Below are 121896 nucleotides of genomic sequence, written 5' to 3'. Positions count from 1 at the left end.
AGGGCCTGTGAAAACAGGGCATGTGGGCACAAACTACACCTTGTCACGCTACAGGTCATATCTCAGTACTGGAACAGAATATTTCCATTCTGTAACCTATATCATAAAGCCAACTAAATGCTGGCTAAGAGCTGAAAATTGCATTTTCATAGCATAATGGTAGGAAAAGTTATGAGTGGTGAATATTTGAAAAACTAGGCAAAAATCAAGTGCCCACATGCAGGCCCAGTCACATATAAGCCTGAATTCAAGTTTTTGGAAAATCTAATCATTTAATGAAATTTCTACCCAGGGGATGCTTCAATAACTCTACAATTTGATTTCAATGAAGAATAGGTAACACAATTCTGTAAGACAATCTTAATACTGTATCAATGGATTCAGGTTATTATTGACAACTGCATGCATGTGCATGTACACTGGATATGATCATGTGTCTAATTATCTTTACTTTTTTCTTTTCATGGACTGAGATCAAGAGCAGCTACCTATAGCTATCAACTAAGGATTTGTCAGAAATAGACCTGGTGACATCATTGAACACAGTATATATTGTGTTAACCATGGTCAGCAAATTCGATCAAGCACGTTTCTTTATTTGTACATGTTATTCCATACTTTTGCTACTGTACTTTATCACAAAATCTGTGTATTTTGGGCATGTTTGGATCACTCTCCATAAATCTCACTTCAAAATTCTTCCAACATCAATGCATGGAAGCACTAAAAAGAGTAATATATTGCATTGTGCATGGCAATTCAAATGCAGAAATAATGAGCTGCAAGTCTAGCAGCTTGATAAAAATATTTAGAATTGTCTATTGCTATAGTACGTGATGTAAATCATTATTGTGACCTTATGATATTATTATTGTATGCCATCATGATATGCATTAGAAGGCTCACAATTCAATTCAGACCAGATTTAACATTGGCCCAACTTCCATGCACACAAAATAAAACTCCGGCATGTTTATACCAGAGATCGATTGCTGGCCTAATACACTATCATATTCCACCCCATTTTTTATCAGAACTTGCAAGTCTGGTTTCTGCAGCAGCTTTTCTCAGACTCTGTGAAAACCACAAATGAAGGTTTAGTGCCACTGAATGGTCATCACTTTCAATTGTTGGAATGGTGTAGTGAGCTGTGAGGTCTACAGAGTTGGCCAGTTGTGTTCTCCTTCATTAGGGAGTGATTTGAGTGGAAGGTCTATGGAGAACCCAAATTGGACCTCTGGATTCCAATTGTCTTCAGTCTTGCTCAATTTTATACACTGTAACAACCCCAATGACAACCCACCACCAATATCATTACCACCTGTAATTACTTCCCACACAATAAACCTGGGCATCTTTGTGCATTAGAAACTTAATTATACACCCACACATTAAAATGTTGGTGATTTGCACAGCTATAGCTTTATGAAGTTACTATACACAATGACTACTACTTAATATTGCCATATCTTCAGCTGAAGCATTGTGCATTAAAACTCACATTTTATTTTTTCAATACAAGATTAATAATTATTAGACAAAAGTCTATGCGTGGTTTATGACTTCCTGCATTACTATATAGACCTTTCCTCATAGCTATGGATTCAATGTTTTGCTTTGTAATAATGTTTCCTTTAAATGTTTCCTGCTAAGGAACCCACACATGTGCACATCCTCTTATCCTTTGCATTGATTTAGTGATCGAACTATATACCAAAACTCAACTGTGTAGTACAATAAGTTTGACTATTGTAACAGTGCTATAATACTGTATGTAGCAAATGGTGGCACAGATTACTGTATCCTCTGAATTAGGATGCTTGGACGCATGATTCATATGTAGCACACACTAAACTGATAACGCGTTTGTTGCTATGTAATATGCTGGGCTGCTTATATAAAAGTATGTGCATGCTATTATAACTAATGTTGTATAGCATTATGCTGTCATGGCCATGCAGGCACCATATTGCATAGTATAACTTTTTAAAACCAGCCAACAATTGATAGGGGATTTCGATCTACCTATATTGGTACAGTATGTGGGTTGTCTGTCTGTTATGATGTCAGTGATATTTTCCTTCAACATTTCTTGTGAAAGAATCTGTGCCTGTGCATGCACTGAGACAGTTTATCTTCATTCATGCATAGTCCAGGTAAATCTTTGAACTAATTAAGGTATGGGCATGTATAAAGCAAATAAATCATTATAATTAGCTCACTACATGTGATTTATTTTGATGCATTATCTTGATCAAAAATGAATAATATTATTATTATTGACTGTGTATTAATACACTATATAGTTGTGGTTTTGCTTTGGTGTCATTTTAATATTCACACAATCAACAATTGAACATAAATTAATGTGACCGAATTTTGGAAAATCACCCATATGGGTGTGCATGAAATTATCAGAATTTTCATGTTTAGTGGGCTGCTACTATTAGTAGGACATAGTTTTAAAAATTTTCTAGTACTTTAAGGTATTGAAAATGGCTTACAATCATTTACAAGTAGATTTACACTATAAAGCTTGTTATTTTATCATTAAATATTTTAAGTGTCAAATGCACCCATATGGTTGATTTTCCAAAATTCGGTCACAAATAATTAATTTTATCTACAAAGAAAGCAATTTGAGAATATATTTTCCTTCTGGATTAATAAAAGTGCTTATCATAATAATACAGTGTGTAGGCTCAAATTCAGTAAATTAAGTGTCGATGAAACTTAATTCTCCCACCAATGACACTATGAACTGTAGCTTTATTTACATAGTAATAATCCACTGGCAATTACCAAAACTTTAGAACAATTTGCCAATGTAGCTACAATAGATTTTCTAAAATATCTTTGATAGTAAATTCTGCTATGGAATCGTTTTAACAAAATAAATAATTTTGATAGTGACTATACCTTAGTGCTCTGATCTAGCTAGCTACTTTGCCTAATTTTGTATTACATATGCACAGCTATAGCTATATGTGCATGGCTATATGCCAGTGCAAATACTGGTAGATTGACCCACAGAATCATGTTACATTGTCTATGACTATAGCTCACACACTATTTGACTGTACATGATTCTGTAAAGTGATCAATCAAAAGCTATCAAAATTAAAATCCAGATTATACAATTGTATGTTGAATGAATATAGCAGTCAGGCAGTGTGGAGAATTGTTGTTTTATAGCTATGCAATGTCAGACATGAAAATTCATTGCCAGTGTTTAGAGAGCTGTATGCACATGGATGCAGAAGAAGCTGGCCACTAGGAGCTGGAGATGCGTGTACCACATGAGTACACACATAGCTATAAGCGAGGTAGCTAGCTACAGCTACCTCGCTTAAAAAATAAAATAAATAATTATATATAAATTAACTGAAATAAAAAAAAGCTAGCTACAGCGGAACTAAAAAACTTTGCGTGAGCTATAGTATAGCTACATCTTGCGTATATAGTATATATCATAGTAATTTGTATCGCTATCTATATAACACAAGACATAATTATATTCGATCTTTCCTAGCCCACTCATTACCGTGCGCAGCTCATAGCATTTCCTGACTCGGCTGGTAGCTATAAAACAGTGTAAGTATATCAAGCTGCTTAGTTTATCTAGAAGTAGCTATAGCGTGTTGCTATCGTGTGTCCAGCTATCTAGCTAGCTATACACGAAATGGGACAGAATGAAACTACGCTCAACTTTCCGATCGTGGTGAGCAATTATTATGTAGCTAGCTATAGCTATATATTTTATTTATTTAGCTATTTATTAAGGCTTTACAGCACAAGTGCTGAAGGTCTGTAGGACACCTGGTCCTATAGCCTGTCCAAAGTCGTTACAGAAAGTGTGTTATTATAATATAAGTATCTACTAAATGGGGTTTAACCCCCAAAAAGCCATGGTGAAATACGTAAGACAACTGTAAGATGTGAAATCAAAATTAGCGGCCAAGAAATGGCTGTGATTGTAAGTAAGCTTAAATGCCAAAATTCAGTTTAACTTTTTGTATAGTCTCTTGCAGGCTCTGCATGCATAGTAGCTCAGTTTGTACCTTTGTTCTCAGTGTATATAGCTAGAACAATGTTTTTGGGAACAGTGAGTGTCTATGTTCAACCCGTTATACAGCAGTACCAATCAAGAACTGCTCAGTTGAAAAGCACCTCTGCTATCAAAATAGCCACTATTTTTCAGTAGAGCCATAGATTCATCATTGTCAAATTGGGAAGAGAATTACGGACAGCACGGATAGCCGCCTCAAGACCACCTGGGATACCAGCACCCACTTGACCATAAGGTAGGAAAAACTGAGTCAGACTGGCAAGGCGACGGAGATACGCGTTATGAAGGGAAGCCATCACGTGCTATCGCCAAATCGACACTTTTCGCTGTCAACAAAGATGAATGGGACACAAAGGAAGACACTGGTAAGTCCATGAAGAATGCATTATACGTACTGCGGCATGCCAAAGGCACCTCTCAGGCCGAAGCGACGTCGAACAGCGAAAAAAATCAAGCCTGAAGCCAAAAGCCTTAGCCGTTCGTCGATTTACGCTTGTCTGAAGGCATCATTCAGTTAGCTACTCGGTCAGTCACTAGAAAAAACCATACAATTTTCACAAAATAGCTTCTGTGGGTTTCAATTTTACCCAAAATTATTTGATAATTAACCTGACCATTTAACAAATCTGAGATATTACAATTAGCTAATGTCAGGAAAAAAATGAATAATTAAATAGTTATTGCTGAAAATTGAAGTGATTGGAGTACTCAAGAAAGTTGCTTCAAGGAAGATGAGCAGGAAGAGCAATAAAACACTTTAAATCACCACTTATTCTTGTGTGTATGAAAAATACAGCATTCAGTGGGTGTCTCAAGGTAAATACAGCACTTGCCATGGCTTCACCTCATGCTGTATTGTCCTCTCGAAATGCCTCTCATGCTGTACCGTATAGACTAAATATTTCAAGGGGCAAAGTTTTCAAGGTTAAGCAATGTGCTGAAAATAAAAGTTTTGTGGAGTATGCTAACACTCCAGATTATATGAAGGTCTAAATATTTCAATGACAAAATTTCACTGGTAACCCCCAAAACCATGATATCAACAAATATTTCCCCCTTGAAATATTTAAGTAGTACGGTATTTTCTGTACACATGTGCAGCGGTACTTTAACTATAACATGCTTTGGCTGTTTCTCCTCATGTAGTAAAGAAAAATGGCACTGCCAACTGTATTGATGCTAAATCATTTAATAAAAGCAAAGTTTAGAGATAGCATGGGATCTCATAGTTCATAGCCATAGATTTTAGAGGCACTAAATGCCTCTAAAATCTAAGATATAGCTGTAAGCTGTGGTTATTTGGGGATTGAGTATATACAGTAACTCAGTACAGAACTTTACTTCCAATCACACGCAAAAAGTTTTATATCAATTTTATTTTTCTTTTCATTATTAGTTATATGCATAGATTTAGAGACACATAGTGCAACACAGGCCTCTAAAATCTATACTATGGTTTCTTGGGCTGCATACACTGTTAAAAATAAAGAGTAACCACCACTCTGAAGAGTTCCTAGTGTAGGGAGGATTTAACACCACATGGAGAGTAACTAACACACTGAAAAGAATAACCATTGCTCTGAAGAGTAAGTGACACCACCTTCAGAGCATGTGTTACTCCCAGGGGCGGATCTAGGGGGGGGGGGCTTTGGGGGCTGAAGCCCCCCCCTTCATATTTAGGCTTTACTTGATCAATATGCTGAGTATTATAATGAAATTTTGTCTTAGGCATAATTATATGATCACTAATAATACAAATACTCATAAAACCACCTTATAAACATCTTTCCAAGGTATTTTATGCAACAAGGACCCGGATCAGCATTGTAGGTTTACAAGATCGAGATACTCTAATAGAGCAGTCAGCTAACTACTCTAATAAAACATTCACTGGAAACATGTAGTTGGTTCTGTTATGGAATTTTCCAAATCTGCCTGCACCTATACATGCAATGAAGTGAATTGGTCTGTTTAAAAGGCTTCATTCATCTACTTGTGTAGTTAATATGTATGGCAATACTTAATTCAGGTTCACAATTTCCATTGAAAATGCTCTCAGATTCAATCTTGTATTGTTCAAATTTCAAAAATTTCCACTTTCAAAATTATTATTCTAACATGCACCTATTCAGTGTTGTGCAATTGTGAGAGGGGTGCATCATGTACTTGGTTGTCTGTACCTACCCAAACTTTTCCATTAGCAAAATGCTTCAGAGAGCCATACCTATAATCTAAAGGCAGTATATAAAATATCTACAGGCAGAAAATATTATGAAATGTCTCCAAATTGCAGTGTTTTAGCATCTATTTTTCAAATTTTCCTGGGCATGCCCCCAGACCCCCCCTAATTCCAGCATGCTTCTCTATCTCTACCCAAGAGATTAGTACCTTGAGTTAGCCCCCCCCCCCCCCCCCCCCCCCCTTTATAAATCCTAGATCCGCCCCTGACTCCACAGTTACTCCTTTAGAGTAATGGTTACTCTCCAGGGGTGTTAAATCCTCCCTACAGTGGGAACTCCTTGATAGTTGTGGTTACTCTTCATTTTAACAGTGTATTAGTGACGTTATAGTGTGTAAATTAATTGGGATATTACACTTCATGGAGTAGTGCATTTATGAAAGATTCATATAACCCTGTGCGTATCATATTTTACTACAGAATGGTGCCAAATTAGCGTTGGATGTAATACGTGGAGCTGTTGATCTACCTGAAGCTAGAACTTCTGCTGGCGCTACTGAAGTAAGATACTGTTAAAGTTATTATGGTGACAATACCATTTGTAATTTTCAATGTAGCTATTACGGTACATTTGAACATAATTATATATCGCAACTTTCGAATCATCTTGTCTATCTGTTATATGCTCTCTGTGCACAAGCATAATGCATGATGCTCTACACATTATGTATCTTTGTCTTTTCAGTGGAACAATGGCTCAAAGAGGGAGCCTGTATTCCGCGGAATATGGAATAGCGGAATAACGGAATAGCAGAATTACGGAATAATCGAAAATCACATTTTAAATATTTTGTTATTGTTTATAGCCTCTATAACGTTTTAATATACATTCCTCACCTCGTAGAGAACGCAATCACGATGGCACCGATCCTCGGGGCGATCTTAGGATATGTACAAAGATATTCACTCTAGAACAATCTAACTAAGCTAAACTACTGTTAAATACACTTCACTACACAATCGCTAGGAAACTAGACGTTCTTTGTGCTATACTTGCTCATACCAGCTGTCAGCAGTTACCTAGTTAGCAGCTAGCTAGCTAGCTAACTGGCCGAATAGTTTAGGACAAAACAATCCACCCCCTAGGTAGCTACCCTGCATGCATGGAATAATCTGACCTTGCTTATAACTCTGTTACCATTTCCTAAAGTGTTTCAAATAAATTCGGAGAATAATACTGCTTTCAGCTCCCAACATCAGAGCTCCAACCTCGGCTCTAACACTTCGTATATAACTCTAATAAATTCGGGCAATTACTCGTGTGTGACAGCTGGTATGAGTAAGTATAGCACAAAAAACTTCTAGTTTTCTAGCGATCATGTAGTGAAGTGTATTTGATGGTAGTTTAGCTTGGTTAGATTGTTCTAGAGTGAATATCTTTGTACATATCCTATTTAAAGATCGCCCCGAGGATCGGTGCCATCGTGTTTGTGTTCTCTACGAGGTGAGGAATGTATATTAAAACGTTATAGAGGCTATAAACAATAACAAAATATTTAGAATGTGATTTTCGGTTATTCCGTAATTCTGCTATTCCTTTTTTCTGTAAAGGGGGTGGCGGCGCGTCTTCGCCGCGACACCTCTATATGAATCCACTGTAAACTAGACTCAATAGACTCTTAATATGATGACACACATCAAAACAACAATTCTGAGCCTAATATTACAATAACAATCCGAGTTGTGAATAAATGTCCTGCCTAGTACAATCATTACACTACTAACACCTGGGACGGCATGGTCAGTCACGTTCCCCCGTCTCTGGATCGCGTGACTTCCCTACATTCCGCTATTCCATATTCCGCGGAATACAGCCTCCCGGCTCAAAGAGTGTATGATATGCCATTCTAAAGGGAATTTGTATATTTTTGGTGACAAAATAATGTAAAAGCAAATCTCTCAAACGATTGACACAAAAGGCAGCATAGCAATTTATCTGCCATTAATAACTACACCTCTTTGCTCCCTATACATCCATTAATCAATATTACAACAGAACCATCTTTATTTGAATCTATTTTGGTCCCAGTCAAGGATTAGCTTCTTGTGAGATTTCCTCCATTTCCACACACTACTGGACGTTAATTTTGTTATGAAGATCCAATAAAAGAATGTTCAACCTGTGAAAAGAAAAGTGCAGTTTTCATGGGTGGCCTGAATGAAATTTTATATCATGAGAGTTTGTAATACTCTAATGGCTGCAATAGGATTACCATATCATTTAAATGATGAACTGATCAATAGTAAAGTAAACTTGCAGCATAGTCAATTAAGTGTGTGTGTGGTGAAATTAAGGCAGCTTATGAAAAATAACCACAACTGATCAGAATGAGATTGTGACTTCAAACAAAATTAATGTTAAACAATTAGCTAAATCTTTTCTTAGATAAGACTTACAATGTGTTAATAATGTAAATAACACTTCTAGCTAAATGTATCAAAAATGGTCAAAATTTAATGTAAAACTGGCTTTAAGCTAAATTCCAAACTGTGTAAAATATTAATGTTACTGGAGGTGCATTTTTGTACTAAGTTTGATGCTTTTCTACTTATCGCAATACATTATTACTTTATGCACTATGCCACTTTTCTGTATTTCCTGTAATTAAGGCAATTATCTCTTTTACTCAACGCAATCCATTGTCCACTAGTACACTGTAAAATACCCCCATAGCTATGTGCTAATGATTTAATTATACAAATGGACCATGTTAAGGGCCAACTAACACTCACAACCCTTTCATTGAAAGCTATATGAATGCAATTGGTATCATAGGCGGCGGAAAGGGGGAGGGGGGGGGCTAGGGGGCTTAGTCCCCCCTCAGAATGATATCACACCGAAATTATCTTTCTTGGAGTGGGGCTGAAAACCGTGATAAAGATCGAGATACTCTAATAGAGCAGTCACTCTAATAAAGTGGTCAGTGTGTAGCGAGCTATGTAAGGATTTTTATGTAGTTTATCAGCTAGAAATGGTAGCTGGTGAGGTGGAAAGCTCTTGTCAGTTGGTTGTGACCTTTTTTTTTTTTTTGGTCTCACCTTACCAAACTATAGAAATAAGTCTGGGTCAGCCCAGCCCCCCCTCATATCAACTACTTGCTCCGCCGCTGATTGGTATTAAATAGGTGCACCTACGTAAATAACCACTGCTCAGTGATTTATGATTGTAAGATTTCTTTCAAGTTGTACTGGAATTGCAATTCAAATTAAACATTAAAGGATCAGCAATCTGCATGCAGCATAAGCTGTAAACATTGTTTGAATCCCTCATGTGATTCATGCTTACATGCTATACTATGTGATCCCATAACTCAAATAAACTTCATGCTTTTATGCTGATTATGTTGCTTTTTTGTTTTGTGTTACAGGTACTGGGACAGGGAGTTAGAGTACAACCAAGAGCAGAGGAAGAACTTTTAAATAAAGGTACAGCAGTTGTAATATTACTGGTCAATGTTATGTGACCTGATTTTGAAAAACTTACCTTTTGGGCTCATAAACAAGTTTGTAAAATAACACCAGCATGAGATGGCTACTCTATCTGGCTGCCAATTTTACATTATTAAATCTTTCCAGGCCTGCTTTCTGGAGACAGACTTCTGTATAGGCATATCAAAGCCCACACATTACACTAGAGGACCTGGGAAGGCACAGGGGTGACTTGAGACTATTTTATTGGTATGGAGTGTCTGGAAAACTTATGAAAATGTAAAAAGTGTGTATTTTGTATCATTGTAGTCCATCTAGAACTCACAGGGACTGTTACAGTAATTTGGTATGAAGCTCTTTCCATTACAACTCTCATCCATTTGGTACCCCGGGTATTGCCCACCCCACCACTCACCACCATCCTCCATTCCATCTCTCACCCCACTCCACTCCAGGGCCGCCCAGAGAAATTAAGGGGCCCAGGGCATAGTGTTAAAGTGGGGCCCCAGGGGCAAGGAGGTTTCCATTCTGAATCATAACTTCACCCAAGCTGTAAGTTGAAGACCAAAAAAAGAAAAAAAAAAGGTCATTACATGCTAACAATGACAATAGCTACCCCTCACCAACCATATCTCCTTGTTTACAAACTTGCTACACTGCTCCTCTGAAGAATACTGTGACTGTTCTATTAGAGTATTTAGATCTGACTGCTCTATTAGAGTATATCGATCTTTTAAACAGGTATTCAAGGGGCCCGGGGAAAAATACCCCAGTTGCCCCCCCCCCCCGTGGGTGGCCCTGTCCACTCCCACCACCCACTTCTTTGTGAGGAATTGTTGTCTAGCAATACTTGCACTGGGAATTGTAGAGCCTGCTTCTATGTATTGTAGTACTCTAGATAGTCTGAAAGGCCATCGATGTCATAATAGCTTAAGCCACTCAGTATACATTAATGGAGATCTCTGCATGTTATACACTTTGTTGCCTTTTCTGAGATTTTGCTGTCTCCTTGTCTTGATCTACAAGAAAGCATGGACCCAGATATTGTTTCCATATTCTAGTCTTGGTTGAAAATTGCCTTGTAAAGGGGAAAACTTATGATATCAAGACTTGAGAAAGACTTCTTGATTAGCCTAATCATTCTGTTTGCTTTCCTTACTACATCAACACAATTTTTGGTGAAACCGGCTTTAGCTGCTTGTCTATGGTAATCTTTCTACTGAGTAACAGACTCAAGTAGGGCTCCATTAATAATAGTAAATACAGATTTCCAGGTCCTAAATGCAACACCTTACTCTTGGATAGTAACCATTTAACAAACCATTCGTATAAGCAATTTATGTCATTCTGAAGAATCTCTTGGTTGTGTAAACTATTAACAAACCTGTAAACCTTAATACTGTAGATTTTTATATTTTTGTATCAAGACACAATGGTGTGGGCACACAAGAGATAAGTGTGTATTTTATAAAAGCCAAGCAAGAAAATGCTCATACCCTCAATAGTACATGAATGAAAATTAACCATTTTTATGTACACTCAAGTATCATTAGTTGTTACACTTTAAAAGGCTTTACGCAATTCCATAAGTTTTTCAAAATACCTATACTTGATGCACTTAAGGAGCTTCTATTGTCAGTCTAATTGGTTGACACTATTCAAAAATATATTAATTTCCTGACATATCATGAATAATGAATGAGTTATGTAATTTCCATGAGATCAGTTTCCAGAAATTCTAATCTCACAAAATATTAATGTGCAAAATTCTTAAAGGAGTTGTATAGGAATTGTCATAATTTTACAAGTACACAGAAAAATTTGGAATTTTCAACTAGAGTAAGGACCATAGTACATTGATAAAAAGTACTGAAACAAGTTGGAGTAGTGCACGATATTAAATCACAGTAAAACAATAAGAAGTGTTATATCCCTACTGTGCTCAAGATACCATAATGGAAATACACAGTAGGGATATAACACCTCTTATTGTTTTACTGTGATTTAATATCGTGCACTACTCCAACTTGTTTCAGTACTTTTTATCAATGTACTATGGTCCCTACTGTACTTTTTGTAGTTACTGGATTGATTGCAGATGCACTTCTCATAATATGGCTAGCTGGTCAGCAGCATGTTCTCCAAGGATTCACCAAAATTACACCATCAGGCTATTGAACGTCCCTCTGAAATACTTGGCTACTATTTCTTCTTAATTGTTATCTGCTTCTCATATGAAAGCAACAATTCTGATGGTGGTAGACAGCAATGGTCTGTCAGTGCCTTCGCTAAATCTCTGTATTTTTTCTAACCAGGTGTTGCTGGGGCTACAAGGCTATTTATTACTTGAGTAAGCAGTTTGTAGGCTTTAATTTGTACCAATGGTAGAGAGATAGACAAGCACACTTTTCCATTTGTCCTCCTTGCCATTGGCTATCATGTATTATAAATGTTCAACAACTGTTTTCCTTCTTCCTGGCCTTCCTGATATATATACTCCCACTTGTCCCAAAAGCCACTATCCTTATCACCAGATGTTATAGATTTGGACTGATCATTAATAATAATTCACAATCAACCTACAACGGCAAGTAAAACAAGTCCCAACCAAATAGCTTCTCTACACACTATTACATCACTTAAAGTAGACTAGCATGAAACTGTCATCCATAATTGCATTACAATTAATTACTGTACAAAATCAATTGCAATAGAATAAAAAACAGTTTTTTACCATGTAGTAACCCTAAAAAGTAGGTAAACAAGACAGGTTGCCTATTAATATATAATTTAGTGGACACTCAATCTCTACTGTAATTCAGTCATAAGTGTAGATTGAAGTAAGGATAAAGTGTCCACTAGGCATTGGTAATCTCCATTGTCCATCTGGTACTTACATGTTCACTAGTATATAGCATATCTGCAGTCCTGTCTTGTTTCACTGCTTTTCATGGCTACAATTCATTAAAGTGTCTAATATTTCTTAGAAATGCCATGGAAGCATAATGTTTATTTATTTATTTACAATATCACTTACATACATGTAGTACTTAAATGGCTTCTGTGATTCTGTTATTTTATTAGTTGTTTTACAGTACAATTACCCATGTGATTTGGAAATAATTGCAGTCCTACATATGTATGGCAACCTAAATCCTATACGAATAACCTCTGCTATCTCTAAAAGCCATGTACCTAGTAAATACTATTCCTTGAATTAAGCAACTTTTTATAGAATTACACACAGCATGCTATTCAGTAGCTTTGTTTTGTTTTGTAGCAATGCATGTAGTAGCTACGTACATTAAAATTGAATGTAAAGAAAAGGTAACTATCAAGCAATGCATGACTACTTCAATGGAATTGATAAAGTAGAACTTACAGTATGTGTGGTGATAGCGCAAGCTAATTGGGATTTACGCTATTCAAGCAGCTGGTGAACAATGCTATGGCCCAATTTGTTCCTACCTCTACTCTGAAGACCAATAAATGCTCTTCTTGATGGAAAAGAGCATATATAGCTGAAGCGATCAAAGCTAAACATGCTGCCTTCTCGTAGAAATCAAAGTTAAACACTGACTATACAAACCATAAAACTAAACGTAATAAGGTTAAATCCACAAAGTTAGAGCTGCCTAAATGTTACATGAACAACCTGTTTGAAATAAATAATTTTCAGTCCAATCCAAAGCTTACTATTCCTATGCTCAGTCTAAACAAAAACTTAAGTCTAATATTGGCCCTTTAGAGAAGAGTGATGACTCTTTTTCTACCAGTGATGCAGAGGTTGCCAATGGTCTGAACCAATATTTTGGGTCAATATACCTCCTTTTAGATATGAGGAATCTACCTGTGATGTTAACATATCTGAGCCATGTATATATTACAGAAATTATATGCACTGAAAGATGATAAAGCCACTGGTGCAGACAGCATTCTTTCTTACATCCTCAAGACCACATATTTTCCTTTAACTCTGCCATACCATCAGTCCTTGACCAGTGGGGATCTCCTTAGTGATTGGAGAAAGACTAATGTAATCCCAGCTTTTAAGAAACCTTCTGGATTCAAGGCTACTAACTATAGACCAATTAGCCTGACTTCTACAGTAGTTAAAATTTTAGAATCCATCATTCACACAGAGTTGTTTAACTTGTGTATTGAAATCAACATTCTTAACCATCAATGACATGGTTATGCAATAAGTCTTGTTTACCAATAGCTTTCATCCTGCACAATTAAAATAAACATTGCAAAGTCAAGTGTGATGTGGTTCTGCTTTTAAACAACCCCAGCAGTATACATCAATGACATGCATTATTCCAAAGGAAGTTTCTACCTGTGCATGCAGATGCACTTTATTGATAACCTGGACTACACTCATACCACTGCTGTTTTTATAAGCTATCATATTACCTTTTTGGATTAATACCTATTGTAAGAGTCTATCATCTTCTATCATTACCTTGTTCTATCTCATATGGATTATGCACTACCTGTTTGGGGTACTGCATTATCTCAATATTCTGTCCAGCATTTAACAGCACTGGCGCAGGCTATTTGTATCACAATGTCACATTGCAAGTACAAGCATGTATAATGACATCACTGTTCTCTTGGTTGGTTGCCCATTATGTCCCAAATGAATTATCATTCACTTTGTGCTATGCACCATCAATTTTTCCATCCTCATAGCATCTCATTGGACCCTCCTATATTTTTTGGATCTCAGCATTATACAGAACTCTTTATCCTACACACTTTGCCATACTACAGAATTGTGCACTGTCCTTCACACCGATTCTGCAGTATTGTGTGTCAGTGTGGTGAAATAGTTTACCGCTCAATTTACTGTCAGGTCCAGTCCCAGCATTGATTCATGACCATCCTGTGTAGATAATTTGTTTGTTTTATGTTGTCCTTTTATTTTGAGTTATGTATGTTGATGTTTTTGTTACTTTGTATAATATATATATATATATCTAATCCAAAACAGCCATACTGTAAAAAAAGAGTGCGGCCCTCAAAAAAGGCTATGGTGAAAAAAGATGTGAAATCCAAGGTGGTGGCCAAGAAATGGCTGTGATGGTAGGTTAATGGTAAAAGTTTTAATAACGACAATTCAGGTGAATTTTGGTGCCGCTTGGTCAATTGGCACACAATTTACCTGAATTGTTGTTATTAAAATTTTTACCATTAACCTACCATCACAGCCATTTCTTGGCCGCCACCTTGGATTTCACATCTTTTTTCACCATAGTCTTTTGAGGGCCGCACTCTTTTTTACAGCTTGGCTGTTTTGCATTAGATTTCACTTCTTTTTGTATTTGTATACCCAAAGCCAGCCTATGGCTGGCTTTGGGACTTTCTTAACCTATCTTTTTTTCTTTACCACACGAAGAAGAAAAGATGAAGCAGATTTTAAATACTTTAAATATTTCTGATTTTATCAGTAAATGTACAAATAGTTACGTATAATATAATGCATATATTTATTACAGAACTCTCCATGGTGGTTTCTTTGTAACTGAACACTCTACAAGGTGATTTCTTCTAGCTGCTCTCTCTACAGGGTGAATTGTTTGTAGCTGAATGATCTACAAGGTAACTTCTTCTAGCTGAACTCTCTACATGGTGGTTTCTTTGTAGCTGAACTCTCTACAAGGTGACTTCTTCTAGCTGATCTTTCTACAGAGTGATTTGCTCGTAGCTGAACTCTCTACAAAGAAACTTCTTCTAACTGAGCTCTGTACAGGGTGAATTGTTTGTAGTTGAACTATCTACAAGGTAATTTCTTCTAGATGACAGGGTGATTTGTTTGTAGTTGAATTCTGTACAGATGATTTGTTTGCAGCTGAGCTCTTTACAGAATGGTTTCTTTGTAGCTGAACACCAACATTGGCTGGAATATGATAAACAGGCAAAGAGTTATGAGCGATTATTCACGAAAAATAACACCAATATGTTGTCACGCCTACAGGGTAAACCGCGTATGGGAAGAAGCTGAAAATCGGTGGGTGACTAGGTTAACTATTGAACCTCATACCTTTTGTAGTTTGAAAGAAATCGAGCTAAAAACCAGGAAGATACAGCGAAAAAACCAACAGTGTGTAACAATTACGCAATCGAGATTAGCTAATAAAAAAAACGACTACTTGTCACGCCTACCAGATAAACCGCTTGGGGTAATGCTTTGAAAATCACTGTACAGACGGAGTAATCATCTTAGAAAGGCTCTTCAATGGTGTAGAAAAATCAGACTTAAAGCCACGGAGTTATAACACGAAATCCAACTTGGTGTAGCAAGTGCGAGATTAGTCTCGCGAGGCCAGACCCTTTCCGCGCAGCCGCTTATCGATTGGAAATTATAAGCGTCGCGCTACAAGGGTCTGGAATAGTTCGTGAACATGAAATTTTTCGACACGTTATTGGTGACAATTAATTGACTGGGTAACACCTAAGATACAAAGGTACAGAATGCAACGTGTGTTCCCTTGAATCTTTAGTCTGTTCTGATCGGCAAATCCGCTTAAAGCCTTTCGCCTACTTTCCTGGCCTCGAGATGAACTGAGCTTGCTTGCCTTTATTCAGCCGTACTTGTTGAAGATTCAGTAGCAGGTAGAAGGCAAAACCCACACGGATCGATACTAGTCATCCCCAGAGGCCTTCTTCAGCTCTTCAGTAATCAGACTACTTTGGCGATTAAGGGATCGCGTGAGCCAATTTACACTCCCCAACCACTGGGGATTGTAGATATTTTTAAGTATGTGAACTATTCCAGACCCTTGTAGCGCGGCGCTTATAATTTCCAATCGATAAGCGGCTGCGCGGAAAGGGTCTGGCCACGCGAGACTAGTGCGAGATCGAGGTACTCTTAGAGCAGTCATCCTAATAGAGCAGTCACCCTGAAGAGAATTCAACAAATCAGCTACAAACAAGTCGCCCTGTAGAGAGATCAGCTACAAACAATCCACCCTGTAGAAAGATCAGCTAGAAGAAGTTACCTTGTAGGGAGTTCAACTACAGAAAGAGATAGTTCAGCTAGAAGAAATCACCTTGTAGAGTTCAGCTACAAAGAAACCACCATGTAGAGAGTTAGGCTACAAACAAATCGCCCTGTAGAGAGATCAGCTAGAAGAAGTTACCTTGTAGAGCCGAGGTACGCCTTTATACCCCCCTTCTGTGTGCCAAATTGCAAGGCAATCGGATATGGCGTTCGCGTTTTATAGCAATTTTTGTAAGAGTGCGAAAAGAGGAAGAAAAATAAGAAAAAAACGAAGAAACTAAGCCAATTTTTGAAGTCGCATATCTCGGGAACGCTTGAAGCGATTTTGCTCAAATTTGGAATGTGGAGTGCTGAAGTTGGAGGGCGTGTCCACAGCAAAAAATCGTCTTGTTTCATCAAGGCAGTACACAGCTACGGAGGTGCGAAAATTGCGTTTTCTTTCTTCCTGTCAATATACTCACGGGAGTTGCGAGCCGGTTTCTTGGGCCGCACGACGCACTACCGTGTGTCTTGATATATATGTATTAGTTTTTGTAAGCTTGTCCATGGAAGAAACTTGTGTATGTCAATTTACCAAATGTGACTTTAACGGGCTGCACAGAAAGGAAAGCATGTCTGCTAAAGTCAGACTGTTATATGTTTGGCAAAGTTATAAGACTGGCTTTTGCAGAGCCTCTATGGTGCTATGGCAGTACAATCAAACCTATTTTGCTCTCAAAGCAAACCAAAAGAGCTTTTAAAACACATTTATTGAAATTATCTGCTGACTGACTGACTGTCTGGCTGACTGACAGACTGACTTACTGAATGACGGACTTACTGCCTAGCTGGCTGACTGATAGATAAATTTTACTTTCAGATGCATATATAGCTCAATAATGGCTCACATACAGGTTTGATCTTTTAACAATATAGACATTGCTACTATTTGCTAGAATTGGTCATGGAAATAATTTCTCATTCTTTGTATTTCATTGTAACTTTCACACACCACTTGATACAGCTGAAGTACATAAGCAAATTATTATAATGAATGCAAACATGTACACATCACATGCTATAATACATGGGTTTTGATTTGATTGATTTGATTTTTTTGTTTAAACTCATGACATTCAGCATAGCCATTCTTCCATGCCAGAGTACATAAAGCACACAAGGACAAAGTACAAAACAAAGATCACACACACAAAAAAAATTTTATAACAAAAACAAAGCAACAAAAAAGGTAAATAATGAATTATACACATTAACTATTATTGGTCAAATGGTAAGACTTAATTTATGAGACAAACTCCCCATGCTTGCGGGGCACTTCAAATGGCAATTTATGGGTACATGTATAAGACTGTACAGAAAGAGCACAGAAGCACTTCAAGCACAGAAAATTATAAGGTAATTTACCAGTAATAAGTATCTATACCAAAAACAGTTGAGTTATGAAAAAGGGTGTGGCCTCCAAAATTGCTATGGTGAAAAGTGAGGGGTGCAGGATTCTGCTAAGGGGGGGGGGGGGAGCACACAGGTAGAAGTCACTCCACAGTGTGCGAAGCACACTCCACAAAATGTGAAGCATGAGCTTTCTAGGGGGGTCTGGGGACATGCCCCCAAGAAAATTTTGAAAATTTAACATTCTGAGATTAAATTTGGTGACAATTTTGACTGAAATTTCAAACACTGGAAAATCCTGAGTTAAAAACTAGAATTAGTATAAAGGCCTAGGCTGCACCCTAAGGAAATTTTGAAAAATGAACATTCTGAGATTGAATTTGGCAGCACTTTTGACTGAAATTTGTTGATAGTTCAAACACTGGAAGATACTGAGTTAAAAACCGGAATTAGTATAAAGGCCTAGGCTGCTCCCTAAAGAAATTTTGAAAAATGAACATTCTGAGATATTTGGTGACAATTTTGACTGAAATTTGTTGAAACTTTCAAACACTGGAAGATGCAGAATTAGTTTAAACTGCTCCCTAATGAAATTTTGAAAACTTAACATTGTGAGATTGTTTTGATTAAAATTTGTAAATGCTTATGAAACTTTAATGCTGGAGGCATGAATGCTACTGAGTACTAGCTAAAGTCTATAAAGAAATTTTTTTTAAATGACTTTTTGAGAAAGATTTTGTTGCTAATATTGGCTGAAATTAAGTTGAATTTTTAATTAGCATAAGGTCCATCACAAAAAATTTAAGCATTAAGATAGTCATTTGACGAGCAGCTGCATCTCCAGAAAATTTCTATAGTCACTAGGGTGTGGATAGAATCATTGACTCAATTTAGAACAGGTTTTTTAGTTGTTTAAAATGACAAACGGTGTTTATAATTATGTTACTCGTGACTGTTTTATTAGAGTAAATGACTGTTCTATTAGAGTATTTCGGTCTCTAATCGTAGAGAGTGCTCTATCCCACCTAGTTCTCCTTGTGCTATGTCAATGTAGGTACCGATTTGCTACAGACACATTTATTATATTACACATAGTCATAAACTGCATAAAAAATGTTTGAATTATGTCAAAGGTGCCTAGCTATGTTCAATGAGCAACACTATAAAAATTCTGAAGGGGAGTCCCCCCCCCCCCCCCCCCCGTATCTGCCCCTGAAAGTACTGTCAATTATTTTAAATATGACATTAATACACATCATTGCAGCCATTTCTTGGCCACTACCTTCAATTTCATAACTGTTCCCTCTGGCTATTTGGAGGTTGCATCCATTTTCCACAGTTGGCTAATTTGGAGGTTGCTCAATTTTTTTCACAGCTTGGTCATTTTTTGGTATAGCAGTATCACTTCTTTTTAAACTGTAAATCTCAAAACCAACCATAAGCTGGCTTGGGACTGACTTTTTACATGTTTTGTAGTAAGAAGAGATTTAATTTGAACTATTTTAGTTGTTAATTACAGATGTGATGAAATAGTATGTACCAAAAGAGTAACTTGCAATGTACAATAGCTTCTGCAGAACTCTTCACACAAAGTGACTTGTTTGTAACTTATCATTATATACTGGGCATAGCTGAACTCTCTACTAAGAGATTTGTAATAAATGTAGCTGAACTCTCTACAGGGTGACTTGCAATGTAGCATAACTCTCTTCTGGGTGACTTGTAGCTGAATTTCCACAGAATGATCTTGTTACATAGCTGACAAAGTAACTTCTAATGCAGCCACTTGAATGTAGCTACTGAATGTTGCTGATCTCTAGTAGGTGACTCGATGTAGTTGAACTCACTACTGGGTAGCTTATATACAATGTAGCCAAACTCTATACAGGGAAACTTGTAATCCAGCTCTATTAATATTGTTTAATTTGATTTTGATTTTATCCTACACTATTCAGCAATAACCATTCATCTGTAAAAGCTTCAAGCTGAGAAATAATTTCAACACAAAGTTATAAGGCTTTCATAGGCAGCTTTAGGATTATTGTGACTGGTTTCTGATCAGGAGCATACATAGCTATAGCATACTTTTGGTAAAGGCAAAAAAAGCTAACTGCTTGCTGAGAATATAACTATAGCTACATAGCTTGTTACACTGTTTCTCTGAATACTTTCACTGCTTTTTTTGAGTGATTGACTGTTCTATTAAAGTATCTCAATCTGATACAAAATATATTTTTAACTCCTTGAATACACTTGACTAGGTTTTGGAAACCTCAGCTGCCCCTCTGGAGCCATCTCTGGCTTTAAAACCTGTTTTTGGAGAGCCAGTGACATATAAGGCTGGTTTCTGGTCAATATTATTGAAAATGCAACTACTATAAGTATGACTGTACTCAGCCATAGTAGCTCTTGCCGTAATTATTTCATCTTATCTTCTGCAGAAAATATGGAATTGGCATACCAACTGGCTCTAAAACATGGAACAACATTCATTAAAGATTTAACAGTGTTGTTAATAGGAGCAGAAAACACTGGCAAGACTTCCCTTATTTCCTCATTCCTTGGCGAAAGGTTTGTAGAAAACCAGTTAGCAACCAATGGGGCTGAAACACAAATCTTGAAGGTCTATGCAAAAGGTTGGAAAAGAACTACTGATTCAGAAAAAACTTCCCACGTTTATGGTCAATTCATTCATGCAGTTAAAAATAGTGCAAAGGAAATTGCCAAAACACCAGTAAACGAATATGGTGATATACATGTATCTTCCCACATTCCTTTCATTATTGCTAACCCAAGTAATGAAGATCTGCCATTGTTAAGTGCACAAGATGTTAATGCAATGTCCAGCAACGACCTTCAGTATGATCGTGAAAGCTTGAATATCATTGCATGGGACTATGCTGGCCAAGTTATATTCCACAATACCCACTCTGTATTCATGTCAGAGAATGGAGTACCAATCATCACCTTCAATGCCTCTATGGAGCTAACGGATGAGATTAAACCACGTGAAGGTTCTCCTCTTCCTTCAGAATGCCGCACCAATATCTCAAGTATCCACTATTGGCTCAATACAGTTAATTCAATGCGTCCAGGAAACAAGTCTTCTCAAGAACCAATGGCACTGTTGGCTGGCACTCACATTGACCTACTTCACCATGACATTAAAGAAGCTCGCAAAATGGCAAAAAAGAAACTTCTACCACAACTTGAAATAGAGTTACGCAATAAACCTTTCCTTAAGCAATTAATTGGAAATGAAACAGGGATTATGGCCTACTTGGATAAGTATTGCTTTTTTGTCAGCAACAAATATCGAGATGAAGAATTAGAACGATTAAAATCCACAGTTGTAGATGTTGCTCCCTCTCTTAAGGAAAAGGAGCCAATCATTTACCTTAAAATTGAGCAAAGCCTTTTGCTTCACAAAGAACAGATAATAACAAGATCTGAGTTACATAATATAGCAATAAAATGTGGGTTTTCTGTATCTGAGAAAAGCTTAGAATTTGCAGGACTTTTAAGTTACCTCCATAGCAAGCGTTCTATCCTATACTTCAGTGAAATTGAGTTACTGAAAGACCTTGTCATACTTTCTCCTTACTGGCTTGCAAAGCTCTTCAGCTATGTGGTAACTGCTCATACTTATGCTACTGGTGGTGAACATGACAAGGCTTGGGAAAGGCTTAACAAGTATGGTATTCTTGGTGGAAATCTATTTGCCCATATGGTTCAAAAATTTATCTTAGATCACCCTAGTGCTGTAAAAATCAGTGCAGACCAAGTGTTGGAAATTTTACTTCGTTTCCACTTGATAGCCCGTACCACTACCAATGCTTGGTTTACTGAAGAAGGTTTTCCACCACCAGATGACTTTGGAGACACTTTCATTGTTCCTTCATTTATGCATCACGATGATGGGAAGAGTCCTCCCAACACAAAGAAAGAAAGAGTCATCTACTTCATATTTGATAGTGGCTTTGTCCCCACCAATCTTCTGAATCAGCTAATAGTCGAATGCATCAGCCGTAATGTAAGAATGGATAATCGTTTACTGTGGTGAGTACCATACTATAATTGTGTTACAATATAGTATAAGGATGCAATATTTAATATCTTATAGGATGAGACATTGCAAGGTGGGGCTACAGTTGGGTAACAGCCAGAAATACTACATCAGCCAATATGAGCTTGACCAAAGACAAGGTGTCCAGCTAACAATCACAGCTGATAACAATGAGACAAACAGTGTACAAGAGAGATGGGAACTGATCCAGTACATTGATCAACAGCTTCATGACATCATAACAGTGTTCATGCCAGCAGAGAAGAAACCAAAAAAATGCATCCCTTGTCCACATTGTACCAAAATCCACATTCTATTTGATGCCATTGGTACAACTATTTACTGTCCATTCAATGATGATAAGAAGGTGCCCATAAATTACTACACTGATCTGTTACTGGATAGTGAAACAGGTAAAGTGAATATGTACTTAGATTATAATTAAATTTAAGCAATAAATTTACTTTAAAAGAAAGAGAAATTTTGCTGAACAATGCACCCAATAAATATAATTACTGTACAAACCATGTCTGTGATATTGTACTTATATACAGTACTTATTATATACAGTACATCCTGAATCCAAACTGAGGGGGTTATGACATAATATCAACAGCAAATTTCTGATGACTGAGGATGAGGGGTGTATATAAGTGCAATACACCAAAGTATATCCATGGTACATTTTGATAATATATAGCATGCTTTGCATTTAACACGCGCTAAATGAAACACTAACACACAATAGGCACAGTCCAAAACTAACTTAGCAAATGAACTCACACATGATTTGCCCATTATTTGGCATAGTAGAAGGCTTCCTCTAGCAATTAATTTTGCTCACAACAGATGATATTTCTAGGCAATATAGAACTTGTCCATTCATACAGTATTTTTCATGTCATACCACAATTCTGAATAGGACTTGCATGAAAACTAACCAATAGGGGCCAGGCTTTTCAAATTCTTTCGAGTACACTGTTACAGTATCTGATTAGCTGTTATTCACATGATGTCACCAGTGGCAGGGCCACCCAGAGAAATTAATGGGGCCCAGGGCAATGAGTTAAAGTGGGGCCCCAGCCTAGCTGTAATTTGAAAACTTAAAAAATAATAGAATAAAAAAAGGTCATTAGATGCAGACAATGACTAGCTGCCCCTCAAACTACAGGGGGTGTATATCTCCTTATTTATATCTACATAGACTACATACATAGCTTGCTACACTGCTCCTCTAAAGAATACTGTGAACTGCTCTATTAGACTATATCTATGTTTTAAACAGGTATCCAAAGGGCCCCTTTCAGCCTTGTGGGTGTCCCTGACCAGTGGAAAAAGTTGTAAATATTGTCTTGCAATTTACTGCATCAACACAATTAATGTTAAGCTGCTGCTGCCCATCATTGAAGTCATGGGTATGTCTATAAAAATCCAGTGGGTGACTGACACCAGACATGGCACAGATTGTTAGCTTGCACTGGCTTAATGCATACTAGTGCCTGAAGCTGACTATCAGCCTACAAATATAGGCTTGATATACATTAGTGTTATGTGCCTCAAACCACAAGTGAGTACATATATACTAACCGCAGGTAAGTATATACAGTGGAACCTGTCTATAATGGTCACTATGAGACCAGATATATCTGGCTTTTATATACAGGTGGCTGTTAACCTGCATAAGGTGGTCAGCAGCATTTTAGTGGCTATGACCATTATAAATGAGTAATTATTATTAAGAGGCTCATGGCAACCTTAATGTTTAGTACAGAGGGGGCAAGGTCAGTTTGAATGTTGGTTATAGCTATTGAATACATTTAAGCAATGAAGCCTGATAGATTGTATAGCATTCATTGAAAGGCAGGAAGTGTGATAATTGTGCATTAATTAAAATGGTACCTGGTGCCAGACAGTTGGTTTAACAAGCCACCATAAAAGGTAGCGACTGCTATACAAAGGATGGAGTTATGTATACAGTGATTCATAGGCGAATTCTTGGTTGGCCGTTATATGCGTTAGACTGGTGACTGTGTAATGCAGACCACAATGCATACATTTTAATGGGAAAATACTTGGGACCTTGTGACCATGGCCGTTATGGTGACCGTTCAATCGAGGTGACCATAACACAGGTTCCACTGTATTTAATAGTTATACCATGGCCATGAGGGATTGTCTGATATATATGCTCAAGCCCAAGGCCCACAGGACTGAGGGCATGGGTACATATATCAGGCAAATCCCGAGAGGCCATGGTATAAGTATACACCACTCTGGTATGCTCACCTAATTGGTGAAGGAAGACAAACCTGCATTCACCACATTACTTTTATACACAGGTTTGCAAACATCAACTGTGGGTTTAAACTGTGGCCACAATAAGAAATAATTGTGCATTTCACTGGTTGTAGTGATACCATTTTAAACCAAATATCCACTTTGTGGATGAATAAAGTAACCTAAGGTGCTAAAATAAACACATATAGGTTTGGAATGTTTGAAGCATGCAATTGAAATGTACTGTGTAGAAAAACAATCCCCAAATTGCAAAAACGATAATTTAGTGATACCTAGTAACTGAATTATGCAATGCTGACTCACTCAATTCTTTTTGCTTCACAACAATGCCCCTAACTAAACCAACATGTTAAACTCAAACCCACAGTGCAAAACTTTAAGCAGCTTTATATAAATAATCAAAAGGAACTGCATCAGCATCAAAGGCAGTTGTGGTCAGGGCTATGTATATCATGATATCACCCTAACCACAGGGTGATATCTAGATATCACCCTGTGGTCAGGGAAATATGTGAAATATAAATATGTGGTTACCTTTGATTTGAGGTATCAAAGTGGTATATATATATACTCACTTGTTCCCAGGTACTGTAGGTATGTATGCTTGCCTGTGGTGTGAGGTCTAAATAATAGTTATACGGGCACAATGTGGAGTCTATGAAATTTATAAACCCGAAGGCCCGGGCTGTAGCGCACGAGCGAAGCGAGGGCGCTACTAAGGGCCTGAGGGTTTATAAATTTCATAGACTCCACATTGTGCCCGTATAACTGCTTTAGACTCTATTTCACATTACACTCAGATTACTTACCTCATCCATGGCTGTTTCTGCGGTAGGCTCGGCAAAAGCGGCTGGTTTTCTAATACGATAATACTAGCGCCATGGCAACTATGCGTCCTCACGTGACTAAATAATCGCGCTCGTTAAATCACTGCACGTGAACAACGCATAGCGATTGGACAAATCCGATTTTGAGCATATGTCATATTGTGCTTAAAGGCGTGGAGTATATTAGAAAACAAGGTGGAGTATATGAGATTTATTACCCACCCAAAACAGCCTAAATAGAGTCTAAATGCCAAATATATACTTAGTGGCTCATTTGAAGTTTCACATCATCACGGTACGTATATATATATACAGCAGATGTGTAATGTAACAAAGAGATTCCTGTGCCATCAAGATGTACAAATGCATCATTTTATTAGCAAGATATACTAACACAAAATGTAACCATGTGCGTCCAAACTACATCCATCACATAAAAGGCCATTTCACAATACTAATACTATTATGTATCTACACCCTGTAGCCCATAGTACAGTATATGCAAAGTCAATTAAAAGCTTAATTATGATGGAGCACAAATATAGCCATATTACATAGCACTAACAAAGACAAGGTACAAGCCATGAAATTTGAAAAAGCAGGCTTGCCCGAATGCAGTGTTCATGCATACAGTTACGTAAAGAATTGCTACACAACAGACTGAGGTGAAATACACTAAAATAGAAAAAAATTCATCTATTTTATTAGTAGAAATATGCAGTTCATGACTGTTGAATTCATCTTAGTGAAGCATTTAGTTTGGTTGCTACAAGTAGAAAACTTAGTAATTTTTACTTGTAGAATTCTTCAATTGCTTAATATATAATACTTGCACATTCAAATATGTAGTCAATTTTATTTTACAGGAGTTTGTTGCTCTTGCACTACTGTTCGAACAAAAATTATACAACAGTATGATCAGTTGACAAACTTACCAATTGATAACCTGTTACCACAGTTGGTTGCTAAGGGAGTGATTGACATCAATGATAAACAAGCAATTGACAATGAGACAAAAAATAGCAAGAAAATGATGTATTTGTTGGATAATGTCATAATATCTAGTTTAGCACTTGGCTTTCCACAAAAGTACAATTGGTTTGTTGCAGCTTTGAATGAAAATGATGATCTTATAGCAAGAGAGTTATCTGGAAGACTTCGTAAGTTTTTCCTAAATAGAAAATACCAGGGTGTAGGTAATGACCTGGAATTTTATAGGCCACCTCTGAATAATTTCTGAAAATGAAATATTGCCATACATTTTGAAAGATTGAAATTGGTGATAGAAAAATGTAACAAAAGTTTACAAAATTTTATGGAATTAACCAATTTTAGAATTGTTGAACTTTATGGGGAAGATGAACTGAACTGTGTCTTGAAAGATGAAATAATTATCAATAGTCATCTCTCTTTATCTTTGAAAGTTCATAGATGACTTCTTCTCCCTATTACCTACACCTTGGGAAATACTGTACAACACCACATTATTAAATGATTTACCACATCACACTGTACTGTAATAAGGCAATAAATACAAACATGTATAAATGTATATATTAATACAGTGTAGATAATTTAGACACATCAAAATAAATGGACCAACAGATGTAGTTAGTCTCATGCGTATGAATCAAATATCTCTATTACTGTGTATATAAAGGAGCTATATAGATCTGCATGATAAGGTTTGATTGGAAAATATCTCAAAGCACAATGTAGCTATAATAGATGTAATTTAATTGCACATGCTATAAATTAAGCATTTATTTCTTTACCATATAATTACCCATCAATTTCTATGTATGCACGTATGTTATTATACTGGGCAGCACATTGGTATACATGCAGTTAGCCCCATAGTGTGGTGTTTTTGTGCAGACTATTATATCAAATAACAAAATCAGCTTACATGTGAATCAGATGATAATTTCTTTTGTAGCATGTGCAGTGTCTTCAGTCACCACAGAGTAAGAAGAAGAGCACCATGATACCTGTATAATAAATTTACATAATAGTTTTAGTACACTGCAATAAAGTTTGCTATATTTGTACACATGCATATACTGTATTTTACATATTATTTTTCTGCACATTGTGTATAATATGCAAATATGATTCTAGGAGGTTCACTTGTTTCTTGAAACCAGCTGCAGTCAGCTTTAGTTAAAATCAAAAAAAATACAAGATTGAGGTACACAGTATAATAATTTAAAAGCCAAAACACAAAGAGATTATACTGATAGTTCAATCACCCCTCTAGTGGCTAAACGTGTTCAATCACCCCTCTAGTGGCTAAACGTCAATTTCCTTTGATCATAAAAATCACCCAAAATTGTTTCTACAGTTAATTCAAGCATGTTAAGAGCCTTTAAAATAATTATCAGTTTAACAATACTTTAAGTGTAGTAACTACATATACATTGTTAAAGCTTAAAAACTTTTGCAAAGACCTGCAATGGTATGATTAAACAGTAAAACAATATTGTGGGGTGATGTTTACTGATTGATAGCTAGTTAGGCCATATGTGACCCGGTCTGCGAAAAGGGGTCTTATAGCCTTTCCAATTATCCACGTTTGGCTAATCATAACTCCTGATCTGCAAAAGCTATCGCCTTGTAATTACACCCACAGCCAGTGCTATGTTAGGGGTGTGTAGAGACCAAATTATAGGCCTGTACCATATTCACAAGTCAAGGTATGGGTCATCAAGTATATGCACTCGAAAAGGCTATAAGACCCCTTTTCGCAGACCGGGTCACAATTATATTGTATATAAATATGTGACTGGGTCTGTGAAACAGGGCATGTGGGAACATAAAATGTGTCTACTTTTTCACATTTTCATCTCCCATAACTTTTTATGCCACTGTGCTATAGTCATGCTATCTTTAGCCTGTATTAAACATTTAATTGACTTTGTAATAAAAGTTCATCAAATATTCTAGTCCACCACTGAGATATGACGTGTTATGTGAGAGGGTGAAGTTTGTGCGTATATGCTCTCACTGCCCTGTTTTCACAATCCCGGTCACATATTTTAAATGGTTAGGCTATAGATCTATATAGGCTGCATCTACCCTATACTCATGATTGAATGTGCATGCTGCATCAGAGTAGCACTAATATTAATGTCTGGATCTTCTCCTGTGTCAGTAAGGGTTGACCATGACTATGACCTTGCAATTACATAGGTAAAGCAAATGCTCTTCTAATTTGTAGTAGGTTAATAAATTATGGTGTTATTACCAGTGTTGAAAGAGAAGCAATAACAACAAGTCAGCATTCACAGCAATTGGAAGATGATGTAACTGTTGGATAATGCCATAATGCATTTGACATCGTTTCTACTGAGTGCATGTAGTATTTGAGGTGCCAAACTCAAGTGCACTGTAAATGGCTTTAATAGACTGGCTAAGACTGCAATTCAGTAGTGATATAGATTGATTTAGTCTATCATGTACGTATGTATGGTATCATGACCTGTTGACAATGTTTATAATACAAATTTTAGTAAACACAGGGTAAACCAAGTGAATATGTTATGACCTAGTGCGGCGCTTTAACACTCCCACGCACTGGGATTTAATTATAGTTATTCTCAAATATACACATGATACATACATATATATATATATATAATAATTATATATTATTATATACACAAAAAATGGAATTTCAACTTGAGTATAGGGACCATAGCACATCAATAAAGATAAAAAGTACTGAAACAAGCTGGAGTAGTGTATTAAATCACAGTAAAACTAGGCATTCCAGTATCTGAGATATTTTAATAAAAAATCTCTCCGTATATTCCCCAATAGAACCCTGGCACAAAACAACAACTCGCGTTTAACTTGGGATTGCTCCGTAATCCGAGCTCCAATGAGGATGAAAATTGCTATGGGGTTTGTCCACACACTGATCATCATGAAAATCTTAGTTTTGTCGCGCACGTTACATATAAGTAAGTTTTGTGTTGTTTTGTAATCTTTTTAAGCCTTGTAATGTAGAATACTTTAAATTTTTTAAAACATAGTGTCGGGTGGAAGGTAGTTACTGGTGTTTACTTTAAAGTGCATAGTTACTTTGCTCAGGTTAGCGATTTTCAGCTCCAGAGCAATTTTCTGATGACTGTGTCATCAGCTCAAAATACAAACCACTTCAAAGTCAGCATAACAATGCCGTAATTGAAACCACAACTCCACCCATAGGCGATTCTAAGGGGGGGGCAGGGGGGGCCATGGCCCCCCTGTTAAAAAAATAACTTTTAAAAAATCTTGGGGAAAAGTTAATGTATAGATTGGCATTGTTATTTTTAGCATTTTTCATGTTTTTAGAACAAATTTTAGGCTGTTTTCAAGCCGTTAAATTGCAAAAATCCTGCAGCTTCTGGGGGTTGCACCCCCAGACCCCCCTGAAAATTCTCTTTTATACAATAGCCAAACAACAATAGTTATGCTGTTCCCTACTGGGCCCCCCCTGTAGGTCAGGTCTAGAATGGCCACTGACTCCACCTTAGGTATTGTTGCATCATTGTGGCACCTCCACTTTACTTTTTTACCTTTATAAGTTGTTAACTTGATGTTTTTACTTACTTGAGATAGCCTCTTGCCTGTGGGTATGCACCATTGTATTGAGAAGTGTGCAGTAGGTGAAACATATTTCCTCACTACAAAACATACAAAGATTGCTGAGATCCGATAACATCTGCTCATTATATGTACAAACTTGCAGCTAGAAGCAAATGCAGTTTCAAGACAGTCCAGATTGCTAGATGGTTTCCTGATTCAATTGTGCCATTTTTCCCTTTAAAATGTATGGGGAGCCCTGGAGAAAAAATGTACCTTTTTTCAGTTTTAAAGCACTGTGCATGCCAAAGTAGTTAATTCCAACCCAACAAACTATATATTTCTGAGATGGGCAATCAATACTCTATCTATTGAGCATATAAAAAGTCCATTTTTCCAAAATTTAAAATCGGGCTGAAATGCCTAGTAAAACAATAAGAAGTGTTATATCCTACTGTGCATTTCCATGTTATCTGAACAAGAGCACAGTATTATAACACCTTTTATTGTTTTTGTAATTTAATACCATGCAAGGCTTATTTGGGATTATTTTCACATAACCAATACTGCCTCATCATTGTCAGGGAAAAATGAGGCTATATTGGGTGATGTTTTTCATGGACCATGCCCAAACCTTTGTGGTCCCTACTATACAGTACTATCATACTGTATGATATCAATCCCTCAAACAATAGCCAATCTGTATAGCAAACTGGATGCAGCTTTAAAAGTCAAAAGTAAAAACAAACATGGAGGTCAATAAATGGCTGCAATGTTGTCAAAAAAAAAACAAATTGACATTGCATGCTATCAAATTATCAATGATATTATTGCAGTCATTAAATATTTCTACCAAACAATTTGAGCTATAATAAGTAGACTACTACTTACAGTAATAGTATGTAGTAGTAATTGTTTATCTTGTAGACATGGTAATAAAGCTGTTTTGTTTTTGTGAGTAATCATTTGTAACTGCATGTGCATAATATACAGAATTTTATTGGTGCTAAAATTAGTCTGCTGTTAAGCATGCTAAAATTGTAGGTTTAGCTGCAAAACTATACTTTTGTGATATGAAAGAAAAGTTCTGAAACTTTATACAATACAACCACAGGATAGCTGGTGTTGTTTACCATGCCTGTATGGACTACGTATACCCATGCATAGGTGACGAATACAACTATACAAAAATTATTTTATTTGAAGAAGACAGTATGGGACTAATTTTACAGGGATATCATGATATTCTTGTTCCTGTTACTGGTATGACTCATGACAACCTCTTGAAGTGCACTCCATTCTAAGGAGTTGAGTGATAAAAAGTACTATTTAATTAATTACAGTGATCATTGACAGGTGACTAATATCAATCACTGCACAAAATACTGTAAGGATAACTTTCCCTTTTAGTCTTGGCAAAAATAAAAATGTTTTATTTCTCTGGGTTTCATGACCTAGCAACTAGTCACCCATGTAGCAGTACTGAAAACGTGTGAGGGATCATAGTGCCACAAGATACAAAAGAGCATTTAAATAATTCATTTCCTGTATCCATGCAATAAAGACCATTATATTTTTGACAAAAAATGATTTCATTGCTTTATCAATCTGATTAGATATCTATATGTGGTAATCAATTATTGTGTATTAGTCTACAATGTATATTTACGTATTGACTATTGTGTGGATAACACTTTTATGCATCCTTTGCCCGTGAATGTTCCGATACGCATGATGTCATTAATTTTGTGCACATTAATTTACACTTGAAAATCAGAGTTTTGTAAAACCAATGATGGCAAAATTATTGTGAAATTCTATGGGAAATTTCAACTGATATTTCCATCCTCAATTTTACTACACTGACACATTGTCAGTGTACACACGTTCCACAATAATTATTATTATTAAAGCATGTCATGGTTATCACCTCCTGAAGTTGACTGGTAAATAGCAAACAGTTTCAAACTAGCAAATAATGAACCCAGGCCAGTTATAAGGGAGACATTTACTCAGAAGCCTGTGAGTGTTGCCAGAATTGTTGTACTCATCATAATTATAGTTATAGTTATGTTGGATCATTTTGTGACGCATACATTTCATATTAACTGTAATAAGCTAATTTTCAATCAATAATCCTAAAACAGGTAGCTAGTACTTTAATCCTGTGTTAGTCTGCACAGGTAATTAGCTACATATGCAGAGCCAAGCTGTGTAAAAGGGTGAAGCCATCTTGATTACCACATAATCAAGCTACCAGGACTGTGCAGCTACCATTTAATTATACATAAACACAGCCATTGCTTGGCTACCACATTTTGACTTTGTAACTTTAAAACCGAAGGACACACCTTTTTAACAGCTTGGCATCAAAATGTGTCCAGTTCTAACATAACCATTCCGTTAGCCTTTCCAGATATCCAAATTTGATAGCTTTTCATGCTTTGAATATACAGTATAGTGTAGGAAGTCATGAGCAATTGAATCTTGACTTCATTGACTAATAACTTTTTGGTAGACAACTGAAAATTTGAACTGCAGAATCCCTACTGATATGTATTGATTATTTTTAGATATTATAAAGTAATTTAAGACTTTTGCTGGCAAATAAGTGACATGGTGTTGGTCAGTGGATACCCCCAATAAACCTGTAAGATAGATTTTGATTTACATAAATTATGCTCAAGCTTTTGAAATAATTAAGTAGTTTAAAAAAATCTAAATTTCTTGCCAATCGACAACTTAATAACTCTACTAGTTCGTATAAATAAAAAATATAGATAATGTAAAACAGTTTTAGTGCCATTTAATGATGGATTTACAGTAGGATGTTATGGACAACTGCAGGTAAATGACACTGGCTTTTATGTGTCTTTGTTCTCTTATTTGAGTACCTACTATTAGTGTGTTAGTAACTGTTGTCTCAGTGAGGTCTATAGTGTTCCCTGATCTTTCAGAATACTTCCTTATCCTCGATACTGTAAACTTTTGCAGTATTATATAAAAGATGTTAAAATGTGTTGTTTAAAGGTATAATGCTGTGTTTCAGAACCTAAATCAATTGTGTCAAATGTGTCCATAAGGGTGATTTTCCAAAATTCAGCCACATTTGTGACCAGATTTGCAAAAAGGGGTCTTACACACACACATACACACACACACACACACACACACACACACACATCCAATGCTATCAACCTCGAAGACCATAACTTACTCTGTAAGTAACGTAATTATTATATATAAACATGAACGTTTCTCCATCCATTACATTATGTTGGTGCTCACTACTTATAAGTGAATATCAAGTCAATAGTGCTTCCTAATCTGAAGTTATGAATTGTCAAAGTTGGTATATTAGAAGACCCCTTTCGCAAATCTGCATGGTCACATTTGTCAATAATATTATACATGCCAATGCCTTTGCATTGGCTGCCAATTCAATCCACTTGCAGATCATAATCACATCAATACATGTTTGCATCACTTAAGATTGTGTATTTTTTGTGACATCACTTAGATCATAGCATCATGATGTCATTAATTTTCTTCTTAGATGCATGGGCTGCACAATTTTAAATAACTATGTTAGTTTGTTATATGCACTTATCATAGCTTCCTGTCTTACCTGGTGACCAAGTCACCAAATGTACGAGCAGAAAGCTTTGATGCGGATGTGCAGTTGATCATAGGCAGACCTGAGGGTGGCCAAGAGAGGCTTTGCCACCCCTGTCCCTTCTCTTGCCCCCCTTGGACTTACAGGATTAATTTGGCACCAGAAACAGGAATCACGCATTGACAGCCTGAGAAGTACAGAAAGCCAATGGGCAAATGGTACTGTAACAGTGGCTTAGCTAGCAAAAATGAGCAAATTGTGCACTTTGTGCAGAAAGTATGGAAACTTTGCACATAGTACCTACCTACCATAAAGTGTATTTTGAGATGTGGAGCGATCACAGATTTGACCTTTGGTATCCTCTAGACCTCTACAGTTCATTTTATGCTGAAAAATAGTGACCTATGTCTATATATCACCCATACAACACTCAATCTGTTCAAACTAGGTGCCAAATTGAAGATCGTTATCCAAGAAACAATGTGATACTTGTTGCAAACTCATAGTATATTTCATTTCCAAGTTATGATGGTAATTTTTACCAGTAGCAAATTCATATATAAATCCAAACGCTCACACAATTAATAAAAATTCAAATAGCAGGTTAACGTATCAAATAATGTCATGCCAACCGAATAGTCGAATATCTGAATAATCATTTCAACACTATTCTCCAGGTATCTGAGTTTGATGACTTGAAACTTTCCAACTCCTTAATCAATTTACATGACACTCTGCCACATTATTGTACTATATGTAGCAGCTTTCTACTGACCAAGTTCCAAATCGCTTCCTCATTCACAAGCCACGTTATGAATAGTAAAGTTTGTCAGAGTCAGACTGGTTATTATGGAGTCCTGACATGGCAGCATGACACTGCATGCTGATTTCCATTGGATTGCAGTCATTGCGCAGTTAAAGTCTAACAAAGTGTCACAAAGCATAGTATATACTGACCACAAACTTGAGAAATGTCATTTGCCCAATATCACTTTGCGCCCTATATGTATAGTCACCAGTTCCCATTTCATACATATAGTTACATGAAGAAGGCAGGTAAAGTGCACGCTTGGTACAAATGAAAAGATCATTAATTGTGATTTAATTATTAGTCAGCCTTAATATAATTGACATACAAACTGCTGAAATCACTCTCAGATTCAATTTTAGAAACCCTAATTTTTCAAAGTTTCTGATAGCAACTGCATTCTAGCTGGTTTATTGTGTAATAAGAATATATCTGAGATAGACAATTCTCAGTACACCAGCTAGGGCAACAGCTATATAGATCTGCTGTTATTGATGATTTGCCAAATGATCGTATGCGCCTTAACATGATTAAAAATATTGTAACCATGCAACCTGTAGTTGTGTAGCATCACATTTCTTTGTATGGTACATAGCTATACTTTCATCTGCATAGAAGTGGATTTTACTGTAACAATATCGTTCATTTGGTTTATTATAGAGCCAAAATTGTGACAACAGATGTTACTGCTATTATAAGTTGATGAAATAATTATTGCCAATAATTGCTTGTTGGTTTATACAACCACTTATATGATATTCATTGATGTAGGTGCTACCAACAATACCTGGTACTGTATACTGTACATGTACTGTGTGAAAGCCAATGGCCTTAGCAGCATCTATACAGACAATGGCGGATTTGAAGGGAGTGCGGTTGGGAATCAAAGTCCCTTACTGGAGAAGAACTCACACATGATTCAAGTGCCATCAGTGAATTACAGCATCTTCTTGGATCACCTCATCACTGCAATGCAGGACAGAGCTTCGGTGAATACGTAGCGTAGCAGTAAAAACAGTCAAGATTGTCTATTCTAAAATATTTGATGTTGACTGTTTAGCCACACAATTGATTGAGTGGGAAAATATTTCAGCATTCCTACCTGTACAGAGTTTGTTACAAATTAGCTATCACCACTTTCCCACAGTGTTAAGGCTTGGAATCAGGCAGCAGCAGCAGCAGCAGGCAGCAGCAGACAGGACAAACAATGGCATCATACAGTGCTACCAGGTGGTAGAGTAAGTGGGAGATCATGAAACAAATTATGGTTCAGTTTGGTGAAACAGTGGCGTAGCCAGAAAAAATTTTTACCGAGGCAAAGTTTATACATTGACCTAATTGACTCAACTGATCAATGAACACTGATTCAACTGATCACGAACACTTTCAAGCATGGGTGGTACAGGGTTGGATGGAAGAAACTGTTATAGAAGATTCTGAGCATTTTCTACATGTCATAAGCAATGCTCCAGCTTAGTTAATGTTATATATGCATACCATGCTAGTTTAATTGCACTCAACACAAAAAATTCACTTACTCCAGAGATATTTTGAGTGGTCAAGCCATCCATAGACTGCAACGGAGGTCATAGTCATACACACTATACTTTTATTGATCTGGTATGATATATAAGTCAGAGACTATCTCTTTCATATGATGCTCAACTGCATGTGCTAAGCATGTCAAACTAGGGAGTCTGGGAGCATGCTCTTTCAAGGAAAATTTTGAAAACATATACTTTAAATGGTTATTATTTTTTGGATTGTAACTGCTAATGCATCATATGCATGATCAATTAGCTCAATGCAATGCCATGCAGTTGATTCACTGGAACTATTGAAAAGTAAATGATTTAGACCAAGCATGCAGTGTAATGAGAACAGTGGCTATAATCTATACTGAATGCTCTATTAGTAGTATATTACGATGACTGCTCTATTAGAGTATCTCGATCTTTTTCATACAAATTCAAGTAGCTGAAAAGTGGTCCTGCCAATACCAAACCTTGTCACTGTGGGCTCCAGCCCTGCTTAGTACTACAGCCATAGATTCTATCTGTGTGATATAGTATTAAATACTATCTAGTAACGTTTGAGTAGAAAAATCTAGGCATCAAAGCTCAGGTCTGCTCAGCCTGAATTCAGGGTTGAGCATTTTTTATCGAGGCAGCTGCCTCGGTTGCCTCAATGGTAGCTACGCCACTGGTGAAATCAAACCTTTTCTGACTGACAGCACTGATCTGGAACCTTCTTCCTGACCAAGGTTTTTAGCAATCTTAACAAATCCAGAAAAACTGAAATTTGTGAAGCTTGAACTTGCATGCTTCTGTGGCTGACGTGAGGGAAGTTAAGCTATATACCTACAATCTTGAGGGAGATTACCCATTGGCCTTTACATGTTACAAAGAATTCGAAGTGCAAAAGTTGTTGCAGCAATTAGGGTTGCACACACATACACATAATACTGAGCTGATATTCAAGCTATTTCAACACAAACATCTACACAGCAGAGACTGTGTTTATGCTAAAAGCTGTGTGCAAAAAAGCCCCCATGCATTTTCAACATCAGCTAAGAGTTCTCATTAAAACTTCCAAGTCTACATTTAAAGCAGCTCAAACTTTAATCCAACAAGCTTGCTACAGTTAAACCAGATGTCTCATGTGCGAATTCATTGAGAATTATTGCTGCATTTGAAGACAGTAAATTGGATAGGTTGAAGGCTGAGCCCCCTACGCATTATACACATGGCAAAAGCTGATGGAATTAATTCTGACCGCAGTGCATTTGAAAAACTAAATTCAATGGATATACCCTCTTGGTCAAATGAAGCCAAAAGAGTCTTAGCAATAAGCAATACATCTTTCCTCAGTTGCAGCAGAGAGAGTGCCTCATTGTTGACTGCAGGATTCATATATCTACCAGAAAACTCCATTAGTGATTATATTAAAGCCTCCATCAAGTTAAAATTTACCATAGACAACAGGACTTGTAGTACTAAAACAATTTTTAGCTGTATCTGCATACATGAACTACTTACATGTATGTAAACTACAGTATCTCTATGTAGCTTTAGATCGAGCAAAATAGATAAATTTCGAGCAAAAGATTGAGGGAAAAGATTGCCATAAAGAAAAATAGGTGAAAAAAGCAAAATAGGTTTATCCCTAATGAAAAGAAGAAAGGTAGAACTAATCTCTTCTAGGAATGAACAAGAAGGAGTCAAAATTATTATTAGGACAAGCAGTTTAAAAATTGAACACTCCAATAGAACAGCCAAACATCCACTATGCAAATTATATGCTGAGATTGAAACTTCTTTTTCCTGACTTGTGTAGTAACTATCTCAGCATTGTGCCTGTCAACCTTAAAATAAAAGTCTATAGCTACCTTTTGGCTATGTACCATACTAATCACATGACATCAATTGCAACGAAACTGAACGTCAGCGAATTCTAATGTAGATCATTGCTACTGATACACGTGGGTTTGCCGCACTTGCTAATCAGAAAAATGAAGTGGAAAATAAGTAAGCTTTGCCTCCAGTGTTCACCCCTTTCCCCTATTTAGCTGCAGGGCTGGAGCTCAGAGATTTTGAGTGGTCTGGCCATCCATGGACTGAAATTCATTGAGATCATATCATGCGCACTACTTTTTTTTGATTAATCAGATATTATCTGGTTTAGTGTAATACTCAACTGCATGTGCATAGAATATATACAGCATGCTAAGCTATTGGGATCTGGGGGCATGCTTGCAGCCTCCTTCAGGGAAAGTTTTGAAAATAGGTGTTCTGATATTGCATCTGGAGGCTATTTTACATACAAAAAATCTCTTTATTGGTAACATCAAAAGGATGTATCCTGCGTAATTTTGTTGTGCTACAATACCAAATGATTCAGGAACTTTTGAAAAGCAACTGAAGAAAATTAACATAGATGTAATGACTTGGACCCTCGCTTGGACCAAGCAGTGTAATTAGAAGGATGTATCCTGCGTAATTTTGTTGTGCCACAATACCAGGAACTTTTGAAAAGCAACTGAAGAAAATTAACTTAGATGTAATGACTTGGACCCTCGCTTGGACCAAGCAGTGTAATTAGAACAGTGCCGGGCCAAATTTTATACTACTAAGTAAAATATGCTCTAGTAGAATATCGCGATGATTGTTCTATTAGAGAATATTGACTATTGTGGTGGCTTCTCTATTGGTGGAGTATCTGGATCTTTTCCAAGCTGGGGGTCGGACCAATCCGGCCCTGCTTGGCTGGCTTCCTTGGTTTGACCACCGAGACCGGAATCCGGGTGACCTGCCGGGGAATCTCAGGAGGGTCACTGAGGGTACTTCAAACCCATTCTAGGTTGTCCCATTTCACTTTACTGAGTAAACGATTCAGTTTCACTTGGGTTCCCTGGTTGGTGGTAAGCGCCTCATACGGCTTTGCCTCCAGTGCCTAACTGGTAAGGCAGGCAAAAACAAACGCCGCCGGGGCAAGTCTTGACTGAAGGGTATGCTGTGTGAAAAAATGAAGCTGGCGGTCAATGAGCATCAAACTGTGTAATATCTGTCGTGTCTGTAAGCATAGATATTTGAGTACTCTCGAAAATCTATGCTGTGGCTAGGTATCTGTCCTCCGTCAGGTGTGTAGTACTGTAACTGTCGTATAAGCATAGATATTTGAGTACCGGTTCTCGAAAATCTATGCTGTAGGTATCTGTTGTCGTCAAGTTGTGTCATAACATAGTTTGATTGATAACCCTTGCTCTCCGGACCAGCCAACATCTTAGGTTACGAAAATGTATTTAAAACCTTGTGTATAAGCTTTAGTATTGATTGTGGGTATTTAGCTACATTAAAGCAATAATTATAACGTTAATACATACGTAATAATTATAGGCCACCTAACGTCAAATAGCTAAATATTCTGTTTCCCGTCCACCGCCTTCATCTGGATATAATTATACTATAAGCTCTAAAATTAACAATCCATTAATTCCATATTTTCCATTATTTTCCGGTTATTCTTGTATTCTATACACACTCAGTAAAAAGCCATCTTGTAACAGGTCAGCTCATGTGTCAGTAATCAGCAAAAGTTCACATTTTTGTAACTTAAAAGGAAGGTTTACAATTAAGCATTAATCATGCATGGTTGTGCCAGGCAAACAATGGCTTGAAAAGTGGCCAATCATAATAATGAATTTGAAATAATGGAAATGGACCGCCTGCCCGCATGCATGAGTCCAGTACAGGAAATTTGGAGTGGCCATATGACGTATGTCAGATGGGTTGAACCCCACCCATTCCCACCTCTTATACAATTCAAAACTCTAAAGTGTCATGAGATGCTCTAATTAGAGTGGCTATAGCTTCAAGTGAATGATTATAAAAGTAAATACAGTGGAACCTCAGTTATCCGGACCCCCACTTTTCAGTTACCTGCAGTGTTGTCATATTGTGAATAAAGTTTATAGATTTATGAACGCTTTGTCTTGCTGCTGTGAACCCGAGAAATCTATGAATATTTTATGAACTTTTGGCTTGTTTGTAAACCTGAAATAATCAATGAACGTTTTATGAGCTTTTGGCAATCTTACCTTTCTTTCTTTTTTTATTCTTCAGTGCCTGTTGATCCACCTATTAATGTGTGGGCTTGGTACATGTTGGTTTTGGAGGGTGACCATGGATTTATGAACTTTTTATATATGAACAAAATCATTTATTAATGTTTTCACATGAACGTTTGGAGCAAATCACCTGGCAACACTGGTTAACCAACCTACAGAAATGACTGCTCTATTGAAGTAGTGACTGTTTGTTATATTAGGCTAGTTGAAAATACCAATAAAAAAACAACAGGTTATTGAGATATGGACTTTTCAGACTTATGGACTACCCTGGGAGTTGTTGTTGTGTCAGGATGATAACAAGTTGATGTTATGCTACTTTGAATTCTATAAACCAGGTCCCATGATAGGGCTGTAGTACATGTAGATAATTACACATCCATTCCAAGAACTTGCAAGACTATAACATAGCGTTAATTTAAGCAACATAATAATATACAAAGCTGAAATTTCCTCCTTCATATGCATTAAGCTACTGGTATGTTGGTGCTCACTACGGAAAAAAATTCAAGCTTTTTTCAATCACAAGTTATAAATCGTAAATTGGATGTGACTTTTTTTTTGTAAATTCTGTCACATTTTATGCTGATTACATCCAATAGAAAATGTAAAGATAAAAAGGATTAGGAGGAAGTGATTACATGCAACTAGTTCTAATAGTTAATTACAAAGTCTTTGTCATAACATGAGGGGATATAGCAACTCTAGAAAAATAACTTAACCCTTGTGATAACTGATGTTAGCTGTTGGCAGGATAAATCTGAGTGGACGATATCTAATGTAATACTGGCTTGCAGCATTATAGCGTACTGTGACTATAGAATGTACAGAATTATAGCTCTGGTTTCGGGCAGAACTTCAATCTAAGTAGATAAAACTTTTATACATCCTACAGTTAGCTACTTACCAACATTTTATTGCTGCACATTCATCTCCAACAAATGTGTGTAGAATAGGACATACTGTATTTGCTACTTTTTTTTTGCTGTGTAAATAATTTTTGTATGCAAAACTTGAACAAAAATTTCTTACACAATTTTTTTTTTTACATAAGATTAAACTACTCTAATAGAGCAGTCATTTACGTAAATCATCTGAAAATAGTTTTTGGATGAAAATAAAGCAAATTACGGTAGGCCTAATTACATTATTACAGTAACAGAAATGTGTAACTGAATCTGCAAAACCTGACATAATAGCATAAGCACAGTACACATCATGTATACAAAGTTTTGTACTGAATGCAGAGATAGCAACACAATAATGTACCTGCCTAGTTATTATAACATAGCAACACATAAAATGATCCTGTTGAACTTTAAAAATCAGTTTTCTATTCTATTTACTGTTTCAGGTAAGTCAGGAGTTACACAATATGGCTTTTGCTTAGCTTCAATGTAGTCAGAATGTTCAATACAATATGACATGATGGTGGTAGCTTCATTGGTGGTGAACTGTGGGAAGAAAGACAGTGCACAAGACAGGGACAAGGCTTGAGGAGACATTCTATTTTCAGAAGAGTGTTCGATGATAAGACAGAACAGCCCCACAAGCTGTGACAACATGGCACACTCTGATTGGTTAATCGACTCCAGCACGATGTTAGGTAGTAGACTCACATTCTGAAACAACACAATTGTATACATAATATTCAATTGGTAAAATGTGACTCCATACCTGATTTTCTATACCATCATACTTCTCCTTTATAGCAGTGTATGTGTCCATTGAGAAGAGTGGCCTCTCTCTCATATGTAACTTCAATAATCCACTGATGTTATTGGGGTCCAGCTCCTCCATAATAGTCTGTCGTAGGAGCTGATAGTTTGGTTCTGATTCAGTCACATACGCTGCATGGTATTTACGGATGATACTTACATCTCCTGGGACACGGAACAATCCTTCTTCCTTTAGAGCCTGTGGCCGTGACAGATATTCAATGCAAACCTGGACAAGGTTGGGATTGGGCAAATTATATGCCAAACCTGTAGAGAAAAATAGTCGCAACTAATGCATAAAGATTTTCATCACCTTAATACCTGAAATTTGTTTTGTTTTTATGCAAAAAGTGTATGTAAATATTTTACACACAACTATTTTTACACAACTAGCTGTTTCTTACTAGCTAAAGTTTCCAAGCATTAAGTTGTGTGGTTACCACCTTTACCATTATAGCCATTGGCTTTCAAGTAAGACACATTAAGCATTCGAGAACTGTACAGTACATGAGCTGCAAAGATTGAAATATACAGTACTCCCTCAATTATCCAACCCCTTGGGACCAAGACATGTTCAGATAATCAAACAGTTCGGATAATCAAAGCCCATTTATTTATATAGAGCCCTATGACCTGTTCAAATACTCTATTAAAACATACATGTTACACAAATATTCTAATAGAGCAGTCATTACTACTGTTCGGATAATCAAGTGTTTGGATAATAAGGGTTTGAATAATAAAGGGAGCACTGTATCCCTGTATTCTAATAGAGCTCTTGTATAAATTTATTGCATGTAAATAATATGAAAATAGTTTTACACATAAACCACTTTTATCAATTTTGCACTAAAACGAAGTAAATTAAAGAACTTTGAGGTGAAACATCAAAACAAAAAATAGTGCTATATTTGCCATACAGAACAGTTTACATAACCACAACACTACATATGCAACCACAGTGCTATATTGGTGACCACAGTGCTTTATCAAGGTAGTTATAGTACTGTGCATGGGCTTAAGATTATTAGTTATGCGGCACCCAGCCCTAAAATTGAGACGACAAGGACGATAACAGGGGCGTAGTCAGGATTTTTTGAAACAGCAGTATTAAGTTATCATAAGCAGGGGGTCTGGGGGCACAGCCCCCAACCACTGACAGACTTTCAATATTTTAATGAATCAAAACTCAGTAAATGGCTATATTTTATGGAAAAAATAGTACATTAATTTTAATTCATATAAGTACCCCTGGGATGAAGCTAGTACTAGATATAGCTACCTAGTGGAAACAGACAGCATGATAGACACATAATAAATTGAGACCAGATTTTACAAAACTGATCCAAATCACACATCAGGCAAAATCAAACTAACACCTACAGTGAATAGCTACACTATCGTACTAGTAATTTTGACACTCAGTACCACTCAAACTACTAGAGGCTGGTTTCAACAGACATCTTTTCTGGGGAGGGGTGTAGAGCTCGAATGGCGGTTTAGGCCTAGTGAAGGACCTGGCTTGGCAAGAATCAGTGGTTTACTGGTGGACAGCCTGACAATGTTGGCCTGACATTTTTTCTGTGCATTTTGCTACATATCAACCACTAAGGAGCCAGCACAGCCCTGTAATCTCGTCTCTGGACTCCAATCGTGGTCTGCCTCCATTTTGAGGTCTAACCCTTGCCCACCCCGCCACCCTCCACCCCTTTGTGAGCACTCGTGATAATACTTCACTCGTCCAACAGCTCAGATTTTCTATCTTATTTGGTGGAAACTCTACAAGCAGCTACAAGTACTGGAAGTGGTCTGAAAGGTAAGAGATTGATGCATCTTTAGTGTAAATTTCATACGCGTGCTTGCTATCCTTGGAGAGTTATGCTGGCTTGAATTCTTTAAAACCATTAATCTCAAAACTTCTAATGTGCGATTTGGATAGTTTTTCCAAAATCCAGTCACAATTAGACATCTGTAAGTGATAGTTATCCCACTGGTATAGGATTGGAACCATGAATCCACTGATACAAATGGAATGACTTACAATCAAAATAATTATTATGACTACAAATATGCAGCATGGATTAATTTTGTATGCCCAAGTGATAAATTACTGGAGGTCTATATCTTTAAACACTGCACACCAAAGCTATATCATCATATTCAGTTTTGCATTTAGTGTTAGAATGTCTGATGGAAAACTCCACTAATGAAGTACCTTACCATATGGATAGTTACATCCATGCTCTATTAAAGTGTACTAACGTGACTGCCCTATTAGAGTATATACGCAACTGCTCTAATAGAGTATATCAATCTTTTAACAAATTTTCAAGAGGGTTCACATTACCTCTGTAAATCCTTCACTGAGAATGTTGTGCTGTGCCATACACTATTTCGCATTCATTTTGTCCTTTCACACCAAATGGTGTGCTAGGGTCCTGCTGTAAACTCAGAAATCTACTTTTACAGGGATGGTCCTGAACCCCTTGGAGCCCCCCTCCCTACGTCCCTGGATTAACAGGAGAAGAAAGCACCATAGAGGTGGAGGAAAAAGCACTCCAGAGGGTCTTCAAGGTACATCCATATCCAGAGTGAAGTTGACTGTTTCATTGAAGACTTGCTTGGTGAGTCTCGAATAGTTTCGTGCATCAGTGTTTCACTCAAGCCCCAGCTCAAAACTTGCAAGTTCTTTAAAGCACTGCCTTGTTTGTGCTATACAAAAGTACATATAGCACTCCAAGAGTGGTCTCAAGATGAAGTATAGCACTCGGCTTTGCCTTGTGCTATATTTGCTTCTCACCTACTCTTTTTGTGCTATACTGTTTGCATAGCACTTGTGACAATGCTTTAACTAATACTTACGGTACACTGTATTGTATACATACAAATTTTCGAGGGAATAGGTAGCCTCAGTGTGATCTTCGATTCATAATAAAACCATGAAAAAACCTGAAATTTGTTGATCCACGAAAATTACGTACCTAGAAAATTTGTATGCATACAGTATAATGGCCAGAAATTCTCAATGGACAGGGTGTAGGAAATTGAGCAAAATATTTGTGAGGGATTCAGTACATAATCAAACATTAAGCTTTGTCAAATTTTCATAGAGTTAGTAGAAATGACAAAAAGTGCACAAAATTTACTTGCCACATTCTACCATAACCACATAATAGGAAACCACATAATAGGAAACCACAGCTGTGGGGAACACTTTAGGAAACGTTTGTGTGGAGGGATCAATAATCAAACAAAGCAAATAATATTTATAATTTTATTTGGTTAGCTAACAATTCACTTACACTCACACGTTCCCACAACAAAGCATTCCAGTCACGTGATACACATTCCAGTCATGTGATACACATTCCAGTCATGTGATACACATTCCAGTCATGTGATACACATTCCAGTCATGTGATACACTTAACATCACATAATGCACTTAACACTTACCAATGTTATGTGCCAATGCAGTTCCTTCTGCCAATAATTCATTAACACTTAGTGCAGCTCTACACTCATACTGTACCTGTAGTGAAGAAAGGTCAGGCAACATCATACCATCAGTATCTACTACATTAGAACAATCAACAATGATTTCAGAGGACCCTATGAACAGCACATGCACTACAATAAATAGTTGACTGGGCCTGCAGGAATAGGGTACGTGAGCACATAAAATTCGCCTACCTTTCAAACTTTCTTGCTTCATAACTTTTTATTTTATAATGGTATGGCCATTTAAACATCTAGCTGGCTTTATAATGCAAGTTACAGAAAGCAGATATTCTATCCTAGTACTGAAATATAACCTGTCATGTGATGGAATGTAGTTTGTGCCCACCAGACCTATTTTCACAGGCCCAGTCACACAGTGTGAATGCTAAAGGTCAAAATGGACATTCCTATTAATTACGTTCAAATCCTAAAGTAAACTGTAAACACACACCTACACACACGCACACACACTTGTTCCCATAATAGTGAAGCACTCTTACATAGCTACATTCTTAATTCTTACTGTGCCTTAGATGAAAGCTAGCCAATAGCTACAGTATAAGCTAAAGGCAGTAAGTCACACAGTTAATACTTGGAAACTTTATGCAGCAAACAATTTGTGTCTAAGAATTTTTTGTATAATTTTCCTTATTTTACAAAGAAGCAAAAAGCAAATCATGGTATCTAAACATTTCATTCGATCATGTCTTCCTAAAGCATCCACCTGCTTAATAGTGTCAGAATAGTAGACAAGTAATTATCAGAATTAGCACAAACATAAGGCAGCATACTATATCTCTTTAATTCACACAGAAGACACCATCGTGATGTGAACTCACCTTTTTGGTATGTACAATGGCTGCTTCATCTTGTAGAAGGTGCTCGACATACTCAAACTGAAAAGGAGGCAGTACTTTCTCCATTTCTATTCCACCAAACAAGTACTTGAGAGTGTATGTCTCTGCATCGAGTTGAGCTAACGGAGAGGACACCTACAATAAGGAGACCAAATACAATAATTTAACAGCCTTGTATAATAATAAGTACAGTGAAACCTCAGTTATTCGAACCCCATGGGACCAGGGATGTCTCCGTTAGGCCTGAACCTAATGTGCCCAAAATTTTACCTATCATTCTTTCCAGAATTTCCCAAAAATTTCTCCTATTATTCTTTTTTTATTCTTGTACCTAGCCTATTATTCCATAATAATGCTCATTTAGTTTCTTTAGCTATAGTTGCTTAGTTCTCAAGATGCTGATATAAGAAGTAGTTTTGTCAGAATTAATTAATAGCTAGCCAAAATTGAAGCATTCCACCTTATACATAATTGTTATAGCCATTACAACAGGCTTAAAATGGCTATCAGGAATAGTTTTTCAGTTATCAGTGTATTAAAGCTATAGCTATAACTGCCATTACAACAGGCTTAAAATGGCTATCAGGAATAGTTTTTCAGTTATCAGTGTATTAAAGCTATAGCTATAACTATATGCTAAGTTCAGTAGATAATGACATCAATATGTTTGTAGAAAGACTTAAAGAAATACACTGGTATGAGATGTACAAGTTTCAGAATTGCAGATAATCATGCAGTTAAATTTCAGCCAGCACTCGTATAATAATGCCAGCTATCGGCTATCATTCTTAGTAGCTTACTTCCTTCTTCTAGCTAGCTAATCAAGAAGAGGCATACCCCTTAATTCCGACGATTATTCCCGTGGACGTCCGATAATTCTAAAATTATGCGTGTAACCATCCTATTATTCCGGAATTATTCTCACGAAATTGGTGACCTATTATTCTCAAAATTATGCCGGCATATTAGGCGCAGGCCTAGTCTCCGTATCTCTGAAACTATGTATAAACAACCTTAAAATATATAGCATAATCAAAAGTTTAAAAATATCAGTATTTTCTAATAGAGCAGTGACTTCTCTAATAGAGCAGTCATTTCTGCAGTTCGGTAAATCAAGAATCCAGATAAATGAGGTCCAGATAACTGAGGTTCCACTGTATTCCCTGAGCTCCCTGGAGTCTGGATCACTGAAAAGTCCATAACTGTAAAGTTAGTGCTAAATCGTCAATATTTTCGAAAAAAAATATGTCCAATAAAACAATCACTACTCTAATAGAACAATCTTTTTTGGTATTAAGTTAACCAAAAGCTCAGATACTGTAACTGTACACCGTATGTCAGTGTTCTTTGTCTAACAAGAATGTTGATGAAGAAAAAGTATTACCAAGAGTTAATAATATATATATATTTGTATGTACCACTCTGCGTGGGAAGTTCAAAGGCACCGCCGTGCAATAATTTGTATATTGCACTGCTGCAGACTGCAGCAAGTGCATTATAACTTATAACGCACTGGTTGCGGTTTTGTAGACCACAACGAGTGCATTATAAGTTATAATGCACCGACCGCAGTGCAATATGCAGATATTGCACTGGCTGCGGTTTTGTGCAGCATACCACAAGTGCCGGTGGCGAAGACCACTACGACACCTCACCTAATAGGTGGAAAGACACTTCACAGATCACTCGAATTCTTTTATAGCCTGACATGTAAAGGTCGATTGTGGGTCATAACGTCACCAATACGTACAATGTTTACAAACAGCCAATGGCGATCGAAAAAGCCAACGCGGGTGGCCACAACTCTAGTCTACACACATATATATATAAACGTACTTATACACCTTACTAGTCTGGTGCCATCTTAGCCCAGATTAAACTATAGTCCACTTAGACAATGACTCAATAAAACAAATGTATTCTAAATAATACTAACCTTTATGTTCGATTGTGGTAACCAGTTTTGTCATGCCACCAGATTCGAGTTTAGCCAGTGTGAATAGTAAGAATTAGACTAGTATCGTTTAGTAGTTAGGTATTGTTTACTTAAACCGTCTATTTAGCTGCTTTTTTTTGCAGCTAAATAGATGGTTAAACTCGTCTATTTAGCTGCAAAAAAAAGCAGCTAACATATGTTTACAAAAAAATGCCGGGAAACACTAACAAAATGGTCATTTTAATATTAGTGTGAAGAATGCAGGACACATTGCTATATAGCCAGCGACTGAGGTGCCCTCAGACTTTATAATACATCATTACAATCATTCCAGTATCCACCGAGACACTACAGACTTACATCAGTTACATGTTTGGGAAAGTAGGATAAGGATGCACTGGTTGAGGCCTAAGCTCCAAGTTGAAATGCCTTATTTTACCTTACCCCAAATATCTCCAATAATGTACATATACATCCATAAGGCCTATCTTATCCCATGTTGTCAAACTTCGCAATTTTTCTATACAGTGGGCCCTTGGTTATCCAAACCTCAATGTGGTCTCAAGCAATATAATAAAGGTGTTTAGATAAGTGAATCATTTGGGTTAACTGGTTTATGTACAATAGTCGGTTCAAATTTCAGATAAATGAGGGTATGGATAAACTAAGGTCAGGTAACTGAGGGTCTTCTGTACTATAAGAGACACATATATACACAAACAATTCACATACAGTATTTCAAACATACAGTGTCTTCATTTTTTGCTGATCCATCTAGGATTGTCTCCACATAAGCAAAACTCTGCAGTGCTCCAGTCAATATAGTGACAACATCCTTAGCAACATTGAATAGTGACTGGGTCAGCTCCGGCATGCTATTTGTGAACACAGCATGTTGTAGCCAATTGGTGGTCTCCACAGCCATGACATACTCATCACGGAGCTATAGACACGGAAACTTTATAGTAAACAAGGACAAATATTAATGGATGAGATATAAGAGTGGAATGACTAGGTTGCTACCTTGGTTGCCTAGTTACGCAAATGGTATAAAACAAAACATGATAAGTGTATTGACTATGTGACTGACAATAAGTATCTACACTGTATACCATAAACTAAATTTTATTTGATGATTAAAGAAAGTCCTTTTTAACTCTCAGTGGATGACTTTGCTACACAGTAGAAATACAGTCTATGCCATTTAGTATTTAGTAATTAAACAATCCTATGTGAGTACAGCGTGGTACATCAGTGCCTGAGGGGTATACAAAATTACACATTGACAGCTGTATGTAACAAACAACAAGAAATGTAGCAGAAATATTAGAAACAAGCCTAAGACCTTCCTTTATAATTGTACCATATATTTAATGAAGTACTACCAGTGTTAATAAGGCATGTAAAACGTCCAATGATATCAATTCAGACACTTCTACCAGGGGCGTATTTAAGCAGATTCCCAAGCACCCTCTGAAATTTGAACTTGTGGGTTGCAGCAAGACCACCAGACTATCTTAGTTTGGCAGCAAGCACAAATCATAAAGAATTAATAATTAATAGAACAGGACAAGGCAGTATGTAAATATAGCTACAGTACTATAGGAAACTTAACATTGATTCTTCAAAGTGGAACAAGAGTATGCATGAAAAACCCTTTGAAAAGATTTTAATAGAGCAGCCAAAATACTTTAATAGAACATTTGTAACAGAAAATAAAATGGGTATTAAATAGTATATAAGACTATGAATTGTTCATTTCATTGGGAGAAATTGGATCACTACAATACATAGTAGGGCTGAGCGATACTGCCATTTTAGTATCACGATCGATACTAAAGTCACTATTCACGATACTGAATAGTTCATGATACTTACAAATAAGTCAATCATAGCTGGTGCCACATAATGTATTGCTCAGCATTCCTGCAGAAAGTCCTTATAGGTGATAGCAAACTAGCCACTATCATCCTTGTTTACAGTAACAGTTATTGTAACACATGCTTTGAGGTTGTTAAGGTGTTCACACCTCTCTGCAGGGGAAACCAGATGGGTGGACTTTACCATTTACAAGGATTCTTAGCCAACTACTGCATTTTTAATGACGGTATTGTACAGGCATGGTATCACGATAGTTAATAACAAAATATCGCGATATCAATACTTTCAAAATATCACGATATATCGCTAAAACGGTAGTATCGCTCAGCCCTAATACATAACTAGATATAAACCATAAATGAAACTAAGGATTTAAGGTAACCAGGCATATACTTTCATACTAAAGTCTAAAGGTACTTTGATGTTTTAAATTTTTCAGTGGCTGGGAGCTATGCCCTAGACACCTGTACCCATAACTCACTACCATATCTGGAAACCACCTAGTACACTCCTGTATACAGTCCATATACATACATAGATAGTACCATACACACCTCTCTTGTTTTCTGAAATAAGCTTTCCTCCTTCTCCAACAGTTTACTACGAGGGTTGGGGATCCACTCCTCTCCTTGTTCATTATAAATTGTCATCAGTGTGGCCTCCCACTCACTACAGTACCTACACATAATGACATCACATGATGTTACTAAATACACTAAAAAGTAAGTATATAATGAGACCACATTAATGACCGGTGGAAATCAAATTGAAACGTTACAAGCTCTAGTACATAGGTCCCCAACATACACTGAAATAAGTTCAGAATTAAGGTCATTACATTTTACTGAGATCTCAGAGGCGGATCCAGGAGCTGGCAAGGAGAGGGGCACAAACAGGCTAAGGTGTGGGTGGCTGATTTTTAGTAGTTTGGTCTTTGCAGATGGCTGTGAAGTCTTAACGCTGTATACAAGGCTATGAGTGTGCCAAACACCCTTAGTGTATAATTATTTTTAGATGCGCCTAGTACAGACGAAGGTGCTGGTTGGTTGTTTGACAGGAGATCTGACTTTGGTTTCAGATGATTTTGCAATAAATGGTTGAGATCGTGGCCTGACATAAGGTTTAGTATTTCAATCAAAAGAATTAGCTGTAATGCATAAATAGCTACTCCACAAAGGTGGGGGAACCTGGATCTGCCATTGGATCTGATGGTCTATGTACATATTAATACATAACAGTATGGACTGTATTACTTTGTAGACTATCACAGTAGGCTGCTGTGTAGTAACTGCCTAAACCTCTTTGTTGATACAAAGTGATCAGCCACTCTCTTAACATAGAAAGGAGATACAGGATATTTTGGTTATACAGTGTAGGTACAGTAGACCTGCCTTGAATGAATTTCATTGAGTTCTGTTTTGAATGCAGCATGTATGTAAATGGTAAGACGGAGTACAGTGGAATCTGTTAAATCACATAATAGTCCATTTCCATGCAAGCTAAAGTATTCACGTTATGGTAATGAATACTAATTTATTACACATTGTGCAACATCTGGTGTCCTTTGGGAGGCCTTAAAATGTATTGAAACCTATGGGACTAAATTCTTTAAACTCACGGGAGCCCAAACCATACCGTTTATTCTTATTATAAGAACGCACTTTTATAGCAGCCACTATACTACAACAATGACGTGAAAATTGGAAAGATATGCTGTGTTGTGATCGAGAAATCAGCGATCTTGTGTCAAATGGTAGTGATATCTTATGTTTTAAAGGCTGCATCTTTCCTAAAGTGAGGTATTTTTACTCTTATAAGTATAGAGGATCATTAGGCAACAAAACATGGCTACTAGACCTACTGTAACGGGCGAAATAATCGCCTAGTATTGATAGAATCACAGCAATGAAAAATCGCCTATTTTAGCGATAAAATTTTGCATAGCGTTGTTTCCAGCCTTGTAGAAACGTAGTAACTAAGTTTATCTCACTAAGTATACTTTCCAGATGCTGAAAACAAAGTCACTAGAGTCTTCTGCCATGCTAAAGTCGCTTCTTTCCGCTTTACAACACAGCAAATCTTCACAAACTATATACCATCGTGATGCTAACAACCTGAAGATTACAATTTCGTTCTCATAATAAGAATAAACGGTAAAGTTTAGGCTCCCGTGAAGATTTCTTACCTCACTCCCATAGGCTTCAGTACATTTTAAAGGACACCAGATGTTGCACAATCGCAATTATTAACCACCACATTCCTTAGCCCTTGTGTGAAAAAGGGCTATTTGGTCAAGGTCCCAATTAACTTACGCCTTAACACAAATTGACATGGAAATTAAGATAATCAGGACACTTTTTTGATTGGTCCCAAGGTGTCCATAATACTCGGGCTCTACTGTATCACCTATCTATCTGCACACTACCATACATCATTACTTGAGATTCACATCTAATGAACGGACAAGTTTCACTCTACAACATGACTCACTTCTTGTACTTTTCCCTGGCTTTGTATAGAGCTAGTCGCTGTGTGTTGTAGCCGCTTATCACTTGTGATGCTTCATGTGTCACCTACACATGTACACACAATAGACACATACTGAATAATATGGACATGTTTACATATATAGCCCCCAATATTCATAATAATATACAGTGCTCAACCCAGAATATTAAGCTGGGGGTGTGAAGTAAGCCACTTCGGATTCTGGGGGCATGCGAAAATTTAGCTGTAAATCCACGGTGAAATTTTATTGATGCCATTGAATATTGACCATTCGATTATACAACTTTTGGATCAATTAAACCTTTCCATTTAGGTATACATGTAAATCTAGGGAGGGCAATAGGTAACCCATGGGGGGGGGGGGGGGGGGGGTAACCCCTGCAAAATCAGCCTCAGGGTTTATATAAATGGCTAAAGAAAGATAAAGTGCTCTGCATTATTCAAGTTTCTTTTGTTCTATTTACAAGTGTTTTTAAACATGTAATCATGCACTTCATGTTGGCAGCAAACGGGGAAACTATACGCATTTATAGGATATTATCACAATACTGCAAATTGTGGCAGAAATGTGATACTGTCAATCTTTGTAATGGAGATGAAATATGAGCTGGTGCCCATAAAATATGCTCTAGCTTACAATCACAGACATGAATAAGAAATGTATATTGTTAATGAACAGTGAAGTGAAAACTTGTAGTCTATGATATGTAGCACCACACATACAAACACACACATACAAACACACACATACAAACACACACATGCAAAAGTTGTTGCCTCCAGTTTATGCCAACTGATTGAAAATTGGGATTCTATTCAATAATAACAGCATTGAACATATATAGGACAGTACTCTGACCAGATGTCCCATAATCGGACATAAACACACTACACACAGAAGTACACACATTACATATACAGTACAGTATCATCAACACCATTAGCAACACCTAACCTTCTTGAAGTTTCCCTCCAATTCTCCAAGGACAGTTCTCTTCAGTGGTTGTAGAGCTTGTGTCTCTAGTGATGTAATGGTAGCCTGTCGATGGTTAGTACCGTACTTCAGTTGTTCCTTCAAATCCTCCCAGTTGTCTCCAATAGCACTGCATAGAAATGATCAGTACTGAGGAGCATTTACAAACCTACTCTCTAACAACACCACCTCAATACAGTAGCCATGTCAAGTGGGTTATATGCACACCTACACTGTATGTTCTACTTAGGCCACCTTACAACATACAGTTTGGCCTCATGGATTGACCTATATTTAATTGCAGTACCCATTCATCAATAAGTTAGGCAAGATACCACACTAAATTTGCAATTTTATGAACTGCACAGCCTCCAACACGAGTGAATTAGGGCATGTCGGTTTGTGTAGTGTTACCAACTGTCCATGTCTTATATATACGGGTAAAGGTCCAGGTGGAACTTTGGATGCTCATACCTTTGTGTGTGTGTGTGTGTGTGTGTGTGTGTGTGTGTGTGTGTGTGTGTGTGTGTGTGTGTGTGTGTGTGTGTGTGTGTGTGTGTGTGTGTGTGTGTGTGTGTGTGTTGTGTATTAAGTACGTATGTTTATGAAAGTAGTGCAGTAGTACATACACCAAACATCAGTGTTTGTATAATACTTGTAACTATTGAAACTCTCTAGTATACACCACTACTGTTCAGTTAGCATTAGTATTACACAGTACGTACATGTATGTAGTAAGATTGAATGGAATTATGAAAGTAAACAGTTGAATGCCTTTAAAGCGACAACATGTTGAGTAATAGTGCAGTGCCTCTAATATGGTCATTCACTGTTGGGCTACGTATGTACCTATGTCATCTTAACTTAGAAAGTAAAATGATTCATCTGGATCATTATCTGGATTTGAATGGATCATCTTAAAGTAAATTTATAAGAAATACATTTATACTATAATCACCTGAGTTTTAAAATTAGTTAACGTAGAGTGCAGGTCACCACACCTACTTGTGTTAGCATCATAGAGAAAGAATGCATAATGAGCAAACATGCAATCAGTCCAACAGTTATTCCAACATGTAAGGGATCCCTGGTCATTCCTGATGATAGAGTCAGAGGTGATGCTATTAGGCGTGTCATATACAAGCCTGAAGTGATGTGTTATCATATCCAGCATGTGGAGGCACACACTACACCACACCACACACACACACACACACACACACACACACACACACACACACACACACACACACACACACACACACACACACACACACACACACACACACACACACTACACACACACACTACACACACACACTACACACACACACACAACACACACACACAACACACACACTACACACACACACACACTACACACACACACTACACGCACACACTACACACGCACACACTACACACACACACACTACACACACACACACTACACACACACACACTACACACTTAAGAAGATTATGGACAGATAAAAGTTGTGGTAGCTACATACTATAATCTATATAAGGAAACCAACAAGGATACTATACCAAATAAGGAAGTACTATTAAATATAATAACAAAATTAAATTAGGTTGTTTACATAAACCATATCACCCATTACCCACCCATACATTGGACTCTCACAAATGGAAATCATACTCCAAGCCTTAAATGAGTGCAGTAGACAGCTACAAACAGCTTTGGGGGTCATCCTAAAGATTAATGAAGCCTTTGTAACAGAGAGACAGAATATACCTATATAGTTGTCCTAACAGGTGTAGCTCTGTATGACGTTTTAAGCCATAAATCTTTCAACATGGTGTTTAGTTAACTTCTATTAGCAAATACCTCTATAGAACGGCCACCTCCTTAAACCAGGCATTTTAAGTGACTTCAAATGGAAAATTTACACAGCAATACACTACCTATAAAAGTTACTGCCAAACGTGAATGACAATCCATCCCCTACATTCTATTATATTTATCGATTTTACCAGTTTGACACTGGTACTTTTTACATAACAAACCACTACAGGTTGTCTACTATCAGAACACAGGGTCAGTATCTGATCATCATTAGTGGCATATGTTTACTAGGAGTATTGCATTTTACTAGGTCAATCATTTACTCTGTTACTCACCCATCAAACTTCAGTTGCCTGCTATCCTCTGCTACAGAGAATGACAACTTTGTAAGTGCACGAAGGTGCTCCTTCTCTACCAAAACTCTTTTCTTCAAAAATGAGGATAATTCCTAGATACAAAATAACACAAATACTGTATACATATGCTGAACAAGCACAACTAATACATTGTATACCTTGCACTGTCTAAATAAACCTTCCAATTTCTTCACTGCACTTTTAAAGTATTTCTATAGCATAAACAACAACAACACATGATGTAGCTTCATAATATGAAATTCTGTGGTGATGCCATACTACCACAGCCACCTTATGGTCTCAATGATAAGGTGGTCTTATTAATGAGGTTGTCAAGAACTGTACATGTATCTTGTCTATGTTTGGAACCTAATTGACAAGGGTTGCTAAGGAACTGTAATGACTCAGAGATGGTATGCTTCGTCGATAATGTAGATACAAGGTGAAGTTTCAACAATAAATACTCTGATACTAGCGAAGTGTTAGGAAGTTAAGAAAACCCCTGACAGAGAACTAACTATAGTATACTCAGTCATTAACAAAATTTCATGCCCAGTGATTTACTCATCAAGTGTGTAAACTGTTAAATGCTGACTTATTCCAGCTGATAATAATGTTTTACTGTTGTTGTCATGGAAACTGCACACCTAACATAGTGTGGTTATGAGGTAATTGAATGTACTTGGCAACTTGACACAAGAGAACAGTGGCACAAATAAATGCCAGAAATCAGGTAAAATAGAAAATCAGACACAGATGTATGGCACTAGTGCAAATGTACTGTAGGTATTTAAATCTGGCTAATGATGTTTGGTTGACCGAACCCTAAAATTAGTTAGAAATTTAACCATGAAGCAAATGTTTACAATTTCATGGCTCAACCAGATCTGGCAACAAATTCCACAGCCAAAAAACTACTACAGGTACTTTGCTAATAGTAACAAGCATTGGTTCTAGATACATAAACCTGTGTACAGACTGCATTACAATAGTGTGCAGACGTGCATCACATAAAACACTATTAGATGACACAAGAACACACACAGACAGGTATAACACTGCAGGCTGACAATATGTCATAGATATAGCAACAGGAATGTTGGAGGAATGTAATTCATACTGAATGGATTATTTGCGAGGGTTGATTTCTTTCCTGCTTGCACTCACAGTCCCACTTGCAAACTTGATTTGTTTACAAATATTCACAAGTATTGAGGGTTTGTGTGTTCACATCCTAAGAAATGACAGCCTCTTTTTCATTTGCTGCAGTGTTTCCCGTCAGTGTGGGCAGTACTAGGGAGTGGCACCAATTACCAAGCTAGTAGGGACTTACAAAACTTGCAATAACGCTTTCTATACTTTACTTTATGGGGGGGATCATTTGGACACTTAGCAGACGTGCGGGAACGACAATTATGTCACAAAACAAAATAAAATGCCTCACGATTAGGTTGCCGCTAGGGTTGCCGTCTTCCAGTTCCTTCGACTCTTCAAAACCGTCCATGGTGGTTTCGGAATTATCGTAATCCAAATAAGAGTGGAGGCTGGCCATGGCAGAAGGGTTTTATACGGATCAGACGGGCAGATTGAAATTACACGTTATCGGAAGTTACTACTACGTATCCTGTTTCTAGCGCATGAGCTAATTTGTGGCGAGATAAAATCGTTCAGTCTGTAGATTATTTATGCTGAAAAGTAGCAGGACCACACATAGCTATACATAATTAATGTCTGATTGCAATGCATAGCCTAGTCTCGCGTAGTCAGACCCAAGTGTTTTTCGATTTTTAGATAAACGCCCGGGCGCGTAGAAGGCTGACAGACTTACAAGTGCATCTTTTGTGCGTGGGAGAGGAGACTTATAAGACTACGTAATTTAGATCACGTGCTGAAACACTGCAGTCTGGCTGTACTAAATCACGTGTTGTGGAGAATACGTTTTGTTAAATTTGGTGTTCCATACTTCTATCAGGCCACCATTATTATATTGCTTGTTTTCCGTCACCAAGTGGAACAAACACAGAGGCAGGCGGGGGGTGATTACTGACTATTAGTTATACTATTCCGATCACAGTTGACTAATTTATGTAACTGTACTTTTGAACTGCAATGTGATGTATTGACAATTTGACATATTTGCACTATAAAATGTTGACGATCAACAATTGCACATAGTTAAAAAGAAGTCATTGAAGTACACAAGCAGTTGATATTATAAAAAAAGATTTTTAAAAAGTGAAATTCACAGTTGATTGAAAATATAAAAATTTAGTAAAGTAAGAAAACTGATCATATAAATTATTGTATACATTGGAAATGTTTAAAAAGTTCAACCATAGGTTATACAAAAACATATCTATCTGTAAGATGAACACAATGAAGAAGTATAGTTAGCTACTTTGATTGATCTTTGGCTTTGAAGCACAATGTTTACATTGAGGGTAGCAGTTCACTGGTATGGAACTAGGTAGTTCTGTTGTCCCACAAAAAAGCAAATCAATTCAAATCAGGAGAGGAATAATGTAGCTATAGCTTTTCAATAGTATCATAACATAAAAAATTTTGTGCTTCTTATAAACAAATGCCTTCAAGACCACTAGGGAGTTCATAATCTCCTTTATACCATCAACATCAAGGCAATGGAATGTACTACCTCGCTACATCTTTGAAGCGGAAAACACTGACATATTCAAATCTCTGCTAAGTAACTATTATTTTGCAATCAATAGTTAACATTATTTATTATATTATATCTGTGTATATTCTTCTGTTTGTGAAGTTTTCACAGCAAAATTAAAATTAATAAAAATCACTTCCCCACGTGTATATGACACATCTTCTAAGAATTGTTGTAGCAATTTTCTTTTTTGCAAATTTAGCTTTTTACATGAGAACAAAAGTCGCCACATATCACACTCTTCACATTGTATTACAACTCCTACATTTGTCACATGTTGCTGCATAGTGTAAAACTCCTCTTTTTTGGGGATTCTATATTGATGGGCATTACAAAACATTTCCCGATGTTTATGTAATACTACTCTGAGGAACACAGACCATCACTTGTGATGGTCTGTGTTCCTTGTGATGGTCTGTGTTCCTTGTGATGGTCTGTGTTCCTCAGAGTAGTATTACATAAACATCGAGAAATTTTTTGTAATGCCCATCAACATCAGGTATGGGGTCAGGCAAAAACATAATACTCTCAAATTTTGAAGGTGGAATGCAAACTGGCTTGCAGAGCTTGCACTCTGTTTTGCCACGCTTTTTAACTTGAAATGAATGAATAGTGTGTAGCCTTGCAACAGTAATGACTTAAGAACAGGCTTGTCTTCAATATACTTTTTCGTGTTACCTGCAATGTTTAGTGTTGAGTTAATTTGTAGAAGTACAGTACTTCCCAAAATGCTTCTATCTCTTCAGTTGAAGCAGAATTATATAACTCAAACAGCTCTCCTTTCAGTTGTAATCATTTAAAATGCCATTCAAAAGATCTATAGGGGGTTCAAGACTTGCTGAAACATCTTCTATCGTGTTTGTTTTTCTATATCTTTCAGGCTCTTACTGGTTACAATCGAATTTTCAAATTCATCATGGCCTTTCTGCCTCATCACTCCTACAAACTGGAGGCCTAAATTACCAATAGACATTATGTGTTCAACAGGGTTTCGCCATGAATGTCCAGGAGCCGTCCTACAAGCTATCAGCATGTCTAAAATATTTTTAAAAGAGCAATCAATGAGAGTTGCACTGAAATGAAGATTAGGCGATGGTCAGATCTGCCATCTGAATACAATGAGAGTACATGTTTATCCCACATTTCTTGAAATGTGACCAGGCCTGCGAAAATAGGGCATGTGGGCACAAACTACACCCTGTCATGCTACAATTCATATCTCAGTACTGGAGCAGAATATTTGCATTCTGTAACTTGTATCATAAAGCCAACTAAATGCGTGCTAAGAGATGAAAATCGTATTGCCATGGAATAATGGTACAAAAAGTTATGAGTGATGAGAATTTGAAAAAGTAGACAAAAATCATGTGCCCACATGACCTATTATTGCAGGCCCAGTCACAAATGCATTTCAGCACAGTGTTGTAGTAAACTGGATGCTTGAAAAGCAGCATCTTTGAGAGCAATATATACTTGCCCAGTATAAAATGATCCATCAAGACTATCAGGTATATCTACTTTTAGAATTACACTGGAAACTAGTTAAATCATGGTCACCTGCTGCTACTATTTCATTCTCTGAAACCATTACTTGTCTGCCACACTCGGTAGCAACAACCAGAAAGCCTGGTTCACCACTTATGTTTATCATCAATAAATAAAAACACACTAAGCACGATATCTAATGGCAATCTCATGTTCATATCAAAATAAAGCAGCAGCATAGTGAGAATCAGGATAATCCTTTCTCATCAGTCGCTTCTGCACAACTCTCATTGCTCTTTAATGTCCACAATGCAATTTTGAAACTCTCTCTCTCAGATTTAGAGGACAGAAATTGAAACCCAACTTTCTGAGGATATAGGAGTTCCATCTAGGCAACACTGTTTTACTTGAGCAATAAGGTCTCTAACAAAAATTGCCTTGGCCATGAACACCACAGAAACATGACGATGTTCATGTACAGCAGTATAGTCTCGTAAATTCAATTTGCAGTTTTCCCAGAAGACTCTATAATGATTTGGTTTGCAACCATTAAATTCACGTAAATCCACAATGATATCATGATCTTCAGATTCCAATGCTTCTTTAATACGTATGTCAATTTCTTTTTTATCTGTAGTGCGCAAAGCACTTTGATCATTAGTTAAATATCTCTGAGAACATATAGGGCAGTTGTAGAAGTTAAGTGACCATAAATGTTAATAAAATCTTGGAATATAGATCTTGCATGATAATGAGGAATTTTCACCTTTGATAGATTGTATTACTTTTCATTCTCAGACAGAGCACCTTGCACATTAAAGCTGTCTAGGACTCTCCAAATAAAGTGGTGATTTCCTATATTGCCCCCAACTGTGAAAGTTGCTAGAACTGTAGATGTTGTAAGACCCTTTTAAGGTCTTGCAGATACTTGTACTGCTGCTTTCTGTCTACTGTCTCACAAAAAACTGGCTCATACACTGGCCTTTCTGTTATTGCAAGATCAAGCATCTTCAATGAATTTGGGATCATATTGACAGAATTAAGGAAAACTGAGCTGAGAGAATCTTCAACATTAGATGAATGTGAAGCAGCATGGTGAAGTGCCTGATGTTTAGCTTTTGACGCAAGGAAGTCAGCATAATCTAAGAGACTTTTAGCAAGCGCATCTGTAAATGATCGTAACTGAGTAAAACTTAGTTGCTGAAACCAGCTGGCTTAAAGATATTCTTGTAATGACGACATTGCTCCAGCACGTAACTCTGTGGCACTAAGATTTTCTAGTGTTCTTTTTCTGTGCTTAGATAATTCAGGAGTATTATATCCTGTAAAGCACTATAGAGCTTCTGGAATTGGTAAATTGTGCTATGGCGTTCATCCACATACGTACCATGGCACATTACATAGCTTTTGGACAAAAGCAGCCCTATGAGCAGTAGGGTCAATCCATTGTATCCTGAAAAGTTGATAATGTCATTGAATAGCTTGTCCTTTTTAGTTCTAACAGTTTTTTATAATAGGTAGTCCACACTGTACGTGTAAAACTCGCTGAGCCTGCATTAGGACTACAAATGTATTTGGATGGGTATCTGGAACCAAGATAGGAAAACATGTAGAGGGGCACACATCAGCTTTGTACTTTGTATTTTAAAACGAGCCAAAAACAGAACACACACCAAATACAGAAGCAGTAACACTTACGGTACTCAAGTTCTCCTTAGACGAACCAACAAATACTCCTTTCACTACAGCCAGTCTCAGTTCTTCAGTCATCTGTACAACACACTCAAAACATCCCACTTTTATCTTTAAAAGTAGTTGTTCAAAAGATAAATCATCAACAATTTCAATAACTGTCCAAGGAACTACGCGAGTACCAAATCTTACTAACACAGTGACATTTCGTTAGCACATGGCAACTCATGGCAACCGCACATAACTTATGATCAAATAACTAAAAATATGATGCGGGCTATCAAAAGGTGATGCTGGCAGTGATGGGAAGCAAACAATATAATAATGGTGGCCTTGATTGCAGTTCAGGGGAACACTCCAGGAGATGCAGATCCAGTGTGCCTAATCAATCCTGGTAGACCACCAGTAGGATATCCTGATGGCAAGTTTTGATTATTCTGATCTTTTGAAGAGCAATGGTGGACCATGGATAGTGATGGAAACAATAATCCTGTGTCTCACAGATGGTATGTTATTTTGCATAAATGCATACTATATTTTAAACTTATTACTGACCATGTCCAGGACCTGAATTTCATATTGCTATCTATTTAAGCCAGGCAAATGATTAATTCTTTTTTCATCCCTGCTGGTATCATTATTTGCCAGAGGTGCAGCCAGAGGGTGGCCTGGGCATCAATAACTTTAAATACCAAGATTGATGGATACTCTGATAGAACAGTCAATTCTTCTAATAAAGCAGTCACAATATTCAGAGAAGCAGTGTAGCAAACTATGAAGTTATAAAATTAATAAAGGATTTTTATGCACTATATCAGTAATTTGGTGGAGGTCTGCCAATGCCATTGTAAGCAGGCAGTTACCTTTTTTGCCCTTGTACCTTACCTAACTAGATAGTCTAGATACACCACTAGCTACAGTCTCATGTAGTTAGGCCCTGGCATCACCAAAAGTCTGGGTACACCCCTGTTCTTTACCCATGCAGGCTACAGCATCAAATCATGTGCACATTATAATGCTGAGAGGTTGTTTCAACACATGCAGGAAATTATCTGGCTAAGGTATAAGTATTATATAGCTTGCCAATGCAGTGATTTGGTACATGTTAGTCAATAATGAACAATAAAAATTACTTCTCGTTTATACACGAAAATCTGGAGAAGAAGCAAGTAATCATGTTTTTTAGCTACCGGTATATAATGGAACTTATAACAGCTGAGGTCATGAAGCAACAGCTGTAGTCATGAAGCAAGTCAACAGCTGAAGTCACAGCAGCTGAGTGGTTGGAAGGGCCATGCAGGGTGTTACTGTATGCACAGTATGTGCAGTAAGTAAGCATTAATGTGTTATATATAATAGCTGTTCTTTAGCATGATGTGAGTAAATAAATTATAGACAAACTATTTTAAAAGCCTGCAAAAGTTGGTCTTGGGGAAGCACTGGATCCCAAGTGGCAGGGATATACTGCCCACTGTGCTGCTGCCAGCTATACCCACTTCTCTAATTAGCATATAGTTTCTACTAATTCTTGAGTTGTGATGGACACGCATATAATACATTCCTCTTGTTAAAACGTAGCATTTCTAATTGTGGGGAAGCTCCAAGCTGATGGAGTACTGAGCATTACTACAAGTTGTTCACACAATAAAGATCTTAGCCTCATAAGTCACTTACCTAATAATCAGCATTTTTGTATTCAGGCAATGGATTACTGTTGGTGAAGTACCAGCCACTTCAAGGTGTCCCCTTTCGTACTATTTCAATATTTCTCACAGACATTATTACAGCATTATGGACAGGTGTTCTACTCTATCTACACAGTCTCTGTTTTCAGTACTACTGAAAGTGATACTGTTTTCAGTACTACTGAAAGTGACAATGTGCGGACATGCTACTAAAGTAAACATCTATTGCTGTTCATAAAGCCTGTAAATATAAGCATCGGTCTTAGAGGACTATTTGCTTGCTCTTCAAGTGGCAAAATAATACTGTATAGGCAGAAATTTTTAAGGAAAGAAATTCTAAACAAATTTCTCAAGTGATCATGATGACAGCTATTGCTCTATTTGCACCTCGTGGCACTTATATAGGCTCCTGTTCTTGGTCTTCACCTTTAATTATCAATCCATGCAAAAACAACCAAGCTGTATTAAAAAGGGTGCAATTTTCAAAAAGTGGTGAAAAAAGTTGTGAAATCAAGGTGGCAGCCATTTTATAACGTTAATGATACTAATAAACTTTATTAATAATATTATTGCAGCCATTTTATGGCTGTCACTTGATTTCACAACTTTTTCACCCAAGCTTTTTGAAGGCTGCACCCTTTTTAGACAGCGTGGCTGTTTTTGCATGGATTTCAATTCTATTTGTATTTTAAGTATATACCCCAAAGCCAACCATAAACTGGCTTTGAAGTTTGTTTTTACTCAAATCATTGTTCTTCTTACCCACAAATGATATAAGACAAACTTATTCTCTACATACCAATACAGAAAAATGCCTACTGATCTGATACCAAATACTGACATACTTCTGTGTTGCTTGTTCATGTTTATATGTATAAAGTTGTAACGTGTATGTAGTACCTGTATTTATTTGTAATAGTAAAGTAAATTCCTTCCAAGTTAAGTACAGTATACACGATAGTAATGTTTTTTTCTATTAAGACTTTGCAGTAACTGTTCTAGCTATTTGATTATCTCAATTTTTCACGCAAAATGTGATAAGTTGCAGTTGCTCAACTTTCAACAAAGCAAATCCTGCACCTTTAATGCTAGAATATGATTTCCAGCCTGTTGTCACAAGTTACATTAGCTAGCACTTATCATGATGATTACAGTATGATGACAATTGGCACGAATAATAGTGTACTACCCTGCCGGTCTGTACCATAATGGCTATACTATCAATTTTGAATCGATGGAATACTAGAGAAGTTGCAATAGTATTGTATTACAGAGACTCAGTACTTTGGTAATGCTTTAAATTTTTCTAATAGAACACACATAGAACAATCTAGATTTTTCATTAGTAGATGTATGAAAATATGAACGTTTAGAAGTAGAGTAGAACTTTTATTTGTAAAGTAGAAATTAAGTGACATGATAGCAGCAGCTCAGTGGTTAAGGATCAGTATGGAGGTCCTTGGTTTGAATTGAACACTGGCAAGCTGCTTCTTCAACATTAATAACCCCGCAGTAACTGTTCTATTAGAGTGTTTTGACTCTGTGATTTACCACTCATTGATTTTGCCTTGTAACTCTATATAGCTGTCAATGCAATTTCTTTTAGATCACAAAATGTTTGAGCTATGATGGTCAACCTATACACATACTGATTTTTCCCATAAGTGATTTAGGCATTGCAACAAACGAGAAGAAGATGAAGAAGTATTGATACACTTTGATAGGTGGACAAATGCATATTATGATTACTGGTGTGTATGTGATGCCGTGGATCTTTTTCCTATAGGCATTGCAACAAGTCGGACATTTTAATGCAAACAATTGTCCATAGCTCTATGACCATTAACACCAAACTTGGTACATGATTGTGTCACACTATGTTCTCAAAGTGTATCAAAGCTCAGGAAAATTGAGCAATGCATTTAAATTTTTATAATGGTTTTTGTAAAGTATGCAAAAAGAATAATCTAAGCTACCAAGCCCATTAAACAAAGAAAAAAAATGAAGTTATTAAGCTGAATTTTGAAGGCTCATATTTCACGATTGCGGTAGGAAATCGTACTCAAATTTGGCATGAGGGGTGTTGAAGGTGGAGGGTGTATACAGTATAAAAATGATTCCAAGAGACTACCATGTGTCTTGATATTTTTACAAAAAAGCAACTTAGTGAAATTATAATTGCAGGTTATGTTACCATTACCTATTTCATGAATAAAAATGTGAAAATTGTTGGTTACATATTTCCGCAAAAAACAACAACAAAAAAAAAACACATACTGTAGTCTTTACAAGCAAGATACCTTGATACTCCTGTGGCGTAGGTAACGTATACATGGGCAGAGAAAAATTATGCTATAATTCCTGTGAAGAGCTGCTACACAGTGATTCCCTAAAAATTAAGTGACTATTCATTACTAATACCAATAAAGTATTAGGAAGTTAAGAAACTCTGACAGAGAACTAACTAGTACATACAGACATTAACAAAATTTCATGCCCAGTGATTTACTCATCAAGTGCATAACTATTAAATGTTGTGTTTTATTGTTGTTGTCATGGAGACTAAATACCTAACATAGTGTGGTATCAGTGGTAGATTTAGGAGTGGGTAAAGGGGGCTCTTGACCCCTACTACTTCCACCGCCCCCTCCAAACATTTTAGCATACATGACGATTGTGCTGTATATGTCATGAAAATCCCATCCAGTGAAGTTTTATCTTTCTATTTGTGACTTTTAGCTGCAAATAGCTCCCACCAGTCTATATCATATAATGCTTTACTCCCAACGGCCAGCCTACATGCTAATTAAAACCCACAATTAAATATATATTAGAGAGTTGTATAACAGTACAAAGCTAGCTGCATTTGCAAGTGTATAAATGAGCGTATCATCAAACAAAATTTTCTTGAACACAAACAGTAGCTTTCCTTTGACTGTTGTCTAAGTAGCTATATAGCTGTACTGTTAAATGTATAAACCTTTCAATATTCAGAGTTTGTCAGCATGGAGCTACATTGAGTGCATTCTGAGATCCTGTCTAGCGACTACACCACCGTATTTGAGTACACATAGGTGTGCACTGTGCAGGGCTGCTGTATAGGCTATTATAAAATAGTTCAGCAGAAGGGCTATTATAGCTGGAAACCTGGCCCATCAACAATTGTACACTATAATAACATCAAAATCGAGGTAGCTAACAAGATTGAGATACCCTAATAGAGCAGTCACCTCTAATAGAACAGTTGACTAAAAACTTGTGATGGATTCATGCTGGAATCTTTCTCAGATTCCATCCCAGAGGGTATAATTTTCAAAAATTTCATGGGGGCATGCCCCAGACCCCCTAGGTTGGCATGCTTTAAGGTCACTACAGTTAAATTCTCTGTTTCCCGTCCACTGCCCACAAAGTGATAGCAATACTATCAAGTTCACGTTTGTGTTATTTTTGCAACTTAAAGAGGAAGCCAAGCCTAAGCATGCTTTTATGCTGCTTTTTAAAATAATGGCTTGAAAAGCTCAGTGCCAATCGTAAAATGGAATAGTGGAAATGGACTACCTGCCCGCATGCAAATATGCCTGAGTCCAGGACAGGAAACAGAGAATTTATTCGGAGTGGCCTAAGGCACACTTTGCACACTATAAGCTGTGTCTTCCCTGTAGTGTCCCACATTTCATTTAGACCCTCCCTTTCCAAAAGATCTGCCCCTGTGTGAGATAAGGTAACTGAATGTACTTGGCACAAGAAAACAGTAGTACACATTTACCAGTAAATCTGGCTAATGATTTTCGGTTGACCAAACCCTGAAACAGTTGGAAAATTAACAAAAGTACTTTGCTAGTACAGTAGCAAGCACTGGTTTTATAGTGTATTTCGACAAAAATTAAACCTGTGTGCAGTTCGAATCCTGGGGTTGGAGGGATTTTTTTCCTTACTTTGGCCCCTTTTCTGTTACACCTTATTCAGTCAGTAAGTCAAGTCATTAGGTCTAAGTCCTTGTAGGTTAGGTAATCCTAAGGCTGTAGCACATGTTGCTGTCAGACCTTCAGTGCTGGTCACTGTAAAGCGCTAATAATAATATGCAGGCGTAAACACCTAGCTAGGTGACACAGGAACACACACACACGTACATGCTAACAAAATTCATAGATATAGCAACAGGAATGTTGGAGGAGCGTAATTCGAACATACTGAATGGATTATTTTTGATAATTTGCACACTTAGTAGACGTCAAGAGTGACAATTGTCACCCTTATGTCACAAAATAAAATAAAACGCCTCACCGTGACGATTAGGTTGCCGCTAGGGTTGTCGTCTTCCAGTTCCTTCGACTCTTCAAGACCATCCCGCATGGTGGCTTCGGAATTATCATTATCCAAATAAGAGTGGAAACTGGCCATGGCAGGAGGGTTTTATACGGGTTAGACCGAGCAAGGATCACACGGCAAGGGATAGTCACTTCAATACTGTCCGTTGAAACACTTACGACCAGGATCAAGATTCAATCAAGCGATCAAGAGGCTTTTGTACAGTGAATCAAGCGATCAAGACGTCTGAAAAAGTGACGATCAAGCACCTTCGAAAGCTAACCTTTAGCGACACGAGGCTTTTATGGTAGACGATCAAGAATCAAGGCTATTTTATAGGTGAAATCAAGCAATCAAGGAAAAATTTCAACGATCAAAATATTCTTGATCCCGGTCGCAAGTGTATCAACTGGCGGTATGGAAGTGACTACTGTCAACGCACCGATGGTCCGGGCAAAAACGGTCCGGCCGGACCATTTATGCTGTCATAAATGGTCCGGCCGGACCATTTGTGCATGCATAACTGGTCCCCCCGGACCATACATGTCTGTGCAAAAATGGTCCGGCCTGAACATAAATGGTCCGCCTCCAGTCTTTCATTAGCCGGCCATAACGGCACTCCCTACCTCAAGTATTCCGCCACTGTGCCACCAGGGATCCCTCTGCCACCGTAACTAAGCGTCCACAAACGCATGCCTGATGCCGTGGCTTTGCTACAAGAAAGCTATATCAATACCAGTACCTGGACTGAGCATAATATAGCCGACCCTATAGTAGAACGTCTCTTTGCTAGCATAAACAACTATGGTGTACTATACTGTAGTTTCTATTCCAGAACAATTCGTGATTAGAATAATTACACTGTTAATTCGAGTGGATGACTCCTGTGCCAACTTGCATGAAGATCATACAAATCATAGCTACATGTATGAGATTCATACAAGTTGCCACAGGTGTTATCTACAGTGTATGAAGTTCATATTTTCGAATTAACATGCAGTGTAGCTATATTCTGGCACAGCTAATAATAATTAACTGTAGCTATGTTAGGTATAGTTACTCATATCTTGCTACGTAGCTAATTCTGTTACAATTTTCCACAGGTGAATTTTGCTATTAAAATAAGATTATAATGCTAAAGCACTGTAGCTATAAAGATACATGGCATGGTTGCAATTATTCAAAGTCATTAATCTGGTGAATGTCCTGGGAGCATTCGTGGCATGAAAAAGTTTTTACATTCTTGGCCTCTTCAGGCTTCAGGTTGGTACAGATGATGTGTGACCATTGCTTACATTTATCACATCGTACCTGTAAAAATACATTAAAATGTGCATATATTATTGTGTATTAGTCTTACCCAATCAACATATTGTGGATGACTTATACTTTGTTCCCCTGCACCACACATTATACACCTTTCGGTCATATCAACTATAGAATGTGTATATCAAATACCATAATGCAGGCACATTCGTTTGTAGCTAGAGGTCATTATGTACTATAGTACCTGAGTATGAAAGCAATGCAACACCTATATCAATCCGTGCTTGTGTAGTATTCATTCTGCACAGGCTATTTTCTTCAATGCTTCCTGATAGAAACAGCTGCTCAGCCATCTAACAAAAAACTATAATGCTATACTTATAATGATTGTATGATTATACCTTCATGCAGTATACACCACAGTTGGAGGTATCATACTGAATCTTTCTCTTCAGCTGCTTCAACTCAAACTTAGTGATGTCTAAATGGTCCTTTCCTAATATTTCACCCCTTCTCTTGAAGTAATTCCTGTATAAACAGGTGTTCAGCAATTGAAGTCACATTTTCAAGTAACATGTATGCCAAAAAACTTATTTGCCATGTAACTAACTAACTTTACAGCAGCAAATGCACCATGGCTTGACCGTGAAGGTCCATAGGGATCAAGATAATAAAAGCTTTTCTGCTCCAAGTCCATAGCCTAAAAACATAATAGCGTAACAGATGACAATGTTACTGATGAGCAGACTTACAATGAGAATCCAATGGTTACTACCTTGGTTGTAGCATCCTCCAATGTACTTATACGTGCTCAATGATTCCTAGCAACCAAGGGAACAACTCTCATTGCAATAATTATACATAGCTTAATTACTTTGTTATTGTGTGCAAAATGTTACTAACCGTCATTGTAACTGTACCTTAGACAATAGATGTGAATGCTTCCCAGCAGAGGTATGGCTGAGTATGCAAGATAGTGTCTGAGAAATCATGGCAAAAGTATTTCCTTGGATATTTGATAACAGTTCAAGGTATGTATGGATTATCTTTGGAATTTAATACATTTAAATAAGCACATACATGTCAGACATTAATGAACCTCATCATTTACATCTTGATTTGGTTTTAGGCTGTGGAAACTTCCGTGGTGAACTGCATTTCTACCTATCCTTGCTTTAACAACATGACATGGTTTTCCATTCCAAATCTTAGTAAGCTGTTTCTTGAGGAATAAAACACATGATAATATTTTGTGCATACATACATAACATATATTCATTATACATGTGCTCCATGTAGCATAATGTATAGCTGTATAACTACTGTATAGCATTGTTATTATACCTCTGCATTATTAGTGGATCCTGTATCCATCTCACAGTCATTCTTATGAATCTCCTTCACTGGATCACTCTTTACCTTCTTGCAAGCACTCTCATTCTGTACAATGTGCCACATGTAGCAGCACCATTATGCAGATGAATATGCCAAACTTACAGTTTTAAAAACATCTTTCAGCAATTTGCGCTTCCTCTGTGGTTTCACAAGATCAGGACAATTCTTATCAGGACTAGAAAACTGCAGTAATCTTTTACATTTAGTAACTCCTTTAGGCGAATCAAAAATTGCATCTACAATTCTATTCTCTGTAATTTGTGATGAATCAAAATAATACAGAAATTTGTTGAAACACCTACCAGGTGATTTAGGTGTAGCACTAAGCTGTGTATCTCCTTTCTTAGTCCCACAAATTGGTGAAATTCGAGTGCCACTTGGAAGTAGTTCAGGAACAAACTCTTCCATACAAAGAGGTGTGCTAGCTTGAATTATACTGTTAACTTCCTGGCTATCCTGTACAACTAAATGAAATAAGTACGATGTGCACACCTTGAAGTATAATTCAATAAATATACACATATACCATCAGAGTGCTCCTTGCTTATTCCTTGGCTTAATGAAGGAAGTGGCACAGGTGAATTAGAATTTCTTGCAGTACTGTCAGATTCCATTTGTTGATCTTGCAGTCGGTTTACTACAAACAAATAACTTATAAATTTATCTATACACATAATTTATGCAGATACACACAATTATGCATACAGTATTAGTAAGACAGGGTACATCCTTAACTGAATGTATTATATAAATAAATACCCTCACAATCCTTAAATTTTTGATTTTTGCTTGATGAATCGGAATATGATGTACCAGAACTGGTAGATGCATCTACTGCAGTTGGACTCTAAACATAAACAGAAGAGGTAACCAAGGTAGAAGTAATGTCAAATATTCAGTTAACTTACTTTAGGAGGTATTGGCTGTATTGGAGACATATAAGGCTTGAGACGAGTGCCATGCACTCTTTCAATGACCTTTTCAGGATTTTCAACTCCTTTTAAACTGTAGAGACCTTTTCCTAGTGATTTTACAATTTCATAAGGACGAAGCCATCTGTAATCCAGTTTTCCTCCCTTCCTTTTCTTCCTTTTATTATCTCTAATAAGCATTTTGGCTCCTACAGCATAAGCTCCTACATAAAGAAATTGAACTGGCGTATCTTTAGATATATATTACATACCTGGCTTATAGTTTCTCTTATCATACTGTTCTTTTTGTCTTTGTTGTGCTTTCAGAATGTTAGCCTTTGCAGCATTAAGTGTTGCTTGCTTAGCATGATGAAGCTCATTAAGTAGAGAAGGATCTTCTGCTTTGCAAAAATCCGTTAACAATACATCAGGATCTTTCTTTTCGGTATTAATGTCAACCGGTAGCACTGGCTTTCGTGCAAACATGAGTTCAAATGGTGAGTATTGTGTAGATTCTTGTTTGGAGGTATTATAGCTATAAACACATGTATCCAAAAAGTCTTCCCATTGCTCTTTCTTATGATCAAGAAATTTCACAATCATGTTCTGTAGTGTCTGGTTAAATCGTTCAACCAAGCCATTGGCCTAAGGGAAATATATATACTTAATCGACAATCTGTATATGATATAATAACAATGTAGTTGTATAATTGCTACGGACACCAATGCAAGAAAATTATACCTGCGGATGATAAGCAGTTGTTAATCTGTGATCAATCTGGAGCAATGACATCATTCGTTTATCAAGGTGGTTGTTAAATTCTGTTCCCTGATCTGTTGTGATGACTCTAGGAATTCCCATCCTCATGAAAATCTATAATAAAACACAGATCTATAAATAGATATCATTTACATAAAGCTACGTATATAGATACCTTAAATAGAGAATTAGCTACTTGAAATGCACTTTTGTCCGGGGTAGCTATGGCCTCTGCCCACTTTGTGAAGTAGTCAATAACTGTTAAAATATAGCGATTTCCTGCAAAAAATGTGTGCAATTTTTACAGAATAAATAATAATAATTGATGCTGATTCATGCATGCACTGTGAAAAGTAAGTGCATGGTGATACCTGTGACAAGTGAATGCCAATAGCTATATTATATTTTAGTGATGGTCACTATATTAATATAATATGTTTGCCACAGATCTCACCATTAATCTTTACAGAGCCATTGCATGCTTTTACTGTATACATACCTGCTGGAGACTGATATGCAATTGGGCCAACAAAATCTACGCCTAGATGATACCAGGGAGCCTTGACTGGTACAGGATTCAGTGCAGGGGCAATAGTTTCTAGCTTTCTGTTCACATGCTGGCAAATATCACATCATTGCACCTATGCATTCCGTACAAGATATGGCATCACATTTGTATTACATGCTCATGCAGAGTGCATCTTACAATTTCTTTAGCATCCTTAGATACCCCTTTCCACATAAACCTCTCAGTAATTCTTGCCAGTGTCTTCCTGTATCCAAGATGGCCAGAGGTCTGATCTCCATGACAAGCTTGTACAATCCTAAGCTGTTCCTTTCTTTCTCTAATGTATCGAACTTGTTGCACCTGAACATGCAAATTAAGAAATGATATGGCTACATATACATGCATGTATGTGCACTATAGCCACACCTCATCCTTTCCTTTATGTTTTTTTCTAAACACCAATTCTCCATCAACCACACAAAAGTTTGCTGCCTTTCTTCTTACAATTCGCTTCTGATTTTGAGTAAGGCCTTCTCTATACTGCTTCCTTGTCACATAAACATAAACATCTTCTAGTGTGTCAGTTTCCAATTCGTCCTCTAAATGGTTATCCTCCTTATCAGTATTATGAGCCATCACTGGAAGCAAGCAACTTGCGCCACTTCAAGTTGCAGATTATTCACTCTAAACTTGATCTCTGAGCCTTTCGTGTTCGTTAGAGCTAGTATATAGTCCTGCTGTAGCTGCAGTATAGCCGCGGATCCTCAGTCAGTAAATTGAACGCCGGCACGCGACTGCGTCGTATCGAATCTTGCTCCTTAGCCGGATATGCTGTATAAGCTAACTACCAGACTCCCTATACCAACAAGATACGGCCGCAACAACCAGTTATACAGTCTATACACTCCAACTCTGTCTGCTATTTGAGCTAACTAAGCAGTACTGAGATATCCATTGGATTTAGTTTATGTCAGCATGCTGAGAGATTTTGCGAGATTTCTTTGAAGGCACCGCTTCAAAGAGTTGAGGCTAACCTATATTTGGTGTATATAGCTATTCTTGTCGACTGTACGGTGGCAAATAGTCGTTGCAGTTTAGTTTGGTAACCCGGACCATTTATGTTCGGGTAGGACCATTTATGTCGTCATAGATGGTCCGGCCGGACCATTTATGTCGAACATATTTGGTCCGGCCGGACCGTTTATGCACCCGGACCAAATATTTTGTTACACTACCCCTTGGACGGGCGGATTGAAATTACAATATTACTAGTCTATACCTTGTTTTTAAGCGCATGAGCTAATTTGTAGCTGCGCGATGAAGAAGTTCTGTGTGGAGATTGATTGATTTTTATTAATTTGTGAAAATTCACAGGGAGAGTAAAAGGCTAAAGGGCCTATAAGAACACCCCCAAAGATATCAAGGATTTATTTATTTATTTATTTATTATCAATTTTGTCAAAAGCCTGGGTTATGGGCTTTTGGCCGTAGCAAAAGGACACACCTGTAGCTAAACGTACTCCCCACAAACAAATACATTATATAGTTATACAACGGCCACGAGTGCTCTGCCTGATATAAACGCACGAGCCTGAGGGCCGTCAGGCCCGAAGGCAAGTGCGTTTATACAGGCAGAGCACGAGTGCACGTTGTATAACTGTTATGTACCATTCACCTAATAGGTGGGGAGAGTCTCACAAGACAGCTGTAACACTTATAAAGGCCAGGTTTCTAACATCGATTGTGGGTAACCAAGCCTGACGTTGCGATGACGTTCCCCCTGCAGTACTGCAGCCACCTGAGATATTGAAAGCTAGTACGCTATGGGTTATATCACTAACCTGTATTCGCTGTTCCACTCTCATCATGTAGTGCTCAGCATGCCAGCGTGCCATATAGACTAAGCACCAGACTAATCGCCATAGTGATTCTCTCGAGCGAAAAAAATCAGCTAAATAGACGGTTTAAGTAAACAAAGCCTAACTACTAAACGATACTAGTCTAATTCTTACTATTCACACTGGCTAAACTCGAATCTGGTGGCATGACAAAACTGGTTACCACAATCGAACGTAAAGGTTAGTATTATTTAGAATATATTTGTTTTATTGAGTCATTGTCGAAGTGGACTACAGTTTAATCTGGGCTAAGATGGCACCAGACTAGTAAGGTGTATAAGTACGTTTATATATATGTAGACTAGAGTTGTGGCCACCCGCGTTGGCTTTTTCGATCACCATTGGCTGCTTGTAAACATTATACGTATTGGTGACGTTATGGCCCACAATCGACCTTTACATGTCAGGCTATAAAAGAATTCGAGTGATCTGTGTAGTGTCTTTCCACCTATTAGGTGAGGTGTCGTAGTGGTCTTCGCCACCGGCACTTGTACTATGCTGCACAAAACCGCAGCCAGTGCAATATCTGTATATTGCACTGCGGTCGGTGCATTATAACTTATAATGCACTCGTTGTGGTCTACAAAACCGCAACCAGTGCGTTATAAGTTATAATGCACTCGCTGCGGTCTGCAGCAGTGCAATATACAAATTATGGCACTGGCGGTGCCTTTGAACTGCCCACGCAGAGTGGTACATACTATTATATACAATTAAAACGACATATTACAAAAGTAAAGATAATATCAAATACAGGCTTTACAAAAACAAAAATGATACAAAAATAAAACAAAGTCAAAAAAGAAAACAACAAAGTGCTACTATGAATAAGGGTGACTTTTAATCTTTAGGATGGTATAGCTATAAGGTATAGCGTTCTACAAAAATGAGCTGTTAATATAACAGAGAACGAATAGCGGAAAAAATTGATAGAAGATGCAACAGGCTGAATAGATAGGGAATGAGTATGGGACAGCTCAAAATGTCAGTTTGCAAAATGGTAATGAGTTCCGGTGGTGAAGACTGTCATGAATGTGGCAAATAGAAAAGTAAATGTGACATTGTTGGATGGTAGGCCATTTCAACTCTGAAATACATTCATCAGAACACTTGCTCCAACAATAGGATGAAGAAATCCACCTGCAGCTGGAAGCCCACCGAACAGCTTATCGATGTACAGATTCTAATATGTTTATAGCCATATGCGGATGCCAAACAGCACAAAGATACTCTAGAATGGGGCGTACAATGTATCTGTAAGCAAAAGATTTTATTGAGGTAGGAAGGATTATTATTGTACAAACAGTGTCAAAGAAAATTGAGGGAATATGTAGCTTTATATATCAGAAATATAATATTTACAATTTCATTCCAATTAAGCTCAGTTGAGTCGAATAGAACACTAAGGTATCATACAACAGAGTGGTATGAGATAATAGAAGAATCTAGATAGTATCTGATGATGATGGTAAATTTGGGGTACATTTTATTGGAAATCACAATGCTGTCAGATTTAAGTGGGTTTACATGTAAAAACCATTTCTTTGCCCATTGAGCTACGCTTGACAAGTTAAGCTGAAGTAACTTAACACCATCAGGAGATGATATTTCCCTGTAGATGGTGACATATCATCAGCAAATAGTTTGACTTTGCTATGAGATACAACTGTCGAAATACCATTGAAATAAAGCAAGAAAAGAAAAGGACCCAAGACTGAGCCCTAAGGCAACTGGAAGCCATGAAGAAAACTCCCCATTAATGACAACACGCTGGCAACGATTAGTTAAAAATGTATATAACCAGTTCAGAATATTACCAGTAATTCCAAGAGCCTCCAACCTTAATAGCAATCGTAGATGAGAAACCGAGCCGAAAGCTTTTTCCAAGTCTAAGGAGTACTAATATAATACGCGCGATGTTCCAGAGATTTAGCCCAGTCATGAACTGCTTATAAAAGTAATGACACAGTTGAATGTTTCTGGCAAAAACCAAACTGACAATTATCGAGAAGATTGTGTTTCTCAAGAGCTGCAACAAGCTGCTGATGGTTGATTCTTTCCATAACTTTGATAATAATGGAAGTTAAGCTGATTGGGCAATAGTTACTTTGTTTGTCACCTTTCCTGTGGACAGGGACCGGCCACGTTGGCACTAACCCAGTCTAATGGCAACTTCCCAGATGATAGCGATAATTGAAACAGTTGTGCCAATGAAGGGCAAGGGGTCCGAAACCCAGCTAAATCACCTACGGGATTTCAAAATCTTTAGATTTTAGCAAAGATTTCAAGATTTCAGGGAAGATTTCAAGATTTTTGTGAAGATTTCCAGAGATCTTAATATTGCAGCAAAGATTTCAAGATTACTTGTAAAATTTATAGAATTTTAAGGAATAGGCATAGATTTTAAATTGATTTCTATATGCTTACAGTATGAAATTTCAGTTAGCAATATACTTGATGATTATTGTGTCAGTCACAGGCTATATGTATGTATTAAAAAGCATTGACTCAATTGGTTAGAGCAAGCCTGGCAGTACCACCTGTCTTCTGCAATTGCCTTAGCTTTTACACAACTTAGGTGAAACCATTCGTTGCATTTGTCGCAACACACCATTGGGCTTCCATCACCTATTGATCTGCATAGACAATAAGACATCAACTTCATTATACCTTGGATTTCCACTTCTTCTTGCCTTGATCACTGGAAAGGGGGTCATCTTCATATTTGCATGGATAAACACTGCTCTAAATGTTTTCTCGTAATACTTTGATCGTATATAAATGATCCAGGATCTTTCCCATGTGCCAGTGCAGTGCAATATGCAGCAGCAAACACACCGCAGTCATTGTAGCCTGCCTGCCTGCCCAATAACATTAGCTATTTTGATTTGCAGCCTCTTCCTAGGTGTTCTTATCAAATTTGCTAATAGCACTTTAACTCCTTCATGATCACTTAAATGAGAGTTTGAGGAATCATAAACAGTGATATCATACTTGGTCTGGCATGATTGCACAGTAGAAACTGTAATTCAGTGATTGCTGTTAACATGCAATATTTGTATGCTACCATCCAAAAGTTTAACACCTTTAATTTCTGCATAATTCCTACTGTGTTCATCAAACCATTTATTTGTTGAAATTCAGACTTCATGCAGTAAAACATAACTATACTGCATTCATATGAGTATCACATAACCACTCTCCTTTAAGAAGCATGTGCTTGTGATTCCAAAGCAAACAGATCCTTCCAACCTCTACCCAAATATCTTTGCTATCCTGAGCATCACCATTGAGAGATAATCAAGCCAATGAGACCAGCATTTACTTCTACAGAGAAGGAACACTGCTGTGATGCAACAATCGAAGGATCAAAAACACCAAGGCCTCCTAGCTGCACAGGTAAGAAAAGCAGCTTTCTCTCAACATCACCAGGGACTGTTCGACCCAACAGAGCAGGAAGGAAATGCATGCACGTTTTGGCGATTAAAAAAAATTCTATATCCAATTTTTGAATGTGTTGGTGAAATAGAGAGGGCATCATTCACACCTCTTCAGTGTGTTTTCTGCTTTAGGTGGAATGAGCAAACCGACAGAGATTACATACAAACGACTAGCTTCACTTCTCGCTATAAAGCAAAGCCAGAATTGGCCCAGAAATAATGTTGTCATCTCCTTTCTATGATTATGATTATATTATATTGGAAAGACAGCAAATGTGCTGATATACATCCAATAATATAAATTGAATTATAAATGTTATTCGCTGCAGATTGTCTTTTTCCTTGTTGCGGTCAGCCATGCATTATGTGTCTTCGTGGCAGCCATTCTACTGCTAGTCAGCCCCAGAGAGATCTGACAGACTTCTCTCTGGCGGTGTGTGAGGGAAAGCTCCCTTTGTCTGATTGAACTGTTTATGTGTGCATTTTAATAAAAAAATACAAATAAAATATTTTGATACGTCATCATTAGCAATATCTCCAGACCACCAATGGCAGTCGTCATACAATAGTTATTCAACCGCGTATTAAAAACAGAAAACTACAAAACAGTAGCTATTAAAATTGAGCAATGACTACTGAAAAGCAAGGAGAAACTTTGATGGACGAATATCCACCCACGCAACGTCCGTTAAACACATTGCCGTTACAGAATCCAGGCCTTGCCCTAGGATTCACTTTCTGTAAATTTGTTCCTGGAGTTGTTGAGACATTTATACGTGTGTGAGTGATGCATGTAATATTGAAATGAAACTGATGAATGCATGTGCCTGCAGTATAGCTATAAATTGCCATATACTAAATATGGCGCGTGGTACACTGTTAAAAATAAAGAGTAACCACCACTCTGAAGAGTTCCCAGTGTAGGGAGGATTTAACACCCCATGGAGAGTAACCAACACTCTGAAGAGAATAACCATTACTCTGAAGAGTAAGTGATACCACCTTCAGAGCATGTGTTACTCCCCAGTTACTCCTTTAGAGAATGGTTACTCTCCTGGGGTGTTAAATCCTCCCTACTCTGGGAACTCCTTGAGAGTTGTGGTTACTCTTCATTTTAACAGTGTATAGGTAGCTAGTAGCCATAAGTTATTATGCTGCGCCTGCCAATACCACGTACCCATACAGGTCAGGCAGAGGCAAGGACAAAGATTCAAAAGTGAAGAGAAGCAAGTCAACATACTGTAGCAATAAGCTTAAACCACTAGGTGGGGTCCGCAATGCAAAAAATCGATATCCTCCAATCAACTACCTATTAAACTATTTATTGTCATGTGTTATAGGCTAAGTGTAACTTGAATAACATCAGTGTTGCTGTCAGACCTTCAGTGCTGGTCGCTGTAAAGTGTTAATAACAATAAATACTTTAGGTTTAAGGAAGAAAGTGCATCCCTCCTGGAGGAGACTGAGTGTGGCCCTGACTAGACATTGCATGGGTGACCTGCAGTTTGAATCCTGGGGTTGGAGGTATTTTTTCCTTACTTTGGCCCCTTTTCTGTTACACCTTGATTATGATTATGATTACTGAAAACACAGTTACAAACTGATACATTCAGATATGGAAAACATTACAAATCACATAGATAAGAGTCAGTTATAATTTATTTAAAAATACTTGTAGAGATTGGGATTCAATAGTGTTAGTGGGTAAATTGTTCCAGTCGCGGATAGATTTGGGGTAGCTAATAGCTGAATTTATAATAATCTGTTCTAGCAAACGGAATCTCAAAATGGAAAGGGTGGTGGTGGTGGGTGGGATATGTGGTGTTAGTGAAGTGATTTGGGACTGTTAAGACTGATGAGAAGTACCTTATCAGCTGTGTCACTAAGTCTAAGTCCTTCAAATTAGGTTAGGTAATCCTAAGGCTGCAGCACATGTTGCTGTCAGACCTTCAGTGCTGGTCACTATAAAGTGTTAATAACAATAACAATAGCGTGGCAGCCAAGTTTGTCACTTTCTTCTGGTAGAAAACGATACAAATGTCTGAAAATCATATGATTTTTCGCTGCAGCGGCTTGTAGGGTTCTTTGTATGCCACGATATTCACTCTCAACATTGTTCAAGTAGTCTATCATCAACCCAAAGTATCGGTGGTTTGATTTTATTGGTCGGTTTCTGGTGGCAGCACGATCTGTGCAGCTATTTGGCGACAAACAAAATATTTATTCCTCTGGAGCACAGGTCAAGCAGAGCAGCAGCTGCACCGTGGGTCAGCAATGGCCAGTACTAGGTAAAGTACCTGCATGCGGAGTTTGGTTGTAATTGAAACTTGTTAGCCATCTATGTCATTGTGCTCAGTGAAATTCGGCTCGAACGACGCGATTTTTGCAAACAAATACCACTATTATACCAGAATGGTTGATAAATCAGTGAAACAGTCTCCAACAGCAAGGATACGAAGCTTATAAACACCTAACAATACGGCTATCTCCGAGGCTATCTCGCTCAGTAAATTAATGCATAGCGCCGGAAATCGGCCAATGCATGAAATAACATTCTACCGTCGTCTGGCCGACATGCTTTCTCGCCACAGCTCAATATCTTATAGTGACACTCTGGCGTGGATTTGCTGCACGTCGTCCTTTTCATTGCTTCTTTCTGCTACAATGTGCATCCGAGGAACACGATCCATCCAACAATGCTTCCCCGGAAATGGGCCATATTGCTGGCCCTATAGGGACTTTTAGTTGTCCCCCTTTCAGTTGTCCAGCACACTTATGGTGCTGGGGATGGTAGGCAAGGGCGATACATCTAGCCCGGGAAAAATGCATGAAATAAGCAGTCACGTGATCGAAATTCAAATCGCGGAAATACCCATGAAATCGCTTTTATTTCTGAAAAGGAACCTTGCAGTACGCTTCTTTTGTAAATATATGTGTTAATTGTTCACTCAGGGGTGGTCTGGGCCAGTGAAGGTGTGTCTTATACTGCGATGGCATTCATAAGTTACGGAGAGTCTTCCACTGCTGGGCTAATCGAGATGCTGAATCCAATGCATACAAACTCACTGTCACTTGATTTCAAGTGATTTTAAGGTCATTGGAATAGATCGTGGGTGTATTTTCCGCGATTTGAATTTTGATCACGTGAGTATTTATTTCATGCATTGGATTGCTCTATGTGTTTACTGAGCGAGATAGCCTCGGAGATAGCCGTATTGTTAGGTGTTTGTAAGCTTCGTATCCTTGCTGTTGGAGACTGTTTCACTGATTTGTCAACCATTCTGGTATTTGTCTGCAAAAATCGCGTCGTTTTGGCCGAATTTCAGCATATAGATGGCTAATAAACTTCAATTACAACCATGCTCCGCATGCAGGTACTTTACCTAGTACTGGTCATTGATGACCCACGGCGCAGTTGCTGCTCTGCTTGTACTGTGCTCCAGAGGAAGAAACGTTTTGTTTGTCACCAAAAATCCGCATGGATCGTGCTGCCACCAGAAACTTACTAATAAAATCAAACCACCGATACTTTGAGTTGATGATAGACTACTTGAACAATGTTGAGAGTAAATATCGTGGCATACAAAGAACCCTACGAGCCGCTGCAGCGAAAAATCACGTGGTTTTAAGACATTTGTATCGTTTTCTACCAGAAGAATGTGACAAACTTGGTTGCCACGTGCACGTTGATGTTATTCAAGTTACACTTAGCCTAACACATGACAATAGTTAGGTAGTTGATTATGATTATGATTACTGAAAACACAGTTACAAACTGATATGTTCGGATAAGGAAAACACTATTACAAATCACATAGATAAGAGTCAGTTATAATTTATCTAAGAATACTTGTAGAGATTGGGATTCAATAGTGTCAGTGGGTAAATTGTTCCAGTTGCGGATAGATTTGGGGAAATAGCTGAATTTATAATGATCTATTCTAGCAAACAGAATCTCAAAATGGAAGGGATGGTGGTGGCGGGTGGGATATGTGGTGTTAGTGAAGTAATTTGGGACTGATAAGGAGTAAACAATGTTGTAGAAGAGTTTTAATCTAGTCACATATCATCGGTGTTGAAGTGATGGCCATTGTAGATCCACTAACATAGATGTAACACTGCTGTTATATCGGTAGTCTGACTTGACCCAACGAGCAGAACATTGTTGTACCATTTCTATACTTTGTATCTCCTTCTGTAAGTAGGGGTCCCATACTGCTGATCCATACTCCAACAGTGGTCTCACTATACTGGTGTAAGCTAAACATTTAGTTTCTGCAGAATATCTGTAAAGGTTTCGTTTAACAAAGTTTAGCATCCTTGTTGCTTTAGAGATAACTTGATTGATATGTGGTGAAAATGACATTTTTGAGTCAAAGGGTATTCCTAAATAAGGGTGTTGGGTAACTCACTGCAAACGGTGATTTCTGATGGTATAGTTGAAAGTAGAGGAAGATGTTAGTCTACTACAGGTAAGTACCACACACTTAGAATTGTTTAATTCCATTAACCAAGTTTCAGTACACTTTATTTTAAGGTTGAGGTCATGTTGTAATAATAATTGATCTTGCTGACTATTGATAGTTCGATATAATATGCAATCATCTGCAAAAAGTTTCAAATGGGATGAGATGTCACACTTGATGTCATTAATGTAGAGCAAAAACATCAATGGGCCAAGAACAGTACCTGACTGAACTTGCACAAAATCTAAATCATGTCCATTCACAACAACATGCTGTGTTCACTGAGTCAGCCAAATTGTTATCCAGTCATGATAGGAGGATATCAATTTTTTGCATTGCGGACTCTACACTAGGGGACAATTTTATCAAATTTTATGTTATCAATGTGTGAGGTGTGTTGCTGCCATCAAGTAAATTATACCTAGCAGGCAGCTTGCTGAGATGTCTCTGTGGAATCCCACATTGCAAACAAATTAAAGATGTGACCTTGCATACTATTATTATTATAAAAAGTAATAGGTGTTGATTATATAGAATTCTAAAAATTGGACAGTGGGGAAGCTTGGAACATCTTTTGCAGGGACGTAGCTATAGTATGTTCACGTTGAGCTGAATCCTCAAAAACATTAAATAATTCATGGATGCAATTACACATGATCTTGAAATTTGGCTCATTTGTAGAATTGCTTGACCCGCTAAAAACATTTCAAAATCTTTTTATTCAAATGTTTGACATAATATTTATGGCAAATCAAAATTTTCCCAATACATTTCCTATGGGGAAGCCATATAAGTACAGTGTCCATTACAGTCCTTTCCCGAACTTGTAATGGAGCCAAAACGTATGTGTCTGTTGTTGATACCTTTGCTGTTACCAATAATCATCTGGTTGGCTGAAATGTTAACTCTGTTGAGAAAAAATCTACTTTTAATTTTTAGCTGTTTTTCAGGATTCAGCTCAACGTGAACATACTATAAGTGGTGAATAGCACAACGTTGATCTGTTGTTAAATTTTTCTTCTATAGAGAGATTGGACTTGATTGTATCAACAACTGGGGAAGTGTCAATCACATGTAGAGAATTCCATAATCTGAGCAGACGTGCAAAGTAGAAGTGATGCATGCGCAATTCAGATGTGTTGGAATTTAGTATAGAATGAGAGGAAGATCTATTCCAAACATTATAAATTATTCTTTCAGGTGTCAAAATCATGCATGGTCGAAATGAGTAGTTAGTTGAATGACTTGACAAAAAGTTATATTAGGTCACTTGATTCATAGATGATATACATCAATGGTAACAATTGTAGTTGCTGAAGTCTGGCTTTGTAGTCAGAATGATTATAGTCATTTAGAATATACTTGGTGGCTCTACGTTGTACTTGTTGTAAAGCTGTAATATCTTTAATAAAATGATGTCTCCACAGTAGTGACAGTACATCAACTTGGAACAAGCAAGGAAAATAATGTAGTTGCTTCTTTACCATGGTATAATGACATGTAAAAGTTCTTTTATCAAGGGCAAGGGAGTGAAATAATAAATGCTATAGCAGCAAACAACTATAATAAGTTCATTTTGATAAGAATAATAGCTATATAGCTAGTCAGTATACGGACAAACCTGTTCCCTACTTTAATATAGGAAGTAGCTAACTACATTATGGCATTAGGCTACTATGTTGCAGCAGTAGCAGTTTAATTTCCTGCTCATAATTCTTGCCACATTAATCTAACACTAATGAATTAGTAAAACATGGTCATTGCAATTTATAGTTAACTAGATGTGAATGCTTTTGGGGTAGCTATGGATATCAGGGTCAGTATTGTTTACTGCTAAAGTGATTACCTATAGTGTTTACAAATCTGTACAACACGCACCCCCATTCTCCTTGAAGTGTATGTATGATGGCTTCATTGTACATAATGCTGACAGAAAAACAAGTTAATATAACCTTTTGATAGTCTATTGTGCATTGACAGTACTAATGTTGACAATTGACAATGAAAAACTGAAACTGAAGAGCCAACAACATACTATTATTATCAAGATACATGGTAGTGAGTCACGTGGTCATGGAAAGTAGGGCATGCAACTACCGTGAACTTGCTAATAATTATGTGAAAGCTTTTGTTATTTGCAAAGAGTCTGAAAGTAATGCAGCACACAAAACACTTTATTGCCTTCTTTGTCAATGCTATCATACAATGGAGATACTGGTTGCTTATAATCAATCTGTTGATATGGTTCAGTAGATGTGGTTCCCAGAAACCATAACCTAGCTAAATAAACATTGAGGTTGCAACACTGCAGGTACTGTACTTGCCTACTTGTACCAAACTATATCTGGGATGCATATATAGTATCACTTCATATCCCAGGCTATGATACAACACTCACAATAGCAGGCTGTTGCAGAGGCAGACACAGGGGGATCAAGGAGGGCTCTTGACCCCATCCAAAAATTGTTGGTATTCCAAGATCGGGATACTCTATTAGAGCAGTCACTCTAATAAAGCAGCCACAGCATTATGGCTGCAGAAACAGACTCCACCGGGTCAATCTTGGGTTGTTCTCCTTCACCCAATCTAGCCACTCCAATGCTCAATGATTAGACTTGATAACAAATCGTCTTCCAAGAAGATAAGTCCGAAAGGCCTGGACTCCCAATTTGACTCTGATATAGTGAGCTATTTAAGAATTTTTATGTACTTTATCAGTGATAAATGCATAGTTGGTGAGGTGGGCAACTATTGTCAGCTGGCTGTAACCTTTTTTTTTGGTCTCTCCGTGGCTTTACCAAACCAGAGACAATATAGTGCTTCACTTCATTTTGACTTCCCTTTCCATGAGTCTGGATCCATCCCCTGGCTGTTGTAATAAATAGCCAAAAGAGCTGGCTTGTATAATAAGTTTATAAGCATTTTTTAATGCTTCTTGGTGACAAAAATGTATGACATTCTATAACAAAATAGCTTTGGGACTGTAAAAAGGGCGTTATCAAGCAAAGTCGGATCAACAGAACAAGCTTATTCAACATGATGCATGGTAAGAAAAAAGACTGATATCAAGTTGTGGCTAAGAAGCTAGATTGGAATATTATCATGATCAATCGTAAGAACAAGAATTGATATCAAGTTCCAGCCAAGTAGATGCATTAGTATTGTGCGTGTATCTATATAATAAAACTATACACCCACAACTGTTATTTGGTGCAGTTTATGATTTTTAAAAATGGCTAAATGACAATTACAGTTGCATGTGTAATTGCTCTTAGACTAGTTTTATTATAGTATCCACTTGGCCATATCAGTCCTTTTTCTTACCAGTTGTTTAATAGATTGATTGATCATGGAAATGTTCCAATTTATAGTACTTTTTTTGATATTAGAATATTTAACCCTTCAGTATGCCCCTTCTAACCGTTGTAATCCCTATCGCCAGCATGACTCTGCGAAGCGTGGTCAGTATGAGGAGAGAGTGTGAGAGGTGGAACATGGGAATTTTAGTCCTCTCATTTTTTCAACTTTACCACTGTGGCTTACAAGCGCCTGGCTTTCCTTCTATCATGTAAGTGGAAGTAGGGTGATGAGCTGGCTTCGCTACCATCTTGGCTTCTCCTTATTGCAATCTGCCATCATGTGCATAAGGGGTTCTCGCTCCTCCTCTGGTCATCCTTTAAGGGCCATGTTCCAGTATCAGTTGACCTAGCACTGGGGGAGGGGCGAAGCCCCATTTCCTTTTTTTTCTTTTCTATTCTGTGTTCTGTAGGTTCTGTTTCAGTAGCTCTGTAGGTGTAGGGATAGGCTAAACTTATTTTATAGAACATCTTGGCGTAGAGTGGAGTGTGGTGGATGGGAGTGCCAGTTCTTCTTCCTTATTTACAGTACTTGGCCATAACTTGATATCAGTCTTTTTTCTTATCGGTCAAGTTGCATTTTACCATTGAAAGAGGATAACCTATTTATAGCAGTTATGCTGGGTAAACATTTTTGGGTAACAACTGTAGTAGAGAGGCTTAATGCACTGTATGCAACTGGAGTAATATTGGTACATACTATAGAGGTGTGCGATCAAGACAAACGATACAGTGTGTCATGCAGCCAAGTACAGCTAGTGTGGGCGCAACAGACAAGTATGTCTTTTACAGGAACCAAGCCAATTCCATTTTCACGCATCCATAGCTCGATAATGGCATTCGAGATATGCAGTCACCCTGATAGAACATTCAGCTTCATAATAAATCTTTCTATTAGAACGTCCAGCTACAATCAAGTCACCATGTAGAGAGTTCAACTAACAACAAGTTACTCAAAAGAGAATTCAACTACAATCAAGTCACCCTGGAGAGAGTGCAACTACAAACAAGTCACCCTGGAGAGAGTTCAGCTACAAACAAGTCACCCTGGAGAGAGTTCAGTTACAAACAAATCACCCTGTAGAGAGTTCAGTTACAAATAAGTCACCCTGTAGAGAGTTCAACTACAAACAAGTCACCCTATAGAGAATTCATCGACAAACAAATCACCCTGTGTAGGGAGTTCAGCAACAAACAAGTCACCCCTGTAGACTTCAAAAGTTACCTTGTGGAGATTTCTGCTACAAAGTAGTCTACCTGTAGGAGAGAAGACATGTGATAATTTTCATACAGTATTAAATTTTGTAAAAAATGCATCATTATAAAAAGTATCCATAGAATTCAGGTCTTGATGTCTTTTCCTTCTGCAGAAAAAGACAAGTAAAAGAACTACAAAGCTGGCCACAAGCTGGTTTTGGAGTATACAAATACAAAAAGAAGTGATATGTATACAAAAACAGCCAAGCTGTAAGAAAGGATGAAGCCTCCAAAAAAGCCAGGGTGAAAAAAGATGTGAAATCAAAGGTGGCTGCTGTGATGGTAGGTTAATGGCAAAAATTTTAATAGCAGCAATTCAGGTGAATTTGATGCAAATCCTAGGAGAAGGCAACACAAATTCATCTGAATTGTTGTTATTAAAATTTTGTCATTAACCTACCATCACAGCTGTGGCCGCCACCTTTGATTTTACATCTTTTTTCATCCTGGTTTTTGGAGGCTGCACCCTTATTTCACAGCTTGGCTGTTTTTATATAGATTGTCTAGATATATCCAATTATTGAGATATCGTAAGATTTATCAAGATAAGGATGACACTCAGGTTTATTTATTTAGATAATAGTAAACTTCCGTAAACTACTTGTATACCAAATAATATCTGATGGTGAAGACACCTCCTGGGGGCTCCAACCATTTGGAAACATTGTTAAACCTAACATTTTCACTTTTTGTACTTTTCAAATTGCAATTTGCTCACTTTACTGATTAAAATATTGACAGTTAACTACAACAAACAATAATTGTTTCAATCATCGAAATTAAAAGAAATATTGAGATATGTCTAAATTAATTTGTCATCACACACCTGTAGTACATACAGTGCACCACCAGTTTAACCTTCGTGAAACTATCCAGCATCAGTGTTTCTGAGACATATAAGCATCATTGAAGATTTTGAGACCTGCTTAGCACAGTCATTTGTGAAAGGGGTACAGAGTTGTTCCCAGAGAATTACAGTAACATACTGTACGTATCAAATTTTAGATTTACAGTTTTGAACTTAATTTTCTATGCTGACCAATTTGGGTACAGTGTTCATTATGGCCATGTTTACATGAGTCATGGAATCAAAACTGTGGTATGAGTTTTGTTTACCACTGTTTAGGTCTAGGGTTGGGACATAGAGATAAAAATTTTTGTGTATTTTGTAAAACTGTAAAGTGTGCCACCAAACTTCATCATACTGTATGTATGCAACCTCCATATTATAGGTGGTACTACTATCATTAATATGTGTCGCAGCTGCTACCATCTACAAGGAGTTGGAAGTAGTTAATGGTGATGATACTACTGTTACTTGGGTGACACCTACTGGATGCTTAGTATTTGCTGCTTCAATATTATTGATTATTGAACTTACCATGTTGTTTTTACACTTTCTGAACCCCAGTCATTTCAATAACAAATACACAGCTTATTGTCGATTGGTGAGGATTATAAATCAATCTCCACACAATATGTATAATATGTAGCTATTAACATGTAGGATATTGTTAAATGTGCCATCACAGTTGTTTGTCTGTTCTTTGGTTGTTTAACTGGGCTTTCATTGGCTAAAAATGGATTAAAGCTGTCAACCTGTGATGATTATGGAAAGGAAGCATGTGAACACAGAGAGAATGCTGTAACTGTAAGTATCTAATTAACAATCATATCATTAAAAATCTGCTTTGTAGATCATCACGATGATATGCATTATGCTACTTTTGGTCCTGCTCATCTGGAATGTTGTCTTCTTATTATTTGATTTTAAATACCAAGAGGGTATGAACAGATACAACAGTGAAACTGTTTATTTACATCCCGTTGTGCTGATGCCGTTATGTTTATTGCAGTCAAAAACTTATCAATCACTTTGTTTTCATACTGGATTATGAATTAAAACTTTGTTATAATTTTGAACATGTTGTGGATACATAGCTGGTATTCATCAGTAAATAACTTACATATATACATGCTTTTATCTGTCTTTAATGTTAAATATATATATATATATAGCTCATTTGTGACCCGGTCTGAAAAAAATCAGTCTTATAGCCCATCAAACTTTGACCATAGTTTCAAACTTTGAAATTGAATAACTTTTCTGTGGACATGATAGCTATTCAACATTTTCACCACTTATGTAAACATTTATGGAAATTTTCCTCAAACTTACAGAATTGTTATAGACTACACAGAATTGGACATACACAATATTAAGCAAACATATGTATTTTCCATAAATAAGACATACTCAGTCACATTTAGTCAGCAATACACATGGACAATGCATACACAGTTACATGTAGCTTTAAATTTTTCCTCATAATTAGAAGTGTAAGGAATTATAAGTTTTACATTTGGGTAGGGATCACAGAAACAAAAGCAATCAAACAAGGGAAATCATCTACACCAGCAGTTATAAATGCGTGTCCTCTAGCTACAGGTGTAGGCAGCCTTCAATATTATTTTTAGTCAAATATGCTCCAAAGTTTTCCAATTATTTTCAGGAATTTCCAAAAATTTTCACCTATAGTATGTTCCCATTTTGCATGCATTATGTTCCTAGACTAACAGCATTCTTGCAATAACCGGGAGGGAGCAGTTAATTCAATCAGTGAATGTTCTATTAGAGTATTTCACTACAAAGTAATTCTATTAGAGAGACTGAGTATCAATCTAAGGAGCTACAAGCAATGCATTTAAGTGCTCTATTGCAGTTAGCATTTTTCACTGATTGCTCTACTAGGGAGTATCTATCTATTTTTCGCAGATCTAATATCATTATGCACACCCAGGGCCGCAACTGGCAATGGGGCATTTTGCCCCGGGCCCCAGCCTGAAAGGGGCCCCAGGAGGTCCCATGAAGGGCCCCTTGAATAGCTGTTTAAAAGATCGATATACTCTAATAGAGTAGTCAGATCTAAATACTCTAATAGAGCAGTCACGGTATTCTTCAGAGGAGCAGTGTAGCAAGCTTATAGATAAGGAGTTATGGTTGGTGAGGGGTAGTTATTGTCATTGTTAGCAGGTCATGACTTTTTTTTTTGGTCTTCAACTTACAGCTTGGGTGAAGTTGTGATTCAGAATGGAAACCTCCTTGCCTCTGAGGCCCCACTTTAACTTTTTGCCCTAGGCCCCTTAATTTCTCTGGGCGGCCCTGTGCACACCTACATGTAACTTAGCAATATCTTGAGTTAACGAGATTTTACAGTGCATAAATCTCATTAACTTTCCTGAACCAGTGCAATATGTTATATATATGCACTGGCTTTCCTTTGATCTGAGGTGTGAACGCGGTAGATGTAGTAGTTGTAACATGGGCACAAGTGACTTGCCTGAAATATACACACGAGTAGGCATGAGCACAAGGGCGCAGCATGAGTACGAGGGCACAGCCCAAGTAAGTGTATATATTTCAGGCAAATCACAAGTGCCCATGTTACAACTAATATATTCCACTTGGGTGACTCACCTGCAAGAGTGGGGAACTGCAGGAATGCTTCGCGAGCGTATTTATATGGACCATGTGAAATTGTTCAAGGGGGTGTCACGTCGACTCACGCTGTAGGTAGACCTGCGACCGCGGTCAGTCTTGACCGCGGTAAATTTCACCTTGTCCCTTGACTTGCAGCGTTTATCGTCTTTGACCTGTGACTTGAGCGTTTCTTGTCGAACTTTTGACCTACACTTATTTCTCTATTTTCCTATACGCACCTGCGCTTGTAACATAGTATAATATTTTCTTAGTGCGTGCTACCAGCAGCTGGGAGAGAAAATTCATTATAATTACGGCGAAATGCCTGTTGGAGCTTTAAAACACCTTACTTCTTGTGAGTTACGTATAATCCCGTAAACTTGATAATAGCTACGTATAGTTTTCGATTGTGGGTTTCGAACCTTCCGTATCGTCTTGATCCTTGACCCACTGTAAGAGCTATTTAGTGGCCTTGACCGTTGACTTAGAGTTTGACCGCGGTCGCAGATCTACCTACAGCACGAGCCTGAGTGACACCCCCTTGTTGTGCCATACATCGTAAGAGCCGCGCAATGACAAGGCGCTGCTGCCGGACCACGAACGTATGTGTATCGACACAAGCGTACAGATCGCTTTGATTGTGAGTATGCAATTAAACACGGGAAGCCCAACTGCGAGTTGAGCAGCTCAAAATGAAGCTTAAGTGTACCATAAAGTACTTACCATACTAACCATGAATAAACTACAATTAAGTGCCATGGCCAGTTACTACACGCATTTGACATCGGGCCAGGTGTCAAAAGTACAGCAATATAAAGATGATTAAAGGGCACCAAAGTACTTACTTTACTACCCATGAATAAACTAAAGTTGTGAATATGTTTAAACTAATGCATGGCCACTGAGGCAATTAAGCATAGGCCCAGTGTCTGGTCATCTCCCACGTGACTAGAATGCAACCACAACAGCAATATAAACTAACCTGTGACCTTCTTCATTCAGTAAAACAATAAACTATCTTCCTCTCAAAGTCTACAACTTATCTATGCTTTGGCCCACTTTACAAAACTAAAACCCACTATCGATCCTATGAAGTATCACTATATTAATGCGGAGGAGATGACACAATTTCATCAAAGAAATCAGATGATTTCTTCCCTCCTAGGAGGGATATAACTTGCATATACTACTTCCATTTCTCGTTAATGCATTCCTGAGCACTGATAGCAGTGCTATTAACATCTTTTCTTCCCTTTGAAGTGAGGTGTGAAAGAGGCATACATAATATATATAATATTATATATATTTTAAAATTGCACATTTATCAATTAGTAGTTAACAATCAATTGTTCAGCTGGGATGAACTGCAAGTAATGCCACAAAACAGAGTAGCCTAAAATCAGCTACACTCCAGCTGCCCACAAATTTTTATTCAAATCATAACTATACAATGTCCAGCTATGAATATTACTGACAGATAGCATCATGCTTAAGTCACATGGTTTAGCAAAGTATTTATGAATGCTATAGCATTGTATTATGATGAAATTTGAATTTGTAAAGCATGCAAAGACAAATCAGTTAACACAACTTGGCCACAGTAAGTATAATAGCATACGGGATGTTGGTTTTACTGTTCCATTGGCTCATAACCTCTTGATACAGGCATTTTTGATTTAAAATCAAAAGATAAGGAGATGACATTCCAGATGAGCAGGACTAAGAGTAGAATAATGCATATCACAGTGATGATCTACAAACACAGAAGTTTAACTTAATAGTTATTGTTTGGTAATTCACTCACAGTGACAGCCAGCACCAGATCATATATCTTCTGTATATGCACACATGCTGCTGCATTGCCCGAACCTTCTGTATCATGGCAGTATTGATTTAATGTGTTTTTGGCCAACCAAACCTGAAAATAACTCCCAATAAGCAAGCCAAGAACACCCATGATACACTTGGCAATGTCCTACATAATACATATTGACAACATGAATGATTAATTTGTAATCTCACCAATCAGCAGTAAGTCAAATAGTTGTTATTCAAATGACTGGGGTTCATAACGTGTAACAACAACATGATAACTTCAATGATCAACAATAGAAAAACAGCAAATATTAAACATCCACCAGGTATTGCCCACTGATTTGTGTCACTTTCTCCAGATTCATCAGGAACTACTTCCAACTCCCTTTTAATGGTGGCAGCTGTTACACACATTAGCAATAGCAGAACCACCTATGATAATTATATTAAAAGTGAGGCTACATGCATAAGTGACTGGATTTGCAAAAAGGTACCTTTGTCACTCATTTTACGTGCCAGCAAATAAAACAATGTAACACTTGACTCCTTATACTGACTAACTGGCTCTTCTAAGTTTCACAATCAAGCCAGATACTTTAGCTGCACCCATGGAAAATTTCAGGCTATTGGCTATATGCTGTGATCAAAAGAAGCTTCAAAGTTCAAATATTGGTCACTTTGTGTGTATGAAAAGGTACCTTTTTGCAAATCTGGAAATTTTGGGGGCAATACATACAGAAATACATTGCATGTTTAGCCCCAGTTTCCTGGACACAACTTTTAAGTACTGTTAAGGTTATTATCTGTAAGTATACACGATGGTCTCACTGTGATGTTGACAGTGTGTGTGAAAACAAGTTAACAGAACATTATATTATTCAATAATCCAGCCAAAGTTGAGGAGTAACAATGGAAAACTGAAACTGAACTAGTACTAAAGTTAGTCAACAATATGCATCTCCTTATAACCTTGTAATAGCAAGAGTGAATAATAGATTATTCACTCTAGCTAATGTAACTATTATAAGGTAGATTACTGATCATGCATGATCAAGTAGTAGAAGTTGCCACTTTACTTGCTATAATAAAAATTGTAGAGCTTACTAATTTTGTTCTTAAGTGGTGAAGTGAGCCCTTCATGATTACCAGAGCTATACTAAGCTGTCATAAGCATAGCTTTAAACTTACATATTCAGCTCCAGCTACTGTACTAGCCTAAGGTTGTGGTTACCAGTGTTCTAGCCCTGGTATTGCTATGTACATATTACATAAATTTTTCAGCAAGACATGTAATCAATGCCAAACTGTCTAGGGACAATTCAGGACCTAACAGCTACTCATTCTTGTTAGCATGATTAGCTACCTCAAACTATATATAACACTAAATTGCCACAGTAGTTTATAGCTAGTTAGCTAATAGGATAGACATAACTTTATTATGTAATAAAGTTGGGCTGGTAGCTATTTTATTTTATAGCACACAACTATAGTTAGCTAGCTATAGCTAAATATTTTCCACATCAGTTTCATTTCAGTGTTGTCGATAACTCACCCCTAGAAACACAAGTACAAATGTTTCAACAACTCCAGGAACAAGTTTACAGAAAGCGAATCCCGGAGCAAGGCCTGGATTCTTCAGTGGCATTGCACTTAACGGACGCATGGGAGGTGGACATTCACCCATCAAAGTTTCTCCGTTTTACAGTGGTCAATGCTCGGTTATAGTTTCTGCCGGGTTGCCAACGCTAAGCAAACAGCTATCTATGTCTATGACTGGTACTGCGCGCTGCATACATAGCTATACAGCAGATTGCATTTCCGTTTAAAAATTTCGTGACGCATGCGCGTTTGCGCACGCAAAAATGAAGATGTTTTGTTTCACGGAACAAGTTGCTGACGTTGAGGACTAAGTCTGTAAAGGTAGTTCCGTGAAGGATTGTATTTACAACCGTGTGTATTAACGCAGCGCATGCGTGACGCGATTTTTAAACGGAAATGCAATCTGCTGTATACAGATGTTGCGTCACAAAGTTTACCATGCACATGTAACGGCATGTGAGTAAATTTCGATCCACAGTGGGCATGCAATTATCAACCGTACTGTATTTGGTCCCTCGCAATATGGTAGCTAGCGAGGTAGCTAGCTAGTACGCCCTATCAAACTTCGATGCATTCTCCTCAATGTTGCGGTCAGCCCGGCTAAATCTAATATATTTTTAGAATCTTTCATCACTTAGTCTAGTCTGAATCCCGGAAAAATTTGGAGATGCTTTCAGACTCTGTTAAGGCGTTCTAGGCCCACTAATAGTTATCCAGCTATCAAATACTGCTGATGACTTCAATCTTTTTTTTTTTTTTTTTTTTGGAAATTTCACATAAGACCATAGCTGATGTGGCAAGTATACTATTCCAGCTTGGGAGAATTTTAGAGAACTAGGTTTGTACCTCCTAGCTATGTAGTTTTCTTATGATCACATTAAAACATCACTTATAGCTACAGTAACTATAGCCTAAATGCTCACAAGGCTACTGGAACTGATGGTCTTTCTCCTCAGTTTGTTACAACTTCTGTCAGAATCACCTTAATTATCTAGCAAGGCTTATTACTGTGTTGATAAATGAGTGTATTGAAAGTTCTTTGGTTCCTATGTAGACAGTGGAGACAGGCTAATGTGACTCCAGTTCCAAAATGTAAGCAATGCACTATATGTCTATAGTTTATCACATTTTCATCCTATTTCTGTGTTACCTATATACCGGTACATTTTCCAAGGTGTTGGAACGTGTTTTGTATGATCAGATTGCTTCATGTTTTAATGAATACAACTTGCTGACACCTCATCAATCAGGATTTCGCTCAGGCTTTCCCACACAAGATGTGACGATTGATTGAAAGCTATTGATCAAGGAGAGAATACTGAAGCTGTGTTTCTAGATTTGGCCATGCAAGGCCTTTAATTCAGTCAGTCTTACAATGTGACTGGGCCTGTGAAAATAGGGCATGTGGGCATATGATTTTTGCCTACTTTTCAAACTTCCATTGCTCACAACTTTTAATACCATTAAGCTGTGGCAATGTAATTTTAGCTCTTAGTAAGCATGCAGTTGGCTTTATAATACAAGTTACAGGATGCAAATATTATGTTATATAGTGTTACTGGGTGTAGTTTGTGCCCACATGCATGCCCTGTTTTTGCAGGCCTGATCACCAATATTATGCTCCAAGTTGAAGCATTATGGTTTTCAGGGTGCATCCTTTGACTTGTTACATGACTACCTTTCAGATCGACAATAGTGAGTTTTGTTTAACGGTGATTTGTCTGATTTGTGTACTGTTACAATTGGCATACCCCAGGAATCTATCTTACGGCCTCTGCGTTTTGCATTGTATATTAATGATCTGCCTTCAGTGGTTAACTATTCTACTTTAGGTCTGTATGCTGATGATGCCAAGTTACATTTCAGTCCCTCGGGCCTAAGTGTTGTAGAGGCACAAGAACAGTTGGACTTATACTGTGGCTTAATCGATCAGTAGTTCAGTAGTTGTAAAGTGGAAGCCAACAAAGAAATTCTGGCAAAACTTTGAATGTTTCAATAGTTTCAAATCAGGTTGAGTCTGTTCAATATCTGGGTTAATTATGATGGTCACTAAACATTACTATAGTATTGGTTCCAGAGTAACATCAAGAATTTCATCCACTATCTGCTATAAGTATTTGCTATGGAGCATTACCACCTGTATTCTGTGTTTGCCCTACTTCACCTTTGTCTAACCACAGTTTGATTACTGTGATGTTGTATGGTGCCCCACTACTGCTAACTTACTACCATACTTGAAAGAGTGCACTGTAAGTTTGTGAAAAGATTACCATCACCACTTCATTCCAAGTTTTCTTATACTTTGACAGAACCCTGAAGGTTTCATAAAGCAAGGGCGGATTTAGGGGGGTGCTTGGAGTGCTGAAGCACCTCCCTCCAAAAGTTTACATTGAGCAAGCTAGGAAGCTTCTAGAAGCTGTAGTACAGGTGCAGTTGCATTTTATACACATGTATGGGCAATGAAACGATAGAAAGAGCAAGGGGAATAGCTAATCTTATCCAATTACTAAGAGAGGTTCAAAATTATACTTTTGGAGTAAGTCTTACCTTAGAAATCCGAAATATTCTAATAGAACAGTCAACTACTCTAATAGAACATCCATCATTAAAACTATAATTTTCAAGAAGTTACCAGAATGTAAGCTGAAATTAAACCTATTTTTCTAGACCTGTGCACTGCTACCCTCACCATTGTACCAAACATCCTGCCATATACCAATCACTTCTGGAATCAGGTAAAAGATTTATACCTTTAATGTACTATAAATTGTATAAAACATCATTAATTGAAAATCTATTCTGAAAATAACATTTCTGTCAAATAGTGTGAGTTTTTTTAGGCTCTGCTACAAACTTGATTCTTGGGTTGAATGCTTCTCTTGCAAGTAAAACAGTAGTCTTATATAATAGTGAATTTCTTAGCTTTTATAAAGTTCACAATGCTGCAACAACTGAGAGCTGTTCGTTTTTGTTTCCCTTACTTGATCAAATCCCATGCTACATTTGTATAAATCTAGCAGCTTTGGAGTTTGCACTATCAGAAACTCAACTTTAAGCTTAAATGATACTGCAGCATTTATGTTGTCGTGATCATTGTGTGCTAAAAAGGGTTAGTTGTGGCCCAAAACTATAGTTGCATTTGTAGACTAGTTGTAAAACAATTATAATGATGGATGGATACATCATTTTAAAAGTTAGATTGAAATAGCAACCTGCACATCGGAACAGTGGCTACATATGAAGTAGATCCAATCCTGTGTTTTAAATATTCTCCATGACCTTACATTCAATTAACTACACACTCTTTGTTCTATTTGACAAGCCACTACTATACATTATCTTAAAATCCAATAACAAGAAACATTGTATAGTTCTGTTTTTATTTAAAATTACTTCCAACTAAATGTATTCATCTTGTGCCCACATTTGGTTAAAAATAGCTTCTAGATTCAATATTGTGATAGCCATATTCCAAAAATTTCCAGGAGGTCCAGGAGTATAATATGCCACCAGATCTACAGCCCCCTAGCTGGAGAATTATATACAGCTGAGTGCACAATGCACATGCACTCCACACACTGGTGAGTCAGTCTACTTGCCCTCTCCACTCCCACGTATCCTCTCTACTGTTTGGACAGTTAGTGTAAATTATGCTATACTTTAAAACACTAAATTTGATCATGTGCAGCTGATACCCATATGTTTCCGCTACTAGTTCTTTAAGATATTAGTCTAAGATTGAGTTTTAGCTACATGGCTGTGCCCTTTAGTTATATTGACAAGCTTTAGGGGAATAGTGGTATCACATAAACAAAGTGACATCATTTTTCACTCACAATTACTACCGAAGTCAATCTCAATAGGCCAAATTTGCAAAATTTTCCTGTGGGGGGCATGCCCCCCAGACCCACTTAGATAGAGCATGCACAGCGTTGAACCCGGGTCACTACTGCTGACCCGGATGACCCACTGATCCGGATAGCAATCCGCAGGTCAGACCCGGATTTGACCCGGATTGACCCGGATTAATTAAAGCAGAGGCGTGCGATAAGAGCTATGTTTCGGCTAGTCTCGAGCGAGCGAACGAGATTACGTTTAGAGCGTTCGATTCGTGTTGAGTAAATATTGCAACTGCAACCTAGCTGTAGGTTGAAGACCAAAAAAAAAAAAAAGGTCATCACCTACTGACAATAGCTACCCCTCACCATAGATACCCTCACTTTCATGCTACATACTGCACTTACTAATAAATGGGCGTAGCTGAACGTATGCTGGTAACGCGATAAGTGGGCGTGGCTCACTAAAGAGCTACGCGATAGCGTTTATAAGTTTCCACGTCGTCAAACGAACGATTTCGTTTCTCACGTGATCCAATCCGGGCCAGACCCGGATAATTTGTAAACCCGGGTCGGACCTGGATGACCCGGATGACCCGACCCGGTTTCAACGCTGCTCTGCATGTTGAGTGTGCTTCTCACACTACTTTCTTGCCACATTTTTTTAAATCAATTAATTAATTATTTTTATTAAAGCTTTAAATTGCAGCACAAGTGCTGAAGGTCTCCTGGTCCTACAGCCTGCTCAAAGACATTAGACACTAAGACATTAGCTACTTAAGGTGTGTTTGAAATTTAAAGTTGCAGAAAGGAGAAAAAATCCATGACTGGACCTAGGTAGCCTCGAACCTGCAGCCACCCGATTTACGCTCGAATATATAAATGTCCATGTTAGCACCCCCCTTTCTGAAATCCTAGATCCGCCCCTGTAAAGCTATACAGATTTTCAGATCTATACATTGCAAATCACCTTCATATTTACATAACTTTTTCTTCTACTCAAAGGACATTACAGGGTATGTTTTTTTGTTACATAAACTGCTTATTTGTAACAATTTTGGAAAGTGAAGTTTCTTCTTTAGTGGAGCTAAGTTAGGAATTCTTTACCACCAGTTGTGACTGAGGAAACCAGCTTGTTGTTATTTAAAAGATTATATAATGATTTAATATTGTGTACAGTAGAGTGTACATGTACTTTACTTGACTGTTCTATTAGAGTAAATTGATCTGTGATCAGGCCCAGGTCCTGTCTAATGAGTTTCGCATTGTGGTGTTTAGTGTTGTAAAGTTTACTGCTATTCTTATTGGAAGTCAACAAAGAATTTCTCGCAAAAGTTTGAATGTTTCAATTGGGAATACAGTTTCGAGTCATTAAACTGCTGCAACTTTCCAAGCAGCTAACAAGGTATACTATATCTGGCACAATGTTTACTTCATATATTGTACTCTCATTTTAAGTTCTGCCAATGTTGGTCTATTTACCAGTATTGGTCTGACTAATGCTACATAAACAATCATAGTGATAATTTATAATTAAGGAGGGTTTCTGGAAACACTTTTGTATATGGCTTACTTTTGACACCAGTACTGTTGTGACAGTAAACAAAAAGGAAAATTATCACTGTTCAGTGTTCACTGACACCTTAATACAAGGAAGGAAATGACCAACAGCTTAGCTCTCAGTGCATTTTAACTAAATACTATTGTTTAACACAAGGCTGTAACTAGGATGGGTGTAAATATCTCAACGGGTGCCATAATAATGCATAATGTTATCATCTATGCTACAACATGTTATCATAAGCTCATGAAGATCAATCTAACAGAACCTAGAGTAGGTCCTTGGCAGCAATAAGTATACCAATATCAGTGCAGAGTACCAGTACATCTGCTTTACTATGGTATCTGTTCATATCCTCTTGGGCCAGGAATTCTTGTTTTAAATTGTAAGCTAAGAAGCATCAAGGGCTGGTTTAGGTGGGTGCATGAGAGACTGAAGTACCCTCCCCTCCAAAATAATGTTTTACTATGTTCTAGCTAGAAAGATAGTAGTACATGTGCAGTTGGATCTGAACGTATACAAAATATTGAAAGAGTGAGAGAAGAGATGAGCTAGCTAGGCATCAACAAGATTTTGGGATCAAAGGGGTAAAACTGCTTAAAAAAAGCTACTAAATATCAAAATACTTTAATAGAACGGTCAACTACTTTAATAGAGCATTCATCATTAAAATAAAGAACACAGACTGGGCCAACTCCTAGATGCCTTGAACTTCAACTATGAACTCAAACCATACTGCAGCATTTATGCCATCCCCTTTATATGAAAACTACGTAGTTACCACTGCTATTAATAATGATTTCACTTAATTGAAGTGACTCACAATGCTTAGGAGTTCAGTCACTAATGTAATTGCTAAGTTTGATCTCAGAAAGATTAATTTGCAAAATTTTCCTGTGAGGACATGTCCCCAGATTCCCTAGATAAAGCATACTCCTCATGGTAGGTGTACTTCTCACACTGGACTACTAGTTGTATCAACCAGTTGCCACATTTTGAAGCCCCCCCCCCCCCCATAGATGCCCCTAGCTTAGCACCCCCTTTGGGAAATCCTAGATCCATCCCTGGATATCCAAGATAAATAGAACTAAATGCAGAGGAATGCATATTATTAAGGTGATGATCTACAAAGAAGCTTAAATATAGTATTGTGATTTGCTCACGGTGACAGCAATTTATACTAGATCATAATGTCTTCTCTCTGTCAGTATAAACAGCACTAAAGGGGACTTTGCCCCCTTAGCCCTTCTCTAGCCCTTCTCTAGCCCTTCTCTAGCCCCTCTTGGACATACAAGACTATACTGACAGCAGAAACTGAAATCATGCATTCACACTGTATTCAGAAAGGCAGAAATTAAGCCAATGGGCAAAAGAAGACAACAGTTATAAATGCAATTTACAATTATGAACTGTACGCTGTAAAGAAAGTAAGGCAAAGAAGTTTGAATTTTGTACTAATAGAGCAGTCACTACTCTAATAGAGCAGTCACAATTCTAATGTCATTAGTAATTTTTTGCATATTATAACAGTAGACAGTACTTAATTTAGTACATTTTTAATACCATTAAACAGTTATCTCAGAGAATAGTTTTATATGCTTTGCAAAGCATACACTTTGTTGGCTGAATACTATAAAATGCTCCCAAATTCAAACCTCAAAGTCTAATTTTAAAACTTTCTCAGAAGATCTCCAACTAGAGTTTTAGATTCTTTTATTACTGTATTTACAATAATAACCATAACTAGTGTTGGTGCATTAAAATTCCATCCCACAATCACATCTTGTTTAGCAAAATTCAATCCACAATCACAGCTTACTTGGTTTCCTATATAAGAGAAGATACTGCAAACCTATTGTCAAAGTAGAACATATTAGCTATACTACAGGCACGAGTGCTTTGCCTGATATAATTATACACACCTGCCTGAGGGCTGCATATTCTAATGCTAAGTGTTTAAGAGTTACTCCAGATGAGCAGTTAATATTCAATGAAATATTAAGAAGATTGCTAATAAAGCAAATCAAGTTATGTCTTTTTTACAAAGAAACATTCAGCTATGGTAAAAGAAGCCTGCTATAAGTCTATGGTGAGATCAGTCATGGAGTATGCCAGTGCTGTGTGGTCACCATTTATGAAGACATACATTAGTAACGTTAATCTAATTGAATCGGTGCAGCATAGACCTGCAAAGTTTGTGACTAGAGATTATGGCTTTACATTTAGTGTTATACGGGGATGTTGAAATCATTTGGCTGTATGACTTTAGAATGTAGATGAGAAATTTCCCTGTGCATTGTTTTTTCTTTTAATTTTTGCATGACTATATGCACAAGAAGACATCCTCAGAGGTGCCAGCTCAAATAAACATATATTTGCACTCATTTTTCCTGCCACTATCAAATTATTGAACAGTGTTGCTACCAGCTACAACAATTGAAGCACAAAATACAGATGACTTAAGAAAAGGATTGTGGACTATTACATATCAACCCAGCTATAAACTTGTACACTTCTTTTTGCGTGTATCTGTGCGTATGTACTCCCTAATGGAAAATGGAGATCTGCACAAGCCGGTTTCAAAAGTGTAGCAACAACATGATAAATTCCACAACCATCAACAGCAAAGCAACAAATGCTATAATACATCCATGAGGTATTGTCCAGCTAACAGCAATAACATCATCATCATCTCAAACTACTTTTAACTCCTAGTCAATGGTACCAGCTACTACACATGTTAACAGTTAGAGTAGAGAGATGTTGTATTAAGTTTGGTGACACATGTTATAAGTTTTACATAAGAATACAGTGAAACATTTGCCCCCATGCCTTCAGTGCTGGTCACTGTAAAACATTAAATAATGCCAGATACCAACTCTAGACCAGTGAAGTTTCAATAGTTTGACATAGGTGCAGTTCATAATGTGGTTTATCAAACAGTATACAGGTGTTTGTGGTAGTAATGCTTAGTAGGGTTCTCCTCTAAAATTAACAAAACCTGCCAAAGTTGCATACCATCATAGAAATATGAGGAAAGTGTCTAAAAGGCCTTTTTGGCATAAACAGGCAGGCAGGTACACAAAATTGAGTTTAAGCCATCTAAAAATCAACATTTTGGCAGTCTTAAAGTATTTTAATGCTGGATTTGATGTTAAGACTATTACGTAAGGATGCTTTTCATAATGTACAATATATGACTGGGCCTGCACAAATAGGGCATGTGGGCACAAACTACACCCCGTCACATAACATATCATATCTCAGCACTGGAATAGAATATTTCTATTCTGTAACTTGTATTGTAAACCCAACTAAATGTTTAATACGCGTTGAAGGTTTCATGGCCACAGAGTCATACAATACAAAGTTATGATATATCAAAGTTGACAATTTTTATGTGTCCACATGCCCTATTTTTGCAATATAGGAGCGTATTTTGCTGCCACACAACTATTCACTTAGTACACTTGAATTGGTTACTATAAGTGGGAGTAGCTTGTCTAAGATATCACAACAGTGTGCACTTGTTACTTGCTTTGCTAGAATAAAGCAATCGCATTGATGCACTTATTGTAAACAATCATAACACAATGCTACACGTTTATTAACAATCAGAATATGGCAACCATGCCCCATATAAATAGTCTAGCTGCAATCAGCTGCTGTTCTGCTGTTAGTGCAGTAGAGAAAAAGAATATTGCTGAAATTTCCCTTGATTTTTGCGTAGAGATAATCAGCAAGATCAGGAGAAATAGAGCACTGAGTTAACTACTATAACCACAAGTGTATAATATATAAATATAACTTTGTTTTAACAGGAAAAGTAACAAACAATAGTCAGTTCACATTCACCTGTGCCCTCATAGTAATATCAAAGAAGTGGAATAAGTATTTTTCATGTTGTAAACATGTTTGCATGCCTGAATCATCTATACTAGCTAAATGTATGGCACATTTTAAAGCTTCATAAAAGTTCTTGTTGGCATCAAAGTGCCCTTTTTGATAAGACAGTTCCAGAGTTTAAAAGGACTTCACAGCACTACTAAATGTTTGGGAAACTGGTTAATGTAACAAGAGTTATTAACAAAAACAAGGACTCAGATGAATACAAACTGAGTTACATCATTTAGTTTGCTGGTATGTAAAATGTGTGGAAAGGTATTTTATTGCAAATCTGATTACATAATTATCTTGTTTCACTAGCTTTGCCCTACTATATAGTTTAAGTACTAATTTTAATTGCATTAGTATATGTAATAGCTCTACCACTGGACCTGCAAAACACTTTACGGTGTGTTGGTATAGCTAGTCACAATTCTTGACATCACCATACATACATAATAGTGATGGTTTTATATGTTTGGAAAATGAATTTTCTATATTATTATATCCAACTATAATAGTAATTGACCATTCTTAATTGATCACATGTATTATAGAGGTGAGTAAATTGTTGACCATTTGTAGCCTTTCAGTTCAACTTTCTGTTTTCAATTTTCACCATATACAATAGATTATTGTTCTATTAGCTTGTTTTCAGTGTCAACATCACAGTGAAGTAACTATGCATACTTGTGCTACCTCATGCACTGTTATGAAAATGATATAACAGGTTGTGGTGATGTAAACTGGTAACATTGGTATACTAGGTCATGACTAGCTGAACCTGCTACTGAGATCAGGACTTGTCTGGAATTTAGTGCATGGGAATACCTATACCTCATATCCACAAAGCAAAGCAAACTTTACAGCACCAACCATGTTATACTAATGTCCACTGATAAATGGAGACAGTGGAGGAAAGAGGGTGGGAACTTAGAGTGGGAAAACGTGAACCGCTGCTGTCACAATACAGTAACCTGATAATAGAATAATTTTCCCATTTTTGTTTAGAATTATTTACATACACATGTATAATTTTATACGTCATATTCATTATGCTTTAGTGATGCAGTTTCATCCTCCTTATACATAATTACTTTGCTACAAATATTGATATTGTTAATGGCATTTACACCTGCAATGTGCTAATTACTACACATTTATAAAAATATTTTTAAAAAGGTCACAACCAGCTGACAATGGCTGCCCACCTCGCCAGCTACGCATTTATAGCTGATAAACTATACACAAAAATCCTTACATAGCTTGCCACACACTGCTCTAATACTGTGACTGCTTTATTAGAGTGACTGCTCTATAAGAGTATCTCGATCTTTATCACGGTTTTCAGCCCCACTCCAAGAAGGATAATTTCGGCGTGATGTCATTCTGAGAGGGGGCTAAGCCCCCTAGCCCCCCGTTTCCGCCGCCTATGCTTCACTCTAGTTGGAGGTTTCATATGGTTTATTAAGGTTACTGGTGAATAGTTAAGTAAACACCGGAAAATAAAATTCATAGTTGCAGTGGGTGTTTTCATGTGCAAATTTCTGAAGAAACAGAAAGTGTAGCATAGTACGGGGGGTTGTATATGCTACTTCTATATAGTGGGTAGAGTGTTATAGGCTAACTATGTGTAGGTACTGTTGTTGTATATTTCAACTTCTAACACAAAACAGACACTACTTTATTCAGTGGCGATTCTACACCTGATCTACAGGGAGGGAGTAGGGCACAACATGAGTGTACATGTTGTCATAAGTCTGTGGAATGTAGAGTTTCAGGGGGTTCTGTAAGTGCACCCCCCAGGATTTTTACAATTAATTTTAAAATGGCTTATTATAATAATTTGTAATTGATGCTAAAAACATGGAAATTGCTAAACAAACAAAGCCAATCTATACTGCAACTTTTCTCCAAGATTTTTCTAGCATTTTTTACCAGCCTCTCCATGCACCCCACCCCTTAGAATTGCTTATGACTTTGTACAACATTTTTTACCAAAGTTGAGCAAGCCTTTCCATAAGATATAGTCTACTTATTACAGTGTATAAAGAATTTGTATGGTTATGTCATATAAGCCATTTGCTTTATTTGTATTGATTTTATGAACAAGTTTAGTGGCAAATAGCATTGTTGACATGTTGCTAAAATATTCATTGACATATACCTGCTAGTAACTAGCTGTTGTTACCAATGATATTACCTTCAATGACCACAAACATATAATAATATTATTACAATTTTCTTGTTCAGTGCTACACAGTAAACAATGTAAGAAGAATGTTTACGCCTTAATGTAATGCCAATAAGCCACTTTGTATATTTTAACAAGTTTCTTAGCAGTTAATTTAGTACATACTGTAAAAAAATTAGTAGTGAAGTTCAAATTTCTGCCATGATACTATTTTTATGTAGCAATATCCACTACTTTTGTAGTAACCCTCACTACATTATATAGTAGCGATGGTCACTACAAATTAGTAGAGGTGCACCAATAATCAGATTGGCTATTGGTTATCGGCTATATCAGCTTTGTTTTTGCATATCAGTATCGGATCGGTAACATGCATAAAAAAGCAGCAGATACAGATATACATAAACATCTATTTATGAGCACTCATGCTCTAGTAATATCCTAGCAGCGCATGATTATGTAGTGTTGGCTATTGATTACAGTCCCACTCTGTCATTATTTACTACATTTAGAAAGCATATTGTTACAAAAAATGTCCATGCTACCATATCGGATTGGCTTTGTTTATCTATCGCCTTGATAATATTATTTTATATCGGTTATCAGAATATCGGCTAAATGCCATATCGGCGCACCTCTACAAATTAGTAGTGAAATTTACTCCACAAAAATAGTGAGTATTGTGGCAGACATTAGTAGTGATCTTCACTACATTAGCTAGTGACCTTTGCTACATAGTTCATTTTTATTACATAGGATAATAATTTAATGTATACCCAGCCATTATGAATGCGGCATATTATAATAGCCTTACTACTGTATGTATGCTATGACATGTTCTCACAAACTCTTAATTAGCTGCAGCATCATACAAAATAGTTATGCAAATCAATATAAGGTTTCTTGGCCATGCATATAACATCAGTACAATGAGAAAACCAATCAAACAGCTTTACTGTTGTATCAGCTCATAATCTCTTGGCACAGGAATCCTTGATTTAAAATTATAAGTTAAGAAGATGACATCCCAGACAAAAAGGACCAAAAGAAGAGAAATGCATATCACAGTGATGATCTGCAAAGCAGAACATTCAACTTATTTAAAGTATTGTTTTGTGATTTACTCACAGTAGTAGCAAGTGCAAGTTCATATACCTTCATCCCGTGTTTGCATTTTGCTCTATCTTCCACTCGCTTAGTATAACAGTCTGATTCAATTAATTCATCCCTGGTAAATGAAATCTCAAAGAAACACATAATGAACAGACCAATAACAGCCATGATACATTTGGCAATACCCTACATGACAGACAGTACATGTTAATAATGTATAGAGATATGGTGGTTGATCCTAACCCATCGACAATAAGCTGTATAGTTGTTATTGAAGTGGCTGGGGTTCAGAAAACGTAGCAGCAACATGATCAGTTCAATAATCAACAATAGTGAAGCAGCAAACATTATACATCCAGTAGTTATTGTCAAACCAGATGTTTCATAATCATCTGTAACCACTTCCTTCTTGTGAATGGTAGCTGCTGCTATACATATTAGCAATAGTAGTGCCACCTAAAATATGGAAAAAATATTCATGAGATTTGGTGGCACAAACATAAACGAGTGATGGTATAAAAGCATAGCTCTGTGAGAAAAATTTCTATATTGGCATTAATTTTATCATAAATACAACAATTAGAAAAGGTACATTGCTGTGCACCCAATGACTATAGTTCAGTCTCAGCAATGTTAAGTGAGCAATCCTGGCCATCTCTTCAGTGATACTTACAAGTCCAATACAAGGTACTGTATCACCAGCTTGCCATCTCCATTCCATCATATTACTTACCAACAGCCAGATCATGCCACCCATTACAATTCATCATACCATCTTCATCCATGCACAAGGTCATATCAGAACATTCTCCAGAACGGCCTAATGTATTTCGCGGACTGGACTCCGGCGCGGACTGGATTCACGCAGTGAGCTGGAAACAGTTTTTTAAACAATAATCCAGACATTATCCATCTCTTGCAACACTGGAGACACCACTATCGAGCTAAAACTGCTGATACTACTTTCCTTACAAGTCAACAAACTAGTGCTTGCACTAATTAATTAAAATACACTTACGATACACCAGTACTAGCAGTGATAAAGCGTGATAAAGGCCATTGCTGTAGCTTAGATGTTTTTAGTTTGTTGCTCCAGTACTTAGCACTAGTGTTAGAGCTGTAGTGATGAGCCAGTTTATTTGCATAGCCCTATCACTGGCCTCGCCGGACGGTGCCATCTATACAGCTACCCTGCTGAGAATTATATTATCCATTTGGTTCTACTTGGGGTACTTAGAGATAATGAGTTGCTCTCTAGAATTCCTATAGATATAATTACATGAAAATAACAAGGAGAAAATATCCTGACCACCTGGTAGACTCCTGTAAGCGTTCGAGCGTAAATCGGATGGCTGCAGGTTCGAGGCTACCTAGGTCCAGTCATGGATTTTTTCTCCTTTCTCCAACTTTTCAAACACACCTTAAGTAGCTAAAGTCTGAGCAGGCTGTAGGACCAGGTGTCTTTGTCCTACAGACCTTCAGCACTTGTGCTGTGAAGCATTAATAGATAAACTATAGTATCCATTTGGTTCTACTTGGGGTACTTAGAGATAATGAGTTGCTCTCTAGAATTCCTATGGATATAATTACATGAAAATAACAAGGAGAAAATATCCTGATCACCTGGTAGACTACTGTAAGCGTTCGAGCGTAAATCGGATGGCTGCAGGTTCGAGGCTACCTAGGTCCAGTCATGGATTTTTTCTCCTTTCTCCAACTTTTCAAACACACCTTAAGTAGCTAAAGTCTTAGAGCAGATTTACGCTCGAACGCTTACAGGACACCTGGCCCCACAGACCCTAAGCACAAGTGCTGTAAAGCATTAATAGATAATAGATAGGATTGTTACTGGCTAATTTCTAAAACCCTAGCACTGGTACAAAAAAAAAAGGACCAAAACAATAAAGGAAAACGTCTATGCTAAAACAATAGCCTTTATCACGCTTTATCACTGCCAGTACTCGTGTATCGTAAGTGTATTCTAATTAATTAGTGCATGCGCTACCGTACAGCGTAATAATTCAACCGGGGGGGGAATTATCCTAATTACGTCACAGACATAAAAATGGCCGCTGTAGTCTGGGGACTGTATGGACGACTATGAGAAGAAAATTTTTGAACGGTAATATCTCAGCCAAGAAGGAAGATATCGAACTCTAACTAGTGGGTATGGCTATAAGACATTACAATAAGTGCGTAAAATCGATTTTCGGCGGATTTTCAAAACAACGCTAGATTCCTATTCTTTAAGCTAATTTATAACCATACCTGCTGGTTATAGATCGATATCTTCCGTCTTAGCTGAGATATCACTGTAAAGTGCTAATAATAATAATAATAATATCGCCGTTCAAAAATTTTCTTCCCATAGTCGCCCATACAAATTTTATGAACGTCCCCACACTACAGCGGCCATTTTATGTTTATGACGTAATTTCGAATAAGGCTCATTCGTCAAATTTTTCCTTGTCAAAGCTCACGTGACTGGTTAATTAGAATACAATACATTCGTCAAAATTTTCCTCGTAAATATTTGACAATGAGTGAATTCGTCAAAATTTTCCCCCTTCGAATTATTACGCTGTACGATAGCATAGATATTACATACTACGCACCGTAGTATATAATATCTATGACGGTAGTTTGTTGACTTGTAAGGAAGAGCAGTATCAGCAGTTGTAGCTCAATAGTTTTTTTCTTTTCCTTTTTAATTTTTAATTAATTTTTTTTTCATTCCGGCCCTAATGGCACTCCCATCCTCCCCGATCTCTAACTAGAAGTTAAACCTAATTTAATTTATAAATGAAAAAAGCAGAAGAAAGAAAAAGCAGCTAAACCTACAGAGCCTACACAGATCTACAAAAACACCGCATGGACCGCCAGCATACACACAACAAAACCCCCGGACAGGGGCCTTAATAGTGGGGTCTCCAGTGTTGCAAGAGATGGATAATGTCTGGATTATTGTTTAAAAGCTGTTTCCAGCTCATTGCATGAGTCCGCAAGTCCAGTCCGCAAAAAACATTACGCCCTCCAGAACTATTAAAGAATGGAACACCTTGCCACTTATTTATTTATGTTATTCTTACAATCACAATACTAGGCGTAATGTATTTCATGGTCATCCTGCTCTTTTGACAGTGGCAAACATATCAAGCACTACAGGTATCTCTTCTGGGTGTCTACTACTGTATACACACTTTTACAGTAGCATTAGCATTCACAGATCTATGCCCAGGACGGTGTTGATAAAATTAGTATCGCAATTATGGTTGCATTACATGAATTGACTAGCATGATTGAAGATAAAAGAAAGGCAAGGCACAGAGAGCGAACACTCATTTAAACCCCAAAAGGTGCATCTCAGATCTAAGTTAGGTATTGTGGTAATAGCGCATGGCTGCACAATGTTTCATTTAGCCTCTAACCTTGCACTGGCAGGATGGAACATGTACTGACCAAACCTACAGTAGTTTTGGCATTTTTAAAGTTTTGTTTATTGTTTTAAATTAGAACTCTCAGGAGGATAGCACATGTACTAGTAAAGATGTTTTGCTACATCAATAAGTATTTCACATGAGTCCAATGGATCCTACAGAAAATACTGATGGTGGGGATCGCTAGGGTTTATGCGGCATTTGGGTTTTACTTACTCTGCACCTTATGAGTTTCATGACTAGTAACTAGACTTACAGTAATTATGACAGATAGTGGTCATCAATTTCCCACAAAAAAAAACTACAGCAATCCTGTACATAAGCATTCACGCCTGATACAGTACAGTATATTGCTGTGAACATATGATACCAGTGTATACATACAAGAAATGCATTTCTACTGAAACTGTTTGTTAGCACTTTAAATCTGTAATTAATTGGTATGCATACTGTGAGTCCTACCCTCTTCTGTAAAGGAAAGTTTTGGTGCACAAGGTATTCATGGCCAAATTCTCAGGAACCACTGGCCAAATGGCCGAATCGCATCATACGTATACATACTAACCATCCATTTTACATAGAACTACTCAGTAACACAGATCAGATCCACATCCTTTGTATCATCCCTAAATATTCACAATAAAGTAAGGAGGTCGACTATGTTGTTTTGTTTACATAACAGTAACTGCAACGAAGTTATATATCAAGCAACAACGTCTAAAATTCAGTGAAAACCAGCCTGATCAAAAGGAATTCCAAAGGTGCAAAGAACTATTCTATGCAGTTTACTTACAGTGTAATCTGTTTCACAGTTGGTTTCTTCATGATATGTCACATTTTGCTGTTGCGCATGCATATCTGCATTTATATCCACCATGCCACTTCTGCAGAGATAAAGGTGCCAACTGTCAGCTTTACCTGTCTCCATCAATATATAACACTTTCTTTATTAGTTCTCAACTTGAAGAACAATTTAATTTGCCTATTTTAAAAAGCTACACTTACGCTATTACATAACAAACATGCACTAGCTAAAGTTTTATTCTATGAGTGAGTTATGATGCCATGCTACCATAATGGCAGCAGTGGCCGTTAATGGGTTAAAATGATTTTTGGTTGCAGCATTTTGGGAGGTGCTATTTTGTGTGGGAGATCCCTACTATACAGCACTGCCATACTCTATCATTATGAAGATATTTTCTATTGTGTCTGCAATTTGGAACTTTAAAAAATGATATATAGACAAAGTTAAAAATGACACAGTGCTACCTTGCATACACTTTTCTAATAGCCCATGTGGTGCACAAAACCTTGCAAATGTTACCATGTGTGTATATTACCACTGAACTGTATCTGCATGGTATGGTATCCTCATTACATCAAAAATACCCTTGGTAATGGATTAGCCTAATAGATATATGAGAATTCTACGATCTTCCACTTTTGATTACTGAGATATCCACAATGAAGACAAAAGTTCATTGACAATCCTTTCAGCAACCCACGTAAATAATTGTTGGTTGATTTTGTACTTGATATCACAGACTTGTTTATTGTTTAGGCAGCTAGGATCACCAAATGTGTGATGTTACACCATATATGGTAAGTGTAGTCACAAACCCTCACTTGTATACCATGCTCAGTTTGCTGTGGTATATCAGTTATATACCACAGCCTTTCAGCTTTCCAATTTCAATTTTCAATTATACAATACACCATTGAAAATGTTTTATTGGCTTGTTTTCAGTGTGATGTCTCTATCAGTACTAGTGGCTACATCACAGTCATCATGCACACTTGTATGTGACCTCATATGTACTGTCAAGAGAATGGGATATTGCTTGTGATTAAGTAGACTTGAATAGCATACTGAGTCATGACCTGATACTAAAATCAGGACTTGCATTGGTGTAGCACCTACCCAAACATATAAAGCAAATGAAAATGTAACAGCGAGTCACCCATGAAGTTGATGGAGAAAATCAAGGGTGGAGATTTTGGGTGGGAAAATTAAACTGCATGCCTGTTCCCAAAATACTTGTAGAGCTACACATACATAATATTATATAGCCTATTGGCTAACTTCTACAATGCAGAATAAATGTATATTATAGCTTTGAAGCTGCTGAATAGCTACTTGCTACTGGCTCCGCATGATGAGCTTGGTCCTAAACACCTCCTGTAGGTATAACTATTATTTTATATCTCTTTCATATGCAAGGTATATACTTCTTTAATATGCAATAAATGTGAGATCCCTTCCCTGGAGTGCTTTAGCAAACTACCTGCTGTAAGTTAACCTTGCATTATAAGAATTCGTGGACCTAGACTATACTTGTAACAATGAAAATTTAATAAAACTATGCATTTCTACTATTAAAAGCCTATAAAAGTTTATGCAGCCTTACTTTTAATATCAAAAATAATTGAAGATACTGCTCATTAAGGTTATGTGTCCTAACTAAATCACATGAATACTAGGTAAGAATTCCATAGTATAATAGGAATGGTACAGTATTACAAGCAGCTGCAGGTGGGGATGAGCTCAGGTGGTGATTTGGTACATAAAGTTGTCCCAAGAATAAGGGCATCAATTCATTGTGGGCAACTGAGTACACATTTTTAATTTAATTGTTTTTTCCCACAGTCATAACTGATATGGGAATTGTAGAGAGAAGCATCATTATTATTGATGAATTAATTATGCAGAGTGAGTCCTCAGGGACACACAGCCACAGATGGGGTGCAATTTCCCCACAGCAATTGGAAGTACAGATAAAAATAAAACCCAACTACGTAGCTACAGCTGTAACATAAGAGATTGAATAAAAGAAATCAACATTGTCCTAACCATGCACTCTGTGCTATCTCTTGCAAAGACGATTCTTCTAGAAGAAGAAATTAACACTCCAGCTTCCAAATCTAACATTAGTCTGCAGTTGAATTGAAGTCATTCTGGATATAATTGACACAGTTTTGAAAGAATGGTAAAGACAATGATGGCAAAAGCACTTAATTCAACAGTGCATGGGATATTTCCAAGCAATCATATTCCAACAATAATTCCTGGTAGCTTTATATTCTTTCTCCCATGCCTACCATATAGCTAGTCATCCTGATATTCAATGTATCTAAATTTGTTCATCTTCGCTCTTGGTCAAAAGACACAACAACAACAACACACCATGCATCTGATATACACTGTCAATGGAACCCTATCCAATATCTACTACAGCACAAAAACCTCGGTATGACATTCTCAACTGACTTTAGCTGGTCATCATATTATAAATCTATCTCTGCGAAAGCTTATCAAACCCTAGCAATACTCAGAACAACTTTCAAAACTAACTACATTGAAGCAAAGAGGAATCTATAATTATGTTGCACAAGTACAATCTCAACTAATGTACTGCTCACATATATGGAGGCCTCAAATGATAAAAGACATTACAACATTAGAGCGTATATACAGCAAAGAGCTACCAAATAATTATATCCTAAATGACTATAACTCAACATATAAATCCAGGTTGGAACAACTATAAACCTTCTACCACTAAGTGTGCATCTTTGAACTCAAATAATCTAATGTTTCTTATAAAATCACCATCAGATAACTTTAATATCAAGGATCACATCACTTTTGCAAGTAATTCCACAATTAAGAGCAGGAGCACACCACAAGCTAATTCATCCAAAAGCTTCAACTGTATAATATAGCAGTGTCATTTTAGAATTGCAACTACTTACTGGTTATAGACGTCTCGTTACCTACCAACACAATCAAGCACCAAATAACTGATTATTTATGGAACCACTTTTCTAACAATTTCTCATTCTATTATTTCCATGCTACCAATGTTCTAAAGAACCCATTCCCCGGCACTAACTTCAATCAACTTAAATGACTGTTTTATTTATTTATTTTTTCACTCATGGATGTCAGCACTTGTTGTTGGCATTCCTTCTGCATGCACACCAATAATTTTAATTGTAATTTTGTACGTGCATGTTGTACAGCTATAATAAATAAATCTAATCCAAAACAGCCAAGCTGTAAAAAAAGTGTGCGGCCCTCAGAAAGGCTATGGTGAAAAAAGATGTGAAATCCAAGGTGGCGGCCAAGAAATGGCTGTGATGGTAGGTTAATGGTAAAAATTTTAATAATGACAATTCAGGTAAATTTTGTGAAGCGGCACAAAAATTCACCTGAATTGTCGTTATTAAAATTTTTACCATTAACCTACCATCACAGCCATTTCTTGGCCGCCACCTTGGATTTCACATCTTTTTTCACCATAGCCTTTCTGAGGGCCGCACACTTTTTTTACAGCTTGGCTGTTTTGGATTAGATTTCATTTCTTTTTGTATTTGTATACCCCAAAGCCGGCCTAAGGCCAGCTTTGGGAATTTTTTAACCTATGTTTTTTTCTTTACTACAGGAGAAGAAAAGATGAAGTAGATGCACTTTAAATATTTTATCAGTAAATGTACAAATTATATATATGTGACCGGATTTGTGAAAAGGAGTCTTCCACACACATCCAATTTACGAACTTTGGCAGTTCATAATGTCAGATAGGAAAATAGCATTGCCTTGAAATTTGGACAGTGATGAGTAACAACATAGGTTAATGCATGAACAAAATTTCAGGTTAGTGTCTTCTTTGAGCACAAAGGTATGGTCATTCAAGCTCATAGAATTGGATGTGTGTGGAAGACCCTTTTTCGTAAATCCGGTCACATATAATACATATGTGACCGGATTTGCGAAAAGGGACCTTCCACACATCCAATTTGCCAACTTTGACAATTGATAACTTCAGATTGGAAAGAGCTATTGCCTTGAAATTTGGGCAGTGGTGATTTCTTTGCAGCTGAACTCTCTACATGATGGTTTCTTTGTAGCTGAACTCTCTACAAGGTGACCTCTTCTAGCTGATCTTTCTACAGGGTGATTTGTTTGAAGCTGAACTCTCTACAAGGTAACTTCTTCTAGCTGATCTCTCTACAGGGAGATTTGTTTGTAGCTGAACTCTCTACATGATGGTTTCTTTGTAGCTGAACTCTCTACAAGGTAACTTCTTCTAGCTAATATCTCTACAGGGAGATTTGTTTGTAGCTGAACTCTCTACATGATGGTTTCTTTGTAGCTGAACTCTCTGCAAGGTAACTTCTTCTATTGATCTCTCCACTGGACGATTTGTTTGTAGCTGAACTCTCTACATGGTGGTTTCTTTGTAGCTGAACTCTATACAAGGTGATTTTTTCTAGCTGAGCTATCCATTTCCATAGTTGCATGAACTCCCTACAAGGTAACTTCTTCTAGCTGATCTCTCTACAGGGTGACTTGTGTGTAGCTGATCTCTATACAGGTTTCTTGTTTCTAGCTGATCTCTTGAATTCTCTTCAGGGTGACTGCTCTATTAGGATGACTGCTCTATTAGAGTATCTCGATCTCGCACTTGCTGCACCAAGTTGGATTTCGTGTTATAACTCCGTGGCTTTAAGTCTGATTCTTCTACACCATTGATGAACCTTTCTAAGATGATTACTCCATCTGTACAACGATTTTCAAAGCATTACCCGAAGCGGTTTATCTGGTAGGCGTGGCAAGCAGTCGTTATTTTTATTAGCTAATCTCGATTGCGTAATTGTTACACACTGTTGGTTTTTTCGTTGTATCTTCCTGTTTTTTAGCTCGATTTCTTTCAAACCACAAAAGGTTTGAGGTTCAATAGTTAACCTATTCACCCACCGACTTTCAGCTTCTTCCCATACGCGGTTTACCCTGTAGGCGTGACAACATATTGGTGTTAATTTTCGTGAATAATCGCTCATAACTCTTTGCCTGTTTATCGTATTCCAGCCACAGTTGGTACCGAGATGCGCCTTTATATTCCCCTTCTGTGTGCCAAATGTCAAGGCAATCGGATATGGCGTTCGAGTTTTATAGCAATTTTTGTAAGTGTGCGACAAGAAAAAGAAAAATAAGAAGAAGAAGAAGAAAACGAAGAAACTGAGCCAATTTTTGAAGTCGCATATCTCGGGAACGCGCCAAGCGATTTCGCTCAAATTTGGAATGTGGAGTACTGCAGTTGGAGGGAATGTCCACAGCAAAAATCGTCTTGTTTCATCAAGGAAGCACAGAGCTACGGAGGTGCGAAAATTGCGTTTTCTTTCTTCCTGTCAATATACTCACGGGTGTTACGCGCCGGCTTCTTGGGCCGCACGACACACTACCGTGTGTCTGGATATTGTCCTTTACATTGTACAATGAGAGAAGCAACTCAGTGGCCTTGTTAGAACTTATATATCTTGCATGCAATTGAACACCTTGAGTCTGCAAGTGTAATAGCATAAAGTGAGACCAATGCAAGTTAGCTAAGTTAAAACTTTTAAAAAGTTCAGCACTTATAATAAATGTAAAAACTCGACTCCGAATTTGTCTCCAGAGTGAATTTGTCCCCAGGTAGCTAGCTCCTAAATTTAATGTAAAACTCAAATTTGCATGTTCCCAGAGCTTATATAGTCCTAGCTATACATTAGTTTTTTGCTGTTGCTGTTGTTGTTTCTGCGAATCCTCCATCTTGACTTTGCTCGCCTCTGCCTAACCTACATCATTGGGACGATCGGGACGTGCATTGTTAACACTGATATAGCTAGGTGCTAGCTACTGAGCTAGCTATAGTGAAGCAATAATTACGTACAGGGTAGCTCGAGGGGTAGCTATTAGCTATATTTAGATAGCAACTGTCAGTTTAATTTAGCTAAGCATGCATTGTATGACTCACCGTTAGAGATCCACGTATAAATGTTTCAACAACTCCGGGAGCAAATTTACAGAAAGCGAATCCAGGGGAAAGGCCTGGTTTCTGCAATGACATTTGAGGAGCAGTCACGACATCATGAACAGTGTTAATACTTTCATCCATCAAGGTTTCTCCTTGGTTTTCAGAGGCCATTTCTCGGTTTTAAAAAAGAACTATTGTTCTGTGTGGTTCTTGTTTTTAGCATTGTCTTTAATATGACGGGGGTTCTTATAAGTTTCGCCATCACGAATGACGTAATGGTACCCGAGAAATGTCACAAGGGGGTGACACACGGGCACTCACTGTGGGTAGATCTGCGACCGCGGTCAAAGTCTAAGACAAAGGTCAAGGCCACTAAAACCGTGCCCGCAATTCAACGGTCAAGGGTAAAAACTTCCAACACACAATCGAAAAGTGCTGAAATATCGTCGTTAAGTCACCGGTCAAAGGTCGAAAAGATCTTAGTCACAGGTCAAAGTGAAATTTCGGCCGGTCAACACTTTTACCGCGGTCGCAGATCTACCTACGGTTTTTTTTGTTTTTGTTTTTTTTCCCGGGCTTGATGGACTGCCCTTGCCTACCACCCCCAGCACATAAATGGCCTGTGCTGGACAAACCGGGGCTTTCTTAGTCCACGGCAAACTGAGACTCTGCCCGAATCAGCTCCACAATTGGGGGAGTCTTAACATAGTGACCGATGGATGAGCGGGCTCCGCGGATGCATTGTATGGAGGACCGCAAGAGAGAGAAAGATAGACAGCACCTTAACCACCCCATGACAACAGAGTAATCATCGCCCCACTTATTTGAAAGTTGACGAGCCAAGCGTTGATAAAAAACAGAAGCCTCATGAGCCAGACCACCAGAGGCAGCCATGAGTGAGAGCGGGATAAGCAGCATGCGGCTGAACTTGTGCGAACTTGGCAAGTCGTGTAATCTCTGCTGACCAACCAACAACCTTGTCCCTCACAAATTCCTGGACATAGGCGTTTGAACCTATGGCAGCCCCAAGGTAGGAACGGCCCGCGGAAGTAATTTGAACATCAGTATCTGAGAACAGAGTAGTAGCAATTGAATGGAACCTTTCCTTAGAAACTAACCAAGTTTTAGGAGCATTCACAAAATAGCCAAAAGCAGGTCCCTTAATACAGAGCTGGTTCCACCAGATGAGCAAGTCCTGTATACTGCCACAAGCACAAGCATCATCAGCATACCAGACCTGGTCCACTGTCCCATGAAGTTGATTGATTAAAGGCACTGTAGCAAGGGCATACATAGGCATAGCTAGTGGGTCTCCCTGTGTAGTACCCTCCTCTGATAAAATAACCTCCCCAGAAACAAGCAAAGAGGCTGGAGACCTATAAATATTGATCAGAATAGTGGAAAGTGGCGGGCACAGTTGTCTGATGTTGTGTAGAGCCACCAAACGGTTCAGCGAGTTAAAGGCATTGGAGGCATCCACCAGCAACACAGCCTCAGTGCTTTCTTCCTCAAAAACCTTTCGGACAGCATGAACCGCAGCCTCCGCCCCAGAAAGTTGCCCCGCACAAAGTTGGTGTGAACCAGCTGCCTCCTGAATGTCATCCCGCAGGATGACCAGCACAGCCTTAGCAACAATACGTCTCATAACCTCGCACACACCAATAGGCCGCACCCCAGGACTTTTATCCAAAGCAATGAGGCGACACACCAAAAAAGGCGAAAGCAAATCTGGGGAGAGGAAAACAGTACATAAACGACGAGCAAATGAGGACATTGCAACACACAATTCACCTGAAGCAGAGTGAAATGAGGTACAAAGTCGACGCCAACCACGAGCGTCGATCCCAGAGGGTCCAGCCGCACCAGATGTTCGCAAAGTAGCAGACCTGATAACAGCAGCATTAAGAGATCTACCTACGGTGCGTACCTACGTGCAGCGACACCCCCTTGTGTCACCCGGCCGTTAGCGCCGGTTCCGGGGGCCACCTGAGCCCACACTGAAGGCCGTCCATAAGGATATGCATGGTCATGGGCCGCCTAACGCGTGGGTGACCTAGGAGACGAACATTTGTTGACAATTAAATTTGGGTTAGCATGCAAAATTTCAGACCTGACCAGGGGCGGATCCAGACTATTTAAAAGGGGAGTTCCACTCTGGAATGGCAACTTCAGCTAGCCCAGCTGTAAGTTGAAGACCAAAAAAATCACCTGCTGACAATAGCTGCCCTCACCATATATATCATATTATTATTATTATAAATACACACACAGTTTAACGCGCGGCCCAAGAATCCGGCGCGCAACACCCGTGAGTATATTGACAGGAAGAAAGAAAACGCAATTTCGCACCTCCGTAGCTCTGTGCTGCCTTGATGAAACAAGACGATTTTTGCTGTGTGTAACATGATTATATTGTAATTGTACGTGTGTAAAATATGTATAGATAATTTAGTATGTAATTGTATGGTGTGCGTTATCTGGAGATAAGATCCTTGAGCACGTGCCGTCACCACATGGTGTCAGAAGAAAGTCATGTCAGTTGCGACGCCGTCCGTGAACCTTCAACTGCAACCCCCAGCGTCATTCTGTTTTAAAAACAGTGAGGAATGGCCGAAATGGAAACGGCGATTTGAACAGTTCCGCCTAGCGTAAGGGTTGACGGACCAAGCCGAAGAACGCCAAGTGAGCACCCTTCTGTACTGCTTGGGGGATGAAGCGGAAGAAATACTGGATACCACAAGGATATCAGCAGAAAACAAACTAAAGTACGGAAAAGTGATGGAAGAATTTGACAACTATTTTCAAGTGCGAAAGAACGTCATCTTCGAACGTGCTCGCTTCAATAAGAGAAACCAGTTATCTGACGAACCAGTGGAAGAGTTTATTTCCGAGATACATCGTCTAGCCGATCGGTGCGACTTTAAAAACATGAAAGACGAACTGATACGCGACCGCCTCGTGGTCGGAATTCGAGATAATGTTCTCTCTGAACGCCTCCAGATGGAACCAGAGCTGACTCGACAAGGCCAAAAGACTAATACGTCAGTGAGAAGCCGTAAAGGAACAACAGGAAACCTTGAGAAATCCCAATAAAGGAGAAGGAGCATTAGATTCTGTAGCGCCTAGGAGAAAACTTCCAGCCATTCCTGAAAGAGCACCAATGCAATAAAATATTAGATTGTGCAGACGTGGAAAAGACTCCCACCCCCGACATCTGTGTCCCCCTAAAGAAGCTCTGTGTTTCCGCGGCCGCTGTAACAGAAAAGGACACTTCAGCGGCCAGTGCCTGTCAAATACAGTTGCAAGTAACACAAGAAGCCTCCAAGAAATGACCTCTGAAGCACATGGCCCAACAACTAATGTTGCTTACCTTGACACCTCGGATGGCCCGAGCAAAGTCTGGGAGATAGATGTTAATGTCAGAGACAAAACAGTAACCTTTAAGGTCGACACAGGTGCAGAAGTTACAGCACTTTCTGATACTACCTGGACATCCCTAGGTATTGCAACACCTCTGAAGAATGCTAAATTGTCTTTGTTTGGTCCCGATCAGACTCCACTGAACTTGCTTGGGAAAACCAGCTTAACAATGAGCTACAAGGGAAAGACTTCCATTCAAGATGTGTTCATTGTTAAAGGTTTGAAAAATAATCTCCTTGGTTTGCCAACTATTAGAGAACTTAATTTGATCCAAAATGTATGTGCTATTGAAAATAATATAATTTCACAGTATCCATCACTGTTCACCGGACTAGGAACCTTTGCACAGGAATATGAAATAAAGCTTAAGCCAAACAGTCAACCATTCTCTCTAAGCACACCAAGGAACATACCTATACCACTATACTCAAAAGTACAAAGGGAATTAGAGCGAATGGAGAGCCTGTAGAAGAACCGACACCCTGGTGTGCCGCAGTGGTAGTTGTTCCTAAGGACTCAAGTGCTGTTCGAATCTGTGTCAACCTGAAGCCACTAAATGAAAGAGTGTTACGTGAGGTTCACCCCATGCCGAAGGTAGATACTACACTAGCTCTACTATCTGGTGCAAAAGTTTTTAGTAAACGTGATGCTAACAGTGGGTTCTGGCAAATTCCTTTAGCCGACAAGTCCAAGCTACTAATCACTTTCATCACCCCTTATGGGCGGTTTTGTTTTAATAAGCTGCCATTTGGCATTTCTAGTGCCCCTGAGATATTTCAATGCCTCATGAGTGAGGTCCTGTCCGGCCTCCTGGGGGGCCGGGTACTATGGCACGTGGATGACGTACTAGGTTTTGGAAAGGATAGAATAGAACATGACACAAGACTACAGGCCAGGCCACTCTCAAGAGATTACAAGCTGCAGGGATTACACTTAACGAAGGTAAATGCCAGTTTTACCAATCATGTATTACCTTCCTAGGCCATGTCATCGACAGTAATGGAATATCACCAGACCCAAAGAAGACTGCTGCAATACAGAACATGAAGCCTCCATCTTTTGGTATCTGAACTCAGAAGATCTATGGGAATGGCAAACCAGATGAGTAAATTTTCTCCCAATATTGCTCACATATCTAAGCCACTAAGGGAACTACTTAGCTCCAAAGTAGCTTGGACATGGAGCACAGTTCATACTGATGCTTTTAAGGCTTTGCAGGATGAGATTTCTTCACCTAGAGTTCTTGCCCTCTACAACACCGAAGCAAACACTAAAATCAGTGCTGATGCTTCTGCGTATGGCCTTGGAGCAGTCTTGCTACAACAGCAACACAACAATTGGCGACCAGTGGCTTTTGCTTCCTGAGCTTTAAAAGAAGCAGAGACCTGTTATGCTCAAATAGAAAAGGAAGCCTTGGCCCTCACATTAGCTATGGAAAAGTTTGCAGAATTTATGATTGGCAAAGAAATCGTCCTTGAAACTGACCACAAGCCACTTGTGCCACTCTTGGGGAAAAAGAGTTTGGATTTGCTCCCACCACGAGTGCTGAGGTTCAGACTTCACCTGACAAGGTTTCAGTATACTATACACCATGTCCCTGGGAAAACATTATACACTGCAGACACACTATCACGAGCCCCATCTACAAAGCCAAGCAGTCTGATTAGCAATCATTCTACTGAAGTTGAACAGTTCATCCAATCTGTTATAGCAGCTCTTCCAGCTAGCTCCGACCGCCTAGATAGTTACAGCAGAGCTCAAGCCACGGATCAGGTTCGTTCCAAACTTATTGAATATTGTAAGACTGGATGGCCGGCAAGAAATGAACTGAGTAGGAACATGAAAGACTACTGGAGATTCCGTGGAGACCTCACCGTCAGTGACAATTTACTTTTGTATCAGTCTAGAATTGTGATACCTGCAAGTATGCAGCAAATGACCCTAGAAAAGATACACCATGGACATCAAGGTATCCAACGATGTAGATTACGAGTGTGCTCTTCAGTTTGGTGGCCAGGAGTCTCCACGGCTGTTGAAAGATTTGTACAGTCATGTCCAGTGTGTCAAAAGAGTACTCCCCCAAGCCGAGAACCCTTGATTAACACCCCTCTACCTAGCTATCCATGGGAACGTATAGCCTCAGATTTATTTGAATTGAATGGCTGTAGCTACC

General features: G+C 37.7%; 4 protein-coding genes across 10 annotated transcripts; 1 reads left to right on the top strand and 3 right to left on the bottom strand.

Moving 5' to 3' along the window:
- Positions 1-3626: 3626 nt before the first annotated feature.
- Positions 3627-27443, top strand: LOC136254124 (uncharacterized). 2 transcript variants are annotated; one of them, XM_066046799.1, is made up of 7 exons: positions 3627-3721; positions 6729-6809; positions 9677-9734; positions 20574-22191; positions 22256-22611; positions 26190-26483; positions 27263-27443. In XM_066046799.1, exons 1-7 carry the CDS (start codon positions 3683-3685, stop codon positions 27292-27294), a joined length of 2478 nt encoding a protein of 825 aa, XP_065902871.1. In that variant the 5' UTR covers positions 3627-3682; the 3' UTR covers positions 27295-27443. The 2 variants fall into 2 exon arrangements, with proteins under 2 accessions (XP_065902871.1, XP_065902870.1); XM_066046798.1 differs by lacking the exon at positions 3627-3721 and adding an exon at positions 4323-4434.
- A 13668-nt stretch (positions 27444-41111) lies between these two features.
- Positions 41112-67508, bottom strand: LOC136252781 (GTPase activating protein homolog 1-like). Of its 2 annotated transcripts, none has more exons than XM_066045346.1 (11): positions 67305-67508; positions 55640-55693; positions 55461-55573; positions 53299-53446; positions 52326-52408; positions 50390-50513; positions 48703-48897; positions 46001-46153; positions 45117-45192; positions 41620-41927; positions 41112-41564 (listed from the first exon to the last, which is right to left on the bottom strand). In XM_066045346.1, the coding sequence occupies exons 1-11, from the start codon at positions 67419-67421 to the stop codon at positions 41268-41270; spliced, it is 1668 nt and encodes a 555-aa protein (XP_065901418.1). In that variant the 5' UTR covers positions 67422-67508; the 3' UTR covers positions 41112-41267. The 2 variants fall into 2 exon arrangements, with proteins under 2 accessions (XP_065901418.1, XP_065901419.1); XM_066045347.1 differs by lacking the exon at positions 67305-67508 and adding an exon at positions 56926-57109.
- Positions 67509-68393: 885 nt separating this feature from the next.
- LOC136254369 (uncharacterized) lies at positions 68394-70657 on the bottom strand. Of its 4 annotated transcripts, none has more exons than XM_066047043.1 (11): positions 70516-70656; positions 70292-70453; positions 70092-70240; positions 69939-70034; positions 69694-69816; positions 69347-69640; positions 69209-69294; positions 68996-69122; positions 68839-68947; positions 68689-68762; positions 68394-68639 (listed from the first exon to the last, which is right to left on the bottom strand). In XM_066047043.1, exons 7-11 carry the CDS (start codon positions 69289-69291, stop codon positions 68505-68507), a joined length of 528 nt encoding a protein of 175 aa, XP_065903115.1. In that variant the 5' UTR covers positions 69292-69294; positions 69347-69640; positions 69694-69816; positions 69939-70034; positions 70092-70240; positions 70292-70453; positions 70516-70656; the 3' UTR covers positions 68394-68504. The 4 variants fall into 3 exon arrangements, 2 of the variants coding, with proteins under 2 accessions (XP_065903115.1, XP_065903114.1); XR_010700452.1 differs by having other exon boundaries at positions 69694-69810; positions 70516-70657; XM_066047042.1 differs by lacking the exons at positions 68394-68639; positions 68689-68762; positions 68839-68947; positions 68996-69122; positions 69209-69294 and having other exon boundaries at positions 69337-69640.
- Positions 70658-105867: 35210 nt separating this feature from the next.
- On the bottom strand, positions 105868-116483 carry LOC136254732 (uncharacterized). Of its 2 annotated transcripts, none has more exons than XM_066047469.1 (4): positions 116304-116483; positions 106313-106525; positions 106085-106255; positions 105868-106031 (listed from the first exon to the last, which is right to left on the bottom strand). In XM_066047469.1, exons 1-4 carry the CDS (start codon positions 116472-116474, stop codon positions 105909-105911), a joined length of 678 nt encoding a protein of 225 aa, XP_065903541.1. In that variant the 5' UTR covers positions 116475-116483; the 3' UTR covers positions 105868-105908. The 2 variants fall into 2 exon arrangements, with proteins under 2 accessions (XP_065903541.1, XP_065903542.1); XM_066047470.1 differs by lacking the exon at positions 116304-116483 and adding an exon at positions 106803-107053.
- Positions 116484-121896: the final 5413 nt, after the last annotated feature.

This window comes from Dysidea avara, chromosome 4 (assembly GCF_963678975.1).
Source record: "Dysidea avara chromosome 4, odDysAvar1.4, whole genome shotgun sequence".
In the NCBI taxonomy this organism is placed as follows: domain Eukaryota; kingdom Metazoa; phylum Porifera; class Demospongiae; order Dictyoceratida; family Dysideidae; genus Dysidea; species Dysidea avara.
This window is presented reverse-complemented; position numbering and strand designations above follow the sequence as displayed.

Bases quoted from the DNA above. Each gene is read 5' to 3' on its own strand.
- LOC136254124 (XM_066046798.1), top strand. From the start codon at position 4,351: ATGAAGGGAAGCCATCACGTGCTATCGCCAAATCGACACTTTTCGCTG. The intron at 4,435-6,728 runs GTAAGTCCATGA...ATTTTACTACAG, and splicing joins GGACACAAAGGAAGACACTG to AATGGTGCCAAATTAGCGTT. The intron at 6,810-9,676 runs GTAAGATACTGT...TTTGTGTTACAG, and splicing joins CTTCTGCTGGCGCTACTGAA to GTACTGGGACAGGGAGTTAG.
- LOC136252781 (XM_066045346.1), bottom strand. From the start codon at position 67,421: ATGGCCAGTTTCCACTCTTATTTGGATAATGATAATTCCGAAGCCACC. The intron at 55,574-55,639 runs GTATACAATGTA...TTTTGTATCTAG, and splicing joins GTTTATTTAGACAGTGCAAG to GAATTATCCTCATTTTTGAA. The intron at 41,565-41,619 runs GTATGGAGTCAC...GTGTTGTTTCAG, and splicing joins ATGATGGTATAGAAAATCAG to AATGTGAGTCTACTACCTAA.
- LOC136254369 (XM_066047042.1), bottom strand. From the start codon at position 70,603: ATGGAATCTGACAGTACTGCAAGAAATTCTAATTCACCTGTGCCACTT. The intron at 70,241-70,291 runs GTAGGTGTTTCA...CACAAATTACAG, and splicing joins TGCTACACCTAAATCACCTG to AGAATAGAATTGTAGATGCA. The intron at 70,035-70,091 runs GTAAGTTTGGCA...CACATTGTACAG, and splicing joins TGAAAGATGTTTTTAAAACT to AATGAGAGTGCTTGCAAGAA.
- LOC136254732 (XM_066047469.1), bottom strand. From the start codon at position 116,474: ATGGCCTCTGAAAACCAAGGAGAAACCTTGATGGATGAAAGTATTAAC. The intron at 106,256-106,312 runs GTTAGGATCAAC...TCTGTCATGTAG, and splicing joins ATACAGCTTATTGTCGATGG to GGTATTGCCAAATGTATCAT. The intron at 106,032-106,084 runs GTGAGTAAATCA...TCTGCTTTGCAG, and splicing joins AACTTGCACTTGCTACTACT to ATCATCACTGTGATATGCAT.